The sequence below is a fragment of the Poecile atricapillus genome, chromosome 1 (assembly GCF_030490865.1).
Source record: "Poecile atricapillus isolate bPoeAtr1 chromosome 1, bPoeAtr1.hap1, whole genome shotgun sequence".
In the NCBI taxonomy this organism is placed as follows: Eukaryota; Metazoa; Chordata; class Aves; order Passeriformes; family Paridae; genus Poecile; species Poecile atricapillus.
The window spans coordinates 87,913,315-88,046,911 of NC_081249.1; the positions used below are offsets into that span (position 1 = coordinate 87,913,315).

General features: G+C 39.4%; 4 protein-coding genes across 16 annotated transcripts; 2 read left to right on the forward strand and 2 right to left on the reverse strand.

The window, feature by feature from the left end:
• Positions 1-38,827: 38,827 nt before the first annotated feature.
• On the reverse strand, positions 38,828-64,001 carry LOC131592953 (transient receptor potential cation channel subfamily V member 6-like). Of its 2 annotated transcripts, none has more exons than XM_058864936.1 (15): positions 63,399-64,001; positions 53,932-54,029; positions 53,416-53,538; positions 52,394-52,534; positions 51,766-51,864; positions 51,383-51,558; positions 50,369-50,515; positions 47,854-48,066; positions 47,433-47,519; positions 46,311-46,387; positions 45,957-46,122; positions 45,615-45,681; positions 44,778-45,046; positions 43,920-44,026; positions 38,828-42,441 (listed from the first exon to the last, which is right to left on the reverse strand). In XM_058864936.1, exons 1-15 carry the CDS (start codon positions 63,527-63,529, stop codon positions 42,168-42,170), a joined length of 2,175 nt encoding a protein of 724 aa, XP_058720919.1. In that variant the 5' UTR covers positions 63,530-64,001; the 3' UTR covers positions 38,828-42,167. The 2 variants fall into 2 exon arrangements, with proteins under 2 accessions (XP_058720919.1, XP_058720928.1); XM_058864945.1 differs by having other exon boundaries at positions 42,271-42,441; positions 44,764-45,046.
• Positions 64,002-86,160: 22,159 nt separating this feature from the next.
• Positions 86,161-111,569, reverse strand: KEL (Kell metallo-endopeptidase (Kell blood group)). Of its 12 annotated transcripts, none has more exons than XM_058864850.1 (19): positions 111,491-111,569; positions 108,580-108,732; positions 103,554-103,695; positions 102,015-102,218; positions 101,276-101,400; positions 100,188-100,334; positions 99,898-99,960; positions 98,728-98,916; positions 98,192-98,337; positions 96,804-96,927; positions 96,194-96,304; positions 95,068-95,166; positions 94,382-94,473; positions 93,834-93,962; positions 92,855-92,965; positions 90,725-90,792; positions 90,330-90,487; positions 89,406-89,498; positions 86,163-88,147 (listed from the first exon to the last, which is right to left on the reverse strand). In XM_058864850.1, exons 2-19 carry the CDS (start codon positions 108,595-108,597, stop codon positions 87,971-87,973), a joined length of 2,196 nt encoding a protein of 731 aa, XP_058720833.1. In that variant the 5' UTR covers positions 108,598-108,732; positions 111,491-111,569; the 3' UTR covers positions 86,163-87,970. The 12 variants fall into 12 exon arrangements, with proteins under 12 accessions (XP_058720884.1, XP_058720894.1, XP_058720858.1 ...); XM_058864840.1 differs by lacking the exon at positions 111,491-111,569 and adding an exon at positions 111,444-111,466; XM_058864833.1 differs by lacking the exon at positions 111,491-111,569 and adding an exon at positions 108,890-109,275.
• Positions 111,570-120,611: 9,042 nt separating this feature from the next.
• Positions 120,612-121,541, forward strand: LOC131579395 (taste receptor type 2 member 40-like). The gene has a single exon (XM_058839280.1). It carries the CDS (start codon positions 120,612-120,614, stop codon positions 121,539-121,541), a length of 930 nt encoding a protein of 309 aa, XP_058695263.1.
• A 5,987-nt stretch (positions 121,542-127,528) lies between these two features.
• Positions 127,529-129,170, forward strand: LOC131579441 (taste receptor type 2 member 40-like). The gene is made up of 2 exons (XM_058839418.1): positions 127,529-128,435; positions 129,130-129,170. Exons 1-2 carry the CDS (start codon positions 127,529-127,531, stop codon positions 129,168-129,170), a joined length of 948 nt encoding a protein of 315 aa, XP_058695401.1.
• Positions 129,171-133,597: the final 4,427 nt, after the last annotated feature.

Consider the following 133,597-nt stretch of genomic DNA (forward strand, 5'->3'; position numbering starts at 1 on the left):
GGGACTTTTTGTTGGACTCTGTGTGGCAGCTACATGTCTCTCTTTACTTGGAAGCCCAGATCTGGGTGCAGGACTCCAGGTGGTGGCTCACCAGAGCTGAGCAGAGGAGAAGGATCACTTCTCTTGATCTGCTGTCAGCAGTCTGACTAATGGAGCCCAGGATTGGCTTTCTTGGTGTCAAGGACACATTGCTGGCCCATGTTCAACTTGTGATCCATCCAGTATCCCAGACTCTTTCTGCAAAGCCATACAGCCAGAGGCATAATTTATAACAGGGGCTTTTTTTCAGCATTTAATTTTAGTGCAGGAGTTAGAAGAGAAATGTCTCCTTGATTTTGGGGGATGAAGAGAAAGAACTATTCATATAATGAAATACAAGTGCAAGCATAACAAAGTAATTATTTACAAACATTAGAAAGGGCAAACAAAAGGGGAAAGGAATTGTTTATATTAATCATAACTCCTGTTTATAATCTTAGCTCTTACTCATGGGCTCTATTAGCAGGGCAATACAGATCCTGAGTGGATGCACCTACTTAGCATTCATCATGTAAGTGAAGTTCATCATGCACAGTGCAAGGCTTACGTCCCACTTCAATCTTATTTTATAGTGTGAGTAGGATGTAAAGGAGTTCATCAGCCTCATAATGGCTCTATTTACACAGATTTTTTTTTTCTCATAGAAGTAGTTCACTTAAAATGCCTTTACTTCAATGAAATGTCACTATATTTACAGTGAAGTAATCAAGAGTAAGATTAGACCACCATCTGTAGCAGATTTGATTTGAAAAATGTCTAACTCTCTGAAAAGTTGCTTTTATTGACTATCTACATGGAGAAATAAGTGACCCTCTTTTGGAAATTTTCATGCGTTCTCAATTGGAATTTAGACAATGGACCAGTAGCAGTTTTAAAGGAGATGATTGAAAACTCAGTGGGATGGAAAGATCTACCATGTTAGTTTCAGTAAAAGATTTTCATGTTCCCAGAAAAGAAATGGAAGCAAAAATGTAATATGCACATAGTACAGTCATATATAAACACAAAGTGCACATTGCTATACACACCAAAGGTATATACATAAATACACCACACAGATGTTTGGCCATAAAATGAAGTGTCAGTATAAAAGTAATAGTAAATTTCTCTTCTTATTTCCTTACACTCACAGTTTGTGGCATTGACAACTACTAAATACAGTGGCCAGATGATTGACTAACATAAATAAAATACTGGCATTTATTGCATTATTCCATTTTTTACCAAATGATAATTCAGCCCAGTAGTATCTTAAGGGAAGCTTCCAGCATTACAGGAAGAAGCAATACAACAAGCAAACTACAGAATTTAGAGAAATGAAAACAGAAATGAAATATGGAAATCAAAAAATTGTTTTGGATTTGCATTCTTTTCCACCTGTCCTGCAGAGATTTTCTGCACTTCAGGGGTAATTCAGATTAACAGAATAATGAAAATATTATTCTCTCCTGCAACAAGGCACTATGCTGATCTTCCATCTCTTCCTTGCCAAATCCTGGCAGCAGAGGGATTCCAGCATTTCAAAGAGAGTTTTTTTATCACAGAGAGATGTTTTGTGGCAAGAGAGAGATTTACTGAGTGTTAGCATATTAATAATAATTCTTTATCTAGTCTAATTTAAAGTGAGCAGGGATTTGTCTGCTAAGTGCCTAACGCTTTATATCCCCAGTTCCATACTATCAAAAATATTTCCTGATACTTGGCCCACACTTTTGCTTATCAAATTTCAACCCTTTTTTTGTTGTTGTATTTTTGAGGCCTTTTTGAATATCTGCTGTCTGTGACTGTTATATGCTTTTTTGAAGCATATGATTAGGTGAGATGAGATGATGTGGCGTCCTGCAATGTGACTTGACATGAAGACTGTAGGAGAGAATGAAAGAAGGAAATGCATCCCCATGAGAAAGAAATTGGAAAGACAGCTTTGGAAAGAAAATCACAAGTCTGTGCTCTCTGAAGCAATGCTTTTCAATTTCAGAAGGGTAGATAAGAGATTATATGAATATTTCATATATACATATGTTCAGACATCTAAATTTTAAATTAATAATATCACTGTCACAAAGCCATCTGTATTAATTGAAGGGGCAAACCATGAAGCCATGTCTGATGCCAAATGTTACCTTATAATACAATTGGACCCACAGAACAGCAATTCCATTCAAAAAGAAAACATTAATAACAGTGTGGATGCATTTGCACAATCTGCCCTTTTGGGTTCTTTAGATAATTTTTTATTCTGACTTGAGTTTAGAATCACTTTCCACAGACATCAGAACTTCATGTTGTGTATTTCTGTTCACAGTTGAAGTTGCAGAATATTTTCATAGTTGCATATGAAGAGCTGATGTTTTTGGGCATGGTATGAGGGAGAAAGCATGGCATGAAATTTCAGATTAGTTGTATTAGTGTTGTAATGGGTGACAGTGAAGTCATTAACAGCTCTTGTCAGTACCATTAACTTACAGGTTTAAAGTTTGCTGCTTCTTTTCACTGTATCAGGCTGCCTGCAGGATCAGACAGGCATTTCCCCACGGGTCATAGTTCTATAGGGGTACAGGGATGAAAAACTGCTTCCTTTTATATGACCAAGTCTCTGCAGAAAAGTTCTCTGACAAGATTTGTCTTCCTTGGCAATTCTGAAGTTAGGATCTATGGAAGAGACACATATGTGGTACAGATTAGACAGGTTGATAGACAGAGGGGGAAAAGGTGGACAGTTGCAGAGACACCCATGAGAGAAATAAAGAAAACACAGCAGGTTTAACCCACAGATGAATACCAAAGTAGATGAGATTGTAACAGTTGTGACTGAAAATTTATTTATTGGCCCAAGGATTCTTGACATCATCTCCCTTTTCCATTATCACCTTCACCAAACTGATGGTTTCTTTCACCACAGCACTCTGAAGAGCAGTCTCTTCTGCAGCGCATGATTTCCTTATTGTCTCTCACACCACATCAAATGTGCCAGAAACACTTCAACAGCTAGAAATCCACAGCACAGCCACAGATATTATATTAGTGAAAAACTGAGAGATAATAGGAAACTACAGGGTTTTCAAAGATTTCCATGACAATGAGTGATGAATATCCATGGAACAAGGGAGATGAAGAATAAGATTTCTTTCAAGTCTCAGGAAATTGCCAGTTCAAGACTCATCTCATTTTCATGTTAGGAATGACTTTGTAGAAGACAGTCTGGATTTTGTCCTGTGAGAAAGACCATAAGATCTGATCTAGTTTCTCATCCATGCAGGATTCAATTGGTTTGGACCCAAAGGCAGATATTAGATCTGTGAAATGAATTGCCACTCAGAGTGAAATTCACTGTCAGCGTTTCTCATTAAAGTGTTTTAGCACTTTGTTTATTCCACTTCTCTTCCCAGTCATATTTTTATACTCTAATCATTTCTGTGTGTCTCAAGCACTTGGAAATGTTACTTCACCAGATTTTGCTGAAGTAGACTTTGTTTATGGCTCTGAAATAATTAATGATCTTTTACAGATGGAGAAGCTGAGGCACAGAGAAATGAAGATCCTTGTTCATAGATAGAAAATTGACCATAACTAGGTTTCACACATAAATCACTATTCCCTACCTTTTTTTACACTTTTTCTGAAATAAGTGGATTCAATTCTCGCACAATGCGGAGTTGCTATGAAAGCATTTTTAAAAGTGACATACTCTTCCAAAACATTTACATGGTAAAATGTAATGTTCACCCTGAAATTTAGGCAAAACCACAAATAAATACTTCTGCTCCTGAGGGCGACAAGAACTTCAGATGCATTCTCCTCTCATGAATTGTGTTTGTTCAGGGAGGAGGCTCCTCCCCACAACTGTTTACATTGCTTTCTCTGGCAGGTCTGTGTAGCAACATCTGTGAGAATTAGGTTCAGATAGAAAAAGCATCATCTGAATCTGCACTGCTTCTGTCAGCACTGGAGCATGTCTGCAGAGGTGATCACAATGTGATCTTTCTCAATTATTAATTCAGAGAAGTCAAACAGGAAAAAGAAATGGAGAAAAAAAAAAGCTGAGAATGGGATATATTCCAAGGACAAAATTGACTTATGGACTTTTATGAGTCATCATAAATACACAATTTAGCGACAGGGGTGTTTTAGACCTTGTAGGTACACAGTTCACCTCTTGGAGTGAAAGCAAAATATTCAGAGGTATCAAGAAATTGAGTCATGTGTAAATAAAATAGAACATCCTTAAGTAGGTAATTTTCACTAGCTCTTTGGAGTCTTCAGTGAAACTCTAACATGGTTCTCGACCTTTACTGGACCATTTTTGATCATTTGGATGCCCTGATACTGTCCTTTCATATATTTATACCTGCTTACAGCTCAGATATCATCGTTTCATTGACAATCTCTGGGGCTGTGTCCATCACAGCTGAGCAACTCCCACACTGTCCCACAAGGCAGGCACGTGAAGGGCTGCCTCCCCCACTGCACCTAGAGACATTTTAATAAATTAACCATCCCAGTGCTGAGTCCCCACCGTTCAGCCATTTCCCCTTCCTCCTGGCAAGTTTATTTTCTGCTACAGCTACAGTCTGGTACCCATTGTCCAAACACCGTAGTTTTCTTCTGAAAAAGTATTGCACCTTGGACTAGTACAAGAAGGGGCATTATCCCTCTCATGAGTAGAAGAGATTTTACAAGCAAGAAGTTTCTGAATAGCTCGTTATCCTCCAAGGCCTGGAGCATGGGAGATTCCCAAAGCCTGGAACAATAAAATTTGCCCATTCATAGTCTTAAAATAAATGCATTTGTTATGGGAAATGAATTTTGCTGCATCAGCGAACCACACTTGGTTAGAGGCTTTTGTTCTCAAGGTAGCAGACACTTTGAGAGCTCTCAAGACACGCATATAAATGATCCATCTTTTATAGATCAGACATTTTGCATAACCAGAAGATCTATAATTCAGCTTTTACCTGACTAGGGAGCTGATGAAGATGTCACAAAAGAAATATAATTCTTACTCAGGTGGTAATTCAGCATTCCAGGGTTATAGCACATTTACTGTACTTGACTAGACTTTGTTCAAGGTGTCAAATTACCTTCCAATCTTACAGGGCCAGGCCTCAGCATTTTCCAGCATGCAACATCTGAGATCCATGGAGAAATTGTGCATATTCCTGACATTATTTCCAGATTTCTGTTCCCATTTCAAGTTCATCAACCAGTCTCAGGTAGACTGGATCATTGATTTTTGCCATAGTACAAAATTCGGTAACCAAATCCTTTCTTTCTGACAGATGGAAATACACAGCCAGAACACAAAGCTGTCTCTTTGATTCTCATCCTTCTGCTCTAACCAGGAAATTCAGATAAAAAGGAATCCTAATTAAAGATTCAAACCTTTCATCTTGCTCCATCCCAGCATGGGAGCTTTAGCTCAATACAATACATAATGACCCCTCTGGAAAGTTTGAAAATAAAGATGTCATTGTTAAGAGAAATAAATAATTTTAAGTAATATAAAGGTTGGCTGCATGCCCATTGTAATTATCTCTGATACTGAGAGCCACAGGGGTTCTGCCTGTAAAGACCCAGCCAGCTTAATCTGCCAAAATGAAAAAAAAAAAAGAAAAATCAAAATAAAAAAAGAAGCTTCTTCTTCATCTCTTTATTAACTTAAATAAAATAAGGTGATACCCTAAGAAAATGTGCTAACAACATGCAGTATCATGCTTTTCATAAGGAGGGGATGAAAACCCTTCTCCCTGCTTTTAATGAGATGGGCTGTGCTTAAGAAATTGAGAAGTCAAGCCTGCAGTTACCGACAAACATGCTGAAAGGGCAAGATTGGGGTAACAGCAGATCTTGCCAACAGGTATCACACCACAGATATACAAGGCTGGAGAACAAAACTAGGAAAAGAGCTGTGTCTGTCTGACCTGCATCTCCAAAATGTGATACAGAAACCAAAGAAGAAAGAGCTGAAAAGGATAGACAGGAATATACTTGAATATCAAGTCAGCACTTGTTCAACATTCACCAGATCTGCTCAACACTAGGTAGTGCTGTCATCTGCTCATATTTACCAGCACTGCAATACCTGATTTATTAAAGAGATAGGTAAGAAAAATGGTTGTCATAGTTTCTTATGGTTCAGTGGGTAATATAAACACCTGCAGTCACAACCCAGGACCTCTGTTTTGCTGCCTTTCTGCTCAAGGAAACAGAGGTATCATGCACTTGTATTTGGATGTTAGTCTCAAATAAACATTGAAAGAAGATATGGGCCCTAAACCCATTGTGGAAAGTAGCTCCTGATCCTCCATTAGTTTCCCACAAAAAGATGGAAGAAACCCTTCTACTGAGTTTTGTAAGTTCCCTTCATGTGCTTCTGCGTGGTTCCTGAGCACTTCATAGACACAGGGGGGCTGTTCTGAGGTCTTTACAGCTTCTCTCTATCCATGCAAACTATGGTGTCCTCAGGGTTAGGAACAGGCCAAAATGTAGATGGCAGCAATGTAGATGTCGCTCAGTTTAGCAGATTCCTCGGGAAAATGGATCAGGTCTTCCTGTCAATTGTTACTCCTAGAGAGAGTCAAGAATTAAATCAGATTAAGTCTGAATTATTTATAAGAGAAGTTTAAAAAAAAAAACCCTGGCAGCTGATTACAGAAAAATTGAAATTTTGAACATGAAGTTGCAGGAAATTTAAAATAGTCAAAAAAAAAAGTCAAGCCTAAGGTAATGTTTTTTCTCAGAAGAAAATATACATGAAAGTCTGGAATGTTATTTCATTGTGATCTACCCAAATCCCATTTTTTTTGCCACTTCTGAAGTCTAAATCTTTTAGATTACAAATGTTTGGGCTTCTCTGCTTAAGGGGACTGTTTTGCAGGTTTACAGAACTGTATTTGTGCTGAAGGATCTCTTATAATTCTACCTGAATCTTCTGGGTTTGCCTAATTATTTTCTTTAGTTCCCTGTATTCTTTTGAGCCACTCTAACCAACTTTATTCCTTTATCTTTAAGGATAAGATCACTGTCTGTAAAATTCTACCTTTGCCTTAAAATTGTTCGCATCTGTGCCTAACATGTTCTCTGTCTTTTTTCTCAGCAGGATGTTCATGCTAAAATGCCTAAAGTGAATTTTTAAATTCTACTATTAATTTTTTGTGAACACGCAGTAAATGCAATACCCCTTAATTAAAAATGTAAACAAACTTCTGTAAAATATATATTATTTGGAATGATGTTTAATGTAGGTGCTCATCACCTGAGAGGATATGTGTATCCACATAAGACTGGATAGCTGTACAGATCTCATGAACTTTTGTAACAGGGCTGTGGAAAAGTGTGTGTGTTGATGTACTACTTGTGAAGTGTTCAGAAATCAAGAAACTACATGCTTTTGTTACGGAGGTTTTTTTTCCCCCAGGTCACTAAAGTTGAATTTTGAGAATGGTTAAAGCCTGATGATTTTAGTAAGGAAACATTAAATATATTTTGATTAAAATTATATTGAAGAGTATCAAAATACCACTTGACTGGTAGTTCCATGCTCTGAAATGTTATTGCTAGTCTGTAACAAAGTCTCACTCAACAAAGGAAGAGAAAAAGGAGAAGGTCCCTGCCTTTTTGTCCCTCTTACCTTTCAATAGAGGAATTAATCTCTGCTCATGCCTCACTAGACTTATGCTTCCCAGACAAGTTTGATTGTGTTACTCACTGATTATTCATATTAAGATGACTCAAGCAGTGAGATTCTGTCACTTTTCTTGGAAGTTCATACAACTATGAAATCTTTTTATTGTTTAATTATTAATCCTTGAAGCAGTCCTTAAAGCCTGATGGTGGGTCACTAATTATGATCTTACACTGAGTGTCAGATAGCCTTTCCAGATTTTGAGGCTGTCATTCCATTTATGTTTGTTTAAATACTGTAACAGTGTCACAGTATTTAACCAAGAACAGAACTTCATTTGCTTTTATTTGAACAACCAGAGCATCTGCTCCCTTTGGTAGCTGCCTTGTGATAACCAGCTAGGATTGGCTTGGCTGATAATTCAGGTAACAACTGTTCTGACAGGTCTGCAAAAGATATATAATTTTGTCCAGGACACAGAGCTGAGCATCATGGATTTTTCAAGGAGAACAGCAGGATACATATATTGACCAGTTTATTTTTGCAGTGCTCTTGGAGAGCCTCTCCTCTCCCTCCTCTCCCTCTCCTCTCCTTAGTGATACTGTCCTTAAGAAAACAAGCCCAGCACTGAAATGGCAGCAGATCTTATGACATATGGTGGTGATTTCTGATTTTGAAAGTAAATGTAATGAATTTGGTCTGAGACAGGAACAACAGTTTATGTTATTTTTCTAACACGAAAAAGAAAAATTTCTGAACTAAGAGATGCCTTGCCCAACTCAGCACAAAAAGGTCTACCTCAAATGACTACCTCCAATTTTTATTTAAACTTGAAACTCATTCTTGCTGGTCACTCCAGGAGCACAGGCAGGCCGTGGTGAGAATGTAGCCGTTCTGTTGCAGTGAGAATAAATGAACACAAGGCAGCAGCAGAGATTTGAGTGGAAAACAGGGACGGCTTGAGGAAATTAATCTCTGCCTGAACTTGACATATAAAGACTTGCCCGGCTTATCTCTGTTTGGAGAAGGCATGTATTTGCCAACTCCAATTAAATACAAGACATTTGAATTAGGTTTTTGTTCAAGTGGCTACAAACATCAACTTAACCCCCCCCTAAACTCTATTCTTTGGCTAAACCATTGACACCTGAGGGTATATCAGACCCCACATGTAAAAAGTGAACAGGCTTTATGGGGCCAGATTTACAACCTTGGAATGCAGCTGCTACCTCTAAATGTCAGGGAGTTTGTCCATAAACCTATACACCTGGTTCTCATTGCCAGGCTTGACTGCACCCTGGCTCAGACAATGAGTCTCACTTGGTTCATTTGAAAATGCTACTTCAGCTAACAGAGCTCTTGTAATATAAATAATTGATTTTTTAAAAAAGGTAGCATTCTCTGTCTGCCTGATTTAATTACATTTTCTTGAGCTGTGCCACATTTCTGGTTCCTGAGCCCCTCAGTACAAATTCCTGTGTGAGTGAAGCCATTTGCATGGAAGGAGGGCTGGTAGTTATAGAATAAGATTTGCCCTAAAGATCTTTTAGAAGAAAAGGATGTCTTGCTGTACATCATGATTTGCATTCTGAGACACTGAAGACCCCTTAAAAAGAGTTTTCAGTGAGGTTCCTCTCCCCCCACAAAAATCCTGCTATCTTTGAATAAAACATACTACCTTCTTTTGTAACTAAAAGAATTCACCTACATAAATGAGCAGATGATTTGGGCTTGTTCTCAGGATTCGGAGGCCACAATAGAACTTTCCAGGCAGCAGCAGAAGGGATTGATAGAGGTGATTCAATCTGATCATGATAAGAATCAGCTGCTGCATAATTTCTCTCCATTGACTCATAAGGTGAGTGAGGTTAGCAGACGTGCACCCCTTGTAAATAGCAAAAAGTTTTCTATATGGGTGATATCTCTTGCTCTATGGCTAAGCACTCCATCAGAATTCATAGGAGCTTAGCTCTTCTGAAAACCAGATCAGCCGAATGTGAAGATAATAATTGCTGAAAATGTTCAGTCAAACAGAAGTTTATTTCATCTCTGCTTGGACATAGAAAAGTTCTGGTATCTGTGTCCTACGTACTGGCTGAAATTACATTTTCCCTTGAAGCAGTTCTGGTTCAGAAGCCATAACAGCAAAACATAAACTGTTTTTTATTTTCTTATCCCAAGGTGGCTCCATGTTAGCAAATACAAAGCTTTGCTGTTTTAGTAGACACTTTAATAATTGCGGGGCAATTTATTCTGAATAACAACAATTAGAAAAATTCCAGCAATTCTGAAATTAAAACTACTCTGCTCAAATCAGATGTCTGAGACCCCCTTAAGAGAGCTTACATTTACTTAATCAGAGTTGTGTTTCTCATACAGTTAAGTTGGATTCTACACAAAAGGAAACTCATCCAGGCCAGTCCCTCAGAGGTTAGTTACACTAATTCATGCCAGAATTCTGCTTCCCTTATTATAGATGCTGAATAAATACTTATTTGCAATCAGCTGTGATCCAGGTGATTGCAGGCTTTTATATTTCCTTAGTGAAGGAGAGTGTGGACCTGTCCAACGTGCCAAAGGCCAGGAATGAATGGGTTTAGCAATTTTTTTAAGGGAGTTAAGTGTTTAAACCAATGCCAGAAACTTGACACCCACTGCATTCTGCCCCCAATGGGAATACAAATGAAAATATTTTCAAAATGCATCATGGTTCTGAATCCACACTGCATAGTCCTAAAACTTCCACATCTCTGCTCTGTGTGTGCTGCACTTCCAAACAGCTGAACTATTAAATTGAGAGCAAATACAGCTGTTCTTCTCTCTGAGTAGCTGAAAATGTCCTACTTGTGCATTTCAAAGTGATGTCAGGACAGTGTCTTCCAGATTATTTACCTGAGCAAGCTTTAAATGCAACCATGGCAGCACAAGCATCACTACAGGTGAGAAAACCTGCTCAAAAAGCTGAGTAAATCCCAGACACCTAACCTATCACAAACATTCCTACATAAAATCTTTCCCACTGGGAGTTTTTTCACACTTTCTTATTTTATTGTCTTCCTAATTTTTTGATCTTCTACACTCAAGGCTGTAGCATTTAGTCCTTTGCTTTAAAAAGCCCCTGAATCAGATAACCACACAGAAAACCAGCACCTATACCTTGAAACACAGGAAGGAAAAGATGAGATCTTACCTTTGCAAATGTGAAAACACATTTCACATCTTTGAAGGATTTTAGAATACTGAGAAAAAAGAAGCTGATTCAGAAATTCTACAGCAACACAAAAGAATATTTATCTGTCTTTAGTCCATTTTTCACTTACACCAGTGCTGCTACTCATATATTTGCACAGATTTTCTACCAGAAGAAAGTGACTAGTCACCAGCTCAATGCAGGATCTATGGGCTCCTGCACAAAAGACACCAAAGGGCTCTGGCACTGGAGCCTTCTTTTGGTTTGTGCTTTACAGTTATGGAATCCCATCCCCAGCCACAGCACAGACTAAAATAGCAGTGCTAGTAAAAGGAAAATCATCAAATATTATATATCAGAAATTAGAAATCTTATCTAAAATTAGCTTTCACTTTATCCTAATAGTTATTGCATACATGGGTCTTGATGTAGTCAGTCCACACTCCCATAAAATATAGGATGGGCTCTGTCACACAGAGTTGTGCCTAGAATCCTAAATTGTAACTTTCAAGGCAAGTACCTGTAATGCGTGAGGTAAAGGAGCATGTAAGAGTTACGAGACAGCAGCCACTAATTGCCTTGCCCCCAATCACTAGAACTCAAGACTGGATAACAATACTAGCCAATATCCAGAAACAGGACAGAAGCCTGTGTTGATGTGTATTTCAGCTGGTTGTGCGCTGTGCAAGCACTTCTCTCACAACATACTATCTAAACAGAGACTGGAAATTCTTCACTAGATTTATTATCTTTTAAATATGTAGGTTATCACTATTTGACGCAATCTTATAAGATGTAACTTCATATGCAATGATTAACCCAGCAAGGTGTGCACAAGTATTTCAAAGAGTCAAAGTATAAGCAAAACCCTTCATGTGACAGACAACCTGGTCATTGCAGAGGTTATGTATTAGGAAGAAGCTTTTTACTGTGAGGGTGATGAGGCACTGGAGCAGGTTTTCCAGCGAAGTGTCGACCCTGGCTGTGTTGAAAGCCACACTGGATGGGGCTTTGAGTAACTTGGTCTGGTGGGAGATGGCCCTGCCAGCGGCAGGGGAGGCTGGGACCAGATGACCTTTAAGGTCTCTTCCAACCCCTTAACTCTGGATGATTCTATTCATTCTGCTCCATTTTATAAAACAGGGGAGAACACAGAATGCAATGGTAGCACAAAGAGCAAAACAATTTCATCTGCAACATATAAGGGACACTTTAATGAGGCACAGGCATTTTTCCTACTGACTAAATAGTTCTCCTGCGGACTAGCACAGCATTGACAGCCTCCTCAGCATACAGGGTGTTCTCCACCTCTGGCTTTAGCCAGCGTAGAAGGACAAGTATAAGGTCAAAGACAAAATGTGCTTTATCACCATTTTGGCAGAAGGTGATGCTTGTACATAATAAATTCTGAACTTGGTTATGTGTAGCTGTTGCTAGCTTTTTTCTCATTACCCTTCCTGTCCACCCCTTTCTCATGTTGACAGAGTTTATGCTCACTACCTCTTTGAAATAAAGAGGATTATTAGAATTTAAGGCCAGAAGCAACTCTAAAATCACATAAACTGATCTTCCATACATCTTAGATGCTTTTAACTCTCCACATACCATAGCTCTGGGTAAAGGTGTCTAGATGGACCTTGTTTTCAAGAAAGCATTGAGGATTAAAAATTTACCATTTGTTGGGGAATTTTGTTCCCCAGTTAATCAATGCTGCTCTTACAGATAATATCACTCCTTTTGTTTAAAATTAACATTGGCTTAAGCTCCAAGCCACTCTTTCTTGTTACATCATTCTCAGGTACTTTACAGAGCTGTTGCCAGGCTGGCATTTTCTCCTTGTGGAGATACTTAACACTTGTAACATGCCACTTCTCATTTATATTTATTTTAATACTTGTATGGACTGTACTTTTGAAACTTTTCAGTGTCAGGCATGTTTCCCCAATCATTGATTCATTATTAGGGTTCTCATCAACAAGTTTTTTAGCTTTTCAGATGCTTTAACAATTTACATCTTAATTAACGTTTTACATTCTTTTTCATGCATAATACTTTCAATAACGCCAAGAGTTTCACACTGACTGTCCTGTTGATTTCTTTGTCCTCTACTACTCCCAGCTGGTTTTCAGTTCTGTGCTCCCCCTAACGCCCTGTCCATTGTTGTAGATAACTTTCTTCTTTGATAACCTTGGTTTATTTAGTGGTATTATTAAAAACAGAAAAACAACCCACACAAGATCTCTAAGTATGGATGCAGACTGCCAAAAAACCCCCAATGTCTTGTAAAACTCCTCTGTTTTAATCTTTATTCTGTTTATTGTTGCAGTGCTAATGACAGAATGAACAGCAGTGATACTCTCCTTGTCTCTTTTCATTAATTGTTAGGTTATCCAGTCTTACACTAAGCTCACAGTGAAACCTGAAAGAGAACACAGGAGCAAAAGAACCTGGTCTCATTTTCCATTCTCCCATCTTCCTAACAGAATGACTGAACAGTAACAGGAGCAATGCCCTTGTCCTAAAAGGTTTATCCACACATATTATCTGCTTCATTCTTACCTTACATCCTGCTACAAGCAAGCATGGACCTAAATTTTTCTGTTTTTCCATGTCACCTGTTCACCACTCTGCACTGTCTGAAACCAGCATAGAAAGGGTTCTGTGTCCCTCTGGAATAAAATAATTAATTCTAAAAACCAGCTGTTCATGCTTGCTCTCGATTTGTAGCCCTGTAATCTGTGTGCATATGTGGCCAAACATTGTATTAATCTGAAGGATTAATTCCTTCCACTTTAGGTAAGTCTCTATAAACTAAGCTGTATTTTAAGGTTTTTTCCTTCCCACTTTATAGAGGTTTTGAAACAGAGTCTGGAAAAGTTTAAACACACACAAACCCAGTGGCATTTATTGAGCGTGAGTAATTTTGGTTATTTAATTACACCCAAGGCAAATGGCAACCAATGGAACTGATGTGTCTGAAGTTTTGTTTATTGATGCCCTTTCAGGTAGCCAATAAAAGAATATTTCCATAGGCCTGTGGCAAAACTTATTTAAACAAAGAAAGGGAGAAAGAAGGACAGAAGACAGGAAAGTGATCATTAGAATAAGCGCTGCTTTGGTGGTGTGTTTGTTATATAATTTTGACAAGGTAGAACATATATCCCTTCTATACAACACCACGGTATCTTCAGATGGGGAAAGTCATACAGAAAAGAATATACATGAAAAATTGTGTGAAAATAATGTGTTCTCTTTTCAAATGTCTTTCTGGCAGTAATCTGGTGTCACGAACAGAATGATGACACAATCAGCCACAGCCTCCAGTTTGTGTCGAGCCTTACACACAGAAAAGAGCTGAATTTCTGATGTGCTGCAGGCTCCTCATGGTCACCAGGCCAGTCACAGGGTTCAAGAGCAATTTCACTGCATCATGTGGCTCTTACCTCAGGAACTTACTGGATACTTAAACATACCAGCAGCGCCACACTATCAGATATTTCTGCTGGGGGGAATGTTCTGTGCTCCACTGAGATCACTGGTGACGCCACGACTTCTTGATAACCTGATTCCCAAAACAACAGAGGTTTTAGCAGAGAATCCTTGGATGCATCCCAGCTGCTACTCAAATGGAATTTCTGTGAATACTTTTAAGAATTCACAGAATAGGTTCCTCATAGATGTCAAGCTAGTTGCAACTCTCCTGGAAGTTAAAAGATTCCATATGGGCAATCACAACAACAACAAAAAAAAACAAAACAAAAGTAGAAAGACTGAAGTCTGTATTACAGAAAATTTTACATTTATACTTCCTTTCAGAGAACAGAATTTTATAAAACTTGCCAAGTTCACAATATGAACAATAATACACAGGTAAAACATATCTGTTAAATAGTTTAAATACATACCTGAAGTTTCCTATAAGTGAAATAAAGACCTCCATCAAAAATTGTTCTGTTGGTCTAGATGAATAAATAAACTTCTTTACATTTTTGTAAATGTTTTTTGCATTTACAATGACATTTACCATTATCATAACAAAAAGGACTAGAAGTGGCTTTCTAACTGCTGTTGTTTGCAGTAGTATGTGTTCTCTGGAAAGTGATCCTGCAAAGTCCATTCAGTTTCTAATCAGGACCAATTCCAACATATACTGACTGATGTTGGTGTATCTTACACAAGATGTTGATGCTAGCAACCCTTTCAAGTCTCATTTCAGCACATTTGTTTCTGATCAAAACACATAATCTCTTTATGTATTAACGTCTCCTGTTAGCCTCTCTGTTCATCACTCCAAATATGCTGTGGGGACACAGCTGGCATGAAATTAAGCAAACCTGTCTACACTCTTTCTCCTTTTGCTGCTTTCCTTGCCTTGCTTCTCCATACCTACATGTAATTTAAGAAGTACATTGATTAGAATTGCTGTCTTAGTAAACTCTTACATAGCAGCTATTCTATCCCAGGAAAGCATGAGTCTTTTTCACAGATATAAAAAAATATTGTGTTTTGGAGGTGTTCACAGTTTTGTAGGAAAAGGTAGCATTACATCACCAGGAGTCTTTCAGGAATAAGTGCCAAGCAGAGCATCCTATAGTGGCTAATTTAGCCAAATTTACTCCATGGACAACCTGTTACTTCACCCTTTCCTCTTCTGAGGAACAAGTAACAAGGTAGATCACATCTGCTTGCTTTTTAACAGAATCAGAATTGCCAACATGTTATATTCAGTGTATTATTGAAAATAATAAATCCGGGGCAATACTTTAGGGACAATCAAGTAAATCTTCAAAACAAAGCCCTTGTTTCAAAATAAAAGCTAAGAGGGAATAAATTATTTTCCAAGGTGTTAACAGTGAGTGCTCTTTTACCTTCTTCAGAACCATGTAGCACATGGTATCAGCAAATATGGTATATTGGGTTAGAGAAGCCTACAGTCAGTCTAAGTTTAAAATCACTAAAATTATTGAGCATAATTTTAGACTTTTTGATTAAACCAATTGTAAGGAACAATTCCAAATATCCCTCTACTATGGTCATGAAAATTTAAATCCTGCAGAATTCCAAATAACATTCACGATCTTTTCTTACTAGACCAGAGTTCTCTTCCAAAAAACAGATATTACTAACAGTAATTTACTAACAGTTCAGTTTATAGGTCTGTTCACCTGCTGAAATCATCTCTCACAGGCCTTGGGACATTGGGGAATTAATTCCTGATTGGAAGCTGAAAGCTAGCCTACATTATTCCAATTTACAAGAATGAGGATCCAGGAAACTGCAGAACTATTACTCTAACTTCAGTACCTGGAAAATTATGGAGAAGATCATATTGGATGCTATTGAAAGGCATTTAGAGATCAATGAAACAATGAAATCATAAGGCACAGTTAAAGGAAAAGTCCTGTCTAACTAATCTGATGTCTTTCTGCTGTAACATCAGCTGCCTAGTGGGTGAAGGAAAGAGAGTCAGTGAAGGTTTTCTGGATTTAAGTAAGGCTTTCAATGCTATTTCTAACAGCAGCCTTTTAGACAGGCTTCCAAGAGAGTGGGTGAATGCCACAAGTCTGTCAGTTTGAGAAGCATTTGGACAATGCCCTTAACTACCTGTGTTAACTTCTGGTTAGGTTTGGACTTGATGATTACCAAAGAGATCTTCCAACAAGAATTATTCTATTCTAATTTTAAAATAAAATTAAACAGTATTTCAAACATGAAAGAAACCTTAAACTGTGTAGCCTCATGAGACAACAGAAGAGGAGTTGAACACTGGCCAAAAGGTCATCTGTTCTTGGACCCACTTGAATGGGCTAACTGAGGTCAATGAGTTTGGACAGTGCCACTGAGAGTAGGATTTACCTCATAAAAATGCAACAGCTGTGGGCTGTTTGTGTTACATAATAACTCTTTAGATAAACCTGTTAGAAAAAGTCACTCTTAAAAATACAGTCATTTATGGTAATGACTACTTTCTTAATACCCTATTAGCAGTGCTGCATTCCTTGGCATGTTATCTATGTAATCATCTAGAAGAATGTCCCAGACAGTTCTACATGAAATTCCAGTTCCTGCTGGGCAGTGGGGTGCTTTTTAGATATCTGAATAAACAACTTTGGTGCAACACAAAACATGAACTGATAGCACTTGGCCTTTCCTACATCAGGAATGCAGGTATGGTTGAAAAAGAGTATTATACATGTTCTAATGATATATGCATAATCTAATGGTACTTAATAATTCGTAAATTAATAATCAAAATATGTATGATATTTTAAATTAATAAAATCCTGGGGAAAATCAACCTAGTCATATTTTTAATGCATACAAGAATTACAATATATCACCCCTTAAGATATAGTCAAAGTTTTCAATCAACATAGACCTGCTGGGGTACATGAGATAACCAAAAGGGGAGAGCTACCCTACAGCTTATGAGGTTGAAAATAAAGAGAGGTAGTACAAGTTATCCAAGCCCATTCACTACAATTAAATTTCAAGGTTACATGATGCTTTGCTGATTTCCTTTTTTATTTTGTGAAACTAGGGTAGCATAGCCTGGCCATACTATGACACAGTGGCAGCTCACTCAGTGCCCTGTCAGAGGATGACCAGTGATATGTACAATGCAGAAAGATGACAGAGACTTCCTAAATGGCAACATCAGCGTCAGATCCAGTCGTGGATACAACTCACGTATACACTCAAGTATATAAGGTAGTGAAATATGCTTGTTCAGAGTGGTGTCCTGTGAACCAGCACACAACAGCACTGATGATGGGAGAATCTGCAGGACATTTAACTGTCCCTTTCCTGGCAGAGCTTCACCTAGAGAATGCTGTTCAACAGGTCTCTTGCATCTCCCACTGCACAGAGGAGATTCATGCTGCTGGACATTGGTATGAACGTGATCTACCTTACAAAAGAAACAAAACACCCTGAACAAACAAAGAAAAAAACCAAGGTCTAGACTTTCTGCACTTTAACCTTTTCATTGTGGAAAACTTACTGTTCTAGAAGCAAATTGCATTTCTTACGTAAAGCAAATTTTGTTTTTGTTTACAACTTCTCTGATTTCTTCCACTATGTAAAGGACAGGATCAACCTCTTCTTTCTCATTCATTGTTTTACAAAATCTCCCCTGTATGTACACACCCTCCCAGTTTCTAATCTTCCTAAACCAATCAATTTAAACACTGTCTCATGTCATATTTTCTTTATGCTTTAAATAAGATTTTGTATGCATTCTTACATTCACCTCATTTATTGAGATATGATAACCAAGGCTGAATAACCTCCTTTATAGACTGGGGCAGGAGAAAATTTTCTAGAGGATGTTGGCTCTGTAACTGTTCACTTCTCTCATTCAGCTTGTGGCTGCTTCCAGCCCTGAGCATTACAATATTCCCATTGTTATTTTCTTCCTACTCCTAAAAAGACTAAAATCTAAAAAATTATGTTGCTAACAATGGAAGTATTCTAACATCCGGCCCCTTTCCTCTTTTCAGACACATTCCATTAATTTCATTATTTGCTTTGAACAGCTCATTAATTCAGTGGCATTAATTGATAATAGAGTAGGAGGGCTTACAGGAAAAGTTTCCAGTTGCTAACCTTCTAGTTACTCTACAATTACTGGTCCTCTGGACTTCAGTTCCTGAGCCAAGACATTACTGCCTCCCTGTTCATGAGCTCCCCAGGCACAAGCCTTAATCATGATTAAGCCAGATACAATTACAGTATGCACACCCTAAGACTTAATAGAATAAATAGCTGATCGAGCCAGTCCTGTGATTCACCTGTTTGGCCACCCACAGAAATAATCACCCACACTGCAGTACTCAGTTTTCCCAAATACCTTGCAAGAACAGGGTTCACAGCAGGTTTTATGTTAGTACTGTGAAATTTTTTTATCCTGACAATACTTGGAGTTTTTTTCCTCTGATTGTATTCTGAGCACTCAGCTATGGACCAGCAGCCCACCTTGACCATTCCCTCTCTCTCCTAACCTTGTTTCAGTAATACAGATGCTGAGGCCCCTATGCTATAGATCCTGAAAATTAGTCACAGTGATGATTGTTACATGTAGCTCCCTGCAATTAAGGATGAGATACTTCTCAGATAGCTAAAGCTCAGAGCAACACGTTTGGTGCCCATTCAGAGAGCAGACTGCAGTGGTAGTCCCTTTGCCAGCCTACTTTCAAGCTGTTTGGCTACCCCCCACCTCACAGGATGCCACTGCCAGAAAAGAAGGATGCCAAAAGCCTGGCAGCAGCAGTTGGTATGTTGTGTCTTGGAATGCAACAGCACACCACTGGGGTGTGGTGGGCAGACCAGGAGGGCTCAACCTCACCCTTGTCTGCACCCCAGGCATGCAGTCATCTGTACATCCTTGTGCTGTGGTTAATTCATGTTCAGCTCACAACAACACATCAAGAGCCCATCCAGCTGAAAACAGGTATTTTTCTCAGGTTTCTGCAACAAGCTCACATCTCTTCTTCAGCTTGCAGTAACGTGAGCATTAGGTGATAGAGTAAATGCAGGTGGGTTTTGACACAGGGAGAAGACTTCTGCTCTCAGTGGCATTCAAAGCACATAGCCTCATCTAACTGTGGCCACATAAATGCATCCTCAATGAAAGGCCAATACAGCTTTTCATTGGCTGACTTTCTTCCCCTTGGACCTTACATGGGCATGATGGAACATTCCTGTAATCTCTATTTTACTCTTCTTCACAGTCACACAATTTTAAAAGGCTTTAAAAATTTTCCCCTCTCCATAAACATTGCAGCAGAGAAGAGACAGAGATGATATGTGATAATCATGGGTGTGACACACAAAATTTCTGGTTGCAATTGGGCCAAAGTTCAGAGCATGGCTCCCTCAAGACCACAAACAATTAATGATGGCAAGAGATTTCTATGATCTCTGTTGTGCTTTCCCTCACAATTTGGAGCTGCTGAATTCTCAATTGTCAAATTACCTATCCCACTGAGATGTTGTCTCCTTTAGTTTGCTTTTAGCATCTTTGGAATACCTATTTCTTAACACCCAATGATATATGAAAGGAAAAACTGTTTCCAAGTTGTCTGAACACAGCAAGTTTAGGGCAGAAACCAGGTAAACATCAGGTGGTGACAGCATACTTAAAAAAACCCACAAAAAATTGAAGCAAAATGCAGAAAGGTACAGCAAGCCTTGTACATACATTTTTTGCTGCAGTAGGTTGATTTCATCCAGACACCCGAACTAAGTCCTGTAAAGTGTCTAAAAAGAGCTCCAGAGCAATCCATGATGTGTAGGCAGAGCCATCTCCATGGTCCTGTGCCATCCTCAGCTGAACCCAAACCATCACCGCCATCTGTTTTTCCCTCTCGTGTGTAAATGGCACTTCCCCTCTTCCACCTGGCTTAAGACTACCTCACCTGAGGTAAGACTACCCAAGTGGGAATCATGCTTCTGCAAGAAATGTTAGTGCAAAAGAGTGGCAGGGAATTGCAACACTAGGCTAAGGATGCAACTTGGCTGAGTTTCAGGGACAGAAAGCCTGATGGAGAGTTGCTGAATGAAAGACAGAAAGCACACACCTCTCTCCCAAACTACTTCCTCTTTTAAAGAGAGGCGGCTTTCTTCAGAGGTTGTAAGAAATCTACCGTGATTCCCACAGTCTTATTTATGCTCCACACAGGACTTCCAGAACATATTTGCAAGAGTATTTCAAAGATATACAGCAAATCTATAAGAAAAGTACTGAATATTGTCAGGGGCTCCAATTTACGTCCGCTTTTCACTTTATTTCTCTTTCAGGTCTATTTTGTCCCTGTCTGCAGAAGCAGGAGCAATATTAGTGACAGGAGAATGTGAAGGTTTCTTGAAGTTCTTCTGCTTTAAGTTCCAGGCACTCTCTTGTGTCTCTTTCTAACAATCCCATCTGCATATACTTAAAACTCAGCCCTGGGTTACAGCTGCCCATGGCCTTCAGCTGTCTTAAGATGTTCTCTTCCCCTCTTTGAGCCATCAAAACAAAAGTGTATCAGCAGAGAGACTGAAAAGGAGCCATCTTCATAAGATCTCTTTAACACTGATTTCTGTTATGCCTTCTTAGTAATCCCTGCAGGTACTTGCTATCCCTGAATGAAAATTTGATCATCCTTTATCAGCAATAAAAATACATGTGGGGGCCCAGGAATCAGGCTGTCATTTCATGGCTTTCATGCTACTCAACTGAATGAGCATGCAAAGCACACCAACCCAAAACTGATGTGTGAAGCTCAGTCAGGTTACAAGTCTCTTGCTAAAAAGACATAAAGCCACGGCATCATCTAGCTGTTACCATAAACCAAGGATGGCAGCTTCATTCTCTAATCATGACCAGCATGAGTTGGAACGATTGTAATCTGCTGCAGGTTTGGCAGGCTGGCTTGAGCGAGGTCTCTGGGTACAGTCTGTCTGCTGAAGTGCACGAGGATAAACCCTATGAACTCAGAGAGTCTCACTACCCCTGTGAACTCAAGACTGAGTCTTCTCTCTCAAGTTCAGGTTCAGATTATGTAGGAATGTGTGTACACACAAGCAAATATAATTTTTGTGTCAGTGTTCTGTTAATGGTTGTGACCAGCCTTTCCTTTAGGGAAGCAAAGATGCTTATGGTCTCAGGACCACTTAAGAGAAATATCAGACAAACGCAATTTGGTTTAGTCCTCTTAGCTGAAGAATAGTCCCTTAAAGCGATTAAATATCAAGGGTCTGACTTTTGGCCAGGAAAAGGTCCAGAAGTGGTAAAATCACCATTGAAAAGACCCTGGTTCTGTCCTCTTTGCATCCTTTCCTTGGATATTTATGCAGATTGATGGATCCTCTCCAGAGCCTTCTCTCCTCCAGCCTGAAAAGTCCCAGCTATCTCAGTCTCTCTTCATACAAAGGGATGCTCCTGTCTCTTAATAATTTTCATGTGCCTTTGCAGAACTCTCTCCAATATTTCCATCTGTACTGGTGAGTCCAAAACTGGACACAGAATTCCAAGTGTGGCCTCACCAGAGCTGAGTAGAGGGGAAAGATCATCTCCCTAGACCTGCTGGTAATACTTTGTCTAATGCAACCTTTTTTGTGGCAAGGGAACATTGCTGGCTCAAGGTCAACCTGGTGTCCAACAGAACCTCAAGGTCCTTTTCTGCAAAGCTGCTGGTGGCTCCCAGGACATATTGATACATGGGATTGCTCCTCCCCAGCAGCAGGACTTGGTACTTGCCCTTGTTGGACTTTATGAAGATCCTGTCAGCCTATTTCTCCAGCCTGCTGAGATCCCTCTGGATGTCTGCATGCCCTGAAGTTGATCTGAGCCCATCCAGAGCATACTGTATACATCCAGTAGGATGGGTTGAGGAAAAGAGATTTCTTTTTCTTACCACACCATTAGACTTCTCTCAGGTGTATACTAAAGTGACATTAATGTGGCAGCAGCTGTGCTGCCAAGTACAGCTATTTCCTTGGGCAGCTCAGCTCTATATCTCAATTCCATCTTATACAAAATGGGAGCAATAACACTAAATTTTATTTTTCTTAGTGTGAGCAATTAGCTCCCAATCTTCAATGATAATCACAAAACCTACTATGGTAAATCACCTTTATGTTCCTAGTATTTTCAACTCTCTGTTGGCAAGAGATGTAGGAAATGCTAAAGTGTTATTGTGCATGGCGAAGAAGGAGAATTATTTACATATGGAATATGCTGTGATGAAGTATTGCAGGGGGTAGGAAGATTACACTTTACCCTGGCCTTAGCAATGCATGTTTAAGCCTAAGCGGGCTATGGTCCTATCTCTTAACACTTACACTAAGAAGAGCTTTCTCTCAAATAGTATTTGATCATGAGTTAGCTAACTTTATATGAAGATTCATTCCTGCATTTCCATTTGCTCCCTTCCCTTCATAATGCAACCCAGAGCAAAAAAAAATTGGTATTTCATAGAATCATAAAGTGATAGAGTGGTTTGGGTTGGAAAAGACATTAAAGATCATCCAGCTCCAAACCCCCTGCCATGGGCAGGGACACCTTACACTAGACCAGGTGCTCAAAACTCCATTCAACTTGTCCTTGAAGTCTTCCAGGGATGGGGAATCCACAATCTCTCTAGGAAACCTGTTCCCATGCCTCAACACCCCACAGTAAAGAATTTCTTCCTCCTGTTTAAACTAAGTCTCTCTTTTTTAATTTAAAACCATTCCCCTGTTCTGTCATTATCTGCCTATGTAGGAGGTGACTCATGCTTTTTTTTTTGTAGGCTTTAAGTACTAAAAGGCTGTAATGAGGTCTCCTTGGAGCTTTCTTTTCTCCAGGCTGAACAACTCCAGCTCTCTCACCCTGTCTTCTTAGAAGAGGTGCTCCATCCCTCTGGTCATCTTTGTGGCCCTCCTCCCAGACCTTTTTAACAAGATTTGAGAACACTGATTTTATTATTTTCCTGTTCAGACATTTTCAAGTGCAATTCAGCTTTGGGAAGTGAACCCTAAATATGGAGCATACACAGAACTTCTTGCCTGTAATCTACTCTTTGGTAGAACAAACTCTGACTCAACCTTTTTATTTGAAAATTAAAAATTTCTAGCTCCACATTAAGTGTTATTTTGCAAATCTTACCTGAGGTCTAAGAGGCAAGAAATCTTGCTTCATGTTCGTTATCCTATAAAATAAAGACTTTTAAAGTATGATAGATATGAAAACAATTAAATATACTCAATTGTGGTGGTTTTCAAAATTATATAATAATGGATGTCCTCCCTGACAGGCTTGCTGTCTTATTTAAAGCATGGAAATAACAAATACCTCAAGTAAATAAACTCTTGATGAAAAAAGTATTCCAGGAATAACAATGGGGTGAGGAAGGCGATATTCACAAATCCTTCTCTGGAGAATTCAAGCACTATCTCTCAAGACCATATCCAACAGTTCAATAAAATCATTGAAGGTCCATGTGGCCAGGCTCCCAAAAGGTGTGAAGTCCTGGCCATATTGATAACTCTGGCTGCCTTTGTAACTCTTGCTGTTTTCTGAAGTAGAAGATGGGGAGAACAACCTAAATTAGCATTTGCAAAGTCAGTTGAGGATAAAGAAAGAAAGCTGAGATAATGAAAAATACAGGGGTAATGAAGGGATTTTGATAGAAGAAAGAAAGCTGAATTTCCCCTTTCAGAAAGGGGAAAATACTTAGTGAGTAAACAGAACTGAAGATACAGACCACAAAAAAAATCAGAAATAAAAGTACTCTAAAATTCTGAAGAAAGGGAAAAGAAAGGGGAAAAAATAAAAGAAAAAAAAGAGGAAAAGAAAAGAAAAGAAAAGAAAAGAAAAGAAAAGAAAAGAAAAGAAAAGAAAAGAAAAGAAAAGAAAAGAAAAGAAAAGAAAAGAAAAGAAAAGAAAAGAAAAGAAAAGAAAAGAAAAGAAAAGAAAAGAAAAGAAAAGAAAAGAAAAGAAAAGAAAAGAAAAGAAAAGAAAAGAAAAGAAAAGAAAAGGAAAAAAAGACCCAACAAACAAACCAAGAACATTAAGAGGAAATAATCCTGAAAATAAATCCTGAAAATAAATTTTACTACTCTCATTTAGTCTTTAGGGAGCTGGCTTTAAAGTATTAGAAATTTTGATCTCATTTGGAACGGGGTTACTTACAGTAAATAATAATCTCCTACTTGTGGAAAAATGTTCTGAGTTAGAACTGAGCTACCACAGTTCCAGCAGTTTCCAGAAAGTGTTCTTGACATGTTAAAAATCCCTTCTGGATTTCTGATTGAAAAGCAGCCCTAACACTGAGATCTGGAAGCATTCAGTTCATACTGCAAATGAGGCTACTGAGGTCAAAGCAGGTGGCAGATCTCCAAAGTGATACCGAGGCAAGCAATAGAGTTTAATTCCTTGTTTTTTTCCACGACTACAGTTTATCTGAAGTGCAAATATTAAATAAATGGATACTTTCACTGGAATCTCAAAGATGTCACCTGTTCAGATGTGTTGTTCTTCCTTTTAAAAAGGGGAAATACAATAAACCTCCCTTAAAGGGAAATTGAAAGGAAACCATGAAATGTTAAGTTTTATGTAGTATCTCAATGCTGTTGTAGTTCTGATTCAAATGCAGCTGTCTAAAAATTTGCCTTAATATAGAAAAGGCTCCCAAGTGGGTGAAATTACTGTTAAAAAGTAGACTACTTAACAGAGAAATCAAAGTCAAAATGTGCACCTCTAACTATTTCTGCTTTCAGAGGTCATAAAAATCACTAACCTGCAGTCATGATTAATTTAGACTAGTCACACAGGCATATTTAAAAAGTAAGAAGTATCTTATCACAGGGACATCCTGCTAAGCAAGCACTGCACTAAGGAAAGGAATTTTCTTGAAGCATAAGACTGCAGGGGCAGGCATTCAATATAAGTGTCAGACATCTGTATGTCACTAGTCAGAGAGCCAACAAGGTCAGTCTCTAGCTGAGAGAGGTACCCAAAGCAGGCTGAATTCCCATCTGGAGAAGTCTATGGGATCTATGGAGGGGTCTATGGACCACTGAGAAAACCTGACAGTGAGCAGTTGCCTAATACTTACATGATGAAAGTTGATTTGATGTTACTATTAGATGAATTTACATGATGTCAGAAATTAACTGAGCAGTTTTAGTTGGAATCAAGCAGATGGCCTCATGTACAGAAATATGCCTGGTTTCTGTTGCTATTTGTTTGTATGCTTTTCATGATCCTGCATTTGTTTGTGAGAGAGATTTCTTTATTTTTTACTGTTTGTGTGATTAATTCAAAGTTTGATAAGTTTGTGAACAGGACCACGTGGTAATATTGTCTAGTTACAGCAAGGAATCAACCTCCATGACCCTTCCTGGCACACAGTATATATAATTTAGCACCACTGACTCTTTCACCTCTCTGCACTAACAAAAGAAAAGGCTAACATACCTCCCAGCTTGAAAACAAGCTCTAAATACAATGATATAACAAACACTGATACAATGATTACAAACACTGACATACCCTGTATATAAGGAATGAAGGAAAAGCATTTCAATGTGTTCCTCGGTTGCATCACTTTCCTGAACAAAGAGCTTTTAGACAAGGCAAATACAAAGGGTCTGTTGGAGGAAACAGGACCCCTTGAGCACATTGTTAGGACATCACTTCTCTAAATAGAGAAATTTATTCACTTTAGCTGTGCATCATTAGCATCATTTGCCTCATACATCTGGAAGCTGATAGCCATCAGTGGTGTGTCTGTAATTCTGCTATTATTAAAACTTAAGATCTGGCTATAGAAAACAATAGAAGACATATTGCTTGAAGACATCCATGCAGATAGAGTTGTCTGAATGAGAAACAACACCACTACTGATTGCCTGTATGTCCATTGGGGAAAACAATATTGAGAAAGAGGCAGTTGTAAACTATTTGGATATTTATGGACCGAAGAGAGCATTGTCAACATGGAAAATTGCCACTAAACAACTTAACCCTACCTGCTCCTGGAAAGTGCCAAATTTCTACATTCAGTCAGATGCTGTGGTACAGGAAATGCTCACTTCTAATGAGAGTGCCAGTCAGTCTTATCCTAGATCAGCTAACTCTCCACAAAGAGCCAAATTAAAAATCTCAGTAAAACTGGACCACACAACATTGATATAGAAGGTCATGATGGGAACACAGTTCTGTGGCTGGAACATGTAAGAACAAAGGGAAGTGCAATTTTCCATATGGAGATCCAGTAGTATTTTCTTGCGCAATTTTAGACAGTATTTACTTTGAACACTTAAGGGTTTTCAAATCTTGTGTGCCTGACTTGAAAGTAAGCTCCCTCTAAACTGTGGGAATTTTAAATGAGTCTTCATTTCAACTCCTTGAATTTGACTATTGCTGGGATGAATAATATTGTCCCACACCATAGGATATGTCAAATATTTTGACACCTTTGCATGGTTAAGGATATAGAAATGTAAAATGTTAATGGCAACTCAGCAGTCAAGATAAATTGACAGGGAACTAGATGAAAGCCTGTTATATATTGCACACTTCTGAAACCAAACATGAGGAAGGTTTTCAGCTGAAATGACCACATGATTTGATCTTACAGACCAAGATGCAATCACAAATCGGGAGCATATGTCCAGCATTGTATATCTGCATATGCTTCCACTTATTAAGGAAAGCTTTTAGCAGAACAGACAGCGAATAGGAGCTCTATAAAGAGTACAGGACTTTTGATGAGCTTCATCTGTTGCCTAAAAGTACCAATTCTGACATTGTGCTTTAAGAGACAGATGCTGCAAAAGAGTTGTGTGTTAACAGAAAAAGCTCAGTGTTTTCAAGATGTTTTACATTTACAAAGCAACTTCTATCAAAGATATGAAAGACAGAAACATGGAGAAATGTAAACCCATTGTCTTCTCTATTCCATTCTTCTATTATCCCTCTAAATAGCTGAGCAGAGTTAGCTGCCACCTCTATATATACATACACAAACACAAATTCTATTCTCTCTTTCTTCCCACACTTAACTTCAAAGTTAACTTTGCAGTTCTGGGTCCTAATTTATTGAATTTACTAAATGCATTTAATTTCTCCTTTTTTTTTTTTTTTTTTTAGTTCAACTTATTCATTACTATTCTGCAGCATTCCTATTTTCCTCAGAGTAGAAGCTTGATTCATATGTTGTTTCTCTTTGAAGCAGGGAGATCTGAATACTAACATGGCCCAACATGAACAGGTACTGGAAATGTCAACTATAATTTGACACTTTATGAAGTAAATTAAGCAGCTATTATGAGAAAAAGCTTTTAATCTGACACCACTCAGCTAAAAGCATCATCAGGATATATAGGTATCCCTAAAAGACTGCCACCAGACTGATATTCACCTTTCATAAGTACTGAAAGGAAAATATTATTACAGAAGCTGAAAGTGAATTCATACACACAAGTGTGCACACATGAATATTCACAAAGAGACAGTCACACAGATACGAATGAGGCCAAAGCTCAGAGTCCTTTATATGCTTATCTAGAGGACAACATTTATTTTCCTAATCTCCTGTAAGGAAATTGCTGTCCCTAATAAGCACTGTGGGATAGCTAGCAGTCATTCCCCCCCCCTCAATGATCAATAGTTTTTCTAGCTTGCTTTTTTCTGGTTCATTCCACATCCTCATGGCCACTTCTCTGTCTGTAATGAGAAATCAGAGGTATTTTTTCCTTCTACCTTCCTCAGCTTGTGCAGCACTTTTTCATCTCTGCATTCTTTGGAGTCACTGAATTCATAGGGAGAAACATAAATAGTGTATCTGCCTTTAACCCCTCTGATCCTCTGCTATCTTCTTCTTTTATCTTTAAGATTTTTTAAGGTTAAGGCAAAGCAATACTTCACACTGTGTCTGGCAGACCAGTTACTGAGGACTGTTGTTTTCTTCTATTTATGCCTTAAGCAGAAAACAAAAAGAAAAAGGCCTGGCAAAATCTGATGTGTTCAATGTATTGGATCCATCCCTGTGTCACAATGTTTTAGGGTTTCCTGTCACATTTGCTACATGTCTCTGGGAAACATCTCTTTCTCACATATGTACTGGCAGTCTCTGAGCTGGGAGACAATCAGGAGATTCAGCTTTAATTGCTCATTTTAGCCAATGACTGGCCAAGGATGCTGATCAGGAAAAACTCAGGCACAAATGGAAAACTAAGAATGTCTCTTAATCCCATTCACTTGGATCTCTGCTGTCCCAGGATTTCAGTATATATTAATGAAAATAATTTGCATTCCTATTCTATTAAATATGGGAAATGTTGGACCTAACAAATCATTGATTCTTTCCTTTCATTCCCACCTATTTATATTGGGTTGTAGCTTGAAAGAGTAATGAGTGCCTTTATTTTCTAAGTTCTGGGTACTTTTGATAATGCCTGGAAGCCCTCCAACGTTGTTCTATAAAACAATAGACAATGTGAAACAATGCCTATTGTCTTGTGTATTGTCTGACAAACAGAAGAAGAAACAGTTTCTGGAAAGGAAAATTGGCAAAGACAAAGCCACATAGCAGTAGAAGAACAGGAATAATTGAAACCACATCTTCAGATAGAATGATTCTCATGTTTTCTCAAATGAAAAGTAAATCACGCACACATCTCTGGAGCAAGCTTAAGGGACTCTAAACAGATTCCTCCAAGCTGTCCTTTCAGCTAATAAAGAAAATATTTCAGATGTTCTTCATGTCTTTGATGGGAAAGAATGAATGCTGGGAGCTAGCAGTGATCTGTTGTCTGTAGCAGGAGCTCATCCTCACTCTGCTGGAATGTCTACAGAAGTTGTTTCCCTTTTTGTGATAGTCAAGCCATGGCTGAATGAACTCAAGTCCTTCATCCCCATTCCAATGATAGTTCAGCCACTGATGTGGAACAGACCTTCCCTTGCTCATGCATAAATATCCTATGAAACTCATCACTCCTCCAAGGCTAATACAACTCCCTATCAATGACACAGTCCACTTGTTCAAGGCAAGATTAAGGCAAAATGAACTGTGGACCGTGGAGGCCTTTCCTTTCTTCTGTGTCAGACTGTGATGTTTTGCTCATTTTAGCTAGGTGTTATCAGGCTCATACATCCCGTGTGTACGAAATGAAAGACGGAAATCTGAGGCAATGCTTTCACATTCAGTGTAAAGACTTACCACTCCCAGCAGGTCTGTGATCACCTGTACTGTGCAAACAGTGTTCAAGCTGTTCTGGAGGGAGCATTCACCACCACCTGTGATGATGGTACAGGAACTTCTCCTTCTTTTCATGTTGGCATAAAATACAGACATGATCTAAACTTTTTGGGAGTCACTTTCTCTTTTTTTTATCTCTTTTATTTCTGTCTTCTATGTCTCTGTTTCTAGTCTGATCATTATTTCTTTCCCTTCCCTTCATCGTCTCCCACATGAAGCAGAACATTTATTAGAAATGTGGAATGCAAGAAAATAGAAAGACGGAATGGAGAAATTCTGGTTGTTCTAGTCAGACAGTTTTCTGAATCTACTGTTGTCTTACAGTCAAAAATTGCATTTCTGCTGTCTTGCACCTAACCATCCAATTTGGAGCCAAATTTCTTTGCTCAAGGCTTGGAGATGAATTGCCCAGTGTCGCAGACTTCCTGAATGATATCAAAATTTCTGGCCAAAGGGACTTATCTTAAGGTTTTCAGGAGTCTAGTTTTTTGACATTTCTTTATAGATTTTAAAAAAAGATAACATAAAAAAGTTTGCTTAGGTTTAACTATAACTTCATAAAACAATCTTGATGAAACACACTGAAATGAACTAGATCAGAAAATAATGTCTTGATTGTCTCAAATTTGTCTTCTCAAGTGTAGATTTGAGCTCAGCAGAAAATTTTCCTTTACAATTAAAATTATTACATTTCCAGTTTCACATTCACAAAGCCTTCAGAAAATACCCAGGTAGTATCACAACTGCAGAGAACAAGGTAGTTTTTAAATATTGTGGTGCCTGAATGAAGCAACTACACTGTGGGGCCCAATTTTAAACTGCATTTTTACTAAGTGAACAAAAGTGGAATGAAGAGTGTCTGACAACTTTGTGGTGTTTTGATTATAAAAATGCTCCTTATTTATTTGCTTTAAGTTATTTCTAACTGGTTTTTTTTCTTGTAGTTTTGGGTTGGGTTGTTTTTTTTTTTCAAACACTTTTCCAATTGGCTGAAATGCAAAAATGTAACAAAATTATGAGACCTGGCAAACAAAATTTTGCATAAGTTTCCAGTTTCTAGAGGCAAATGTTTTAACTTACTGAGCTGACATGATGAAGAGTTAGGATAATGTTCGAAGCCCAGCATCTGACTTCTTTATCATAGTGTTTTGAGAGAGAGCTACAAAGGGCTTTTTTTTTACGTAGAAAAGCTTTTATTAATTGAGACCTGCACAGTTATGTGCCAGTACAGAAAATATAACTTCAAATTCAAACAGGATATAGGAAATAAGAGCTGTAGCACTGCACCCCCCCGCCCCCCCCCCACCCCCATAAGTGAAGACTATTAACACAACCCAAGAATACACCTAGATAATAATGTTTTGCACATGAGATTTCAGGGGAATTTAAGGTTCCCTCCAGGTTTAAAATACTTTTAAAATAATCCTGCCAGATTTTGGATAATTGCATGCATGTCTTGTTGAAGAATGATGGAGATCAGAGTGTCTCATGGGCAGAAATATAGGGTCAAAAGTTTTTAGGAGTTTGCAGTATTAGACAACACCTGCACAAGTGATTCAGCCAGAAGAATGGACAAATTCTTTAGTATTATTTTCAGATCCAAATAAAACATTATCTTTGTATTATTTTCCTCATAATTTTTTAATTCCTTTGGGATTTTGGGGGGGGTTGTTTTGTTTTCTTTTGGGTTTTTTAATTTATTTTTTTTTTCTTTTTGAGTGATACTTCAGAATTGATCTGACAAGCTTTCATGTCAATTAAATATAAGTGTAATGTAACTTTGAGGTTATATTGGAGATCTTCCTGGCATCTGCACGAATAAAGCGGAAAGGATTTGGTTCCAAACACGACAGATCGCCAAAATTTCCATTGCTCCCTTTGTAAACTGCCATACAACACTTCTTTTTATATTCTCCAGCAGAGCTATATGTCATAATATCAGTTTCATGTTCTTTTTCATCTTCAAGTGTAACAGGACTTGTGCATTTTCCTGTTCATTGTTAAGAAATATTTATTACAGCAGTGTGTGGTGTTTCCCCCTGTGAAACCATCTCCATTAACAGGATCTGAAGTCATCATGGGCTCTGTTCCAGGGACTGTGTAAAATCAAGTTAGTAGGAAGCCACGACAACTCACTGCATTGCCTCTGCTTATGTTTTCTGCACTGAGTAATATGTGGAAAAGCCCTGAACTTTCTTCAAACCATTTGGAAAAATACTTATTTTTAGTGAGGTTCTCATTGTCTTAATTTGCCTGTGGATGTACAGCACAGTGTTATATCTGCAGATAATCTATTCAGCAGTGCATGGTGGGAAGTCAAGCAACTAAGTCAGAACAAGAGGGCTTCCAACTGGACATAAGGAAAAGGTTTTTTATTATGAGGACTGTTCAGAATTAGAAGAGATTTTGGAGGGTGTGTGCAGTTTTTTTCAGACTTTCAGAAGCTTCCAAGATCAGATTGGAGAAATCCCAGAGCAACTTTGTCAGACCTCACAGGAGACCTCGCTTTGAACAGGAGCATGTGCCAAACAACCTCCTGAAGTCCCTTCCAACCTGAAGTATTTCATGCCCTTAAGGACCAAGTTCTCTCTTCATGGAGACTGAGTCAAACAAAACGGATTGTAACGTGTTCCACCGATGCTCTGTATCTCCTCCTAAACACAGGAAAAAGATGGCTAGAGAAAAGATTCTCAGTTCTGTCCATGGGCTTCTCTCACTGTTTTTGGGCTCATATGGCAACAAGGAAACAAAAGTTGAACTAAACTTGTCTTCCTTGAAAACTAAGTAATTTATTCTCTTATAGCTTTATGTTCTGTATAATGAAATACTAATCAAATTTAGTATTCCATGCTAAAAAGTTAATTTTTTCTTTTCTTCCAAATTTTCAGTGACAAAACCATGGATGAAACATCACTTGCAGAGAAGTTAAACAGTGATTAGTCACTTCTGGATTTTTTTTTTTTTTCATGCATTTGCTTTCCTTTTAATTACTTTTTAAAAAACTCTCCTTTCTAGATTTTTATTTATTGGCATGTTGAACTAGTCAAACAGGACTCACATCATTGCTATTTTTTTATGTGTCACAGGGTTTTTCCCAGGTCTCAAAGGTAAAATATGCATGTAGGTGGCAAATACAAACAGAGAAAGGTTACTTGTGTGCATACTGAAGTTGGCAAGTGAAGAAAATGCTCAGTGGTTACAAACAAGCAATTCTTACTTCTGTCTATGTTGGGTGTGTGTTTGATGTGACCAAAATGAATAGAAATGCACTAACCACATGTAGCAGGTTGTTTTTGGAAAGACACGTCTTCCCCTCACCCTCCTTCTTCCCCTAGCTTTTATTGCTGAGCACAACATCATATTGTATGAAATATCTTTTCCATCAGCTGGGATCAGCTGTCCTAGCTCTTTCTGCCCAGCTTCTGGTGCACCCCCAGCCTCCTTACTGGTGGGGCATTGTGAGAAGAAGAAAAGACCTTGACACTGTACAAGAACTGCTCACCATCAGCCACAACGTCCCTGTGTTAAGAATCCTTTAATCACAATTTTAAAACACACCACCATACAAGCTATTGTGAAGGAAACTAACTCTATCCCAACCAAAACCAGCATATTAAATTAATTTTCTGCATAAATTATTGTGGAAGAAGCCTAGATGGCGAAATGACAACAGAAGATAGTGTGGAAGAAATCCCCAAATTAGTTGGCACAATAATAATATGAAACAAGACTTCAGCTCCCAAATTTCCAAACTCAGCACAAATGTCTAATGAAATAATGTGAAACCCTGGAAAAATTATTTAAAGCAACTGCATTAAGTACCCAGTTATGTTACATGCTTCTGTATCTTGTTTGCATACTCTTCATGCATGTCTACAAAATACTCTGGAAATTGTCTGACCTTTTCTGTAAGTCTGAACTCTGCGGTTCTCAAAATGCTTTTGAGTCTACTATGCAATTACCACTAAAAACAAATATTCTAGTAATAACGTAGCATTTTGTTCCACCATGAACATAAGTTCAGGAGTAAAACCCTGCAGTTCCTAAGTTTAAAGAAAGCAAATATGCTTTGCATAAACAAAAGAGACCTTGGGTATAGATGTCTTGAAAAAGTGATATAAACACAGACCTTTAGACGGATTTCAGTGGTTATAAGCCCGCAAAGATGATAATGAGAACTGTACTGTAAATTGGTGATTTACCTCATTTCTGACCTTCAGCATTGTCACTCTGAATAACAAGTCCATTGAAGTAGGGACGTGTAGCTTTTTTCCCATTGCTGTGGGAAAAAAGCGAAGCCTTTGTTCTCACAGGCATCGCCATTTTAGTATATTATTATATACAGTCCATACTGCAGCAGGTGCAGTTAGGTCTGTCTTAATTTCAGGGGTTTTCAATTGGATTCCTTTACTTTTTGTTATGGGCCCATACTGTTACCGCTGAAGATGAATAGATCACACGGACACAGGTCGAGGTGTGGTGAAGAGAAGAGAGAGTTTATTTTTCCCTCCAGGATTTATAGGCTTCTGACCACAGCCAGGGGTTGGATGGTCAGGATAACACTTTCTCACAGCACTGGCCATGAGAGATGTCCATCACAAGATGTGTAACAGAAAGAATGTACACATATCTATGTTTACAGTTACTGTCCTGGGAAAGTCTTTAGAAAACTATGTTAGCAAGCTCAGAAGCTGAGTTTTCAGGGCGACACCATACTGACTGTACTAGTTTTCATACCTTTTGCACAAAGCTCAGGGCATGAGGGGAGGTGACACACAGACAAGTAAATTCTAGGCTTCTTTGAATCATAAGCTATGAGGAATATCTCACAAGTTTAAGATTTTTTTCTGTATTTTAGCCCCAGGAAAATATCTTTCTCTAAAGTCTCCTTTTCTAACAGGCTAATAACATTAGTTTCAGTGTTAGGTTGCATTGTGATGCTGAGAAAAGAACTTATTTGTTGCAGAGCTGCAAAACCCCTGAAAGCAGTGTGCAAGTCTATCACATCATAAAACTAGGAAAAGTTTTGATTGTCTCTTCTCCTGTCAGGGAGTGGCCCCAAACAAAAGAGTTTTAAAAGACAAATTGGCAGATTATCCCATACTCAAAGAACTGTATGAAAGTATTTAGGGAAGAAACTGCTGAAGTAGTGAAGGAAGAGAATGACAGAAACAGAAAACTTCTTTCTTCCTTCCCACTAAAGAAAATCCAGATACAGAGGCATTTAAAATAGGAAGACAAATACACATCCAGAGGAAGTATTGCTTAGCATAGATCATCAAAATGGCTGTCAGAACCACTTATGACCAGCAGCACAGACACAACTCTTGTTAACTAAAGGATCTATTTAATTAAATATTAACAATAACTTCTGACTAGTCAATAGGAGAGATGGTGGCTCATAAGCAGGCACAATTAAATATAACGATTTTATTAATTTAGCATTCAATTATATGCCTGAATCTTTGGGCTCAAATATTTGGAAAGTACTGGAGAGGTAAGATTTTAGAATAGATCTTCCCAAGAAGATACCGAGTTCCTGACTATATCACTTTAACCTTTTTCTTTTATTAGTGATCAGTTGTGCTATGGTTAAAAAATGCCCTCACTTTTAAGAATTCATATATATTTGCCTTTAAATAGGTCACTTCTTGTGTATTATGAGGAGGTAATAGACATTAGATCTGACACTAGGTAATTTGTATTGATGTATCAAGAAGAGAAGCACCATGGTGGTTACTTTTGTAGTTTGCCAAGGCAATGCTCCTTCAGATTCTCCCAGCACTTTGCTCACCAACTACTGATACTGGAAAGTCATCTTAAAAATGCTCAAAAATCACTTTCAATGATTCTTTCTTTCTTTACCTGAATGATGTTCAACACTACACATCAAATAATCTTGAAGGAAAAATGTTGAACAAAGACATGAATGGTAACTGCTGCTTGAAGTGGAGAAGAGGTGGAAACTCTTTAGTACCTTATATAAAAAGCATTTCAAAATATCCTATCCTTGCCCTTCACAGAGAACAGGAGGAGAGCATTGAGGCTGGTTGTGAAAAGCTAGTGGCTAAAGATCTTAGCACAACCAGGACCTGGACTGACTACATTGTCTTCTTTCAGCATAGGTTCTGCCAGACCATGAGTCTGTTGAAACTATTGTTCTTTAAGCCCAGGAGAAGCAGCTAGGATCACCATCTGCTATTTGGTGAGCCACTCCTTCCACCAGCCCTGCCCCAGTGAGATCAGTATTTGTTAAAGGTCAGTTGCTTTAGAATGAAGATCGATACCCTGATATGTGTGTGCAGACTGTCCACGGCCACTGCCAGCTGTTGACACAATGCTATGAAGCTGACCTTTTGCACACTGACATTTATGATCCATTCCTGATTATTTCATATGTGGAATATCGTAGAGTCTTACCAGTGGGAGTGAGTGAGGCCCATCCCAATCCCTTAGACACAGGAGGAAAAAGCATGCCAGCATTCCCAAACATCTCAGCAGTATTTCCAGAGTATCATGTTAGAATGAGCCAGTCTCTATTGCTTTAACAGTCCAGGGCACTTTCCCCAGGAGACCAAGCGAATTAACAGGACTATAAGCTTGAAAAAAGACCTCTCATCTGAATCCATTGGATTCTGTTTCATGTCTGTCATAAAAGATAATATGAGGAAGCACTATGGACATCCATGTGCAGAAGGAGCATAGATGCAGCTGCATCTGCCTTATATCTCCTTAAAACCTATCTATTATTGTCATTCTATCATCTTTTCGTTGAAGTGCAAAGAAATTAATTATTTGCCCTGCTATGTCCTTGTGAATTCTAGGAAGCAAGCACTTTCTCCTCAGTTTTCCATCCGTGACCCAGACAGAACAATGCATAGTACGGTGTTGACAAGTGGCTGTCAGAGCAGCTTGACTACACCAATAAAACAACTGATTAGTATCTGTTGCAGATATTGTTTCCCTGGAAGCTTGAATTTATTGATGTTTTATATTAAAATTCTTAGACTAACTTAGAACTTTTCAGAGATTATAAAGAATCAATTATTCTGATACTATAGGCTGGTTGAATTTACACAGCAGTGTTTTCTTTCCTAGTCCTGATTCTTCCCAACATGCAGTCTCAGTTAATTCTTATAATAAAAGGAGAACTTCAGCCAACCAATGCATTTGATTAATGAGTAGGAAGGTGTTCTAAGGACAAGGTTTTCATGTATGCAGAGGGTTGATGGTAGACCGTGCTGCTTTTGGAGCAGCAGAGAGGAAATAATTTGCAATTATCAACTGAGCATAAAACAGTAGCAAGACCAGAGGGTTCTCATATGGCCCATCTCAGAGATGCTTGCTTACTTCTTCACTAGTTTCTTGTCTTGGGTTGTAGGTTTCTCAGGGCAGGACACAACTCTTGCCAGAGGGTTCTCAATGCACAGTTGAGAGTTTGATTTAAATGCTGTAATGTCAGTGATAAAGACTACCTTATTCTTAAAATCAATAGTTAATGGCTCTAAGTATTACCCCAATCCTCTATGAACCAAGCATTTGTTGAATTGGTTCGTTCCCATTTACGAAGCTTTCAAACAATCAGTTTGAATCATAGCACTAATTTAAGAAGTGGTGTAAACATCAAATTCGGTGAACCATGATGTCATGGGTTAGCTTCACCTTTAAGACAGAGTAAAAAGAGGGGAAGTTGAAGCTACTGGTGGCTGATGGGAGTTTTTCCTCCTGACCAATTATCAGTCATTTCCAAGAATTGACAGCAGATCTGACCATTAAAAAGTGAATTCAACTTGTAAACACCTCCTTAAGAAGTACACTCAGAGCTCTCTCATTCTCTTTGGTTTCCAGCTTTTGAGAGGTAACAAGCTCTGTCTTGGGCTTCCCCCCCCTCCGGGCCGGACAAGGCCGCAGGGGGGGGGGGGGGGAGGAGAGAAAAGCAGAGCCTGGCAGCTTAGTTCAGTTTTCAAGGTCTGCTGCTAGACTGAAACCTGACACTATGAATTTTTGCAGCTTTCTTAAAACTTTTAATTCTTTTACTACCTAGATAAACAAACAGATTACTCCTTTTTCTTAGAAAAAACAGAGAAAGAGAGACAATTAACGTGTAAAACATCATAAAACCACCAAAAACAGTGAAGAAAAAAGTTAAGTTTAAATAAGAAAGAGAGAAAAAAGAAGATGCTTGCTGCTGAAAGGTCTTTCTGTTACAGCTATGGAGATGGACAATAATAGTTTAGAAGACTCCTTTAATTCATGACTAGAGTATGGGAGGAATAGAGTATTCAAAGTGTGGACTTTAGAGAAAAGAAAGAGTGGTTATGATACTGTGAGTTGCTGGAACTTACGAGTGAAGTGAGGATTTTGAAGCCTTAAACGAGCCAAAGAGATGGCTGTTTTCCAGGAAAGCTCACAGAAGCAAATAAAGAAGATTTCTACCTTTGAATAACTTATCCTTAAAAATAACATCCCTGGATTCATTTGACCCATGCACACCTCAGAGTAATGTGAGATGGGAGGAGTGGACTTTAGAAACTCCATAGATTGGCAGAAAGAGACTTCTGTTTCTCTACAGGGACTGATGAAAAGACTCTAGAAATTGAGACTCTTTTTGACCACCAAGATTCTAAAATTTTTTGTCTCTATGTTGTTATGTGTACAAAGAAATAATCGAGTAGTAAGAAGTAAAAGGGTTTTCTGAAAGTTTATTTTGGTATTCTTATTCTAATAGTTTGTTAATAAACTGTCTTTATTCCTTTTAAGTTTTAAGCCTGTTTTGCTCTTATTTTAATCCATATCTCACAACAAAAAATAAGTAATTTTTGTCACTAGTTTAAAACCACGACACATGATTATACACTGACATTATAAAAATGAGCTATCTGTATCTGTTTTGCATGTGCATTACTGGAAAAACTCTGTATATATGTGCATTTTATTGCAAGCAGCTATAGCAAGGACAGCTGCCTCATTGTCCCACATCTATCATTCCACGAACGTGAAAACTCAACTTCTTCTCTGAAGAAGAGAGAACTGTCCTGCAGTTTTCACTAAGCTCTCAATGACTTTAAAAAACAGGGCCTTGACAGTTCATAGTTTGAAACAGAAATCAGCATTTGGAACTTTATACAAACTTTGTATAAAGAAATACCTGAAGTGGATTGCTGTGGAACAACGGATTTAAGAAAAAAATTTAGTGTAGACCCATAGATGACAATACAAACAATTTGTCAGCTAATGTCTATTATTGCTGATAGAGAAGCAAACACAAAAATTGGCTCCTGAGAGTTATTTCAGACACAAAAAAGCACTCAAGATACTCCATATTTTTATTGTCAGCAAAATAGATCTCATTTAACTACAAGCAAGTAGATCAAAACATTCATTCTTATCACATTATCATAAACTTCAGTAACGTAGAAGACAGGTTGAGGTTAGCACTTTCAGGGAGGGAAGGAATGTCTGCTTTGAAATCATAGCAATGTTGTTAGAAGGGAGAGGAAAGACACCTTGCAATAGCAAGGAGCAGCAATACTGTTTCAGAATTTTAGAATATAATTACATCGAAAAGCACAAAACTTGAAGCAAATCTTGAAGCAGCACATTCATGCATAACACTACAGTGAAAGTGCTTTGCCTCTGTGTGACTGCAGTCACTGCTATTGCTGAGTCAGAGCTAGACTGCATTGAACAGCTCAAAGGTTATTCCTGTGCCTCCTATTACTTCATCACCTGAGATTCACACAGGTGCACTTCATGTATATGTGTCCAGACGAAAGAGAGTAAGCCACATTCATGTACAAATTTAGTATTTCCAACAACTGGTGTGCCCATTACATCTGCTAAATTTCCATGCCTCTGGCTTTCTTCTGGAGCCATTTATCCTACAGATAAATAAAATTATTCTAAAAATAGTCTGCATCACTGATCATCAACTAAAGACTGGGGAATCAATTTACTATTGGTAAAATATTCTGCCTCCTTTTTCACAGAGTAATTTTCCAGGGTTTTCTCTTTTTTAAATATGCAAGTCATTTTAGGAAACTGGAAGTCAAATTCCAATAGAAGCCAGTAAGAAATTTTTTCACAATGAAGGTGATGAAATACTGGAACAGATTTTCCAGAGATATGATGGATGCACCATCTCTGGAAATATTCAAGGTCTGGTTGGACAGGGCTGTGAGCAACTGATCCAGCTGAAGATGTGCATGCTCAGTTTCTGGGCTACATGACCTTTAAAGGTCCCTTCTTTCTATGATTCTCTATCCTATTTACATTAGGCAACCCCTAAGTCAGGAAATCAAACACTCAGTTCTGATGCTGTTGTTTGCAGGGGTATTGTGCAGGAAATTTGAAAGCTAAGTATCACAGGATGCAATTTTATGAAAGAAGGCACTTGGAGAGCAGATACCAAAATCAAAAAAAGGTCTTGCACTGGTTACTGAGTTATGTTCTGCCTCCTGCCATGTCAAAGTGTTGTTTTCATTTCTAAGATCAAATTTCTCAATGTTTTTAGCAATGAAGAAAAATGCAAAATCAGAACCAGGGCTTACACAGCTTGTACTTCAAACTACCATTATTATTATTATTACTATCATTAATATTATTATTTTGTCATAAGGGGGAGTTCTTTTGTAGAAATGACAGTATGTGGTTCCATCATAATTGTATTTCAGTGGTTTCCAAGCTAGTAAAAATTCTACTATATTTGGGTGCAGGGATAGGACCTGGAAATCATTAGTTCTTCCCTTCTTGCTACTGCCTACTCACTATGAAATAAAATTAAGCTACAATCAGAGAAACAATTCACAGTTCTGGTTAATGTACCACACTGCTCCCATTTCCACAGATCACCAGTGTAAAGGCCAAGGGTTTTGGGAAGGACTGACAGCACTTCAGTGACTGAAACCAGACAACACCTTCAATTCAGTATTAGTCAACTCAAAAGCATACAGTTGAATTCCAGAGTGACAGCCTTCTGTCCGTCTTACACTGGAACACACACACACACACAAAAAAAAAGCATTCAAGTAAGGGAAAGTGGACATTTAAATAAATACACACAATTGCAAAGATCATGATACTCATTACAGCACCTGCAAGTGAGAAGGCATGGGAGAGGTTTCCAGTGATATTTCAATACAATCAGAAATCCACTGGATGCAGCTTTTTCATTGTCTGCTTTGATTATCACAGGGTGATTTGGCTCAAAGTCTAGTGCTAGATAATAGTCTTTAATTTCTTAAAGAGCAAAGTTGCTGTTACTAGTACTGTTGGAAGGAAATGTTAAGACCGTGGATTGCTTTCTGCTTAACTTCTACTACTGGAATGAAACTACACATGCCTGAGAATACAAAAAAAAAAAACAACCTGAAATGACTGTCCATTTCTCTGAACACTTCTTCATTTTTATTAAAGTGGTCTGAAGCAGATGATAAACTGACAGACTGGCATAGTGTTATGCCTGGAAGGGAACTGTGTAGATGCCTTAGTTGTTCATTGGATAGTTTTAGACTTTCAGAGAGAGACAGAGAGAGAGAGAGAGAGAGCACCAGCTTCTGAACTGTCTCTGCAATAGCTCTTATTCATCTATTCAACATCTCCTCACCATTTCTTTCCATGCTAAATAGGAGCTCACTACTCTACCTTGCTGGCTCAGTTATAAGTCAGGGAACTATGGTTCAGAAACCTATTCTTCCACAAAAAGCAGAAGACCAGCTTTAGCTTACTTGGCAGATAAATATCTCTGCTGAAATTTCACACTACTGGAAGTCACCTAACCAGGTCATACACTCTCTCAACTGGAAAAGAAGTTCCCACTTTAGAATCCTCCCAGGAACAGCAATCACTTCTTTTCAAAAGCTTAAAGTGCATTCATGTGACAAAAAAAATAAAACAAACAGAAACATCCATCACCAATAAAAAATCCAAACAACCAAACCAAACCAAAACTGAAACAGTCCTGCTAAGCCAGAAATGTTGAAACTGCAGTTAATGGAGAATGCCTTTCTTCAGAAGGCAAAATATGTCAGGCCCTCAATGTCAGCTGAGTAGTTACAGTCCTTTTCAATCATCACAGTGTCAACAACTACCTTCATTCCTGAGATCAGTTACAGGGTTTGTGGGGTCTGGGGAGTTTGGGGGTTTTTTTCTGTTCTGTATCAAATCATAAATCAGAACTTCAGTCATTCTTTGCTATGAGAGCCTCACAAATTTGTGAAACTGGTGGGGGGAAGGTTATACTCTATGTAACAGTCCGGAAGAGGGCTGACTGATCACTTCATCGTAAATGGATGAAATCCCTTTGCAGGCTTCTTTTGATCATTTGCATTACACAGCTCAACAAGCCCACCAGCTTGGTGCAAATATCAGTGCAATTGCAGAGAAGCTTATAAGTAGGAGAGAAAAAATTGCATTTTTTATCGTAGCACAGATGCCATGAACTGCTCACAAAATCTTCGCCAGCAGAGTTCTCCAAGGCTGACAAATGTGTGTGGCATGATGGGGAGTGTTTGCGCAGATGCGGAAGACAACTGTCATGGCAAAAGAGCCACTTCATACACTGTGGAGTGAAAATAGAGGCTTCTTAGACATCATACACCTCCTCATCCACGGCAGGACCGACCTCTCCACAAAGCTGGCGGAAGGTGTTGCGCCTCAGGATCTCCCAGCCCCGGTGAGAACTAGTTCTGGATGTGCTCCGTGACAGTGACAGAGCAGACAGTTCCTTCTTGCACAGGGTGTCCCCGCTGGTCTCCAGCTTTTCCGAACCTTTGTCATAGTTATCCCTATCCTGAGCCTTAAATGCCTCCGTGTACCGCATCATCTTGTGTTTGTTGGGATCAATCCTGTCTTCAATTCTGGAAGAGGATTAGAAGATATAAACTGAATTAAGTAGAAAAGTGCCAGCTTATCAACAAAACCCCTCCGAAAAACAGGACTACTGACAGAGACATTCCAGAAAAATCTGCACAGGAAACTGATCACAGGCAGGATGCCAGGAGTTGCTAGCACAATTATCTCCTAGACCTTCATCCCCACCACTGATTTCAGCACCTTTGTCTACCTGTGGTTTCTTGTTCTTTAGCTCATTTCCCAGTCATGATTTGCTCTTTCCATTTTGCCAACTGTAAGCAATTGGCAGACTTTGTATATATGCATATATTCATTTATTTTCTCTGTTCTTGACTTTCCTCCTCTGATACTCCATGGCTGCCAGACTCAGGATGTCATCTCTTGCTGAACCTTTATTTAACTGCTCCACTTCCACCGATTACATTACTTATAGACGTCTTCTGAATCACTGTCCCACATACATATAATGAACACCCATGTGATTTGACAGAACTAAATCACAGAAACACTCTTTTCTCACAGCATCCAATAAATAATTGGCATTCCCAATTATTCCCAGTGAATTTCTGGGACATTGCTCTTGCAATACATTGTTATATCCCATGCCTTGGGCTGAAAGTGTTGCATATTGGCACCACTTTAGGTTGGCTTATTCTGCCCAATAAATCTGAAAAGCCACAAGGCTGTTTGCCTGCAGAAAGTCCTGTGCAGAGCCAGGAGTTGGACTTTGATGTTCCTCGTGGGTCCCTTCCAACTCAGGATATTCTATGAGTCTATGATTCTATGATTCATACAGCCACCACTCCCCCTTCTGGCTTTATCAGCAAAAGATGGCACAGTTAGAAAAGGCAAATGCCCAAAAGTTAATTCACTCCTCACCTGGCGTAAATATTGGTTAAAATCAGAAATAATGAGGAATTTAGTGTTACCCAGACTACAGACAGTTTTTCAGTTCAGTGCCTAAACTGAAATCCTGGACCTGTGCCTTCGTCATAGCAAAGTATAACATATTTACTAGGTTCACTTCAGAAAGAAATTTTGACTTCTATTATTCCTGTTCTAATTTTGAGTCATTCACAGGGCAGCTCGTTGTTGAATGCCTGATAGATCGATTCTGCCTCTGCCATTTCATGTGTCCAAGGGACAGGGACAGCTGACCAAGCATGTCAGTGAAGTTCAGTGAACCTCATTTTAAGAAGTTTGAAAGAAAAATTCAGGTCTTATAAGCCATGCAGTTTCTGGGGTCTGTCCAATGTGACTGTTGCATGAGAAAGCATCAGATGATTTCACAAGGAAATGCACAGCAGAGCTTTCTGCAGGGGACACTGCTTGTCTATCAGTCACAGACAGAAAACAGACTGGGGTCTGTATTCTGCAACAACTTCAAACACTCCCAAGACCACTGGAGAGGCTCTTTATAAACACCCACACATTCAGTTCTTCTTGTTGGACCCTTACCGGCGCACACTCCAAGAGAACTCACCTGAGATACCATCGGTCCCCCAGCCCAAACTCCCGCCCACAGATTCCGGAGCGAGGCCAGAGGCACCGTGGCAGTTTCCTCTCCAACATGACAGTAGTGGCAACAACCTGTGGAATGAGAAAAAAGGAAAAACTCAGATGAATTAGAAAAAAAATCAGACTCTCTTTCAAAAATATTAGTTCCATGAGCGCGGATCCATACTATACTTCATTACAGCTCCTTAAGGAAAAAAAAAAAAAAAAAAAAATATATATATATATATATATGTCTATATTTCAAATAAGGCAGTCACTAATTTAGGTCTAACTGTGACATGTTTTGAAGAAGTAACAGTGGTCTTAAAACATTGTTACATTTCTTTCTTTTTATTCCTCATGCAAATGATTAGGGTAATGAATTGCAATCCAGAGAAGAGGACAGTATCTATACCCACTTTAATTGTCATCAGAACTTGCCACTGTGGCCACATGACTGCATTTAACCCTTTGTCTGACTGCTTTCACACAGAAAACATAGGAAATTAATTTCCTGTTGATTTGCTATAAAACTGGTTGAATGTCTTTGCCTTTTGACCAAGACAGGCCAACTTCTTTTAATGGTTCAAAAGACATTTCTGTCCTTCCTTTAATCATTACTTTGTCTTCTATCCCCCTCATACAATCACTGTAATTATAATTAAACTCTCAGTTACACAGCAATGTGATTTGCAAGAAAAAGTTGCAACTTCAATTCTATTTAACAAGAGATTCCATGTGTTGGGAATGAACATCTAGGGAGACACAGGATGGACAAGAAAGGCTGATGGGCTTCTAGCTGCTATTTGAAATAAGGTAGTAATGCCCACCTTAACAAGATTACCTGGGCTCTCCAGAGCTCATCCTGCTCGTGGGCCACTCTCCAGTGGGTGTCACCCATCATGGCAATTAACAAGTTGAGCATAAGGAGGGTGGCAATGATGGCAAAAGCAAAGTACACCACACTGTACATAAAGGGTAGGTCCACATCGTAGTTTGCAGGGCCATCAATGATGGTGAGGAACAGCTCAAAAGTGGTGAACAAGGACATGGGATAGTTGTAGAACTGCCCAAGGTTTTCAGGGTTCTCTGTCTGGAAGATGATGTAAAAAGCTAGGAGAAATCAGGAAAAAAAGAGAGTTTAACAACAGGAATCACATTCCAGAAGGAATAACAAAATCCCATAAGAGATTCTGACCAAAATAATTGGTCTGGGAAGGCTCTGCACATGTTTCTATGCAAGGACAAATCCCTGATGAAAATCACTGGTCTCCTTGATAAAATGACCCAAATTTACTTTGATTATTATTTCACAAAGTAGTGATCTTTTTATCCTCTAGGACAGAACAAAGCTTTGTGTGTTAATCCAATTTTCCACAGACAAATATCATAAATGCAGTATGTTCTTAAACCTTAACTTAAAAATATATGGAGTTATCCGCATTATCCTAGTTTCTATTATCCTGGAAAGAGCAAGAATTGAAAAGCAAACTGATGGTTTGAGAACAGAAGTCAGTACTGGGAAAGTGACCATGCTCAGAGAAATAGAAGCTAAACATCATCACCAGTTTTTCCAGCTATTCAGGAGTCAATCAGAGATTAAATCAAAACCCACACTCTTAATTCATACCAAAACAGTTGGCAAAGGTAACATATGATTATTTTCTCTTTGTAGACTCACCTGATGCAAAGCCCAATATCACCACAGCCATGAGCCAGCAAAAGCGCATGAGATCTCCAAATATCATCTGTAGAGCAAAGACAGAGCCACCATGAGGCCCAGCTGTTCCACCAAGCCACCCTATGTAAACCTTCTTCCAGATTCTAAGACCATGAGTGGACCAAAGCAAACCTTTGCACTAAAGAGAGAAAGTTCTAAAACTCCCTGTGCAAACAAGAATTTGTCTGTTTGACATTAATGCAAAATTAAGCAAATAGTCCCGAGGGAGAAAAAAGTATTCTTACAGTTCTCCCTATCTGCAAAGAGGTGCCAGGATAGCCTGTATTTGTTTGTGTCTCACACCTTCTGGATCATGATGGTGAAAGGTCCGAGCATCTGGAAGCCCCGTGCGAAGTACATGACGTTGCACCATCCCAGCACCAGGGCGAAGGACATGGGCACCACCTCCCCAGTTGTGCTGGTGAGACGCATCACCATGGTCACCAGGATCATGCAAGCATATGTGATGCTGCACGGAAGAGGAGACAGTGAAAAAAAGGTTCAGTGAAGGAAATATTGGTCAAGCCATTAAAACAAATAAATTCAGAGAAAAAATACTCTAAAAAAAATTGAGGAAGTGACTCATCTTGCAAAAGAGTGCAGTGGGGAAAATGATAAGACAATATATTTATTAGACTAAATATGTTCTGTACTTACACAATTATGTGGAAAGGCCCTCCTAGGATTGTTTGTCCAAAGTATTTCGCTGCTCCAACTCTAAGGATATCTGGAATCTAAAAGAGACATCCTATTAGGATTAATAGGACTCAGTTCCCATAATACTACTAAATGTCATGGCAACCACCAATTTCCATGGGTTCTTAGGGTCAGACACATCTCCTTTGATAGATCAATTTCTATGCTACTTTAAAATCAGAAGGGTTGAGCCAGGTGGGCCCTTCTTGGGATGAGACAGAAATTGCTGAAAAATATAAGAATGCTTGGGCAGATTCAGAGACTTGTCACAGGGAAGTGCCTCAGTAACAAAGACAAAAAAGACCTCCTTGGGGAATCAAAGGAGCTTGTTAAAACTCACACTGTGTTAGTTGTAGCCTTAGCCCCAGAGTCCTGACTAAGCACAGGAAGAAGGACTTGTCCTTCAGGAACACACCATAGAATCGAAACTGCATACTCCACTCAAGCTGAGGTCACACCAGTGCAGAGCAGAGAGGGGACAATCACCTCCTTTGGCCAGATGGTTACACTGTGCTGATGTACCCCATATAGGTAGAAAGCTGTTTACAAGACCTGTTTTATTTTCAGTTCTTCCTGTCATCATCTTTTGCGTTTTCTCACAAAAGTTTCAATCTTCTCTTTCCTATTATAATAAAATCAAGTGGGGGGTGGTTGAGAAAGGCTCCTGTTACAAGTCCACGGAGTAACTGATCTCCAACTAAATGCAAACTTCTCTGTTTATGCACAGAAATCACTTTACCCAGCACTCCTAAAAACAGGAATATTTATGGGTATTGGCTGAAGCAACATCTGGGAGTCAGCTGAACCATGGATGGTGCTAACAGGAACTGTGGATTACTCTGCAAACAGTATTTGAGAGTGCAATCAATCCTTCTAATTGCTTCTTCCGCACCTGGAGTCTCAGGACACTGTCACAGTCTCTGTCTCATCTAATAGACACTGCTGGCACTATGTTGCTGAACTATGTTGAAGCACTCTGACTAAGCAAATAAGCCCTACCAAGTAGTGAGCACAAATCCACGTTTGTCTAGTAAGTAAAATCTGCCTTGATGAAACTTGAAACTGTATAGCTGTTTCTCTTACCTCAAGGACCAAAATTACTACAGCTCCAATGACTGTGATCAGCTCCCCCACCAGCCTCAGCTCATCCTCATATGCCACATATGATTCCTGAAAAAAAAAAGTTAATAAAAACTAAAATTAAATTTTAAATAAAGTGAAAGTAAATTTTAAAAGAGGATGGGGGTGAAGACAGCCTATTGTTACTTATAATAAACATGAGTAGACCTGGCAATGCCAGAGGAACCAGCCCACCCCCAGCAATGGAGAACAGAGCACACCTCCTATTCCTCCCTGACAAAGGTCAGCTGGCCCAAAGAGGGGAGGAGGAGAGCTGCAATAGCTGAGGACTGGGGGAGGCTTGGACTTTCCAGTTAAGTAGGTTAGATGGGAGTTGCCCAATGGGGGCTCTACAGTCTCCTACAGACTCCTACAGTCACAGTACCTGAAGCATTTTCTGGACGTAGATTGTGTTGTCCCTGCTGCTGGTTCTGTTGCCTGTTCGGGGTTTCAGGGGGCGGTAGACGCAGCACATGGTGAAGCAGACCATGTAGAGGATGTAGAATAAGGCCAGGAAACAGAAATAGGGACGACCATACATGTTCCACTTCAGGCTCACCAGCTCCTTCACAGGTGTTAAGTCCAAGATCTGGCGTGCCTGAGGAAGAGAGAAAGAAGGAATTAATTGCCAAAAGTGCATTGTTTCATAAACAGCATTCACAAATTTTCTTGAGAGAGTGTTAACAAGCTATTCTCATCTGCCCTATTCAGCATTACAAAACTGAATTTCCTTTGCAAAAGTGGAATGCTCTGGCGGGCATTGGATTTGCTCAGTTTGACAATAAAGAGCTTTGGAAAAAAGAAATATATCATGCAGAGAACTACTGTTGACTACCAGTGGGAAGTACAAGAAAAGGATGTTAGACACTGGAATAAATTTGTCCTCTATGTAGGAACATAGAACTGTGGACGACAGAATATTCCTGTTAGTACAATAACAGAAGTCTCTGTATCAGATGTTTTAAAGTAAACTTACACATTTTTCTAAAAGATATTTTTACTTTTCTGGTGGTCTATGGCTTATGTAAAAATACTGCCTTTTCAGTTTATGCCTTATTATCTGGGTGATACTTAATTGAATTGCTTATATCAAGCCTTCAGCTTATACTAGAAGACTGGACAGAGCATGAGCAGGAGAGACGGGTGTACTTTGCAACTTACGAATCTGAGCCATGCACTTTATCAAATATTTCTACACTTACTTTCGATTGTTTAGGGGACCACTGCAATAAGTGAGAAGAAAATGTGAGTCAAACTGATGTGACTGGGTTACTTTAAAGAAAAACTTCTTTATGCACTCTGGATGTTTTTCTTCTCTTGCTACAGTGCCCTGTTTCCTCTAAGTGAGCCAAAAATTGCTCAGTGCACAAAGTGCAGGGAATGTTTCCATAAATGGAGATGACTCTAACAAAACTCTTGAATGGCCTATGAAATATCATAAAGGAACAAAACTTCATGAGAGAGAATCCACCTATGGGTGTTCCGGTTTCTGTAGAAATCAGTATTCTAGAATTCTTTGCATAGGAGAGTAAATTTCATTTTCAAAGGGATAATACAAGTTTCAGTCTTACTATAATCTTCCCATAACTGAGTTCCCTTCTATTTTTTTACTTTCCAACCACTTCAGGATCAGAAAATATATCTTAGTACCTATGTATGTATGCATTCCCCCTAACACAAGAGGAACCTGCTTCTGACTGGGGGCTAAACGTGCTTCTCTAGTCCAATATTGAACTGGGACAGGATGATGGGATGGGGTCGCACGTGGCATTCTTCTAGAGAGACAGCAAGCATTTTGGGCCAAATATATCAAATGCAAAAAAATAATTACTAGCTATGTGTCAAAAAATTGTAACTGCATATATGTAAGAACATTCTGGAAAATAAATAATTTTATCTCTTGATATTTGGGGATCCCTTCTGAAATGAGAATTCTTGGACCTGCGTGCACTATATGAATGTTTTGGGATAAGAGAGAGACCCAATATTCTGCTTTCTTTTTGTGATTATGGTTAGTCTCCTAAAGTGGACAACTTCCAAGCCTGTTATATTTTTTGACATGGACTGCTTTTTCCTGGATTTCCATATGCATCCCCACTTACAGAAATTTAAAGGTTTTCACATAAAAGCAAATGAGAACTCCATAAACAGAGAAGCTCCACAGCAAAGCTCTCCAGATGCTCAAACTTTTGTTAGAAAGGTTTGACGAAAATTTTGATAGGTGGAAATAATACAGGATGGGCAGAACTGTGCTAATTGAAGTGTGTTCTGATTCACTTCCTGTCCTGTTAGGATTAGTTAAGGTCATTACAATTGACAGGGCTGTGTACCTTAAAAGTCCTAGGGAGATCTATCAAAGCTCGCCATTCCACTCTGATATTTTGATCTTATTAATCCTTTTACAAGCTTTTGAGCCGACAGCAGAGATAATTTGCCCACTTTGTTTTGAGTCATAACCTGTCATTAAATGAAGGGAATAATAACAATGAGTGGTTTTAAAATGCACTCCAGTTTAGGATTTCTGAATGTACTCCTGTCTCACAGGGATACTGTGAGAGTTAATCAGTATCACAGTTACAGGAAGATACTTGCCAGAGCTACTCTACAGGTTCTTAGTGTATCTTTGAGCCTGGTGAGAGAAATCCCTTTTCTGTAGTTTGTTCATACCTAGTTCTTTCAATAACCTTCAATTTTCATGCCCCAGAAGAAACTCTATATAAAGCATCAGGTGTAGCCAGACCATTAATAAACCCCTATACTTCACATACCCTCTGCAACTCATGGTATGAATTCCTTGCTCTATGGATTGTATCAGTGAGCCTGAACCTTCAAACTCATCATTCCTCTCCTTCTATAATCACCCTGGTCTGCACTCAGAATGCATGCGCTGCCCACAGTACCTCTCTCTTCTTGGTGGACACTATGAGCTCAAGGAAGGACTGATCTTCAGCCCAGGAGTCAATCTCTGTGATATCATACAGCACAGTGCTCAAGGGGCCAAAGGACCAGAGACTCTGCTTCCGCTTCTGCATAAGGTATTGAAACATCTGAGGAAAAAAGAAGGGGGACAAGGATATCAGAAGCTTTCCAGTATATAGTGTATTTGCAATGAGAACAAATAAAGTTGCTCAAAACCCTTAATTATGACATATTTTCCTTGAACTCAGTAGCTGTTTTGGTTCCCATATCTCTCGGGAACAATTACAGCAGGTTTAGAATGGAAGAAATTTTTCTGATTCCTATTTGATCATTAGCTCATGCTTGACATAAAGGATGAGTTATTTTTACTCTAAATTCTAATCAAACTGCTAAAGTTACTTGACACAGTTATAGTTCCTGACAATAGACTTCAGATTGAATTACACGTTGATTAGAAAAAAAATGTTTTAATACTCTTCTACAAGACATCAGAAAAGAGGTGTGACAAGGGAAATGATACTGTCCCTTGTGAATCTACAGAAGAAACAGTAACCACCTTCGTCTTTTCAGTGAGTGGAAGGATGAGGGTTTACATTAAATGCTACGATTTTGTCTATGAATAAATGCCTGTGGATACCTGAAGAGGCTTCCCATCTGTCACATTTAGAGTAATGAAATCTAGACAAGCAAGACAACAATTTCTGTGAGCCTTTAAAAAATTGCTTGGGGTAAATGTGTCTGTTAACACCTGTTTAACTCAAATGCTTCAAAAATAGGGGGAAAATATCTATTTTTTAAGCACTCATTTCTTTCATTAGGATAAAGAAATTTCTTATAAAGGGTTTTTGGGACCTACATAAGACTTCTGGGAAAAAAATCTTGTTACGTATCTCCTACCCACTAAGAATATGCATAAATTCCCTTGCTCTGACTGATGTTATTTCAAGGTCTCCATTTCTCTTTTGTACAGAGGTACCAGTGTCACACAAACTCACCACAGTGTTGCCCTCAACTCCAGCCAGTTTGAATGGACTAAGCCCCTCATTGTTGGGAATCAGTTCAAGTGACCCTGGTCCCTCTTTGTTCCTGTCATAGGAAAGTATCAGGCTGTACATGTGGCAGGCAAACGTCTTATTAGGTTGGAGAACCAGGATGTGAAGAACAGTGTTACCTATGAAGGAAGCAGACTGGATGAAGTATCTGGAATAGCTCAGCCCCGTGCAAAGATTGAGAATGGACTGATGGCTTTTATTTTCCTCATCTCCCTCATCCCGCAGCTGTTTCTAGTGAGAGAAGAATATTTGCATGCACGGATGACAGTCAGAATTAAAATGCCCAGATCCATTCTGTGCAATTCACTGAGCCCCACAGCACATACCCAGAGAATCTTGAGCTCTAATGTCAGCTCCGTTTTCAATGAGCAGCTGCACAATTTCCTCATTCCCCACACAGGCAGCAAATGATAAAACATGCTCTCCTGAAATGAAAAGGATGGGGAGAAACAACATTAAGGATCCAGAGGTAGGAGAGCCTGAAGCATGCTGAGGGGAAGCTATCCATGCTATGAAGCCATAGGATATGAAAGGAAGAGTTACTGTAGGTAACTTGTAAATTTTCCTGCCCCCCTTCTCATCCCAACCAGAAAAGTTAAAGACTTGTCCCACACAACACTAAAAGGAAGAAATGTTCTTTTCAGTGGTTTACCTCCATAAGAAGGTTGATAGATAATTTGCTCCTAGGAAGACACTAAATTACAATTTTAATACAATATATATATTTATTTCCATACATGCAAATCTATAAAACGTGTATTGTTTATATTCACATATCATTCACATACTCGGAGGAAGTCTTACTCTGCTAAAAGGTGTATGTCTGATGACACTTGAAGATAGGAGCCTCTGTTTACCCACTTTAGATGGGGATTATAGTGAGGCTCCCCCATATCCCCCCACCACTCTACTGGTTCCCTCCTTTAGCAGCGAGGGGAGAAGTTAAGGCTGTACCAAAATAGAAAAGGTTCTGGGAGCTGCGCTTGAAGAAGTGCCCAGTGGCCCTTGCTGTGCTGGCATTGGCTCCTCTCTTAAGCAAAGCCTTCACCAACATGGTGTTCTGGTTAGCTGCTGCAATGTGGAGAGCTGTCTGCCCTGCAAGACACAGAAACAAAACCTTGTCTTCCAAGAAAGCAACTTCAGGCTCATCAGCAGTTTGTGTGTCAGTCATGGTAAATGGACAGCAGCTAAAAGAATTAGCTTTGAAGTTATCCCTGTTGTGTGCAAAGGGTTGTGCTAGAGATTTTACAGAGGTTCTGTTCTACCTAAATCTTTTCATTAATTTATTAAAACTGACTTTACAAATTGACAAAAAATCCCAACAGGGTGCACATTCTAGATTTTTTTCCTAGGGAAAATCAAGACATGCCACACTCATCTGGGAAGCAAGCAGGAAGTTGCGAGACTGACTATGCTTTCCTTCCTAAGAAATGAAGATAAGGTCAAGACAAAACTCCCAAAGACTTACTCTAAGTTTTTAGTCCAAAAGAATTTTTAAAAACCCTATTATTATTATTTTAGTGGGTTTGAGATTCAGACTGGAATTTCTGTGTACTCAACCAGAAGCAGTCTTTAAAAATCTGGATAAGAGTCTAGCCTCAAGAGCAGTGGCCACATTTCTCATTTTCTCAACCAAATAACTACTTTTTCTCCTTTCAGGGAAGGTCAGGCAGATATCCCTTTTTTTATAAATGAGTATGTCAGAAACCAAACTATATATCCTTGCAATCCCTTTCCAATCCCTTGCTATTCCCTGGTCAAGGTCTTTGCATGTTTGCATATGTGTGTACTCATGCTTAATATAATTCCTCCTTTTAGGAAAGGTCAGAAGCCATTTGCATATTGGTTTTGCTGTGTTACAGTTTAGCAACATATTGAACCAGGAACAGTATAATCCAATTTCCCAAATGTACAAGTAGCACTTCCTCTCCCCTCCTGCAGGGAATCCCATCCATCCTCATTCCCAGTGATATTACCTTCATAAAGTTCTGATGTCATCCTCTCATTGATAAGCTCAGGAGCTGCTTCCATCAGAGCCACTGCAGCCTCCAAGTTGTCGTACATGGCAGCTACATGAAGGGCAGTCTCTCCCACTGCGCCTAGAAACAGCAGGACAAGTGTGAGAATTGTCACGACATTCAACTGTATAGGACAAAAGCAGAAATAGATTCCTTGAGGTGGGGAATTACAGGAGGGCTATGTCCTCCCTTGAGTAGTGGCCTGGTACAGCCATATAACTGCACAGTCTCTGTCCTTCGCTTCAACAAAATCTGAAAACTGAGCAGAAACTTCAGGTGTCTGTAAGTGACAGCTGACTTCAGGCATGAAGTGAATGAGCACAACCAAGTCAGAAAACTCACTTTGTTGCAAAGCTGCTGACAGAGTTAAATCATTAGAGTCTGCTGATGCAAATATTTAAATAAACTAACAAACTGCTGTAGGAAACTCTTGCCTTCCACAGAAAACCATTTTTCTCAAGTAATCCCAGTTACCTCTCTGATAGATATCGCATGTTCCATCAGTGAGAAGTTTCCTAATGGCAGCAAGGTTGTTCTCTTTGGCAGCCTGGAGGAGTGGGGATTCCCAGATCCTGCAGTCAAGAAAAAATGTCTGATAAGGAATAAAATCAAACACATGGTACCTATTTCCATAGTTAACACGGCCTTTGCTCAAGACAGTTTGTATCTTGAACATTTTAGTTGAAAAATCAGCAATGCACATCTAACATCTGAGGTATTCCTTGAATGCACAAAAAAAAACCCCAAACAAAATCAGAACAGGAAAAAGCAGAGCAGTGCGATTCTAAAAATACACTGAAGTTCATAATCTCTTAGCTTAGTGATACTGAACCGTATGGTGGCAGCAGAGGAGAAAGACAGGGGAAACAACCAAACTGTTTCTTGTTTTTATATCCCACTTTTTGAGGCACAGAAATAGTGAATGATGGGTCATTGAAGCCTCCTGCAAGTAGACAGTTATCTCAGGAGCCAGAAAAAGCCACTTGTTTCTTCACACAGCACAATAAATTAAGAAAAGGTTGCTGTCTGAATTGCTCCCACAGTGGATAGAAAAGGGCAAATGAGAATTCCATCTGTGTTCTTGCAACACTTCCTATAATTAACAGACTGAGCTCTGAAATGTAGTTCTTCCATATACAAAGTTATGGAGAAAAAATTGCCCTTTGGTATACTAGTATTTTCTCTAGTACTGAGAGAATTGAGGAAATTGTTGAGAACTGAAATATGTTCATGTCCTGGGAAAGAGCATGTGCTCAAACAAGTTCCAGACAGAGTGGTTCACTTATAGCTGAAGCATGTCCTTGAGTCTTCCATGAGGATCTGGGTTATTTGAGTATATCTTTTGCACTTGATGAAGAATTTATAAGTACAGCCACCAAACTCTGCTACAGCAAGGTCTTTGGAAGCAAACAACAGGTCAAGGGAGGTGATCCTCCCCCTCTACTCAGCTCTGGTGAGGCCATACCTAGAGCCCTGTATCCAGGTCTTAGGATCTTCAGAACAAAACACATATGGAGTTACTGCAGAGAGTTCAGCAAAAGGCAAAAGATGATCATGAGAATAGAACACCTCTCTGATGGGGAAAGGCTGAGAGAACTGTGACTGTTTAGCCTGGAAAAGACTAGGCTCAGGTGGTGCTCCTATCAATTTTTATAAGTACCTGAAGAGAGTTACCTGCAGTGTTTGTTCAGCATCCAAACATGTTTTGGCAATGTTCAGGGTGAGTTGGCCATACAAAAGTAAAAAAAAGAACAAAATCTACAAAACTGAGGTGAATATTTCTGCTATCTTTGAATATATTCAGGTTTGTCTTTTAATTAAACTTAAAATAAATTAAAAAGTCATTTGGAGTGGGCCTTTTGATTTCTTGATTTTATACAAATAAAAAATTATAGGTATCTCATATTCAGGAGATAAAGATTAAAGGTGAGGAAAGACTCTCAAACCAAAAGAAAAAAAATATGTCTCATGAGTTTTCAGTATGAAATAGTAAGACATTTTTCTCTCCTAACACAGTAACTTCTGTTTTAGACCTTTGTTCAAATTAAAATTTTGTGCTTTTATCTCACCCCTGTTGTTTTCTAGTACAGATGTTTAATTTGATCTTAATTATCTAGCATGGCCCAGGTCAGGCTGCAATGTGTGATGTGGAATAAGTCTAAGGATTACAGTAGAAAATGACAAATTCAAGCTGATATGAACAAAGATAACACCAGCCCTTGTTTTTCTACCAGCCTCTATCTGTCCCTTTACTACAATCTAACAACTGGCAATAATTGTCTTAAGCACACCTCCCCAAAAAAGCATGTGGGACAAATATATTAATCAAACCATATATCTGCAGATACAGTAAATGCTTCCTCCTGGTGGCATTCCATGTATTCTGGCATTATTTAGTTACAAGATTTTGGGGATAAATTCTACATTAAGCAATAGGTGCTTTGTATTAAGTGGTAACACTGATGTGAGGATACATCACCTGTGAATATAACTGTTATAAGCCACATTAAAACCCACACGAGAGAGACAGAGAATATAAATGGCCCATTGCAATAAATGTTTTCTTGCAACTCATGCATCTTAAGTACAGGACAACTTAATGACAAAAAACAGGAAAGCAGGCAACATGAATTCTGTGGCTCAAAGGAATGTCTATTTCTTTAAATTTTTATTTTATGAACAACAAGATCTGAAATAAAAAAGAAATTTATATGCCATTATCTCTGTGGATTTAATCCACTTGAAATGTTAAGAGTTCTGCTCTCTTTTTTAGTGGACACTGGAGACACGAGAAAACTTGGGGGATAAAACAAAACAAAAAATATCAGAATTATACAGATAAATAGAAATCATTTGAGTAAGTGTAAATTAATGGACATGGGCTACAAGTAATAGAAGCATAACTGAACATCATTGTATCATTCCACAAAATGAGCCCTTCCTGTCACCAAAAACACCCCATTATTTAAGTCACTAGAAACTAAACTAGAAAACCCCCGAGGAGCAGAGAAGAAATAAAAACATTCAGGATAAAAAGAACCATCCTCAATAAATCAGGGAGCCATTCTGAGATATTTTTATATGTCCTTCACAGTCCTAGTTAGGGAAGTATTCCTTCTATAGCTTACTCATGCGTCAGTTTCATTAGTAACTAATGACAAGATGATTTGATGAGGAGATTGCATCTAGGATCAAACAAACAGGAACTAAATAAAGAGGCACTCTAAGCAAAAGCCATAAGATTCAGTGTTAGTGAAGTCAGTCTGCCACCTCTGCCACTATTTTGGCTAAGAAAGACTCTGTGTTTCTGGAAAATACATGTTTCAGAGGCAGGAAGTGGGGAGAGGTGGGGTTTCAGTAGCATAAACAATGCAACAATTAATATGTTGATGCTTTATTGGGTAGGCCTTTATCCCTCAAATGACCTCAGAGAGGAGGAAGGATTGGGCAAGAGACGACATGGGAGGACACAAACACAATACCTTTCTCTCAAAAATTACCAAAGTTCTTGTAAACAACTAATTAAATCACGATACAGCTATGAGAAAGGCACCTAAAAAATACTATGCTCAGTGTTTGGAAACTGAGGGCAAAATGGTCAAAAATTTCTTCTTAATGTAGCAACCTCCAACTGGGCTTAAAATGCCAGAGATCTCAGGCCAAAGAGCAAACCAGAAGAGGAACTCAGAAATGTCGGCAAATGTCATGGCACATTGCCTGTGATGTCTCAAAGGTTTGTGAGTTACATGTTCCAAGCATATGCTTTTACTCTCATTTAATTTTCTGTCTCATAATTGGGGAAACATTTTAACCTCATTTAAAACATACCGTTCTAATTATCAACTAATTTTTAATATATTACAGCAATGTACTGAGCACATAAATGTCAAAAACTAGAGGAAGCAAATTTGCTAATATAAAAAATTAAATGAAGTTGCCTGAATTTAGAACCTCCAAAACATTTTCAATTATTTAACTTCTGCATATTTAACTAACTTTCTTCCTGATGGATCAAACGCAGCGTGAGTTTAGCATTTTACTTCTTGGCCCCCTTTGTGTCAAAGCAGCAGCTGGCAAAATCTGTAACCTAAGTCTCTTAAAAGAGCTGCCTACAGTAGGTGCTTAGTTTCCATAAAGTACCATTATGTCACTGAACAGTGAGGCTGTATTTCAGAAAATGATTCAGCAGACATATCTAGACACTTTGAGACGATAATTCAGCACATCTAAGTTAAGCTCCTCTTCTAATCCTGTTCATCCCCTTCAACAGCTATGGAATCAAGGAATATTAAGCACCTGATTTACCCAGCTAAGTTAAGTTTGTAACTCGAGGCAGACTGGATGTTGCCTTACAGGATCAATTTAGGATAAGCACAGCTCCATAGCAAACCAGTAATTCTGAGAGGCAATGAGAACCACTAGTTTCCACCTGGATGTGCTCTTGGGTTCTTCTTACTGAGATAAGGAATGTGTCAGTATGGACGCAGCTCGTGAGCCTTGATCATGCCTTACTATCAGCCAGTTTTCTTCACAGATGATTCAGTGATGTGCTTGGGAAGCCATGAGCTGTTTTTCCAATATAGGTGAGGGCAAAACCAGGAACACCAGAAAGTCCATTGTGAAACAAAGAGGAGATAAAATTTAGGTCAGATTCTGACTGAGGGAGTCATGTAAAACAGTTCTAAACAAGGTTAAAGACTTCACAAGCACTTTCTGCTGGTAATATGTGCCCTTTGAGGTTTACAGCTTCTTGAGAACTTCTTTTGGAGTGCAGCCTGCTCATTTCACTTATGGACAGATAGAGAATGCAAAGGCTAGTAAATAAGTCTTAATTTCATTATAAAAAGAAGAATTTGGATTGCTATGGTTATTCTCTCAGGACATCATTCAGAAGCATCTCTTTCTATTCTTCCCTTATCAGATTCTACAACTTCAATCATTCACTATATGGAATTCCCCTATTCTTTGCCCTAATTTAAGTTTGCTTCCAGCTTCAAGCTTTATACCCATGGAGAGTCAGTTCCTGAAGTTCTAAAGCAGTTATTTTAACCTAAGCTATAAATTCATCATCAGAATATTGTTTCAGCTTTCTCTTCTTTCCCTGTTGTGCTCAGAATATCCATGCTCCAGAATGAATCATGAAATTGTCAGAGGAGATTCATCTTCTCCCTTCCTTCTCCTAGCCTGTGCATGTAAATGTGTGAAAGCCGTCAGGAGAGCAGAGAGCTGATCAGAGGAAGCCAACCAGCTGAAGGAGGATCAAAGCAATCACCTAGCAAGATGCCAAAGGAGTTGGTAAATGACTGCACAAAGTGAAAAGGATCCAGATAACAGGGGCTTGGACAATCAACAGGGTCAGCAAATTTCCTCAGCACCAGCAACAAGACTCAGCAAGTTAACTGGGACCTCTTGCTTGTGTATGTCAAAGCCCCTTCAGCTGAGAGTAAACAGAGCTTCTCTGGAAATTAATTAAACAGGTTAATAATTGCCAATGTTACTAGACAAGAAACTGATAGGGAATTCTTATCCCTTCAGATATTTGACTATCTGCTACACAAAGCAATAGAAATCTTGATCAGTTATTTCCAGCAGGGCATTCTGCTTGCATTAACATCTTTTTTTTCCTAATTCTGCATCTGAGATCATCATAAGAATAATCTCATGCTAGAATTGTTTTAATGGTTCATAAGTTGTTAGTTCTTATTTATTATCACTGAAGCAGTTATAAAACAAATTTGTTCTTTGATGTATGACCTTATTCTGCATCAAAAATTCCAGCCCTCCTCAATAGGGATTTTCTTGCAGTTTTATTCCAGGTTGTGTTCTTTACCCTGTGTCTAATAACTTTTTTCTAACAGTTTTTTAATTTGGGGTGGGTTTTTTTTCAAGGCACAAATTTAATGTTTTCTTCTTTGTAAGGAAACCTATGGCCAAGTTTAGGAAATCAAATAATTTCCTAAATCTACAAATAACTTCCTAAATCTATGAGCCTGAGATGCATCTTAGGCTGAGATTGTGCATTGCTGGGAAAACACAACTTCTGGAGGACCTTTACACTTGCTAAATTAGGGAGACTGTTTTCCATTATTAGTCTCAGAACTTTCATTAGGATGAAGGTGTATCAGTAGAAGAAAAGACCAGAAATGCTGCCACTGATGCTTTTGATTCTATTTTATGTGCAGCAGCCAATCGTTCTTTGCATCATGACTGCTCAGAAGCACTGTTGTTGAAACAAACTATAAATAAAGTGCTGGAACTGGGAGCTGGCATCTTTATTTCACTGTCACATTTGGGAGAAAAAGAACCAATTAATACAGACAGGTATTGTGGATTTTAGGACAGGACAATGCTATGTTAAATAGTGGGATGAAAACTCAGTAATGTTTAGACATGAAGAGCCAAACTATGGGGACAGCTCATTCACTACCAGCTTGAGAAAGATTTATGTAGAAGCTGAAGGCTCTCTGTGTCCTTGTACAACTCTCAAACAATTCCATTTACCTGCATTAGGCTGAGCTGCCCTTTTATTTGTGCCACATTTGTTTCCAGGGTAAGCAAAGCACCTCACTAATATGTCTGGAAGACTAGAGAGCCACCAAAGAATTTGGAAACGGAAAGTTTTATTGTGACACCTTTGGAATGACCATAGGTCTCTGCAAGTTATGCAATTTGTCCCAAGCATCTCTAATGCATTACTTAAATAAATACTTATCGTTTATCTATCAGAGTTATGGATACAGGCAATAGTAGGAGGAAAAATACTACATAATTGTTATATTTTTACAGGTACTGGAACCATGTACTCACTTGTTCTCATTTACATATTGCTTATTTTTTATGAACAGTGCAATTCTCATACGGTGGATTTTCTAAAAGCCTATTCCAGGAGGAATTTGTTCACATTTCCTTAGAAACTCTTGCACTGAAAATAATTTCTAGATCTATTACACTGTGACACACATGTGATTCTTCTTCACCTCTATCAGGCCCAAATTTTCATAAGTATTCATCTTTCTGTTCTCTGTCTCTGTGAATTATGTTGAGGGTTTATGTTCATGTGCTTCAGGCCATGTAGATCTCAGAGTTTGCTTCCAGAGATGATTCTAGAGAGAACATATGAGATGTGACCACTGTCCCTGGGACTCCACATTGAGCTACAGGCTGTTTAAAAGGAGAGTCTTCAACAGAGAAATACCAGAATATTTAGGCCAAATAAAGTCCTTTTCAGTTCTAGGAGATTGTATCACGTTTTTTGAACCTGGATTCCCCAGGGGAAATATTATAGAATGCAATCTTAATCCCTTTCTGTGAATAGGATGAGTAAGAGTGATGAGAATGAATAATGCTAAGATCTACTGCTAGTAAGATTCAAAACTGTTTCATATGAAGAAAGAGAATGAACATCAGTGCCAGGGAAGGTGACAACTACCAAAACAATTAGTTTTCAGGTATTATCACCAGCCCTCAGACAGAAAAAAAAAGACTTGTTCTTCTCTTGCTGACTTTGTGTGTGATCAGAGAATGACAGTTAAATAGTAACATATTTCCCACTGGCTTTCAATAAGACAATAGTAGAATTTAACCACTGCTAATTACTGTATGTATTCCAACACCATTTTCACTACGAAGAACTCAAGCTGAAGCCACAACACTGCAGTTCTATACCACAAAATGACAGGATGCAGCAAAAGCCCTTTTGGCTTACAACAGATTTTCCACAAAAGGAGGTTTCATAAGAGTGGCTCCCACACACCAATCACCAAAGAAGGTCTTCCTGGTGTGTTTTTCTATCTGTACATAACTAAAAATGCAAAAGCAATAAAACTGATTCCAGTCCTCTGCAAAATGTTCTTTTTTTTTTTCTCCTCAAACTCTGAGCACCCCTGGGGACAAGTAACAAAAAAGTAGCCTAACAGGAGGAAGAACTGGTCCTGTCCCTCTTTAGGAGAAGAGTTTCCACATATTGGCACCACGTAATTTGTGACCAAATAGGAGGAGGCTAACTTGTGTTAGTTGAAAGCTGGGGGAAACACATAGACCTAAAATGGAAGGGAACAATCACGTCCCCATGCAACCCTGGTATCACAGTCAATATTGCATGTGTTTGACAGAGAACTTTATAAAGAAACACAGAAAAGTTAACTTTGGGACCAGTGGGATTGCACTACAGTGACCTAAGAGAAATTTATGCAGAAGGGTTTGTATGACTAATATTTTTTCATGTTAGTTCATGTTTTCCTCCATCAGTAGCAACACACAAGATGTTCATGTCCCTGTAGCACACGACTAATGAGGATTAATGAGCAAAGAGAAGTGGCAACCTAAGAGCAGCCTATGTGAAAGGGAGCAACAAAAAGGAAGAGACCAAACCCCGCTTGACAACAGCAGATGGTAAACAAAGAACCGGAATATCATCAAAAGTTACGATTTTGGAGGTTCAGGTTGAATATCTGGGGGAAAAAAACCCTCTTTCACTAGGAGGTTACTACAGCACTGTAAAAGCTACCTAAAGATATGGCAGAGTCTGGGGACCTGGGAAGCTTTCAAGACTGAGCTAGACAGAGCTTAAGCAATGGGATCTCTTGCTGGCAATAGTTCAGCTTCAAGTGGGAGGTTAGATAGAGATCAGCAGCGCTTTCTTCCACATCTCTTTGACTTAAAAATATGAAGATAATGTTACAATAATTAAAAAATAATGTATTACAATTTATTGCTTATTGGTATTAATAACTAGTATATAAACAATATAATTAATTTAATATATTAATATATTTAGACTTCTATTTTATACTCATTTGGATCTTACAGAATCTGCTGAGAACTTATTTTTCAGTTACCTGTGATGCTTTTCATGAACGCATCAAAATGTAAACACTTCAGCATTCCACAGAAACACAATTGTTCCCATTGTCCCTCCCATTTTAAGTGTATTTAAGTCCCACCGCTCTGAAGTAAACTGGAACAGGCTTTGTTACTTGGCCAGAAGTTATAATTCTTTCCCTAAAGGCGTACTTGTGACCGTCTTAACTGCTTCTTTGCATATTTCTATTCATATATGTGTATATACATATGTATAGATAGATTTTGTCGCACACAGTCACCTTTTTGTCCCCACAGATGTTCAGAGTTACGTGTGGAAAGAAAAAACAGATTTTACAAGCAACTGGAAGCAATTTGTTATTTGAGTACTGCAGCATTTGTGCATGCAGGAATGACAATGAAAACCAGATCCAGCTGTATTTCCGTGAATAGTGCTACATTTCTGTGTGTGGAGGGAGCAGCCCTGCACAGCAGCAACAAACAACCTTCAGTGTTCACATGGCAAGACACAGCCAATCTTCTGGATAACCTAAGGTCTAAGAGGAGTCACTGTACATGTTGACACTCAGGTCGCAGGGCTGAGAAACCACAGTCTGACCCAGGAGGTGACTGACCCCCAAAACGTTCAGCAACATTACGGCTACTCTATCCCACAGTAAAAGCAACTTTAGAGAGACAGAAAGCAAAATCCTGACAAAAAACCACCACTATTTCAGCTGGCTGCAGCCTATACATCACACACAATCCTAATAGTCATTGTAATAATGATGACAATAATAATGATAATAGTAATAATAATAATTTAAAGCAAACCTTCATGCATTTTCCTGTGAGCTTTACCAATGAAGCAGGAAAGACAAGAGAATACATTATTAATTTGTGACTGAAGTCCTGCACTCAGGGTAATTCAATTGCAACCTGGTAAATCTACCTGTGAAAGCAGATAAGATTGGAACTCCAGAAACATTCCACCTTGAAGGAAGAAATCTGATAGAGAAAAGTGCTCCAGGGTTGTTTAAAGTTTATCTACTGGCAGAAAAGCCTAAGGGGAAAGAGTGAGAATCAGCTACAGGGAGTGCAGGAGAAGAAAGAGAAGACAGGAAGGCTGAAGTGCACTGTACCTTTTCTGCTGGAGTAAATTGATTTCATCCAGATGTTTATCCCAGGATTTTTTGCCTTGCAGCTTCTGACTTAGTCCATTCCATATCCGGGAATAAAAGGGATTGCTCTCCCCAAATAAAGGCACCCCCATATCACGTCCCTTTTCCTCTCTTGCCCAGCTGCCTGAAATCCAGCAATCCCCACTTGGGGAAAAAGTCAGGAAAGGCTGAGTGCAGGTCACCACTCCTCCACCCTCAGTTACTTACAGAGGAGACTGTCAGTCAACTGCATCAGCTGATCAAAGTACGTGTAAAAACACACAATAAAATCACTTGTTCCTAGCAGACCATACCTTGAGCCTCATCAATTACTTAGTTTCCAAAATAGCCCAACCCAAAGGTGTGTCTGATTTAGAAGTAGCTCACCAGCAGCCTACCCCTCAAAAAGACCCTGAACAGCAACTGAAGAATTCATGCAGCATCAAGGTCCTAGGCTTCTACTATTTTGATTTTGAAATCTAGACTTTAGAAGCAGTCATCCTCCTTTTGTATCTCTGAATTCTTCTGAAAAGCAACATGTAAGCAATTTTGAAATAGACAGCTGAGCGAGTGTGGCAAAACACCTTTAAGGTGAGTGAACATGTGGGAACGTGCCCTAAAAGACGCAGGGCTCTGGGAAGGTGGCAGAGAGGAGGACACACCTCCCACCTCAGCTGTCTGCAAATCCCATTAAAGAAATTATCGTTACAGACTCCACCTTCTCCACGTAAAACAAAATCACCTTACTCCACAAGCTAGAAGAAGAGTTTATGTAGATTAATGTGTAAACTTTACATATTTCATTTTCATTTAATGTTCTACAAGCTCTCATTATTTCATCTCCTAGAAAAATCTTTTTTAGGCAAGAGATGAAAATTTCTATTTAACAAAACCTTTTTTTTATTATTTAACAAAAACTTGATTTTGGCACAGAAGAACATATTCAGAGTCAGGGGCTATTTGCCTGCAAAGCAGTCGACCAAATATCAAAATGAAGACATGAGGCATCCTTCTTTGTGTGAAGAAGATGGAAACTATGAGGGAGAAAAGAAAAAAAGACAAAGTAAAAAAAAAAAAAAAAATACAAAAGAGAAAGGGAAAAGAGAAAGCTCCTAGTTTCTAATCTTCGTTCCCTAAAGACTTGTCCCAATATTTTTATACCTTGAATCAACAGAAATATCCCTTCATTCCTACTCCTGCTGTAGTGGAAATTAATTCTGTTCAAGATGCCTGGACCCAGGCAGAATCAGTAGGTAAGAGAGAAAAGCATATAAAGCAATAGGACTGAGTAATTTCTTTGAAATTCCTGGTTTATTTAGAGGTTTCTCAGAACTACAAAACCAGGATTAACATCCAAACTTCTGTAAACTCATGATGTATCCTATCCTAGAAAATCATAAATTGCTACACAAAAAACAATGCTTTAAGACAAACTTGAGGGATCAAACTCCAAAATGGTTTCACTGAACTGACCCGGTCTAGGAGGAAGTATCAAGTTAAGCTGTCATAATGGGAAGAATACATAATTTCCTGCTTTAAGAAGTTGGAGTTTATACCAGCCAGGTGTTTTGAGCATATGTTGTGTTTTTAATAGTTTTTTTAAAGAATATCAATAATGAGGCCACCCTAACACTGTGAGGGTTGGGGGGAAGCAACTCCTCTTGAAATTGAGAAAGGTATTTAGACACTGAGGCGTTAAATGCCTCTGACAGACAAACACAATCTGTTTCTCCCAAGCAGAGAATACTTTCCACTGTCTCCCCAAGGAAGCCCGAGAAGATTGGTATCAGCAGTTCAGGAAAGCAGTGATTTATTCCTGCCTCCTCTGGGCAACACTGCCACCCTGACAGCAGCTCTCAGGTACAAGAAGCGAAGAACAGTCAGACAGAAGATTGAGGGAGAAGTTCTTAGCTAAGCGTGGAGGCAACATCTGCAGCACCAGGGCAGTCCCAGCAGCTGCAAACCAGTGTCTCAGGTGGACTCACCACATGGTCGTGGGCGGCTCATTAGAGCTCCTAATACGACTTCAGACTGCAGTAAAGCTGGCTCAACAGTTTTCCTTTACCCACTTGTACGAGCATAAAGTCTAACACTGCAGTAGAATGTTTTCTTGTAATTCGTGGTAGAGGGCATTTTCAGCGGAAACAGAATGCGGAGGCGAAAGGTGGATGAAATATGTAAGTATATGGAAGGGTCTGAAACCTCTTTAGCAGCACATCATGACCAAATCACTTAAGCACTGCTGGGCTTTCAGTCTAGCAGGCTGTAAATAGTTTTATTCAAAAACTAAAGACCTGATAATGCCTTGCAGTTCAGATGTGGATTGTAGGTCTATACAGTTTGTGTGCATGTGGTTTTCCACATACCTCAGTGGTGCTTTTAGGTCTTTGAATCCCTGTCCTCAGCTCCTGAGTCATGTTGTGGCCGCTTCTAGCCCTTTAGCTCCTGACACTATTCTAGCTCTACTTGTTCCTTGTTCCAAGCTCCTACTGCAAATAGTGTCTTTATCTTGGCTGCCAGTGGTGCCCTTTACTGATTGTTTGTCTTGACTTCTCTTGTTTCTGAAATGGGGTAATTCTGACTGACCTGATTCCTGGACTCTCTTGATTCCAGCTTGACCCATTCTAACAAATATGACATCTAATGTCAACATCTTCCACACAAATTCCCTTCTATATCCATAGGCCATCCATAGCAATGTAAGCATGAAGAAATACAAAGTACAACCTGTCCAAATGTGTTTCTCACACCACAGTGTCTAAGAACACAAAATTAAAACAGACCAGCAATGATGGAACGATCATTGCAGTTCAATCACCCCATGGCTCTGGGGTATCTACCAATATCATACATGGCACAGTTAGGATGTGCTGCCCTTTGCAGGACTATAGAAACTGTTCAAATAAACCAGTATGTGGAGATACTCCAGTAACAACCAATTCCTAATTTCCCATACCTGCCATAAATACAAGGGAGCAAAAAAACCACTTTTGTCACTGGGGATTGTTATCTTGCTAGAGACAATACTCTGCACTTTTTTATGGTACAATGCATTCCTTTTAGGTCAGCCTTAAATTTTGAATTTTTTTTTTTTTTTTTTTTTTTTTTTTTAAATCTGAATAGTTGAGTGTAAATGAGGTGACCTTTGGTGAACCTGAAATTCAAGTTAGCATTTGCTAACAACATACTTGAAAAGGAAAAATTATAACAGGGGAATTAGAGAAAAACACTACAGGGGAATTTTTCAAAATAACTCCAGTTTTGGTTTCATCCCAGATGCCTTTTCAGTCCCTTCTTTCTTTTCAAAATTAAATCAACACAGCTATTACCTGGCCTACTATAAAAGTAATTTCAGTGCTAATGTAGAGACAGACGTAATTTGCACAGTACATGGATTCCTTTCCTTCTGAATGTTCCTGACCCCTACATTCCATGTTCTTACAAAACTCCTGTCAACCTTCCTGGAAATTTTGAGTGCCGGAGGTATGTAAGATTAAATCCAATGTGCTTATCTGGTGACAAATCAGGATGGGAATGCTTTTTTTTTTAATCATTCTGTTTTTATCTTACAGGTATTTTAGGGAAGGGGGACTTGCAAGAGCTGTGTGATATTTTAAAGTTACTACAAAGATGTAAGTGTAATCCCTGTCTTTCACAAAATCCACAGGAATGCAAACTCTGAGCAGCAGGAAATGGAAAAGATAAAAGGTATTGTAAAAGTAAAGAAACCTATTGAACCTAAAGGAGAAACCTAATTAGCTAGACATGGTAGATATCCCCGATTTTGATATTCTGAAAAGTTTTTTAAGGAAACACACAAGATTATGTAATGAGTGGTACTGGGAGAACTTACAAAAAATGGCTTTTGAAGAGAAAGGAAAGAAAGGAAAGTCAACTCCTTTATTCATAATTATGATGAATTTAAATTCTCCTCTTCATTTACCTTCCGAATTTGCCCCCCAACATCCAAGTTAAGCATCTGGTAGACAAATAAAATAGCACAATTATATGCTTAACACACTCAGAGCCAATGAGTAGCCAAGTTATCTTGGCTAGAGTACAGACAAGTTTTATCTGTCAGAGATAAGTATCGCTCCCAACCATCTGCCTGGACAAATTTCCACACAAAGATTTGCCTGTTTTTCCAGAGCTGTAGACTGCCAAGTCAATTCAGAAACTCCTATTCTTCCATGTCTTTTTTGCATATAATCTCTCTGAATCACATATATGCTCAAACCTTAAAAATCAAAACACATTTTATATTTTTTCTCAAATTCACGAAACAATTTCACTATAAAAAATTAGCTCTTAAAAATTCCCAATTTGGATATCGTAAGAGAAATTCTGTCATTTCAGCAACAGCAAAAACAAAGTACATGGATTGCATTCCCAAGTTTACACTACCATCTTAAGAGCAAGACTGGAAGTGCAACCTACAACCAGACCAGTCTTTCAACACTTCTCCTGTGCATTTCTGGTTGTACTGCAATCCTTTGTCTGAAATCTCAACATTTAATAAAAGCTCTAAAGATTTAAGTTGTGAGAGAAAAGAATGAGAGCAGCAGAAGTACAGGAAAAAGCAATGACAAATAAGAGTTTCTCAGTACAGAGAGAACACAAAACAGAAAGTCAGCAGTAAACAGTGATGTAGCTTCTCCATGTCTGTAATGGATAATCTTCCATCTGAGAAGATTGTAATAATAACTAGGCAGCAACTGATTGATGCGTTGCAAATATGTTAGGGAATCCTGTTGGACTGTGGTATTTCCAGTTGTTCAAGTTATATATCTTACTTGTGTAGCATAGGAAAACAAAGCTGTGGATGATTGTATGGAAATGCACAGCATTATGTACACTTCGATATCACACAGATGAGTGGTGATACCTATCAAAACCAAAACAAAGTAACAGAGGAAAATAACTAGATATTCCAGAAGCAGAATACTAGTGGTGTTATCTCCACCAGTCTTGAGAAACTCTTATCTTCACAAGATCTCATCTGCTGTGTAAATATGAATTACTTCACCATCAGTAAATCACAGGTAACTGAGCAACAGATGTAACTTAACAATGCATTATAAACAATATAGCAGGGCATAAGTGTCCTTGAAGCATCTACTTAATATTATGCAACTAATCCTGATGTGTAATTCCATGAATCCATCTCCTGGCCTGGAGGAGCGCAAAATGCTAGAGGGAAGCTGGTTGTAAATAAAATATTACACTGGATTCCCTTAATTAATAGTGTGGCCTTGTTGTGTGTGTGTGTGCAGTAAGCCTGGTTGACAGAAATAAAGGGAAGAGGTCTCTACTTCTTGACTCAGATTAGCAGAAGCAAGGACAACTACTCGTGGTGAGAAATGGCAGCAGAGGCACAGACTTCCTTGAAAGATGAATTCCTGAGGTCCTGGTCAGTTGGATGAGGGATCAGCAATAGTGCCATTGACTGTTACAGAAAAGCAGCACAGAGATCACTAGACTTTGTAAAACTTACCTTCCCCACCCCCCCTGCCCCAACATTTGCAGCAGACTTTGTAACATTTCCAGGAAAAGTCAAAAGAGAATTGAAGACCTCTGAAAACTGCAGTCATATTGGCAGTGTGAAGGAGATCTCTTACTGAAATAGAGTATTACTAATTCATAAAAAACCTTGCTTGAGGGATTCAGTGGTATTCTACCTCACGGGGGAAGCCCAGACAAGGATCCTGGATGTTTTTCTACTGCTATGATTTGGGGTACTAGCTCAAGTCAGAAAGCTTCCTGTTAGTGAGTTGGGAAGCTTATTTACTGGTGGTTTACATAGACACCAATTCCCCAGCCCCCTGTTAAAGGAGTATGACCCAGGGACTCGTGTACTCAGTAGAAGCAGAAGCATATTCCTTTATGAAAGGTGGACTGAGTAAATGTCAAACCAATAATCTGCTCCTGCAGATAGAGAACTAGTAGTAAGTCTTAACACAAAAATAGGTAATAAAGAACAAGTAGAAAAAGGGCTTGGATCTTCATGTAGACTGACATTAAAATTGTGACAGTGGTGCCTTGAGAGGCTACCTAGAACAGAGGCCAGACAGAGGAATAAAGCAGGTATTTATTAAAAAGGCCTTCAAAGGATACACCTTGGGCAGGACAAGAGCCTGGCTGGGGCTACACCCAAGATGGACGATGGGTTACACATTTTCACACTTTTATAAGTTTTGGTCCATTTACATATTGGGGTTAATTGTCCTGTTACAGCTTCAGGTTATGAAGTCACATCCTCCCAGACTGCTCTCCTCAATTCGCTGTTGTTTATACATTTTGGGCCTGAAGCTGCAACCGTGTCCTTGGTTCTTGGACCGAAAAATGATTGTTTTATCTGACTACACTGTGAGGAGAACTTGCTAACCCTTTATGTGAAGTTCAGAGCTATATACTGATGCAGTACAGAATCTGGAAAATATGAAAGCTAAAACTTAAGGCATCAACAGTAAGGTTATAAGAACCTGAAATAAAGTCATGAAAGCCTTCTCATTCAGATTTCCTTAAAGGAGGTCTGAGATTTAAAGGTAGCCCAAGGGTGTTACCAGGAATCTCCAAATCAGCCTGTAAAACAGTGGGGAAAACCATTAGCAAAAAAGAGCGCCTCACTAATTAGTTTTATTTTGTGGCCTGGAATGCCACAAGAGTAGCTAAGTCTTTCATTCAGCATTGTAAAGTTCTGTGTATGAGTGGGTAGACCCTACCATTTTACTAGACACTCTCCTTGCTCCTAAAGATACACAAAAACACGGAAGTATAGCTCTGGGATACATCTATGGTAATGCTAACCCCCAAAGCTGTGGCCAGCAACGTTTTTGGAGTTTGGAGAAAGGAAGAAGTTGGTGTAACAGCTGCTTGATTTGTGACTGGATGTGAGTAAATAGACTCCCAATATCATAGCTGGCATCAGGCTTAAAAGATTCTCTGAAACCTCTGAAGTATGAATACATCCTGATTTTATTATGAGTTGGTTTGGGTCTTAGTCCAAAGCAACTGTACTACTAAGTCAGGATAGCAGACAGGAAATCAAACTTGGATTGTGACTGGGTTTTTTTGTGACAACAGGTGACACCACTTAGTACTTGGAATGCACAACTCTGAGTTGCCCGAAGCACCATTAGGGGAACTCCTGAATATATGCTTTGGTGTAAGAGGAAGAATTTTGAAGGTAAGTGCTGATGACAGAGGTTAAACTTTGGTACTGACAAACAGGGGAAATCTGGGCCCTGTTAAATGTTTGTCTGTAAGAATATTGCATCCTGAGAGCAATTCCTGGTAGAGCCATTCAGCTGTACATCTCAGATTACAGGGTTTGCTCCAAATATCTGCCACCTGTGAAATCTCAGAGCAGACTGAAAATCCTTGGTTTTATTTCTCTGCCCCATCGTGGTCAGGTCCCTGAGTGTACTAAAAGGCTTTAATGGTGCTGACCAGCCTCATCTGATATCTCCAGCCTCATACTCATCACCTCAAAGTCTGTATGATGTCCCATAAATAGCCTACTTTTCCAGGTTTCCTCCCATGTTTCCTAGGGTTTCCTTCCCCCTGCCTCCACTTCCTTGCCCCATCCCCAAATCTTGTCAAGGGTAGAGTGAATTTCTGCCCCACTCATCCCCTGTTGTCTCTCAAGCCCACCTAGCCTTTAGGAACCTCATAGGCACTCTGAGGTCTGCTTCCCAGCCCAAATTTTCCCATGCTTTCTTCTCTTTCTCAATAGTCTGTCCTTGGCTTTGTGTCCCCTGAAATAGCCCCATGGAAACCCACAACTAATCCACTTTACCACAGTCCTTTCTGGCTCCAGAACCCTGAGGGGTGTGAGGGCACTTTTGCTGGGAGGGGACTAGTACTGTCGTGATCCTGAGTGTACTAATGGGTTTTCATGGCCCTGACCAGTCTAACCAGGAGCCTTCAAAAAAGCTACACACACACACACACGCACACACACTCATATGATGAGCCCTGTTTAAGGGCCCTTGTTTCTATTTTAACACAGAAGCCCTGTTTAAGGTCTGCTTTGTGTCTTCAGCTCCTGCCTGCAGCTGTGCTTGTGTTTGGCCATAGGCTCCAGTGATCTGAACCCTGACTTGCTGACTGACTTCTACCTTGACTTCGCACTTGCCTTGTCAACATGGATATATACTTTGTGATAATCAGGCCTTGTCACCATCGCTGGACATCATTCTGATCAATGGATTAATTTCCTGCCTTGGCCTTAAACCTGCCTCACCACCAAGAAATTGCTTGAAAATCTACGTTCTTGCTTGAGTGACCATCTCCAGGTCTGCCTACTCACCTTGCTCAAATAGTGTGGGACTGCACCCCAGATGTGAGGCCCCTGTCCTGTCTGGTGTAAAGTCAGGCTCTGTCCTGTCTGTTAGGGTGCAGCCAGCCCTTGCTGCTTCCTAACCCTTCCCTCACAATTTAAGAGGTCCTGTAAATACCTCTGCACTTATTACTCTTCAAATTGTAGTCTTGAAGATTGTCCCAGTAAAGTCTTGACCTGTTCTCAAAGTTTTGGCAGTAGCAGAAGGTCATGGGCAGATGTCAGATCTGACTGGCAGCTCTGCAAAATTAACTTAGAGAATCCATTGGTCCTGAAGTAGAAATAAATATCTCTGCCTATGTGAACTTGTTGCTTTCAACATTAGTAAAGAATAATCACTGTAAATGGTAGATTGCATTTATGCTATCTGAAGAGCTGCTTACAGCATTTTTTTGGTAGGGAAGTGACAAAGAAGACAGTGGTTTATTAGGGATATCCTGAAGGATATTCTTCAACATACTTGATGCTGGGAAGGAACACTTACTGTTAGGTAATGGTCCGTTCAGAAGTATTTGTCCATTAATCAGCTTTGGTTAGCTAAAGCCAGGCAAGGTTCAGGTTACTGTGTTACTGTGTGAGTAATTCTGCTCTTTGTGTGCATATTATGGTATTGCAATAGTTAAGAAAGATACTCAAGGGCTGCAGAACTCATTGCCCTGAGCTTCTGGGAAAAGGACTGTTACACACCTCATGGAAAATTTTATGGCAGAAACTGGAGTGTTGTACGCAAAGGGAAATTGATCCAGGGAGATGGCAATGAACTAAACTTAAAATAAAATTTTATAAGCACTGAGAAAGGAAATAGCCAATCTCCTGTAAGATGGAATTAGCCGGGGTTTATTTAATACATTTATTAAAGTAACTAGTAGAATTAAAATAATTTTTTTGTTTATTTACCTATTAGTAATTTGTTATATTCCCCTTCTGCTGGAAAACTTGATGGTTGGGATCTTTTTTTGTTTGTTTTTTTGTTTTTCCTCAGTTTCTGTTGTATTCACCCTGTTGAATAATACAGGATTCTTCTTCAGATTCGTGTTATCTGATTAGACTTTATCATCTAATGAATTTTGAGCCTGATATAACATGACATCCAAAGAGCTACAAGAGCTGTATTTGCATTAGTGAATTTTTACCCTCATCCCTGCCAAGAAATTGGGAGAAATTTTATTTCACTGCAGAGAGAGGTATGTTCTAACCACAGAATTAAAGACAGATGAATGATCAAAATTAATCATCACACTCTTTCCCCTGAGAATGTTGAATATACCAGAAAGCTGCCCTCTGAAACAGATGTGCACTGATTAAAACTGAGTAAAGGACAAAATTATCCTGACAGGTCAGGTCTTTGGCCACTTGTACGTACTCCAGGCACAGCTGAATTTTTCTGTTATGAAGAGTGTCCTGGAGATTTTGAAATGCACCTTTGCAGTGACAACTAACTACTTTCATAAGTGGTAATAAGTTGCACTGACTTACACTTACTTACAGTCCTGAATAGGACTGGCATTTAGAAAACAAACTATTAGAGCAAGTATTCGATCTTCATGAGAAAATCTGAGAATAGAATTTGAAATAAAAAGTTACTGTTCCCTTTGCATGCATGATTTGTGACTTTTCCCAGGCAGAGGCTCATTTATAGCCTCCCTAAAATCTCTTACTCTCATTGGCCATGGACCAAGAAATTAAATATGTTTAAATACTCCTTAAACTACATCTAAACCAAGGATTTCTCTTTTTTTATTGTTTTGATGATCCAAAATTACACCTTTCCCTTCAATGACTGACATAAATATCATTTGTGCTGGTGAAGGGAGAATAGGTGATGTGACACAGAGATCACAACAAGGCACCACAAATTTGGTATCATAGAGCAGCATCAGGAGGTGACTCAATAGCAACACCACTTCTCCTTGATTCAGCCCTTATGTCCCAGGGTGGAAGTGTGGTCAGTGTGCATCCACTATCACTACACACAAGCTCAAGTCTCAGCCTAACACCCAAGAACTGAATAGCAAATATAAATGCATATTTTATCTTAGTTGTTCCCAACAGTCTCCATAGTGAGTTCCCTAGTTTTTAACCTATTTACCTGTGAAACACGAGAAGAGCTGGTGGTGTAGTAGCTTTGACATGTCTCTGTACCCTGTGTGTTAATTAGGAGAGACTGACTGACCTCTACTGGGTTGATCAGAGCTCGTTCACACTGTTGATGGCATCACAAACACATTCAAAGTACAGAGGGCACCTTCAGTAAATTGATGACCCCAAAGTGTGGGGAATGCTTGCTACACTGGAAGGCAGGGCAGCCATTCAGAGGCTACTTGATAAAATTAAGTAAGAGTCCAGGAGGGCTCTCATGAGGCTCAACAAAGACAAAAACTCAGTCCTGGATCTAGGGTAGGAAAACTACAGGCCAGGGAAAGATTGGCTGGGGACCATCTCTGCAGAAAGGAGTCTGTAAATTTAACATAAGCCAGCAGGGTGTCCTTGCAGCAATGAAGGTCAACCACATGCTAGATTACATTAGCAATGCTGTAAGCAGTACGTCAAGAGAAATTATTTTTCCCTTCAATTTCAGAGGGGTTAAGCTGTATTTAATAAGAGACTGAATCCAGGGCTGGAGTTCCCACACTGGGAAATAGGAGCACGTCAAAGAAAGGGTCACTAAGATGGACAACATTGTGGGAGGGGAGGGGAGGGGAGGGGAGAGGAGGGGAGGGGAAGGTACAGGACTAATTGCTGTGTCCAACAGGGTCACGGAGGTGATGGAATGAGACTCTTCTAAGGGATACCAAAGAAAAAAAGCAACAACTTTCAAACACTGCAGTGAGGGTGATTCAGCAATACAATAGGTTGTCAAGAGAGGCTGTGACATCCCCGTTCTTTGAGCTTTTCAAAACTCAGTTGAACAAGACTCTGAGCCAGCTGATCCAGTTTTTATGTCAGCATTGCTTTGAGCAAGGAGAGACTACAGCCTTTTTAAAGGCTATGAATGTATAGAAGTGTTTCTAAAAACTAAAAATTAGACAACTCTTTAAAATGTATTTTATTAAGATATGAATGTTCTGTATCTAATCATCACTTAACTGATCACATAACTGATGTTAGCGCATGCTAGAGCTGTACGGCCAACGAAATTACAGTGTTGTCATCTCCTATAAACATTAGCCAAAGCACTTACTGGAGGTGACCAACTATCCAAAAAATGTGACTCTGTTGTCCTGCAGGGTTTTTTGTGTGAACCAACTCTGCACACCAGAGTCCTCTGTGAACCAGTTTGCTTCTTAACCTGACTTCCCATGGAAACTCTACAATCTTTGTGTTTATAGTTGGGAAGAATCTACATCTCATCTGCCCCTCATGATTTCAGAGTCAAGTTCCTGGATGTTCAAGGCAGTCAATCTCCAAATCAGTGAAATAAATGGCAGCATCACTTGGAGTGGGACTTTCACAGACAGAGTCAGATCAGCTGTAGCCCTAAAGAGGGCCATTTCCTATTCCTACAGCAGAGTAACAAGCATTAAAGTTTATGTCCTTGCCCATCTTCTGATCTGAAGGCTGCAAGATCAGAGATCACGTCTTTAGAACTGCTGTAAGAACACTGTATCCAGGTGACCTTCATCCAAACCCTGGGGAAAAGACCACAAAGTATTTTTCCGCCTGAACATCTCCTGTGCACCCACGGCATTTTTCCATAATTTACCTTTGGAGTCAACAAGTTTATTGAAAAAGAAAAGGTAACTGAATATGCTTATTCCATTTGGCTTCTCCTGTTTTGAATTACCAAGGAAAATAGTTATGCCTTAAAGCCTTCATTGCATCTTAAGTTTTTTTTCTGACGTCAACTACAAATATTCACTCCCAATCTATTTTCATGTGATGCCATATACAAACTTCAGCTAAAAACTGATTATCCCTATCACGGACCAGATCATAAGTTCAAGTTTTAAAAGAGTGACGTGTCACCTCTTGTTCTTTTCTTATTTAGGCTATGTGGTGTTTTAAATCATTCCTCGTTTGGAAATTTCCTAACTCTTTTGAGACATTTTCATTTCCAACATTCAGTATCAAAACTCTGATATCTATTTCTTTTTCAGAAGTTCAGAATGTGCTCAGAACTTTGAGTATGGGAAGCACCCACATCAATACCATAATGCTTACAAAACCTGTTGGACTTACTTTGCCGACCCATATCCAGAGTTCACAAAACTCTGCCAACTTGCAGATCCATGAGTGCTCTGCAGCTGTGCAGTTATGTCATGGACACTTTTAACTCCAAAACATTTCGGGTTAAAAGTGCCTTTGAAAAGGTTACATTTTTGTCAAGGAGAGTTTCAAAATGATAAATTGAAAGAAAATAAACTATTGACAATATAAATTTAAACTGTATTATCAAATTTCTTCTCAGAACTGGTAATTTCTCCAGGTATGGCAGCCATGTCTGACCTATCCTGATTTCTTCGCCATGGTGTGATGAACACAAACTCTTGGCTGCATTTTTAGTTTGCATGGTGCCATGCAATGAGTGTTAAAGATATCTCGGTGATGACTTTAAACTGGGGCGATCATTCAGTTTCTCTTATTTTGTTGCACTACCTATGAGAGATAAACTTTGTAATAATAAACAGAGCAATTATAAGCTGATAATAAGTCATAAGGTAATTTAACACTGAATAATTTAAATGGTCAGTTTTTCCATAGCTGTCTACCCTATGTGAGCAGTATGCATTGCAACCATACCCTAGTGAACAGATCACTTTAAAAGACAGAGGAACTTATCACAGGGCTAATGAAATCATTTTTCAATTTTAAGAATAATTCTCACTACTAGAAAGCAAATGTAATTCCTATCATTTTATCTTTTGTGACAGTTCTCTAATATTGCCTATGCACAGTATAGTATTATCCTTTCCTATGAAAGTAGGAAGTATTTCTTGTATTAATAGCATATTGTTTATGTTACATAGAAACAGCAAACATTCCAAGCCATGACTAGGAAGTCATAGGGAGAAAACCCTAAGAGTATACTTTTAGGGTTAACTGTGTCATTTCACATGAAAAGAATCTCAAAGGCAGTCACATAAGCTACTAAATATAGGGCAGTTGAACTTCTCCACCTTTGGGGTTCTTCTTCACATAAACCCTTGTGAATCTGCTATATTTGGAAAGAAGGAGGAACACCAACATAAAAATCTTCAAAACAACTTCTGCTATTTGTTTCCTAGGGCCAGACTGCCAGACATGCACAAAGAAACCCAGGAAGAACCTGAGGTGCTGCAGTAGTGGGCACGGTTCACATTCCAAAAATTACAGATCAGATTGCAGATTGGGCATCACATTATCAAGAGTATGATGGGAAGAATGCAGAGTCTGGCAACTTCTGCCCTCTGTTGAAATTCTGAGAAACCATGACAGTAGTATCATACTAGGCAATATTCAGAACATGTTCACCTGCATTAGAAACAGGAAAAGTAATTTGTTGGCAGTATTAATGTATTTCCATTTTGAAGGAATATCTGTAAATGGGAGAGTCACAGGTTTAAAAGAGCTATATCAAATAGATAAAGAGAAGGTCAAGCACATTACAGAAGGTATAGATAAGGCAGTGCACCTAAGATATCTTTGCATCTGCAGCTATTACCTGTCCAATCTATCCTGTGACACAGTTCTCAGTCCAAATGCTTCACAGTGGGACACAAACACTTCTCTCTCCCTCTCCAGACAACTCTGTTTACACATTTCAGATAATTTACCAGGAAATAACATTGAAACATTCAATTTTGGGTTGACTGGCTTTGTTTCAGCAAACTGAAAGCAAAAAAAACCCCAGACACTTTAAAATTTTAGAGTGTTTATTGTGTAACTGCCTATGTCAGACACCTTGAAGACTATTTGTATTACTCCCACTTAGCTAGCAGTCAGGTACACTTCAGTGAAATCCTGCCTCCAATGAAGACATTGCAGTTTTGCAACTGACTTCTTTTCAAAATCCAGCTACAACTTTTAAAGGGACAATGCAATCTCTTACATTGTTCTATTCCATTACAGCAAGTCAGTATTACAGACGCTGGCTTAGAGATACTGAAGGAAGAAACAATGAGACTGGAACAGTAAAACTTCTCTGAGCTGGAGAAAGAGAGAAACTGGAATGGTATCTATCCCATGTGAAATTTAGAAGTGAAAGTCACAAAGGTTAACAAGCAGTGTTCAATGGCTATTTAGAAAACACCATTAGAACACCAATAAGAATGAAAGAAGACAAATTTTCTTCATAATCATATTTAATTGTTTAAACATGGAATTATTTATTTAGTTCTTTTAATACTATATATTTTTCCTTGTAGTAAGAGTGACTGGGATATACTGCATGACCCAGACTGTGCAGCTTCAGGTGCAATTCAGAGCAACACCTCTGACAGCAGTGAACTATCACAGACTTTCTTACCAACTACCTAATTATCTTGGATCTCCACCTTATCATTGTACTGCCCTCATTTACCCCAAACCAAATTACAGCCTGGAAGGAGACTGCAGTGGTGATTTGGGTACTTTATCTGATGAACAGTTACATCATGTGGTCAGCTCTGGAAAGAGTTCAAGAGAAATTAAGACAGAACCTTGTATAATTGCCCATTCATAAAGAAAGCATGTCAGAACAATGTCACTGATGTTTTGCCTGGGGAGAAAGGGATCCAAGGCCCTGACAATGCACCTAATGACTTTTGCATTCCCACGGTCCTTATACCATTCCTCTTCTTTGTATTTTCAATAAGCAAATGCAGAGTTGCCTCACATTTTCATTTTCAAGAACCCTGGGTATATGTAGACTCCACCTACTTGGAGGCCTCATTCGATTGCTATAATTATATATACATTAATTTATTAAATTATAACTACTAATTATAGTTATTAATTTAATTAGATAGTCATTAAATTGTATCTTTTTCTGAATAGGCCTTGGATAATTTCACAAATTAAAAAATAATTAGCATCTACATCATAAAAGCTGAATAAAAAAGAGAGGTATGGATATATACAGATTCCATGGGAATCAAATGTAAATTTCATTGTACAAGCATTGCAATGCCTTCTGCAGAAACCTGCAGAGTATGTTGGACTGAGTCCCTGGATTTTTTTAGCTTTTTAAAAGTCAGTTCCTAGATTTCATTGCTAAAAAGGAACCCAGAAAATATTAAGCAACTATATTCAGAACAGAAGGCACAAAATATTGCCATATTTGGTTTCTTATAATCTTAGTTTATTAATTTTCTTAAGAACTTGCTTTAATAATGGTGATTTTCTGAAATAATAATAAGCTCAAATTCTTTTCAAGTAATTTATGTCTTATATTGTGTCTAAATTTGGTCAGAGTAGCCTGAAGTAAATTACAGAAAAAAAGCATAAAAGTGTTTTAAAACAAGCATAGTTAGGCTGTTGTAAAATATATTTTAATATTTATTCAATGCATATGAAGCTGGTTGATGACAGACATAAAGGTATTTGGATAAATGATGTGAGGCTTAACAGGCCCCACAGAGCAATGTCTCAACAATTAAAGCTTCTTCTGACCCCTCTGTTAATAATGAAGCAATCAGGTTCTCTATGTATTTGAAAGAAGCAGCTCAGTAATTAGTTGAGTTGTTCTGATTTAGAAGTTTCCAACTGTGAACCTTCATCATGTGTCATGATGTCACAATGTGCCCCTTTTTCTGAATCCACTTTCCTCAAAATTACAGGCAGGGCTGTTTATTTCACCTAAATCTAGATATTTTTTTAAAATTAGGTAACCCTGAGTAAGTGTAAAAAGTAACAGCTCTTTGAGCTGGTTGGAAAGAACTGTCCCTTGGACTGTCTTGCTCTTAAAGAATATTAGATTTAATACAGGTTTAATTCATACTGTGTATCTTGCATATAATTCTACTGTTAATATTTTAAATAATTAATAGCAGTCCAAATAAGAGCAAATGAAAACAGAAATGACACGAGAATGAGAAGAGAAAGTGTTTGTGCAATGCATATCTCAGTGGAAATCCAGTTTGCACTACTTTTTGAAGTAATCATCCATCACTCCCAGCTCAGGAGCTTTTCATTTGTTGTTTCTGTGTCCTGGTGAGATAGGCAAAACCTTTGGGAGAAGGTTATCCCCATCTCCTGCATGGGATGACACAACCTGGCTTCTGCGATCTGTTCTTAGAAGAAGCAAGATATTTCCATTTCTAGAATCCTGTATTAGTGGTGAAAAATGGGCACATTTCAAAATCCTTCTGCTCTTTTTGACCCCTCCTTCTAAGTTTTCTTTTTAGTGATGACCTCACAAGCTGTGAATTCTGCATGAGAAAGCAGAGGGAGAGTACCTGCATTGGGATAGTCATGAGGATTCAGAGATTGCCAGAAAGGAATTAGTTTCTTGGAATTTGAAGTGCACTTTATGGCCCCCTGCAACACCAGTTCGGTAGCCAGAACTGCCTGCAGTCCCTTCACCACAGAGCTCTACTCACAGCTGTCTGTGGCCTGAGCTGCAGCTGTTGATTCACCTAAGACACAATACCCATCATTCCTGTCTTGCAGTCATTCCCAGCCTATAGTCACAAAACCCTCTGCCAGTTCCCTCTGTTCTGTCCTGTGTCTCTCCACTTATTTTTGTTCTGGAATCTTCACAAAGTTCTTGTGCCATTCCCCACTACACTGTTGCCTGGCCTTTGTAGGCCTGAGCACTCCCAAGGGAATCTGCTTTCAGTCATGTTCTGGAGCTCCCCATTACAGACTGCAATATCCCCAAATTCTCCATCAGTTTCTGATCCAGGCATCAAAATCAGCCAGTAGGTGTGTCTTTAGTTTCCTGGCACTATCCCGTTCTCTGAGGAATACAGCCTTGGGGTAGGATGCAGAAATTCACTGATTATGATCTTTCGGTCCATTTCCTTTCTTCCCTTCATTGGCTCCTTCTTGCCTCAAGGCCCTCACTGCTCCATCTTGGGAATGGCTTTACAGCCTCATCCACCTCCTCATTACAAATCCAATGGGGTTTTGACCTCTCATAGGAGAGTCATCTGATGCAGACAGTGATAACCTTCCTGGTGCTGCCAATTGTCCTGTGCTTCACTGGACCGGAGAGCTGCTTTTAGTGGATTTCATGCACCAGGTCTTTCAACCTGATGAGGGAGAAAGCATACATTAACTAGTCTGCTTTATCCCCCTCCCCCAGCCCAGCCTGAGAGCAGTGGCCCATGTGCTGTTCTGCCTTGGGTATTTTCATCATCTTTACACCATACTGAGTCATGTTGCAGAATTTCCTAAGGAAGGAAAACGTGAAATACTGAGTCACAATCCCTAGAAAGAGAAATTATTGCTCTAACTGGTTTATCCAACTGTTTCAGTGTACTCATCTTTTTCATAACCTGCTCATTCTCTGCTATTGTATGGACAAGAGGAAACCATTTCCACTGTTCTTTTCTACCTTGGAGCCTCAGTTTCAGAGGAGTCCAAGGGCAGTCCTTGGGACTTCACTAAGAATCCACTCCGTTGCCTACAGAAATGAAGCTGTATCTCTTGGTCTGGCTACAAAAGCACAGCCTTAGGCAGGAATCTGTTTTCCACTGCAGTCAGTGTGACAACAAAGAGAAAGGACCATGAGGATTCCAGGGAAGGACCAGGCCATGTGAAGTGAGGTTTTTGAATGGGGGTCATTCCTTCTTCAGAAGTAAGAAGTGAGATTAGCCTACTAATGTGCAGGCCAGGAGAGCCAAAGCAAAAAAGAGTTTAAAATATGTCCAACTTAGACCCAATATCCAACAACTTTTAAAACAAAACAATTCATTGAGGATACATTTTAAGAATGTAATACAATCAATGGTGTGGCAGTGCTGGCAAAGGGTGATTTAATTCTGGGAGCAGAGATGAAGTGGGGAGAAAAGGTAATTATTAATTTAATTCTTTCAACCTTTTCTTCTCTCTTGTGAGAGATGCATACAAATTGAAATTTTCACACATAGTTGCATTCACACATGCAAAATAGAGAGCAGCCAGAGAAATATGTATACAAGGTCTGAGATGGTCAGATAAATATTCTATTACTGTCACCACACTGAGGAAAAAACATTAGTCAGACAGTCTGGTCCCCCATATTTATTTTTCTTTCTAAAAAAATTTTGCAGTTTGATTTTAAGACCTCTTCAGTGATGGAGCAGTGCTTAAAGACTAGTGCTTAAATCTTTCTTTTTAGAGCTTAAATCTTCTAATTTCACATTTCATCCTTTTCCTATTTTAATTATATGTACTTTGCTAGGGAACATACATAACCACAAAAAAAGCAAAACAGGAGTCAGAACTCTCTGTACTCGAGCAAGGATTGCATAGTCACTGTTTCTTTTCAAGATCATGGCTTCTTTTGAATTTGGAGTGTCTGTCACTCACTAAAGGGCAGTCCAGCCATCCTCTGTCCCGCCCCAATCATTTGTTTTTGCTGGCTCACTGCAGAGCTGCCTTTGTGTGACTGCACAGTTAACTGCATTGAAAACTCACCCAGTAGAAAAGTGACTTAATAAAACCCGTGTTTAAAATGGTTTTGTCACCTAATACACCCCATTAACTGAGCCACACCAACACCAGTGTCAGCAAAGGAAAAGATGTAGGAACAAGCATCCAGTGGCAGGAACCCTTGCTGAGGCAGGAGTGTGAGCTTATGCCAGAATGAATATGTCATCATGACCTCAGAGTTTGCACATCTAGCATCTATTTACTTACCTACTTCAGTGAAATAAAGAATTTCAGAGGTGCAGGTGAGGGCTTGAAAGTATCCCACACTCCCTGTGAGGAATGTAGAACACCTTTGAAATACAATCTTATGCTGATTTGGGTACAGATTACCTTAAATGCAGAGATCTCTGTAGGGAACATGCCCCTTGAAGTTGCTTTACTAATTGCTCTGCAGGACTGAAAATTCCACGTTCCAGTCGCACTCCCTCTTACCTTTTCTGATGCAGATCTCTTGAAGCTTCTGTCTTACTCCTGCCTTATAGTATATACATACTGATACACAGTGTATTGAACTCGTTACATCATTCAGTAGAAGACAATAGAGAAGAAATTTATTTTACAGCCAAGCACATTATTTATTTGTTGAATGTAACATTCAACAATTCCTCTCAATGAGTATTTCTAAAAAACTGATCTTTGAACCTCCTGAAGTATATTTCTAATGAGCATTTTCTGGGCTGAATGTAAAATCTTTTCAAGACAAGCAGGCAAAAAGAGCACTGAATGTCTTGGACAGCAAGCTAAAGCCGACCTAAGACCTGGTGCAGAATATATATATATATATATATATATATATATCCTTGCATGTGCATAAGTCTACAGTAACCATGATAGGCCCAGGATAATTACTATCTTGATGAGCTAATTCCTCAACCTGGCTTTTGGGCATCTAGAAAAGAAAGGTGAAGAGCTTGAATGAAAGGACCTTTGCTAATAGCAGAAAAGGGGAAAAAAACCCCACAAACAAGAAATAAAAAACACCCCCCAAGACCACCAAAAAAAGCCTCCAAACAAAACCAACACAAATTAAAATCAACACAAAACCAAAACCAAACAAAATTAAAGTAAAATCTAAGGGATCTTACCATAAATCTGTAAATTTCAGGAGTGTGAAAGAAATTTGGTACAGCAAATGATAGTTGGGTTTAAACATGAGTTTGAAAATAACTAGAAAATTGCCTCCTATGCTATATTGTGAAAAGTTATTATTGGAGGTCTAAAATGCAGTCTGGACAAATATTTAATTAGAGTGGGTAATTTGGTTTGGCAAAGTCAATGGCAAAGGTTAGTAAGACAGGATACGGGTTTTTTCTCTGTAGAATAGGTGCTTTGCAAGATGAGTTGTTTCTACATTGATGTTGTTAGATCACCATCTAGAGGTCATTTAAAACACATGCTTGTCAGTAGACTGGATTTAAAAAAAATAAATTATATTTACTGAGGCTGTTTGAGACAAATAGCACAAATTACTAATAATTGCTTAAGCACTGAAGTGTGAAATTCATTACATTTTCCTCTGCACTTGTACCAGTCTTATAAAACACTTCTTGTTCAGTTTCAGTCAGTTGTCAGATACAGAAATATTCAGGATTAAGTGTGATTTTTCCACATAAGATAGTGTCCTATTGTTATGATCCAATCACATTCATCCTCCTTTTTACCTTTTAGCAGAGATATACTCTTTTTCAATTATTCCCAAAAGCTTTCACACTCTTTCCTTGCTTTGGGGTCTTCTTAGCTACATAGGGTGAAAGTTCACAGTGTTTCTGCCTAGCAGCATCCAACACCTTTGTGTCAAATGGTGTCATGATGTCACAATGTGCCCCAAACAAGACTGTGGTGGTAGTTATGTCCAGACTCCATTACCTGAAAAGCAGTGAGGAGCAAAAGTGTCTTGTGCTAGACAGCAAAATAGGATGGGGGGTAATGCAACCCTGATAATTTTCCTGGGATTTGCCATCTATCTGATGAGTTTGTTCCCAGCCACTTACTGCTCAGTACCAGTGAAAATCCAGGGCATGATTCGCACTACTGAGGATGAACAGGAAGAGGGAAACAGTCCAACAGCAGGTTAGAGGATGGGCTGAAGTGAGAGGATGAGAAATAAAGGGCTTGGAGGGCAGGAAATGAGATTATGTGTGGACACAGAAGCTTGGTTTTGTACCAAGTAAATCAGGAAGAATGACAAGATATATGTCAGGGGGAAGTGGAGGTCCGATGATCCCTAAGGAACAGGGAGCCTGCAAAGGAGTGGGATAGCAAGGCTATCCCACAGGCCCAAGCAAGACAGGCCTGGGGATGGCAGTCAGGGTCAGACAAGAGGTCACCAGGGATGTCCATGACATTGAGACAAGTCCAAGTTCAAGGAGGAATATCAGTCAGTGTCAGGACTAGTGATGGGGAGCAGGGTCAGACACAGTCCAAACCTACACTTACACGGGGCAGAGGACAGTGGGACGCACAAGCTCAGGCCAGTCATCAATGTTAAGGCCTCTCAGATCACCCGCAGCCCTGACTGCAGCCTCCTGTCTCAGCTGTCTCCCTCCTCACACCTTACAGAGACCTGAAAGGAAAGGTCCAGGACACCCCTGGGGACCAGGGTGAAATAATTAAAGAAAACAGGCAGACACAATCCCATGACTGCCAAGCAAGTCCATAGTGATAAGGCATATTCAAGATTAAACTAGGAGGTAAATTTGCAGGTCAGGATCCAGAATAACAGGGTCCAGGCACAGCTGGGACAGAGACAGAGCTGGAGATAAGTGTATTTGCAGCAGACCACAAATAGAGATCTGAGACCCAGACCCCAGCTTAAATGCAGCTCTTGGACCCATAGAATTCATGTAAAGGCTCCAGACAGGGCTTTTAAAGGCTATTACAGCATACTGCTATAGTCATGGCCCTGAAAAGATAAAAGAATGTATCTGGGGTGACTTCTGTAATGGAAAAGTACAGGAAAGGAGAAAAACATGAAGATGCAAAGTGGAGTGAGGAAAAAGTGATTACTAAAAGAAAAGATTTAAAAATCAGAATCACAGAACCGAGAAAAGGACAAGAGAAGTAGAGAGGGGAAAGAGGTATGAATGAAAAGCTTCTTGGGATGAAGGAGGAAATAGAGTGAAGGTGAAAAGGTTTTGAAAGTTTAGAAAGCAGGGAGAATAAAACAGGAGGGACGCAGAGGTAAAAAGGCTTCAAGTATGAAAGGAGTGAACAAGAAGAAAGCTTATGTTGTTTCCTTTTTCCCTCATTTACAGGCTGGGAGGAAATGGAGGAGTCATTTGTGGCCTCATCAACAGGGGAAGGAATGGAGGTGATTGATATGGTGGAGCCTGAGGGCTCGGAGACACTAAGCAATTCAGCAGTGAAGGATTTGCTCTTGGATCTGGCTCTTCTCCTCAAGATTGGTTGTTTTTTTCTTTTTCTTTAATGCATGGCATAGAGCTTGAAATAATTTCTGTGTTCATGAATGATAAAAACTGGAACATCTACCTATATTTCATGATCACCTACTGGACAATACAGCTTGTCTTCATCAACCATATCCCAGGGAACTGAATTAGAACATTGAAGACAAGGCAAAGGACCCTGCACACATATTGAAAGTGTTTTCCTTTCCTCCTGAGAAACACAATAAATTCTCATTTTTTCTAAGCCAGACTTCCCTTCTTGCACTTCCCATATGTTCTTTGTGTAAAAAAATCATAGCTGATAATAAGAATTAATTCAACTCACTAATATCACCAGTGACCCTGTCTTCTAAACAGAATATTACTAAATTCAACATATATTGAAAGAACAAGGGGAAAAAAAAGCATATTCCAGGGACCTGTATCTCCTCACACACTTTACAAGATATATGCAAGAAAAGTTAGACTCCTCAAAGTGTATATTGTCAGTACCTTTCACTTTTTCTAAACAAAAGAAACACAGAAGCCAAGTAGTCTCAGAACACTGAAATAATGTCTAGATTATACACTAAGTGTTGTGCAGTAGTATTTGCTATTTTGCTATTATGCATCTTAAAAAAGAACTGGACATGCTGCTAGGAGAAAATCAATTGGATGAGTGAAGGGAAGGAAGAGTATACACTGTTTAAATGGTAATGATAAGCACAAGCCAAATTTTGTTATTTTTTATGATGGTAAATAAATGAAACTATTTTGAGGTATTCTTATTTATTACCTGTGAAGTTCAGCTAAGAGTGCCAGACAAGTTGTGAACTGTACAAATACAGAAAAAAGATACAGGCCTGATGATAAAGCATTTGCAAAGTATTTTTTTCCCAAAAGCAAACACTTTATTAATATTTTTGGTAATTAATGAAAACAACATCACTGAACAGTCCATTCTTGGAGAACATTTTACTGAATTTGTCAGTACTTGAAAAGGATTAACACGGTTATTTTAAAATGCTTACATTGGTAAGAGATGTTTCCACTTGCCATCATCCACTTGCCATCATTGCACAAACAATCTCTAGGCAGACAATATAATAGGTAAAATAAAAATGTTCCCCTAAACAAGAACAGTTTGAAGAGTATGCAAAAGGTATAAGTATTTTGTATACTTATTAATGTCAGTAAATTGTAGAACATTAGTATAAATTTTCTAATTATGAGAACTTGAAATAGCTGTAATTATTACATTGCCCATAAGAATGTACTTCAGGCACTTCTGCTACCCCAAATCATGTTGCTTCTTACTCTGCTTTTGCTCTAAAGCAAATTAATACCTAAAATTCAATTTCAAGTAGCAAGTGAAATCCTATAACAGCTCTACTCCTCTGCTTGGATGGTAAATATTTACAAATGTAGGGACAGAACCAGGTTCAGAATCCAGAGAAGCTCTTGGAATTCCAGTAGTTCAACCCTGAGAAACTTCTAGAAACCTTTGTGACCGTCCCATACTGCATCTTTTACCATATCCTTAACCCTAGACACCAAAAAACAGAGGATATTGTTGGAAAACAAAGAGAATCTGTTCTCAGCTCCTCGGTTACCCTCCCATTAATGGGGATGCTTTCCTCTTTCCTCTTATGTCTGAGTTTTACTGATGAAAAAAAAAAGCAGAGCAGAGAAGGCCTTCAGTAAACTTCATTATTAAGTCACTTAACTTTCAGCCTACAAATTGTAGCCACTGAGTCTTTCCTGGCACCTGTCTCCATTTATTATCAAAAGAAGAGGATTCTTGCCTCTCTTATAAGTTATGTGTGGTTTGCACAGTACCCCACAGGATTTCTCCAAGAGCTATTGTAAGATATGAGCAAGTCTTACAGCTCCAGTTTATTGACTTGCCCTTTCAACAGGACTGTGAGGCTGCTGGAGCAGACAGGTAAATGCGCTCAACAGAGGGACTAATCATGTAACAGTCTTTCTGTTCCCAACTACTCACAAGCTGTTGCCTACTAGAAACTGGCCGGTCACCTTGCTGCCCTAGGACTTGTCACACATCTGGGACAGAGCACTGAGAGCCTTGGAGGAGATCCTCTCCTTATGAGAGCAGTTTGAGCATTTCCCTGCCATCAAACGCTGAGGAAAGGAGAGCAAGAAAAGGAAGGCAAAGGAGTGAATAAGAGCACTATGTCACCCTAGAGGCCTTAAGGAGAAGGTCATTATTTTCATGTGTCAGGCCTTCCTCTCCCTGGGATCACATCTCTCTTCCTCCTCTTCCATGCACATTACCAGATGCGACACTTTTTGTCTGGGTTCATTGGGGATCCACTGGGACATTGGAAGCTCTTGGAAAAGTCCTGGCTATTGCTGACAGGCCCAGAGACACGAAGTGGCAAGGGACTATGTGGATCTGTGTTCAGGGAGGACTGGAGCATCTCTGGATCTTGGTGTCCACACATTGCCTGAAGGGAAGCAAAATAGAACAGTCAGTTTGGCTGAAAGTCCTCATGTGAACAAGACCTGCGGTTCATCATGCCTCTGAATGTGTCAGAGGGTGCTGGAGTAAACAAGGAAATGTGCATATGTGGCTAACAATAATGGTCAGATTTTCTTTGGATTGTTTTCCTTTTCCTTAAACTTCTCTGTCCCCATTTCACTCTCTGACAAGTCATCAGCACTTTTTCTATACTGCACAGTCCAGTATACAGAAAATTTAGGCCACCCTGTCTGGACCCTTGCAACCTTGGACTCTGTCTAAAAAAGTGGTAAAGATGTCTCAGTGCTTAGATTCAGCTTCTTAATTGAAATCAACGAGTGCTCATCAACAATGGAGAGCACTTACACAAAATCCCATCACTACTCTAAAGACTCAGGGGAGGATTATATGATTTTACTGGTGTTAAACTGGCAATCCAAGTCTTCATTCTCATGACTGCAGTGTTTTTTTATCAACAAATGATGCAGTAGCTGCTATTTAGCCTCTAAAATGCAAATCTTGCTGCCAAGACCCAATAAGCTGTTTTTTCATGCACTGCTCTGACTTTAATAAACACACAAAACTTCTCACTTTGCACAATTACAATGACTTATAAGTGATTTTTTGAGCACAGAAATCCAGCCATCTATCAGGAGTAACTTGGCAGCACAGCTATGCATAGCTGCACAATTTACTGCAGCTTCCTGCAGAATCAGCAAATTATGGGTGCATGTACTTCTAGTTCTTTATCCCTAAATAACATTTGAAACTCTTTTTTTCACTATCAGTCACTAAGAGTGACATGACATCCAGCTATTCATCGTGACAGAAATGGGAATGAGGGGAGGGAGGGACAGGTACATGACTTTTACACTTATATTTCACTTTCCATTGCTCACAAAAATTTTAAGATTGAGTACTTTTTTTGCTGCTGTGAGCAGAGGCTGGCAATGAAGCCTGCTTTCCCTGACACAGCTGGTCTGCTATGATTTAATTTTGGTGGATTTCAGTGTTTTGTAAAATACATATTTGCAGACAGGCCTTTTGTTTGCTTTGAGATCCATAACAGGTTAGGAGATGTAAATACGAATTTTATCTACTAAATAAGATTCTGTATCTCACAAAATCATTTATCATTTTCAGCTCTCTGAAGAGGGGGGAAGTGACTGAATATTGACAAAGACAAACTGTAAGAGTGTGGAAGAAATGGAGAGTGAAGACACATGATTAGGCTCATTCATTACATGAGCAAAACTGAGGTAGAAAAGTTGATCGTGTGAAAGTCCAGTCTTAGGTAAATCCTTCTCTTGGTGCTTTTTCAACCAATTCTTATATGCCTGTGGAGAGATAAAATGGACAATTATAAATCTTCCTTAGACAGTACCACTAGCTCATATCTTCTGTTAATGAGATCAATCAATCTAATACATATTTAATAGATTAGCAAGTTTGTATCTCTCTCCTCATTCTGAGGCTCTCTGCTGATGGCTATGCTCTTAATAAATCTAAAGTGGGAGAATACAACATAATTACTTTCCTTAACATTTCAGATGCTACTACACAGATACTACCACACACATTTTCATAGGATTTGGTAATTATACTATGAAAGAATGAAAATTGTTTTCAAAACAAATCACAAATACTTGACTATAAATGAAATATATATGAATATATTCCTGCCTCCCAATGTTCTTCATGAAAGAATGTAACAAATACCATTTTAGACCTAGGGATCTCATACCACCCTCAGCAGTTAAACTCTGAAGTACTGCATGAGAAAACAAAAAATTCTCTCTAAAGTACTGCTGAAAACATTGTTATGGAGCATTTCACCACCACACAAAATTCTGTTTCATGTCTCAGCTTACTTCCTCAATTATAACATAAGCATATATACAATAGCATGCTTTTGTATGCATGATATCAACAGGGAAGTAAGGGTGGTGAAAGGGAGGAGTCGTCTTACAGGGACATATTGAGGCTATGAGCAAAGCTTTGTGAGGAACCTCTCTCTGGACTAACAGAGGACATGCTGGGGTCATATTTCACCAGCACAGGTGAGCAGGAAATCTGGAACTGGAGCAGGATGTGGTACAGGGGAGCAGCAGGGCAATCTTGTGTGTTATGCAGTGAGACTATGAGATTGTAGAAGCAAATAATGATACCTGGTAAGCGATAGCGACCCCTCCAGTGTCAGCTGTATTCTCCAACAGTGTGAAGGTGCCATTGACATTAAAGCTGTAGCTTTCATACTGTTCAACCAAGCAGTCTATAGATCTTTGTAGTGCACTCCTGTTGCATGCAGGACAGCCCTCAGGCAACACTGTGGGGGGAAAAAAGCCCTAGAAGTAAAGCTATTTATGGCATTCACCTGTGTTCCTCATATTAATCACTGATTCTTCCTAGAAGCCAGCATGGACAGAAATATGTTTTCCTTAAGTTCATCTACCTTAATAATATATTGTATATATTGATGTAAAGACTAGGATTTCAGATCCTCTAAGGGGAAGTACCAGTGGGACCTAGAAGAGAAAATTAAAACACCACAGCCAGTACCCACCATAACCATAGAATGAGTGAAGAATTTCATGTGCCATGAAGACCCCGATGGCTCCAAAATTCACAGCGCTGAAAAATAAAGATAAAAAGAGTGTTTTTGGAAAGAAAACAAGGGCAGAGGAACATTCTTTATAGCCTCTGAGCACAACTCTGTGCTACACAGGAGCGTTCTGCTTTGGGACCACACCAAACCATTTTCTATGTATTGCCACTCAGGCGTGTACACGTGAAAATACAAGTGAAAATTATCCTTATGCTTAAAATTGTACTATAGGCTTATTTTAAAGTATTTCTCACTAATAAGCCATCGTAACAATGAAGAGTCTATGAATGAAATTCTGCCTTTATTAGCTGTAATGACAGGTGTTGTTGTTGATACATGTTCTTTATTGAACCTCTACTGTCTGAACTGCTGCAAAAACAGCAACTACAATGTGACCATACAAAAGCAGGATGTTTGGAGAAGCAATCTTGCAACTTTTGTCTAGTGAGAAAGGATACATAAAATTGGAAAGGCAAATTCAAATCATGGTGTTTTGACTGCAATTACTCTGGTCTAGCATTGGCAATCTTGCTACAAGCAAGATTGTCCTAGAAACCTCCAGTAGTTCTTTTCAAATGGAATTTCTATGGTTCTATGCAATGAATTTACAGATACTCTTACAAGGTAGAGAGCATCAAAATGCATTTCCATTATATGAAATTTTGGGCTTGTTCTTTCTTCCCATGCACTGATTAACACTACTGAAGCATGAAATTTTCATTATTCCATCACTGGGAATTTGGTAGGAGCTCTATAGCTGATAATTTATAAGTTTTACCCAGAGAAGCTGTGGATGCCCCACCCTTGGGAGTGTTCAGGGCCAGGTTGGATGGAGCTCTGAGCAACCTGGTCTAATGGATGGTGTCCCTGCCCATGGCAGGGGGGTTGTACTCTATAGATGATCTTTAAAGGTTTCTTCCAACCCAAAACTTTTCACAATTCTATGATTCCATAACAATTGTACTGATTTCCTGAGTTCTTATTTTAAAAATTATCCTCACAGTCACCTGAATTGACTTTTACCAGTAAAGTTTAAAATCTGGAGCATCATCTGAGAAAATGCTATTATACCAACTCACCAAAAGGTGATCAAGTTTTACTTAGCAATCTACTCAACTGAGGTGACAGTCAGAAAAATGTACTTTACTAACACTGAATACAAAAGGAATAAGAAGACGCAGACATTTTTTTCACAGTGAAAGAATATAGTCACAGCCCATGCCACTGGAAAAAAAAAGAAAATAATTTCTTTTCTACTACTCTTTTGAGATGTCCTTTTCTTCATACTGTAATAAATTAATTAAATACTGCAAGCAGTAGAAGATCATCATCAAGAAAATAATTACTTTTAACTGAAACATGTTTCTTTTGAACTTCAGCCTCTTGTCACAATGTGAGCTTACTTTTCAGTACGATGGTATTAAGACAAGTATCTATTCACTATATGCAAAAAGGACATAGAATTGTATGTTTACAGTCAACTGTTTGGAGCGCTTTTATTATCAGAAAAAATATTGCTTAAGAGATCTGTTCCATATAATGAAAGAACAGAACTAGAGGAGTATGGTCTAGGGAAGTATTGTTATTGCAAGGGAAAACCCAGAGTTAAAAATCTATTTGCTTAGTAGAAAGGGTTTCTTAAAAAAAAAATAAAAAAATGAGAGAAGAACTGTGATACATTTGAAAAAGACTTCTGTCAAGAAGTTGATGTGTGAGACTCCTATTTTCTCTGGGTTAGATTTCAGGAATCCTTGGAATTTAGAAAATGAGAGGCAAAGGTGAAATGTCTTCTTTACAGTTAACCTACACGTGACTTCTGCCTCTTTGCTCTGGAGTAATATCTTTGTATTAGTTCAGTTTCACCTAGATTCCGATTTTGCTTCAGCAGGTCAATGATTACTCTCTCTCAGAATGTGTCAAGCAGTATCCAACTGGCTTTAGAGAAAGCTGTGTTTCCCCCCCTTTCCTGTGACTTTCTAGGATGCAGTAAGAAAAAGAAATTAGAGACAGCCTGCTAAGACTCCTCCTGGAAGCATGGTGCAGCCCAGGGACTACATTCAGCTTGCACCTCTGAAGCCCCCTCCATACCTGGGAAACTCCATGTGGAAAAAAGGACTGCGGAACATTCCAGCCGGAAGGACCACCATGTGGTCTGTCATTGAATAGTAGGAATGCACGCTCCAGGGGTGCACATGCCAGCTAGAAGCAAAACAAGAGAAATTAGAGAATGTATTATCCTCATCTCCATATTTCACACTTTGATCCTTTCCTTCACTGAGCTTGCAAAAACAGTTCAACTGTTCATACAGCACCAGCAAATGATGAAATTCATATTATCTAGAATTACAGGTGTTTGAAATAAATCTTTGCTTGTTTACAGATGGTCAGAACTAATAGCTTAGTTTTCAAAGACATGAAGGGATTCTCCCTCACAGTTTCCCTGTCAAGTAAATAAGGATTAGTATCTTCTTGTGAAGTCCTGCATAGAATACTCTGCAGGAGGTGTAAGGTGGTGTCTGTATGTCAGTGCTGCCTTCCTTCTGAAGCATCCTATGTCCTGCTTTTGAGGTGACTCCACCAGCATTCCTGTTGTGACAGTGCTTTGCTCTTGGCTTTGTTAGGAAGTCCAGGAGAATCAGCTATCCCCCTTAATTAAGGGTGCATGGTCAAAAAAGTGGGTTTTTTTAAGGGGTCTGGTGCTCTCTTCACAATGATGGAGTACTTTGGTAGCATTGCTCAGGCTCAATGCAGGACAGATTGTCAGATTCAAGGTTTCTTTAAAGCGGATGCAGAGATGCAGACTTGCAGCAACATTCAGAACTGGCGAATCCACAGTCAGAGGTACTGAATCCAATTCTGCTCACTGGCCCTCACCTACCCTTCCTTCTTTTCCACAGTAAAAGAGAGATATAGACGTACAGTTATCACAGTTCTGAGTGACCTGCTCTAACTAATCCTGCTTTGAGCAGGAGGATTGGACTAGGTGATCTCCACAGATTCCTTCCAACCTCAGCTGGTTCACAAGTATGTGATTCTTTTATAATTTTCAGATCACTATCTGACTTACTTTTTCTGTGGGTAATGCTGAAGGAGCTTCAGGTAGGAATTTTCCCTCAGTACTTTCAAACAAGCCACCACATTGAGGAAAAAAGTATCTTCGTTTATCTCCAGCTGAGGGGAGAGACAGGGAATGTGACTGTCATAGGGCATAAGCAAGGAATTAACTGAACAATTGAGAAAATGAAAAAATGAGAAAAAGAAAAGTCACAAGGATCAAAAAACGGTTAATCAAAAGAGAAACCAATGGGATACTTGTTTGTTTTTTTTTTCTCTCTCAGTTCTAAAGACCTTCAATTTAAGATATGACAGGAATGTTATCTGAAGGCCAAACAGAATATACAAACTGGTAAAAAATTACTTCCATCAGGCCAGCCACTCTAAATAGGAGACAGTATAGGTAACAATACAGAAGAACAGATAAAGGTTCTCTGGTCCCATATGCTCCCAAAAAATGAGCAATAGGAAATGTGCTCCAGAGGTCGTAGCCTCTTTTGTAAGCAAACAGGATAGCAGTTGATACAGGTAAACTGCCAGTAATGAGGCAGGTATGTTTACATTATATAGCTCACATTCTGGTATTCCAGGTTCACTTTGTCAGTCTGGAGTATGTGAGCTGGATAACCAATCTCCACTTGTAGTTTGGATACCTAAAATAATAACAAACAAACATAAATTGATCCTATTGATCAATAGGAGGCTTTACATTCTGCAAATCCTTTAAAAGGCTATTTCTAACCAATGTAAGCATGATCTGAGAGTCAGCCCTTCAAAAGAACAACCACTCTGTTTCAAGAAGACATCTCGTCCTGCTTCTCTTGCTTTCTCAACTCTTCGATGGGAGGCCTAATTGTTCTATTGTTCTATTTGTTTCTAAGTGTTCTAATTGTTCTATTCTTTTTCTTTGTATTGTCTTCTGCCATTCAGCTTTTTGGCTTTTAACATTCTGAGATGTATAAAATTGAATTGTATCTCAAAAAAAAAAATTCAGAGTATTCATGGACAGACAAAAACTGAGACTCTCTATGCCTACATATCAGTGTATGTAGCCACGCATGCTGGCACTTACAAAACCTCCAGTAGGTTTTTTCACCTTCAATTTTTAGTATGAATATGATATCTATCTAAGGCTGTGTGGCTGTAGAAGCAGTTAGGAATACATAAAGGTGCAGGTCTCTTCCATTCCTTCTCCAAAGGCTTCCAGGGAAAGGAAAGCCTCAGCAATTTCTGCCTTCTGCACGCACCAAGGCTTTAGCATTTTGGCGAGTCTGTTCATCCATCCACTCCACCTGATCGAGGCGGTCACAGAGGGCATCTTGGATCACAGAGAACATCTGCTCAGCCTGCCATGGAGAAAAGAAGACATGGTCACAACTGCACAAAAACATTGCTCACTCTTAGCTAACATCTTCCCATGTTCTAGCAATTCAACCACAGAATAACTGGGGAAAAATTACTTTTTTTGTGTGTGTGTGATGAAAAAATTTCAGTTTCTAGAGTGATTTAGTCTTAAAGTTATTTGGCATCCAGTTTTTCCTCACATGGCTCACCATTCTCTCCCACATACCTTTTCATCTGTCCTCTCACAGTAAGTAGGAGGGAGACAATTCCTTCTCATTCAATAATGAAAAATTTCCCTCTTTTTGAACAAAATGAAAATTCAGTATCCACAAGTATTTCTTGCTGGTGTCTCCCTTTCCAAAATTATGCCAATCTGAGTCAACCCTTCTCAAAATTATGTTTTATTCATTAATATTTATGCCTCACTACATGTAGTCTTGGTTCTCTCATTAGCTTTTCTTGGTGTTATTTACTCTTGTCACCTTATAAACTTCCAACTCTTTACTAAAACTGGTGCTACACTAACTTTCCTCGAAAGAAAAAGGAACTCTGACCATCACAGGAGGAAAGAAAAAGAAATCTTTTCCACACTACAGTCAGGTCTTCTTTTTACTGTGGATTCACACAGAATGTTTTCATATGATTGCTTAGTGTCATTGCAATTGAAAATCTTATTGAGATATATCACATTGGTGATGGATACTGTTAACACTAACTGCTATTCCAGGGAGCACACAGAGATTGCATGCATTTGTAGGGCTGTCATAGCTATTGGTGCTGCACATATGACTTTTCTAACAGTTGAGACAAAGATAATAGATGGTATTTAGCAATGATTATTCTAGGATGACACCAATGTCTTGTTCTGACATATTCCCAAAAAAGTAGGGGAAGTACATTAGCAGAGGAACAAAAGGTAAGAAACCTACAGATGATTTTGCTGCCTTGATGTAGTCTTAAGGTCTCATGTCAGAAAAAGAAAGAGGTGAAACTGAACTCTGATTGAGGGTTAAGATGATGAATACCTACAAATTTCTTGGTCTGCTCAGGAAAAATTTCTTGCACAATCATCTTTCCTAGAACTGGGTCAAAGAAAGAGCTGGTATCACTCAAGCACTTCCTCCAGCGCTCAGCTGGGATCTGTAGGAACAAAGAAGTAGAGACACATGAGAGTGAGGACAAAGAACTAGGAAATCAGCAAAATTATATGTAGAAGTGTGGACAGTAGCATTGTCTAAAAATTACATCAGTGAATAAGTAATGTAGTTCTATTTAAGCTACTGCAGTAAACATTTCTAGTAAAACATTTATTTCCTTATGATTTACTCCACTTACTTTACTTCAGGATGCAGATTTGTATGTTAGCAGAGAAAAAGCTGTAGAAGGAAGGTGACCATCTATACATTTTTCCCTACTCCATGATACAGTATTCTCAGTTCTCTAAACTTTTGAGTGTCATGTCTACTCACACATTTCTTTAGAGAAAAAAGAAGCACTTAATGCCCACGGGAGAGTAGTTTTTTCTCCCCAAATCTAAGAAACTCCATCCATCTAAGGTATCAAGAGAACATTCAGAAGGCATGACCTGCAGTGTTCAGCTGCTGGGGAGGCTGAAGAAGCTGATAAAAGGCTAACTTACCATTCTAGATCCCATTTTTCCATAAAGGATCTTATACAGCTCCAGGCGTGCATCTTGGAATTGACTGTCAAGGGCTGGGGAGAGATTCCCAACCAGACAAACAATCATATAAACGTGAAGGACCCTGTAGACAGAAGATTGAAGGCTGGTCACCATAAACACAGAAGCGAGGCAAGTGTCAGAGGAGTAACTTGAGGTAGAGAAATCCTAGGAACCTGAACAATGACAACAAAGTACTTTGAATGTAATACAACTGGGGCTATCAAAGGAGGGTGATTGACAAGAGTCAACTAAAGAAACTCCCCAAAACACTACGGAGACTTACGGGTAACTCCCTGCTGAGGCACAGGATTCTTTATGGGAAGTTGGAGAAGGATACTTTTTAGGAGTGGATGAAACACAGAATATTATGGGAGGTCTTTGATATTACGTAAGATTTATGATGGCATGTTTATGGGAAGGACCAAAGGCAGGGAAAGGGAAAGATCATAGTGGATTGGGAGGATATATGTGGGAAAATGGAGAGGAAAGCCAGTAAGAGGGAATGGTTGAATGTCAACTTGTGCTTGCCAGGGTGTCTGCCTGACTGAGCCCTGCACATGGTAACCAGCATAACAGGAGGTAATATCCTCCTATCTTATTAAATGCTATTGTTAACTAACATTATACTCACTGTGTGTGAAGATGGAACTGAATGCTGGAGAGATGACAAGTCTGAGAGTTGACTACTGGAGGGACTTTGGATCCAGCTAGCTTCTGGAGAGAGCAGCAGTCTGAGAGCTGGCTATTGGAAATACTAGTGGTTGGGAGCAGCTACTGAAAAGACCTGATAGTATAGGTGTATTTGTAACAGGAAGACGCCAGAGTACCAGCAACCAAAGCAGAGCTGCAAGACTCAGGGACTCATCTATTCATGTGATATATCCAAGTGGACACCAAGAGATCTTGGCCAGCTTCTTGACAAACTGAATACCCAAAATCAGCTACTGGAGTGAGTCACATCATGTGTGTGCACACATATTTCACTAGTATAGACCAATCCTGATCAGCTGCAGCTGAGAAATAAGATCAGTCTGAGTTCATGTTGGTACGAGTGCTATGGGTGGATGGGTGCCAGTCAAGACACTGTGTTCCTTCTCTGTGTGACACACATAAACATATTATTTATACATGTGTCCGTACATGGTGTATGCATATGCAAACCTATTGGGAATATATGCTAAGCCATAGCACTGGCCAAACCTGTGGATATAAAGCCACAGCAGCCTTGCAATTGTTAAGACTACTGGATTCAGCAGCCTCTAACACAGCAACCTCTAAACTTCTGGTATTTGAAGAAAATATTTCTTGGGGTATGAACAACTGCAACCATAGATATTGACTCTTACCTTCCCTTGTGCCACTTCTCGATGAGCTGTGACATGTTGCTTAAGTAATCCATGTCATGCACTGCAATTGGCTGAGAGAGGTTCATTGGCACAGACTGAAAGACGGCCTTGAGACATGCCAGCCAGTCAATAGCGGGTGCCTTCTCCTGCAAGTAAAACAAAGCTTACATGCTGAACTATGAATCTAAACTGGCTCACAAGAAATAACAGGGAAACAAAGATAGTCTTCAGAATACTGTTAAGAGATATTTTCAGAAATTTAAATTGTTTTTATAAAGTACATCTTGAAGAGAAGAATTTATTTTTTTTTAAAGGGAATTAGGACTGGGGAGGGGAGAGAGTTGTGGGCCTGATAAGACTCTGTCAGTTAAAGACCATAAGTTACTGGGTTATGTAAAGCTCACAGGCTCCAAGTGTAATTTTCAAGACAATGGCATTTAAACACAGAGCTTCATATCTCTTTTGATCTGGATCTTCAGAATGAAGATAAGAATGTCACATGTAACTGTGTTACTCAAGCTTTAAGGCATGGATACCTGTAGCTCCCTAATGGTAGTGCGAAAGAACAGCATCCCCCTCTGCTGTCTTTTCTGCAGTGGAGTTACAAATTTCTGGAGGTTAGAGATGAAGGACAAGGTCAGGGAAAAGGAATCAGGGGGACCATCCTCTGTCCTTCCAAGTAGGACCCCCAGTTTCTTCAAATATGAAAGATACACACGGAGAACCTGCAATACAGAGCATATGACCAATGGAAGGTACACGACTGAAATTAGTCACTCCATCCATCCATCCATCCATCCATCCATCCATCTTGACTGTATAAACTTCAATCTTTCAAAACTACTGCAGACCCATTCCATCCCTAAAACTGTCTTCTTGCTGCAACATCCTTATGTAATTATTCTTGTAGAATACACTTGCCAAGTACAGCTCCTCTCTCAATGAGGAACACTGAACTCCCAAAAGATTATTTTTCTCACAGCTCACAATTACTTCAAATACTAGAATAACTTTAGAGATGTTGGCCTGCCATCTCTGGTGTCAGAGAAGAGAAATTCAGTGATATAATAAGCCAGAACTGTAATGGAGAGAAAATGTCAACTTCTTGTTTCTATTTTCATGAGTTTTCAGAGGAATGCTTGTGATGGCTCAGGGTTTTTTTTTTTGAGGACTTTTCTGAAAGACTCAGATTGAGAAACTGACATAACTCAGGTTTTATGAAGTTCAAAAATGACGAAGTTCATTTTGTTACAATGGCCAAAAGTCAAAGAAATTGTTCTCCCAACATATGTTCATATGAACATATGTTCAAGCACTTTAAAATAAGCTTAAAAATGATAGCTTTTCCTCTCTACAATACACAGATTTTGTTATAAAGCCTTATTTATGACAAAAACATTTTTTTAAAAATCATTCATTCAAGGCAAAAACTAAAAGGAAGCCCAGGTTCAGACTACTTTGCAAACAGAAATTTAAATTATAACACTAGGTTTCTACACTCTAAGTTTTAAACCTGATATCTAAAATGCGTTACATGTTACAATCTATCCTTTGGAAAATGTGAGTTTAGTAAAGAATTCTTTCTGTAGGCATTTTCAGAGGTCACTGACCGTAACCCATGGAAACACTCTGAACCAGGAGGCAATTCAAGGAGATCCCTGCATCAAATAGCTATTTTTACCTTTCTTCAGCCTCTGATATGTTACCTCAAGATAATTTTTCTCTTTGAATTCACTCTCAAGTGGAATATCAAACTCAGGATGGTCAATCTGCAAAAAGGAGTAAAGAAAAAAATTATTTTTCAGAAACAATGCAAATGTGAGGATCTTTTGGTAATTTTTGTATCATGGAATTTAAAATGCTATAAACTTGCTTTTACTTTTTGAAAATGTTTGCTAAGTTCTTCAGAGGAGGACACAGGCTTAACTTGAGCAAGCCTTGCTGACTCTTTACTTACAGTGCTTCCTTGATAATGCACTTTCTTTAGCACACTCACCTGAATAATATTGGTCTTGGGGTCAAAAGGACTAGGTCCCACATGGACTCTAAAAAATGGAAAGGTGCTGTATCTGCTCATGAGAATCTGAAGAGTTTCATTAAAATCTTTTGTTTCCCCCACACCTGTCTTTTGCCATCCACCAACCTAGAGAAAGACAGAAATGCTGCAACTGAGAAAAAACTGGTTGGATCTGTATTTACAATTTTTTTTTTTTTTTTTTTTTTTTTTTTACACCTATAAGCTCCATCATTCTGATAGCTGAAAAGCAATAGAGCAAAAAGCACCAGGGGAAACTCATGAAGTGGTCTACATACCCTGCTGGCTTTAAAATGACCTGACACTTTCCTTTAAGCAAAGCAATGAACTGCAAAATGACACAAGGAAAATGAATTGTAATTAGCAACAGAGTAAGGTGTGCAGGAAAAAATGCTGGATAAGCAGGAGACAAGAAAATATGTCTCATTTTTCTAAAGCCATCCCAAAGGACAAACACTGTAATCAGTGATTATAGGTCCCACCTCCCTGACAAGCAGATTCACAGGTGGGCCTGTAGTCACTGTTCCTTTTTCTGGAAGGTTCTACATCCTCTTCTGACACAGGGCATGAATGCTCTTTGCTGGAAGAAAGATGTCCAGCCCTCCCTGGCACCAAGAGGAGTTTCCCAGAATGGAAAGAGAGGGATTTTCTCCTTTAAACAAGCTGTCCTGGAAGCCTTGACTACTGAATGATCATCTGGTTTTAGACACAACAATTTCACACATTTGCAAGATGCTCCCCAATCTGTAAGTCAGATCCTACTGAAGCAAACTTCTGAGATTAAGCATGAACTCTCTTTGTAGACCTGCTGTTTTTTTCCCATCCTTAATATATAAGGTTATAAGGAGAGATTCAGGTAGCTGATGTCAGAAAATCAGTTCTTGAAACACCATTTAAAGCTAGAAGATTTATCACTTAGCAGTTGTGTTGTGAACCATGACTATGGTCAGGTTCTAGAAAAGTTACATCACGTAGGACTATATGACCCCATCTGCCCACTTCTCCCTGAAGTAATTCTCTTCCTGAGGGAGAGGAAATAGCACATTCACCTGATTTAGGAGGTCCTTCAATGGTTGAGCTCCTTGGGATTCTATTCGTTCAGTATCCATGCAGGAACGATAAAACTGCATTGCTTTCTCCTTGGCTGAGCCTCTTACCCCAGATTGTGGACTTTCTGAGGAAAAAGGTAGATGTAAAATTTTCAATAAAAGCAATAAAAAACATAAGTTGGGACAGTATTAGAGCAGAGAACAGTTTTAAGAAAATACTGTGCTTTGATTCAGAACATTCTAACAAATACATCCACATTTCTCACAGTGATCCAAGGCAAGGGACCGACTAGTGCCATGACTCTTCCTGAGGCCAAATATGTGAATTTCTTTGCATGGAAAAAGGAGCACAACAGGAAGTAGGTGCATATCTAGGCTTCAGTCCCCCATGGAGACAGGACACATCACCAGAGTGCACATTCAGACTAGTGCAGCAACAATGTCCTACTTTGACAAGGTAACAGGAAAATGGTTTGGGTAACAGGAAAATGGGTTGGGTTGCTGTCAGAATTTTAAAGCATGACTTTCATCTGTTACACTTGGCAAGAGGAACTAAAATATTTAAAATGCATCTACTGTAACATGACATGCTCAAAAAATAAATCTGTACCTGTAATGATAGGAGAATGAAGAGAGAGGACTCAGTCCCTGTTAGGAATGACTGTGCTCTCAGTCACTACTATTGCCAGCTCTGACTGAGGCAGATGCAAAAGGTAACACAGCAATCATCTGTCCCTACCTAAAAGCCTTTTCAGGATCAACTGGTTTTCTTCCAACAACACATCAAATACATTTAGTGATACTTCTCTGGTTCTGCTTGACTGTTTGCCTTCCCATCTGCCACAGGCATATTTGTAGAAGTTCTCACAGGGGTTTACAGTGTCATTCCTAGAATTCAGAAGTCTTTCCAACAGTGCAAGATCTGACTCAGCATCACAGGATCCTGAAGAGGAAGTAAATAAGAGAGAACTGAGAAGTGAGAGTGGAGAGTGAGAATAACTCCAAACAAAAATCTTTTAGGGGATATTTACCCCAAAAGACTATTTTTGGTACAAGCTCCTTTGCATGCAGTGTTGAATTCCTTGTAAGGTATTGCTGAATATGGAGGAAGTGTGTTCTCTCTTTCACATCCCAAGAAGATGTCCTCTGTTTGTACTATCTAGGCAGCCACAGGTTGGATTACTCTGCCTTCTCAGCATCTTTCCTCTGAATCAGCCAAATTTGGCCACATGATAAACAAGAAGCAACTGATGGTGTCAATACATGATGGAAGAGAAGGACATAGCAAAGAGAAAGTAATGGGCTAAGATTAAAACATGTTTTTTTCAAACATGAGAAATATTTCTCAGCAATGACATTTGTCAAAAGAGAATAAGGACGTTCTAGAATATCCTGTTTTAATCTATAATTTTCTTTTTTTAAACTGTTTCAAATCACTATGTATACATTGTCATTTTAGTTCAGTATCTCATATCAACATCAGATTAGATCAATTATTTACTGAAATAATCCACCTGTAAATCAAGGTAAGATTTCCTGTAGTATGGTTTCAAAGCTGACATGGGAGAAGCTAGGCAGAGTGGAAATGGACTAAATCTAAACAGTTTTTCCTTGGTCTCTGCAGTGAACCATCTCCAACATATAACAAGAGCTGAAGAAAAAAGCTACATAAAGATTCAACAGTGCTTATTTTGGGGTAGGGAATGTCTGTGTCCACCAATATAAATGCACCTTCTGTATTGAGCTTTCTATATGCAGAGACATTCACATGGACCATTCTTCAGATAGTTCTTTAGCAAATTTGGAAGGCAAATTAATGTTTCTGGTCTATAATCACAGCTTCTCCGTTAGCAAGAAATTCTGACTTTTGCTTTTACTCTATGACTGCACGGATCTGTGGTAGAAAACCAAGACTAGATTTAAGTCAAAGATAGAAAGGCAAAGGAAGAGCTCCAGTTTCATATTCAGTTCAGTTTCTTGACTACAGAGAGAGCAGAACACATTGATGAGCTACAAGACTATATAATGCTGTTCTACCCCAAAATTGGGCTGAGGCATATTAAATCGTAAGCAGAGGAGGACAGATGTGGAGGACCTCAAGGAAGAGGTAGAAAAATGTACCTTTTTTATAAAAGGTGTTATGATTCCTGGAGATTCTGAAAGTCTGGTTCTTAATACTGATGTTAAGCTTAAATCACAGTGGAGACGGGTAAGAGAGAAAAGAATCTTAAAAATGGGGTGGATGAGGAAGAATGGAAAAGGATATCTCATATTATACCTAGAGCACAAGTCATCATGAGGTAGGTGATAAGCAATGTAAAGCCAAGGAGAGTACTGAGAAGAAGTGCACATAGAAGTAGGCTTTTCTCCTGAAGGCATCGTTCTTTCTCTGCACCTGTTCTCAGCTCCTGGTCACAGGTCTGAAGAGACAGAAAAAATGAAGAAAGAAAAATTCTTATTAAGGTTAGCACTAATAACATACTCCATTTCCCACCTAATCTACTAGAAAACTACAAGACTAGTGCCAAAACATCAATAGTCATTCAAATAATCTGTACTCCCATAGGCTTTCTCACTTTCTTCATTTCCCTGTTTTTTGATACTTCCTGAAGATATCAAAGCCTTTTTGAGCCTATAAAGCTAATAATAGGATGGCTTCAGGACTGATAGAGATCTTTATTCTGCCAGTCTGGCAATCTGAGCACTAATTTCAGATCTCTCCTCAAGAAATAAAGTACTGCATCCTAAGCCCTCTAGTCCAATTCAGGTGAAAGAAAAGATTTTTTCTATTCTGCAAACTGGAGTAAGCTGTAAATCGCTGAGAAGATCTTATATAGAGACAGGTTTTATCTCCCTTAAATTTACTTTTGTTCATAATCTAGGTGTGTCTTTTTAGTCCGTGGAACAGGCTAGGGACCTAATGAGTACACCTTCTGTTTTAGTTATCTGTTTTAGGATGAGCTGAAGCATTCTCTGGAGTTATTTGTCCTTTTCTCTGTTGGCTGCAAAGGAAGCTAGATGATATCATAGGATACACCCCTAATATCTACCTGGATATAGTTAGGTAAGATGGCATTTTCTCTTCTTCTGCATACTTTGATGTACATAAGACTGGAAAACAGCAGTTTATGAAAGAACAGACACAGGAATGCATGCTGGTAATATATGAGGAAAGGGAAAGAACTGAAAAAAAAAAAGAAAAGTGGAATGACAGAATAAGAGTATAGAGTAAGAAAAGGGAGGCAGACAGGAGAAAAAACCAAGAAAATGGAAAACCTCAGCTGTAGCAAACAAGGAAAAAAGTGACAGCTGATGGAAGTGCTACTGGGAGAATCCTACATGTCGCTGTCAGGGCCTGGCCTGTACTGTCCCCACAGGCTCAAGTTTTATCTCCCTGTTCTATCCTGGTGCTTTGATAAAAGAAATCTCTTCTTGAGAAACCTTATCAGGCCTTGAAATTCTTTGAGGAAAGGCAAGAAGGCACCTTAGTGCACGCGCCCACTTCTTCGCTTGGCCATTTGCAGCTCTCCTGTGTGGTCTCCATCTGAGCTCTGCTGCAATGGCAGCCATGCCTTTGTCTGGAATGGCATCCCATCCATCTGGATCCTGACCATCACCTACATTCTGATTCTGCAGGTTTGCTCTTGGACCTGCCTCCTCACAAGGGACTCACTTGGCAATCTACACTCTTGTTTGACCCTGGGCACTGTCACCAGGCCTACCTTACAGCCCTCATGCCCATACTGGGGGCCTTGCTCCTTAAGTCATTGCTTCTTGCCTGCCTTCTCATGACTCTCAGGTCCCAGATTGTCATCTCTCTTCTGCCTTTGCTGCTCCCTTACATGCAGCACACTTGGTATCTGTGTTCTTTGACACAAAACTAGGAAACAGAGATCTTGACAAAAATCACAAGAAATGGAGCAAAATCTTACAGGAATGAGTTATGTCACAGTATATGTCCCTTCACCTAAGGAAACATTAAGGAAATCAATGAGTCTGCTGTTAATCATCTGGACTAATACACTATGTACAACTTCTGCACAAAAACATTAACAGAAAACAAAAATAAGTGATAAAAAAACAGACCTCATAATTTTATAATCTTTCAAACGTGCATTTTATTCAATCTTGAATAAAAGCCTCTGAAAGGCTTACTCAACTCCTGGAGATTACTAACAAGAGCTGAGTGCCTAATGCTTTTCTCCTTTAAAATCCTATTCTTCTAACTTCTTCAGGCAGGATACAGAATAACCGAATGAAGAGCAAGTGACATACAAGTGACATTAGAAGATACAGAACATGATCATACTGGCAAAGTACAGTGTACAAACTATAGAGGAGGAAATCCAAATTCCTTTCATAACTGTAGCAAAACACTTGTTTTACTCCTAGAGTAAGACAGTAAGTGTCACAACAGTATGGCAGGGAAGTGAGTGAAAGAAAATTAGTTTAGCTGATAAAGGAAATAGAAAAACTATTCTTTGGCATGCAAGCCTTCATCTCTCACCATTTAGGAAAGAGTAAATGATTTATATTCACAGTTCTTCTGACTTCTCTGTTGCAATGTTTTCACATGGAAAATCTGGCCTATTCCTACCATGAAATAATAAGAATTTTCCAATTATTTGGTTTAATGTTACCAGAACACATCAGTGTCTCTCTTTTGAGTAGCAAATGGCATGATTGTGGAGATACTAACAAGAAACTGGTATTTCAAGCTGTCGGTGCAATTTCTTATGAATTTTTGGTTTACAGTCAGCCTATTTTTTTATTTTGAAATGCAAAATGCATCAAATAATGGATTTTTAAAAATCTCTAAGAGAAACAGCACTGCCCACCTCAAATCTCCATTGTGAAACAACTAGAGAAGTACCTGGCTGAGAGCAGCATGCCCAAAATAATAACATAGCACAAAAGAAATGACAGGGGAGTGGAAATTGGTTGTGGATCTCTATGTAGAAACTGGATTATGGTCTGTGTTATATGAACCATAAGCATAAAAATTGTTCTTCAAACATTTCAATTTCCATAATAAACGCCTTTCTAATTTTGCCTCTGCAACAGGGGTAGGATTTGAGAGAAATTGTGGACCTACATAAAGAGAGAAAAAAGAAGAGGGCAGGCATATTTAGTTCTTTACGTCTTTTTCAGGACAACAGCTTAAACAATTCTAGACAGACTAATACCTGTTTTTTCAGTACTCTTACACAAACACTGACCAAGGCAAAATCCCTGTCAGACTCTTGATCTAGAATGAACTTCACTTTTATGCCACAATGGATTAAGTGGTTCATAGGCACTAAAATACAGACCCCTCCCTAAGCCAGTAATTCTTGGCCAAGGCAGAAGTGTAGATTTAACTAGATGGACCCAGAGGTGGCATACCAACACTTTCAGGGCACAGAGTGCAGGAACCTTACATAGCTTATAGGAAGCAGCACTTTCTTGTGGTATGTTTTGAGACATTGCTTCATCCAGCATGCTCCATGTAAAGATACAAGTGAATGGTTTGAACAAGCCAGTGGAAAAGGATGAAAAGACTTAAACCTCTGATAGGGTTTTTCCTTACAGGTCTCACTTATGGGTGAGAAGAATAATCAGTATTAGCATAAAGGTGAGTGCAATTTCCAGTATAGTTTCAGTTCTTTCATGTCAGATGCTCAAATTTAAATGGCTTCACTAGAGCTAAGTGAGAACAAATGATCGTAAAATCCTTGAAAGATTAATTCTAATTGTTGTAAATTATAAAAATTTGTAACTTTAAATTAATATATTATATTTATGATCTTATTCAAATGCAAGCATGACTTAGGATAGCAGAATCATGACAAATACTGTTATCACTAAAGCAAGAACTGTTTGATATAACTAAGTCAGCCAAAGAATTTGATTTTCCTTCAGCATCTCCCTCATTCTGTTTGTGAGCTGTTCCTGAGTTCTGAAGGGAGGTTGAAGTTAATCTGCCTGCTTCTTCCTCACCTTGAATTTTCACAGTGCTTCATGCTATTACAGAAAAAGAAGCAACTAACTTTCATGAAAATAAATTAAAATAAAGGGATCAAAGGAGGAGAGAACTGAAGTTTTATTAATAACTATTTATGAGATAATTTAGAAGTATTATTTTTCAGCTAGTTGATTATTCATGAATTACTGACTTTGGCTGTTACCCAAATAATGTTTATCACATTACTCACATGGATGGCATATTTTCAGACTAATGCCCCAATATCACAAAAACCTTCATTTTCTTAAATTTATCTTTTGTCAGCAAATTATTTAAGCACATAAATTGAGCTCATTAAATGCCATTTGAGAAACATTTTAGCCTGTGTTTGAAATAGAGTACCTGCTCACATGAAATATGAAACAGAAAGGTTGCTGAATTATATGCTGGAGTACTAAAATTGTAAAACAAAACCATAGACAACAACTAAAATTATGATTATGGTTTTATCTTCATCACACAGAAATTTGGGAACGGATATACAAAACAAACATTTCTGCAAATTCAACTATAAAAATGCAGACAAGATAAAGATAAGTGACCATTTGTATTACAGCCACAGTCACACTGAACAGATCTCAATGTAAGAACACATACACATTTCAGTGTTTGTATTATTTAGTAACATAGAACACTACACTTATCTCTGTTGCCCTTGAATGTTTTGTACTTTTTAGCAACCTTGAGCTAACAGTTCAGTTCAGTGCAATTTTTCTGTAAACATGCAATTAAGACTTTGCTAGCTATTTATATAAGACATCAAAGCAGAAAAAGGACACCATGCTACAGGGGAAGCAATTAGGCTCACCATGTCATTCTCACATTCCAAAAACTATGCCTTGCTTATCCACAACTATTTGTGGGGGGAAACTGCACGTTTCTGTGTAAGTACTTTTTTATAATACCTTGCTGAAAAAATGGAGATAGAATAAAGGATGTCATTATTTGTTATTATTATTGTTATTGTTATTATTGTTGCTGTTGTTTTGGTGTTGGTGGTGTTGGTATCATTATTACTACTACTAATAGTTTTATTATTAATATTATTACTTGTTGGTCGGTGCTTCAAACAGTTCTCAGAACGTCCATAAGGGTGACCAACAGGAAGGGCAAGAACCCTTGAATCATCTCACCATATCCCAAATCATTAATCCTGAGACCTTTCTGGATACAAACTGTCAAAACCTCAACTGCCCCAGTCCCCCAAGGCAATAAGCAGTGTAGCTATGAAAGGGGAAGGAGAAGAGAGGTGTGCAGTGAAGGTCCCTCAGCAGACTGCAAGACAGACCCATTTCCTTACCTGTGGAAGAGTGCTCATGCTTGTCACCGAGCGGGCTTTGCTCCTGCAGCTACCACAGCTGTGGACTCTGTTTACTTGGCTGCTATCAGTCTTCTGTGCCCACACACTCTGCTAAGTTCAGAGACAATCTCATCTTCCCAGCTTGACTGTTTGCTGTGGGGAGGAGAAGTGAGAGGAAAAGCTCAGAGACAAACACTCTTAAAGAAAATGGGAGGGAGGGAAATGGTGTTTCTGCAACTCTCCACCCACCTTCTTAACACCTCTGCTTCTCATAAAAGGATCTTTTTTCCCTTCTGTGTCTGTGACCCACCTGCCTTTCTGTCTCTTGGAGCTCCACCGAAATCTTTTTGAACAGAAGTATGTGATTCTCTATCTCCCTGAGCCTCTTCTCAGCTATTTGCTGTTTCTTTTCTCTCCAGCAGCCTCACTATCCTGCCCACCCAACAAGCCTGTTTTGGTCTGATATTCTCCCTGCCACTGGCCTGTTTCAACCTGCTGCTGCCTTGGGGCCCGGAGGCTTCTGCCTATTACTAGATAGCGTGGGCTACGCATCCTAGCGCTCCTCCTCCCACGAGGAAAGGCCAGGGTGCTGACTTGCTTCTTGCTCTCTCTCTCTCTCTCTCTCTCATCTGCATCCTAGTGTCCATTCAAGGGGTGAACACATCTGATTCTCTCTTTCCCACTAAGAGGAATAGAAAAAAAATAAAATAATTAATTACTGATTCTATTTGCATTTGTTCATTGCTTCTCAGGAGATGGCCAGCCTGTGTGTCTTTGCTTATTTAAGGAGGCATAATGGGAAAATTTGGGAGGGAGGTTTCTCTGCTTTGAGGACTGGAAACCTGGATTACTTCTCTGAGACATTAAAAACTGAGTAGGAGAGGGAGGTATTGGGATTTGAGACCTTCTCAAGTGGCAGCTGTGAGCTGAGAGAGGTAGAAGGGACCGGCTTGGAGTCGGCTTCCAAAGTGCTTGAAACAAGCAGAATACCAGGTTGGAACTGTTTGCCTCCACAGGTTGCAAGTCTCTGAGGGGAATATGATATCTTGGTTCGCTAGTCTGAAGATAATTTGGGATCTTCTCAGTTGTTCAGAGCTCCTATCAACCTGATTTTTCCCTATTTCTGTAGTGCTTGCATAATTTAACACTCTACTATCACAACAGATTTCTTATATGGCTGAAACCAGTTACTTATTCCCAGTTGTTTTTAGCATTCAGGTAACTGGTAGCTATATATTTCTATATTTACCAAACAGCTCTAAATACAGTTTAAAATGTCCTTGCATACTGACAAAAAGGTCCCTACTGACCTTTCTTTCCTTTCAGCGTGTCACTTCCCTTCACCTTAACATCAGAATCCATTTTGCAAATACTTCTCGCATAAATTGACTGAGATTGGACTTAATGAAAGTAAAAAACCAGTCTTTTGTTACCCACAATTGAGATGTTACAGTGAAGATATCTTTGTAAACTATTTGGACAAATTTGTTCATGACAATATCCAGTTTATTTATCTGGCTTAACTGCGTCTGAACTCTTCCACCTTCATTATTAGAGCACCTAACAGCTCCCAAGCTCAATGTAACGAAGTTAATTTTACTTCTCTTTTCTCTGTGAACACTATCAAAGTTTTAAAGTTTACCTGGACAAGGTATTTATTGCCTTTTTTGATTATAAAATGGTTATGATAATTTTGAACACAATGTAATTAAAATTAAAGCAAGTAATAAAACCTTGGCTGAAGTATTCACTTTTAAAATTACACTTGAGGGGACAAAAAAAACCCTTAGGTCAGTATACTGGGAGAATATAATTTGCATTAATGTGGTTTCATATACCAATATCTTTTAAACAGGCTCTCTCATCTCCTCTTGATTAAATGAAATGTTACCACATAATTTGGCAAAACATTACATTGATATTGCCACAACACATGGATTGTCCCACACGTGCTAGCTAGAAATTATTTGAAGGTGTATGTAGAGATGATTTTTATCAGACCTTGTAAACTAATCAGGACACATCCTGAAAAGTAGATTGATCACAACTTCATTTCAAGAGTGCATGGGATGTTTCAGGAAAGGAAACCTGAGAAACACCTCTCATTTTCAATGAAGAGCACAGCTCTTTGAATTAGGAATTGTTTCAATGTGCTGTGATGCTGAGAAAGCTGCCTTGCAAGATCTAGTGTGGTGGTGATTATTTCTTCCCCAAAGGCATTACATACCATAGTAACATTATATGTTGGATCTAATAAACATTATTGTTGGATTCTGGATACTGTTGGAAAAGAATGCTCATAGGGAGCATTCTCCTGTAGTGGACATTGGGTTTTGAGTTTGTTAAGTAATTCAGTAGGAAAGTTGAGCTGTTATGGAGAGAATTAAGTTGTTAAAACTTTTATTTACTCCAAAATTTGTGTATCTCTTTGGAAACAATGTGGATTTATTTCACATAGATGCTGCCTCTGTGACTGTGGTCTGAGATATCCAGGCATAAGACATATTTTATCTGAAATTATATGATCCACACTTCAGAAAAATCTGTTCAGCTGTGGTTATTCGCTGTTGCAAAGTAATTCAGACACTGTAGTTATGTGTGTTTTCAAGCAGAGTTTCTTGCATCTGGCAGTGTAAGGACAGAGCATATTTGCATCTGGTAGCAATAAGGCAGTGAAGCATCTTACATTTTCCACATCACCAATTGGATATAGAAGTTTCTTTCAGATTATATGCCACAGGACAATGGCACTTTCTGTGTAAAAGTGACAGTCTGTATATATATTTAAGACTTAAAAAGCTCTGCCTTGGAGGGGATTGCATGATGGCATTGCAAACACTCTTATGGGGTTTTGAATACACAACCTGTAGAGCTTTGGGCATCTTGAGAGCTGAATCTGTGAAGTACTCACGTACACATGAAAATGGTGCTGTTGTTTTTCCTGCTGTCATGTAGGTTTCTTTGAAGACACTTTTATCACCAATAGAAAGCAAAGACAAGAAGTTTCCCTGTAATTTTTTTCTAATTACAGAAGCAGGAAGAGGGGCTTGCGGGAGGGAGGGAGGGAGGGAGGGAGGGCAGGGAGGGAGAAGACGTCACAAGTAATCCTTATCAACTCATTCCCTTCTTATCTTTAAGGCACATATGACAGCTATGCTCCCTTGAGTCCACAAATTAGTAAGAGAACCTCTGGCTTTTTTCTCTGTGACAGATACTTTCACTTCTCTATATGGTGCATTAGATTCTTCCAAATCAAACACTGATCAGCACATTGAAAAAAATATAATGTTTGACATGCCTTCCAGCTGTTACACATAAAAATGTTTAACAGCAATTATCTTTTAGATACATCTTAGAATTAAATAGACATATGATTCAAAGAAATATGAATGTCTTAAATGTGTTGACATGCATTTGACAGATGTTGTTGTAAGTATTTCTTATGGTAATTTTTGAAGGTTAGTATTTCAAATGGCTTGGAATCAAAAGCAGATTTCAGCAAATTATTTTCCTAATATCTGTCCTGAAGTGAAACTTAATTTGGACTTTGATCTTCTACATGGTGTGAATAGTAAATTCCACTGCAACAATTTGGTAGAGTGAAGTTTTGTTTCACAGATTGATATTCCATCTTCAAACTTCCAAAATATATATGTATCACAGACTGCACGAAAGATTGCTCCTTTAAAAAGAGCACTAGGAAAGCATGGTGAGGCAATGTTAATGTCACTGGCATCTTGAAAACTTCTGTGAAAAGGTTATCACTTACAGAGAGACTGCACTTAGGTTTAAAAAAAAGCTTGTTTAACTCAAGCTGTTCTATCTCAAATGGTCCCTGACGGTACTACCACAGAGCAGTGTGACTTGTGGATTAAATCAACATGAAAGAAAATCTCCTTTATATGAAAGACTATCTGCTAAAGATTAGTAATAATTTTGGTAACCATCAAAAGCACAAATGTGGTCTGAAAACATCACAACACTGTAGCACTTTTTCCTTCACTAAAGGAGTTCAGAAAACTGAAGGCAGTTCAGCCTGAGAGCCATAATATTCCATTGTAGATTGGAGAACTGATTACAGGATAAATTCAATTTAAACAGCCTGTAACAGGAGCTGTCAGTCTGGGATCTAGCAGAGTGTTCTAACTGCCCCACAGGTGAAGAGAGGGATCCTTCTGGGGCAAAAGTGCTCTCAGACACTCTCAGTCACATACGCAGATGGCAACTTTTCACCCTTTTATCCACCAAAAACTTGCTCTCTCATCTAGCATCAGTCCATCAGTACACAAACTCAAAGACTCACAGAATGCCTTGGTTGGAATGGACCTTTTGAAAATCATCCAGTTCAACCATCCCACCATGGTGAGGTTGTTTAATCTGTGTCCAGGCCTTGAACACTTCTAGTGAGGAGGCATCCACCACTTCCCTGGGCAACCTGTTCTTCCAGCTTTCTGGGACATCTTTATTCATGAAACAAAGGACAGAAAAGTCATTGATACTTCTAACCACAACCACCACTTTAGGTTCAGAGGAGACAGGAAGAAGAGGAGAGATCAAAGCTTATAAACACAGATTAGCTCAATGTGTGGCAATTCAGTTACCTGGATGTATTTGTTAAAGACAATGGGGAAAAATTGAGGAATATCCTGACCTCTGTGAGTCCTTCAAATTGAAGATTTATCAGTCCATCCATAAGGAAGACTATAATCAAACCTGGGATCCAAGTGGATAGAATGGATACAAGATATTTGGACTGGGAGGTAGACAGGAAGGGTATCCTTGATGACAGGAAAGAGGGGCTGGTTTCAGGTGCAGAAAAGGAAAGTCTGAGAATGAGGGCTAGGAGGGTAGAGAAGATTAGGCAAGAAAGACAGAAGAAGTAGTGAAAATAAAAATGGCAGAAAGCACAGATGTAAAAATTAAAAAACAATTTATTTTTCTCTGTCCTACATGAATGTACATGAGTTTCCCTGGTCATAACCTTAACCTACATGAATGCCTTCTGTTATTGTCTGTGTTACTTTAATATCTCGTTTGTTGCTTCATTGGGCACAACCTCTAAGAATAAATAGCAGAATATCACTTCAGGCTATTAAAGAATTTGTAGGGGTTTTTGTAGTTACTGTACTAGTGAGAACTTGATGTCTTTTCTCAGCAACAGGGTAAAAACTGATATTAAAAAAAAGATTTTTGTGGTTGTATATCTTTTTAAGCATTCAGACATTCACTGTGAAACTGTTCCAAAACACTTATGAGGCATAGTTTTCCATTCAGAAAAGCAAGTCCTAGCCTCTAAAGCACATATTAAACATCAAGGAGAGCAAAAAAGAATAAAAGAATAATCCCTGAATAACACACAGCCTTCTACTGAGGAGGCATGCTAAGGCAAATGGAATATCTGAGTCCAGCAGACTGCCAGAGGGCTTCTCTTAAAATTGAGTGTGTATCAACTCTGTTCTTGCTTCTTCACAGTACACCACCTTCCAAAATGCATTGTAGAAAACCATTTTCCATAGTTCTTTAAAGTGCTTGCTGTCTGCTTTGTTTTTTAGAATTGCTTACAGGCTGATTTAAAGGGATATTTCCTGTAAAATTCTGTTCTGATTCTGAAAAATGACTGTAACAAAAATACCCTTTCATATGCAGCATAATCAAAAGTGGTGAATTTCATAATATAAAATCTGTGTCCTGTGCTTTATTATATTAGCCCTCCAGATACAATTCAGATGAAAGACAACCTTGTGTGAGATAGGGAGTTGTACCTACTTATGGAAAACTCAGACTAATTGCTATGCTTGGTGACAGCTAAATAGAAAAAAGCCTTATAACCTAAATGATGTGTGCCATTGTGTGAGGTGAAAATAGCTTTGAATTTCAGAGATTATGGGTCTATCAATCAGAACTGTTTATATTTCACAAGTAGATAATGTTCTTCTGGTGCAGAACTACTTGAATCATGAATGTTTCAATGCAATAGCCACTTGACCACAACTCAGATTTATGTCTCAAAACATGTATTTTAACTGTAATGCTGCAACAAAAAAATATATGGAAGCATAGCATGTGCAGCTAAATTTGAAACTATATGAACTTCATGGCCATTCAGAATAGTTTAGAAGGTATCAGCAAGACATTGTTTTTAAGTCTTTTTTTTAGATGTACATCCATAACATCTACCATTAGTTACATCTGTGGACCAGTGAAACATCATCAGTAACAAAAATTCACTTCAGCCCCTAAATATCCTGTTCCCATTTGTGGTTTAGATCCAACTTAGATACTAAACCTCTTCATATACTTTGCAATATCACAAAGTGATGGTTGTGAAGTCAAAGGCTGACATATTAAAAATAATTAAAATTACCTCATCTCTCCTGAGCAGAACTCTTAAGTTCTTTCTTCTGTATTTCCACCACAATTTCATTTTACGTCTCCCTATCCTTTTTACCCTCCTTAGTATCTGCAGTTATTGCACTGTGTTTCAGAAGTTAAGGCTTAAACTCAGAATTCTGCAGATTTCAAGTTCCATTTGTATCTTTGATTCTGTTGTAATGTGTGGTTTTGAGTCATCAGGTAACTTGCCAGTGCATCTGTAAAGTGGAGTTGTTTGTATTTGCCCAGCCACGTGGCATATTTTGAATTGAACTAAATAATTTCCTGTGTGACTATGAGGTATTTTTAAGTACCAAACACTTTGCTTCACCAAACAGCCAAATTAGCTGGGAAAGATTTTCTCCCAGACTGATGAAATGGAAACAAATGTATTTTTAGTAGATTTCTTTATAGTTAGATGAATAAGCTTTGCTTTCATTCACTTCTCCAAGGCAGGATCAGCTTTCCCTATGACACTCCTGCAGCTTCTTGTTCAAACCCTTTTAAAAAATTTGCAATGAAAATATACATGACATTTTTTCTCTAAGTTTTAACAGTAATTGTAAAAAGGATCTTACTTATAAAACCAGCCACTCCTTTCCCTCTCCATAATGCACTTTAAGAAAAGTTTATTCCTGTATCTTCACAGTTGTTTTTGCATGTTTGTTAGCCCTTTTGCAGGTTTCTTCTTTCTAAACTAAAAAAGGCTATTGCTTCCAATTTTTATAGTTCTGCAACACAACTTTGTTAGAGCTACATACAAGAGTACAATGCCTTAATTTATACAAAAACCAAAAATTTTTGGTTGTAACTCTCAGCATGGCATTTATTTTTATTGCAGATTTCTTCACAAATTTATTTATGCATGTGTGTATTCATATTTGTAGGCATCTGTCCGTATTTTATCAGACTGCATCTCCAGTTTGCCAAAATTATTTTGAATTCTGAATCTGTCTTCAAATACTTTGTGGTCTGCCTAAGCCTGGTATTATGTGTAAATTTAGTATTGTCCAGTCACCAGAAAAATAAAATTCTCCCCCAAATACTAGATGCAATATTCCAGATACCACCTTAAAAAGTGTGGAGGAAGAGAATCACTTTTCTTAATCTACTGTCTTTGCTCCTGGTAAACCAGATTAGAGTGCTGTACACTGTATAGTTATTCTCTAGACGTTTACTGAACTACTTTATGTACTTAACTACTCACCTAGTGGGTGGCAGTTAATTCTGATTTCTTTGTCAAGCTCTTGAATTTACTTGTGCTGAATACTGCTGATATAATTCATTTTACCACCAGACAATAAAAAGGTGGTACTGGGGCAGACTCTGTTAAAGTTCCCAGGTACTGCTATGGTGAATGTGATTAGAGGCTCTGCTCTGCTTTTGGGGTTTCGACTGCTGATTTTCAGAGCCAACTTCCACAGCACAGCTGACTGACCTCAGAACAAATTACTGGGAGAACCATCAGTAAGGCTCAGCTCCCTCTTTTTTCAGGAGCTCCTTCTAAGTTGAGTGCTCACCCTTGCTCTCTCCCTGAGCTGTGCTGCAGTTTTGCCTGGGTCTTTCCACTTTCCTAGCTAACCTGGATACTGATCCTGGCTTAGAGATTGGAATTACTGGCTTGATCTTGGACATGTCTTATCATTATGGACACATCTGGTATGACTGGACTGCTGGCTGACCCATCACAAAGCTTCACTGCTATCCTTGCCCATAGGAGGTGGGACTGCATTCTTGACAGTCCTGTCCTTGCCTGCCTTGTAGTGATGCTGACTTTTTGGATCTCCTTTCCTTATGGAACAGCTCCTCCTGCTGCTCATTGACATGGCCATTGTAATCTATGCTTGAACCATAATTCTCCCTGTGGGTTTACAGGATGTTGTGCGGCTTTTGAAATAGTTGACTACAAGGCGCCTACAGTAGCCTTTCTATAAACTGTGTATGGGGATATATATGTGTTTTGTTAGTTGACTCCATGAGGATGGGGTGTTCAGGTTCAGCTAGCACCCATCTGATCTCTGATGTTGATTTTGACTCATGGGTAGACATTCTGGAAGATAGCCTGAGAGACCTTTTTCTCCATCTGCACTGCAGACTCAGACTGGGTGTCTGACAATCAGCATCAAGGGAGTAAGGCTGCAAAATGCAGTGGAGCACCCTCTTCTCAGATGTTGGTGACCAGAATGTGATATGATGACAGTGACAGGTATGAAATCACTACATAGAACCTTAAAATTACCATTTTCAGGTCAAAATGTGTCACTTCCCACTGTTCCACCGAAGTGGAGAGTACAATATGATACCAGGAGCTGGATGGTCATTTTCCACAGGGTGAAGGAGCAATCTACCCATCAGCAGCTTCCTTTGACTCTTCCTGGAGAAAAAGATTTATCCAGTACTTCCTAGATAATTCCTGAGCATGTGCATAATTGTGAATACAGCAGCAGAATCAAATCCTGCAGCTGGAATAGCCGCAGCGTCACTCAGATTGTCAGCCCATTGCCAGAGAGGCTAGGCTTGGCCTGGATTTTGAGGTCTGCAGTGAGTAGAGGCATATGAGTCACCCTGGGTCTCTTAGCTATGGAAAAAAGGGTCATTCCCTAGTGTGGGTTACCAGGATAATATAAAGTTGCATAAAACCACCGCAAGTTTTGTAGTTTGTTGCATATGGGATGAATTGCAATTCACAAATAGCCAATTGAATCTAAATTTAGAATTATTTCTATAAGCAGTTTGCTGTATGCAAACTGTGTCTGATTCTGTAACTGTACAATATTAGAAGGGTACTGTAGCATGTTAATAACTATTAACAGACATTGTTCCATTATTATATAATTTCATTAAATGTCTAATCTATCCTGTCGAAACATCTCCAGCAGAGTTGGTTTTTATATTTGTTCAGAGCAGTCTCTATACTTGCTATTCTACTTAATTAGATTCTGTCATGTATGGGCTGTATTGCTACAAGTGGATGAATCCGTTATCCTGATGATGCATGGATGCTATGGCTCTGTTTTCTTGAAGTCAAGCTAGGGAGTGAGGCTGAGCACATACTCCTTGGGCAGGTGTCCCTGCCTGCAGTGGGGAGGTTGGAACCTCGATGATCTGTAAGGTTCCTTCCAATCCAAACCATTCTGTGATTGTATCATCCTGCAAGCTATAGAAATACACACAGGCACATACATTCAGACTACTGAAGCACACAGTTGGCCATGCAGATCACATGGACAAGAAGTACTTGAAAATTTTTCTTTGAGAATGCTTTGAAAATTTACCTAATGTCACTATGAAGCCATCAGAATTAGCAAGACATTTAAAAATCTAAGCATCCAGAGGATGAAGACAACCCTCTACAATTTTTTAAGTGATGTTTCACGCCATGTGACATTCAATTCAGTACTTTGCAAATTTTCACCAAACCTAATGACAAATGTTTAGAGAAGCCTCCTTCGAGGCTTCTTGCTTCAAAGCAAAAGACAAAATGTCACATAGCACCAGGGAAACACTTATTTTTCCTGCCATAAAAGGTAAAAATGGCTGTGATAATACACAGAAAGCAATACAGCAGCAAAGTAAAATGCATTCGTCAGCAAATATTTAGAAAATATAGAAAATACTGCTGAAAGTTTGAAGAGACAAGTATCAGCAAAATTACATAGTGGAAGAGGATTTCTGAGTGGATGGGTGAAAATACAAATTTTTCAAAAATGGCTCAGATTAAGGTATTTGACAAGTTCTGTTTCAATAGTGAAATAAATGAAGAGCTAACTTCTGTAAGCTGCTGAAGGGAGGATTTACCATAGAAAGCTGTATTCTCAACAGTAAATTATTTCTTTAATAAAAATGTTTTCTGGAAGAGCTGTGCAAGTGTAAAGACCAGTGGAACAGCTGCTTTGACTGGCATAAGAGAAGGATTGGGTGGTTAGTTTATGTAGTCACCACTACAACTGGAATTCGTTCACTGCAATGTTCATAGACAAGTTATTACAGAAAGAAACTGCAAAAGGTGCTACAGGATGTCATCAATTTGATTCATTTCATAAAAACAAGACCTTGAAACACTAGAACCTTTACAATATGTGCAATGACAGGGGAAAGACCATGAAAATCCTTGATACATGTGGTGGGTTAACTTTGATTGGCTATCACATGCCCACCAAGCCTATTAGCAGATATTTGAATACATCTGATAAAGACAAGGGCCTGCCCCAGTATTAGAAGAGGCTGCAGAAATTAATCTCATGAACTAAGAAAACACGACAGTGAGAGATTAAGGCATTAGATATTAAAAAAAAAATCTAGGTATGTAAAGCAGGATATCAGACACTGAAGAGGAAACCCACAGTTCTAAAAACCCCTGTTGAGCTGCCGCACAACCCTTCCAAAGCAAATCCCTTCACCAAAAATGAAAACTATGTAATTGAATCTTGACCCAATTTGCATGCTTAGACAAATCAGCTGAGACATCAAGCCCAAAAACAAGATGTAAAATATCAGAAATATTAAATTACATTAGGATACTTCTGCCCTTGAGATAAACAGGTGATCATTACCCATAATAGCACATAGGGATTGGCATTGCTGAACATATACAAGGCTTTCAGGCGCCCAGGAGAACTGGAATAATTGCAAGCACTTGGGTTGCATTGATCACATCTTCTGCTCTCCTCTACCAATTGCTATAATTGAATCCATGGCAGGAATTCTAGGAAGTGGAATTATCTTGGCGATTCATTGAGCTGCATTAGGAGCAAAACATGGCCCCCACGTGATCTGATCATGATCTCGATGAGTTCATCTAGATTCATTTTGCTCTCCTGGATCATAACTCTGTAGTTGCCAACATACTTTATGTGTTTCTGAACTATTCCAGTATCTGGTTAAGTGCCTGGCTTAGTGTCTTCTACTGCATCAAGGTTGCCACTTTTACACAGTCTTTGTGCTATTTGAGCTGAAGCAAAGAATTGCCAGGCTGATGCCCTGGATGCTGCTCACATCGTGGCTCTGCTCCTTCATAGCCACAATTCTTTTTGTCTGCGATGACTATAATGTGCAGAGGAACTTCACTGCTCCTCTACCTGTGACAAACACTTCAGCAATGAGAACCACATGGAAAGATAGTTTGGGTTTAGTAATTCTTCTCTGTAATGTAATGACAATGCTCTTTGCAGTAGAAATTAAAAAATATCTGATAAAGAAAAGAGCTACCCCATTATTAGAAGAGGCCATGGCAAGTATATCTCTTCAACTCTGGATAGATAACAGTGCAAGAAAGGGAGACATTATAGCACCAGATTGAAAAAACAAATCTACACATGTAAAGCAGGACAGCAGACACCGAAGAGGAAATCCACATTGGTAAACACCACAGTTCACCTGCTCCATAACCCTTCCAAAGCAAATCCCTTCACCAAAAATGAAAACTATGTAGTTGAATCTTCACCCAATTTGCATGCTTAGACAAATCAGCTGAGACATCAAGCCCAAAATCAACATGCAAAATAGCAGAAATATTAAATTACATTAAGATATTTCTGTCCCTGAAATAAGTAGGTGAGCATTGCCCACAACAGGTCCTTGGGATTGGCAGTGCCTGACAAATCTGAGGCTTTCAGGGGCCCAGGTGAAGCTGAGTAATAACTCTGAGATCTTGGGTTTCAATGATGACACCTTTTGCTCTCTTTTTTCTATCAATTACTATAATTGAATCCATGGCAGGAATTCTAGGAACTGGAATTATCTTGGCTGCCAGTCCATGGAGCTGCATTAGGGGCAAAACATGGTCCCCATATGATATGGTCATGATCTCAATTTGTTCATCTAGAATCACATTGCAATGCTGGATTATACTGGATTTGTTCATTAATATATGGCATGAACAATACTATAGTGAAGAAAGTAGAGGTGTCGTTTTCAGTGCACTGTATGTGTTTCTGAACTACTGCAGCCTCTGGTTTGGAGCCTGGCTTAGTGTCTTCTATTGCATCAAGGTTGCTACTTTTACACAGTCTTTCTTCATCTGGCTGAAGCAAAGAATTGCCAGGCTGGTGCCCTGGATGCTACTCACATCATGGCTCTGCTCCTTCACAGCTGCAATTCCCTTCATCTGGGATGACTACAGTGTGCACAGGAACTTCACTGCTCCTCAACTTATGACAAACTCCTCAGCAATGAGAATCACATGGAGAGATAGTTTGGGTTTAGTAATTATTATCTGTAATGCAAGTACAGCTTTTATACTGTCTGTTGTTTCTAGTGTCCTGCTGATTCGGTCTCTGTGGATACACAGGAGACGGATGCAAAATAATGCAAGTGGCTTCAGGGATCCCAGCTCAGAGGCACACATCAGTGCCATCAAGTCAATCTGTTCCTTCCTTATTATTTACATTATATATTTTATTTGTTTGCTTCTCCTCTTATGCATTGATTTCTTACCTTTTAGTGATGAGGAATTTATCTGTGCAGCTGTATTAGCTGCCTGTCCTACTGGACACACATTGGTCTTAATTTGGAGCAATCCAAAATTTCGAGAGCAGCCAGCTAGGATTTGGCACCACATTATCTGTCATGGCAGAACTGCATCTGCTTAAAAGACAGCGGCTCTGCCTGGTCTTTCTAGTTTAGATCCAAGTGAATCAATTGAAATCATCAGAGGTATAAATAATAGATGTTGCAATGAGTAGATGAGGGCCTTGATCTGCAATCATGAAGAAGGTGGGAATTTGCTTCACTTGGATGTGAATCTTGTTACAAATAATTGTGTAAGTTGTCTGCTATCTGCTCTGCTTTCCTGGGAAATCACCCCAGTCTCTCTCTGACACAGCACAAAACCAGGGCCAAGACTCAGACTAGAATGTAATCACCTGCAATGCTGTGAGTAACAAGTCACGATACCAATGGAACAGACCAGGTGAAGCACAGGCATGGTCACATCCTTGGAATATAGGGCTTGAATGCTGCTTCTCGTTATTAAAAGTTCCTATGGAGGATGTTAAGGAATTCCCAATATTTTCAGAATATCTTATTGATCATTTTCAAGTCTGGTTGAGCTCCTTCAAAATAGTTGTTGATTCTAAAGGTGTCTGTAAGACTGCAGTAGGGCTCAGGAAAGAATGACATGGCTGTTTGAGTTTCCCACTCTTGCTAAAATAGTGATCTGTGTCACTGCATTATTGTTCCATCAGAACTGGAGCTGCATGACCCTTTTCAGCTGCAGTGGGATTTTACATACTCTTAAAGCATCTCTCACATAAACATTCATGCCTTAAGCCTTGTGTTCACTAAGCCCATCCTGATTCAATGTATCTGGTTTGGATGTTGTCAATCTGTTTGAAGCAATGTACCTGTAATTCATCTGAGTCTGTGCCTGAATTGTTTCATCTCAAACTTCAAAAAATACCAAGTCAAAGGATAACTTGTCTTGAGTCTTCCTTCCTCTCATGACAGAAACTGTTTTCACAGGTGCCAGCAGTGGCTTGCAGGAACATTTTCCACACCATTTCAAAGACATGCAGAAAGTTCAGCACATGGCAATGACACGCTGGAGTGGCATTGTCAGCACCAGTGAAAGGTGCTGGTTCCCAGCTCAGCACCATGAGACACCCGTGTGGGGAGGCTTGGGCCATCCTCTGCCCTTCCCTGCTGTCCCCACACCGGCCCTCAGGAACAAACCTCAGAGCTCTCTGACCACACCAACAAGCAAAACACGCGGGCTGTGCTCACCCCACAAGCCCTGTGTGCTGTCCTGCTCCTGGCTGAGCCCTGAGGCTCACGGCTGCTCAGCAGGGACACCCTGCACAGCTGCTCTCACACTCTTTGGGTCAGGTTCCATTATTGCACATTCCTCACACACAGGAGATGCAAAAGTGGTTCCTGTGCTATTTTCCTGCCTCTTTGAGTACGTCTTCCCTCCAAAACTCTCTTTCCGTGGAATGAAATCAAATTTTCATTAACATAATTTGGAAATCTAAGAGAGATAGCCAACAAGAATATTGGAAGGCACCTTACAGTGTAAGTCTTCTGATAGACCCTCCTTTCTGCAACTGACCAGCTAACTAATTATTATCACATAAATAAAATTATCTTCAACATGCATTATATACACCATCTTCTGTGTTCTACTGGATAAATTGTTAAAGAAATTTGATAAAAATTATTCTGGGGAAGCAAAGTAACAGCCTCTGTACTAGCAGGAAAACGAGAGTTACAGGAGTTGTGATCCTGTGATATCACATATCTTGTTTGAAAGTAGGCATTTTTCTCTTCTTGTCTGTTTAATCCATAACCTGGTAATTGGTTTGATTCCCACATCTTAGCTTACTATATGGCAACCTGAAGAAAATTTGAAACACATGGACTCCGACCCTTCCAAAACATATGAACTATTTCCACACATAGCAATGCTATTCAGCCCCTCTTGCAGCTTGATTCATGTCTGGTACAGTGAATCAGATCAGGAAACAAACAAAATTCAAATCTCATCCTGCCCTAACACTGCCAGAAGGAGATCATGCAAATCCTATTGTCTTGTACCTCTTGCCACTGAGAATTCAGGAAAAAAAAATACAGGATATTTTTTAGGAAACTGCTCACATGTAACATAAAACAATGAGGCCAGCATTTGAAACAAAGTCCTTTCCCAATCCACATTTCTGGGTTTCTGTAATTTAGTGATGAAAATAATCATCAGTAAGAAATTCAAAGAAAGACAGAAATACCCATTTAATTTTTAAAGAACAGCATTTTCCAAGAAAAAAAACACCAGTAATTTGATTAGAGTCATTAACTCAAAGCAAGAAATGCAAACATCTACACGAGAGGTGACTAGAGGATCCTTCTCTGCTTTGCATTCCTATACACACAGCAGGAATTTTCATAACTGAAATTCTGGATGACATGTGATGGACTCATTTTTAAGTGTCCATCATGGCAGGATAAAAAAAAAAAAAAAAAAAAAAAAAGCAAAACCTGTGTGCCATTCAGGCTGTACTGCTTTTCTGGGTATTTGGGGACAGGGGAAGACATAAAGACATGAAGGGACTTTCTGGTGAAATTAAGGCCTTGCTTTTGGGAGTTTGCAGCTGAGTTTCAGAAACAACTTCCACAGTCCATATGAATGCCCTTAAAGCAAACTGCAGAGAGAAGCCTCAGTGGGATTTAGAGCCCTCTAAATTCAGGAGCTGCTTCTAAGCTTGATGGTCAATTTTGATCTCTCCCTGAGCTGTGCTGCAGCTTTGCCTGGGCCTTTCCACCTTCCTAGCTCACCTGGATACTGATTCTGGCCTGCAGACTGGAATTACAGTCTTGATCTTGGATATGTCTTATCACTCTGGATATGACTGGCAACCCCTACACTGGTGACTGTCCCTAATTGTTCTCACAGAGCTTATCTGTTATCCTTGCACATATGTGGGGGAACTGCTTGGCCTTGCCTTGTGGGGATTCCTGCAACATGGGCAAAATAACTGAATTTATTTCCAATCAATAATAGAATAGGGGAGTGAGAAACAAAGAACAAAACCAAAAGTCTTTTTCCCTCATCCCCCTCTTCTTCACTCTTCCATCTCCTCCCTCCATGAGCAGGGCAGGGGAACAGGGAATTGGGGACTGCAGAGGGGATCCTCTCCACTGGGTGCAATCTTCCAGGAACAAACTGCTGCAGCATGGGATCCCAACAGGCTGCAGCTCCTGACAGGAATTTTCTCCATGGTGGGATCTCCACAGGATGCAGATTCCTTCAGGGCACAACCACCTGCTGCCAGGCGGGGCTCTGCTCACACTGCAGTGTGGATATCTGCTGCACTGAGGTCTGCCAGGGCCTACAGGGTCACAGTCTACATCAGTGGGGTCCCCTCCAGGGAAAGCACAGCAATGTCACTCTGGTGCCTGGAGCATCTTGTCCCCCTCCCTCTTCACTAACCTGGCTGTCTGCAAGACTCTCCCTCATCTTGTCTCTCTGTCCTCTCTCTCACAATTGCCATGCACTGGTCTTTAGCCTTCCTTAAACGAGTTGTCACAAAGATGTCACCAGCATCACTGTGCCAAGAGCCTTGGCCAGTGGTGGGTCCCCTTTGGGAACTGGGACTGGTTCTGTGTGACACAGGGGCAACTCCTGGTCCCTTCTCACACAAACCACTCTGCAGCCTTCCCACTACCAAAACCTTGCCCATAAATCCCACACATATCACACAGACATTTGCTGCTTATCTTGTGGTAAGAGGCTCAATGCTGAATGGGGCTTTGGACCACCTGGTCTCCTGCAAGGTGTGCCAGCCTATGGCAGGGGCTTAGAACAGGATGGTCTTTAAGGTCCCTTTCAACCCAAACCATCCTGTGATTCTACAAATGAGCTTAAAAGAGCTGTTGAATTCAAAGAGCAGCTCAACAGTTTTCTTTGAGTCAAAGGCACGTGCTCTGTATTCACTGACATTTTTCCTATTGGAAGTGTCTGTCAATAGCAAGTTACAAAGCTGTTCTCGTCAAAAAAACGAACACACTTTTTTTTTTATTTCTTCAAGGTAAAAGTGAAATTCTAATTGTGGCTGAGAATGAAAATGCTTTTCTGTTGATGTCTGTGTCTGGGGGTCTGTCTGACCCCCGGCTCTGCCACTGACTACCGTGGATAAGGGTCCCAAGGGGAACGGCCGGCCCGGGAGTATTGGGTAGCTTCCAGCCAAGGGTAACCCTTCAGAGAGCAGCCTGAGGCTTCACATGATCAGCTCTTTTAGAAGTGATTTCTGCTCAGGGATCAGCTCAGATCAGCCCAGCTCTGCTCACGGGCTACTGCAGCCAACACATAGACAAGAGAGTTGGGAGGCTGTGTAGCGTTCTGTGGAGTGCTTTAATGCAGCCTTCAGCAAAGGGAGCCAGTGATGGTCACATCCACTGAACTGGGCAAGAGCTGGGGTTTTATAGGGAAGGGGAGAACTGGGACAGAGAACAATGGGCTAAGACCAGGGTAAAAGACCAATAGTTAAAAGGGAGATAACATGCGGTCCTGAAGCAGGAAGGGGTCCACAGCTTAGACACCATGACTAAGTAGTTTTGTCTTATCTAAGGGGACAGATCTCCAAGGAGGAAGCCTGTTGGAGGAGTGGGCTTCCTCCACACTTTCCCAAAGATTTTCAATCCAAAAAGTTATATGAGTTTGACACATCCAATAATTCTCATGCACGTACACTTGCAAAACTTGGAAGCAGAATGTTCTAAACTCTTTAAAAAAACTTCCAAAGGAAGAGTTTGTAGCAATACTAAAATAATAAAAAATTATAGTATTTTTAATTTGGTCTTGAATTATTTAAATCTTTTTCTTGGTGTATGCTTTCAAATCATAAGTATGTGGACCTTATATGTACAAAATACCCACAGTAGTACATGTATCAAATATATAAACAAATGTACATAAATCTGAGGTGAACACTCACAAAGTTTTACTCCTATGAGTAAAATAGGATGATCAAATAGGTTTGAACACTCTCCTAGGCAATCACAGATTACATCAAGCACTAAGAAATTTCAAACTACTCAAAGAAACAACTTTGAAAACATCTCAGAGTTTTTCCCCAGCTCACTGTCCACACCTTCTTACTGTGCTAATGACAGCCACTTGTGTCACTGCATTTCTGAAGAAACTTTGTGTGTTTCCTTCTGTGTTCTGGGCTACGGATAAAACATGAGTCGCAAAGCTTTTCAATGAACCCAAGCCTCTCCACTTACTTAGAAGACCTGTATCTTCTAGGATGTGGAAAGTGCTTGAATTCACTTCTTTTAGCGCATATAACTGAATTTCAAAAGCATGCATATTCCATATGGCAGTAAAACTGCTTCAATTAACACTTGTGCCATTGCTCCTGTATGTAACACTGTATATTGCCAGATCTAAAACTCATTAGATAAAATTCTGCATCTATTCAGGAGGCTTGTGAAAAATGGACCAGTGAGGTACTCTGTAAAATTATTTTCCTTTGCTCTATTCTTCTCTTCCTACAGAAATTAATTGTTCTTCTTTGGGAAACTCAGAGCAGGAATACAGGGATAATTATAGTGCTTAAAACTCTCTATACACTAAAGAAAAACATGATAATCTTCTTTTCAGGAGAAATAGGACAATATATGATAAGGAAAAGAGCTACCCAGCATTAGAAGAGGTCATGACAAGTATGTCTCTTCAACTCTGACGAGATGACAGTGCAAGAAAGAGAGACATTAAAGCATGAGAGAGAAAATGCAAATCTACACATGTAAAGGAGGACATCAGACTCTGAAGAGGAAACCCACATTGGTAAACCCCACAGTTCACCTGCTCCACAACCCTTCCAAAGCAAATCCCTTCGCCAAAAATGAAAACTATGTAATTGAATCTTGACCCAATTTGCATGCTTAGACAAATCAGCTGAGACATCAAGCTCAAAACCGACATGTAAAATATCAGAAATATTAAATTACATTAGGATACTTCTGAGATAAATAGGTGAGCTTGTGACCACAACAGCTCCATGGGATTGGCAGCACCTGACAAATCTGAGGCTTTCAGGAGCCCAGGTGAAGCTGAGTAATAATTGCAAGGTCTTGAATAGCAATGGTCACACCATTTGCTCTCCTTTGTCTATCAATTGCTATAATTGAATCCATGGCAGGAATTCTAGGAGCTGGAATTATCTTGTCTGCCAGTCCATGGAGCTGCATTAGGGGCAAAACACGGTCCCCATATGATACGATCGTGATCTCTCTGAGTTCATCTGTAACAATTTTGCAGACATGGATTACACTGGATTTCTTAATGAATATATTTTATGAACCCTTCTTTTATAGAAAAGACTTGCTTAAGATGACCAGGATAATTTTTACCTTTCTGAACTACTCCAGCCTCTGGTTTGGAGCCTGGCTTAGTGTCTTCTATTGCATCAAGGTTGCTACTTTTACACAGTCTTTCTTCATCTGGCTGAAGCAAAGAATTGCCAGGCTGGTGCCCTGGATGCTGCTCACATCATGGCTTTGCTCCTTCATAACTGCAATTCCCTTCATCTGGGATGACTATGCTCTGCAGAGGAACTTCACTACTCCTCAACCTATGACAAACACTTCAGCAATGAGAACCACAAAGAAAGACAGTTTAGCTTTATTAATTCTTCTCTGTAATGTCGGTATAGGTATGCCTTTTATACTGTCTGTTGTTTCTAGTGTCCTGCTGATTCGGTCTCTGTGGATACACAGGAGACGGATGCAAAATAATGCAAGTGGCTTCAGGGATCCCAGCTCAAAGGCACACATCAGTGCCATCAAGTCAGTCTGTTCCTTACTTATTATTTACATTATATATTTTATTTGTGTGCTTATTATCCTTTTCAAAATTTTTCCAGCTTTAAGTATTGGAGACTCTATCTGTATAGTGGTAATGGCTGCCTGTCCTACTGGACACACATTGGTCTTAATTTGGAGCAATCCAAAATTTCGAGAGCAGCCAGCTAGGATTTGGCACCACATTATCTGTCATGGCAGAACTGCATCTGCTTAAAAGACAGTGGCTCTGCCTGGTCTTTCTAGTTTAGATCCAAGTGAATCAATTGAAATCATCAGAGGTATAAATAATAGATGTTGCAATGAGTAGATGAGGGCCTTGATCTGCAATCATGAAGAAGGTGGGAATTTGCTTCACTTGGATGTGAATCTTGTTACAAATAATTGTGTAAGTTGTCTGCTATCTGCTCTGCTTTCCTGGGAAATCACCCCAGTCTCTCTCTGACACAGCACAAAACCAGGGCCAAGACTCAGACTAGAATGTAATCACCTGCAATGCTGTGAGTAACAAGTCACGATACCAATGGAACAGACCAGGTGAAGCACAGGCATGGTCACATCCTTGGAATATAAGGCTTGAATGCTGCTTCTTGTTACTAAAAGTTCCTATGGAGGATGTTAAGGAATTCCCAATATTTTCAGAATATCTTATTGATCATTTTCAAGTCTGGTTGAGCTCCTTCAAAATAGTTGTTGATTCTAAAGGTGTCTGTAAGACTGCAGTAGGGCTCAGGAAAGAATGACATGGCTGTTTGAGTTTCCCACTCTTGCTAAAATAGTGATCTGTGTCACTGCATTATTGTTCCATCAGAACTGGAGCTGCATGACCCTTTTCAGCTGCAGTGGGATTTTACATACTCTTAAAGCATCTCTCACATAAACATTCATGCCTTAAAGCCTTGTGTTCACTAAGCCCATCCTGATTCAATGTATCTGGTTTGGATGTTGTCAATCTGTTTGAAGCAATGTACCTGTAATTCATCTGAGTCTGTGCCTGAATTGTTTCATTTCAAACTTTAAAAAATACCAAGTCAAAGGATAACTTGTCTTGAGTCTTCCTTCCTCTCATGACAGAAACTGTTTTCACAGTTGCCAGCAGTGGCTTGCAGGAACATTTTCCACACCATTTCAAAGACATGCAGAAAGTTCAGCACATGGCAATGACATGCTGGAGTGGCATTGTCAGCACCAGTGAAAGGTGCTGGTTCCCAGCTCAGCACCATGAGACACCCATGTGGGGAGGCTTGGGCCATCCTCTGCCCTTCCCTGCTGTCCCCTCACCGGCCCTCAGGAACAAACCTCAGAGCTCTCTGACCACACCAACAAGCAAAACACGCGGGCTGTGCTCACCCCACAAGCCCTGTGTGCTGTCCTGCTCCTGGCTGAGCCCTGAGGCTCACGGCTGCTCAGCAGGGACACCCTGCACAGCTGCTCTCACACTCTTTGGGTCAGGTTCCATTATTGCACATTCCTCACACTCAGGAGATGCAAAAGTGGTTCCTGTGCTATTTTCCTGCCTCTTTGAGTACATCTTCCCTCCAAAGCTCCCTTTCTGTGGAATTAAATCAAATAATTACCTGCTCATTAACATGAATTTGAAAATCTAAGAGGAAAAGTCAACAAAAATATTGGAAGACACTTTGTAAGATCAGTCTTCTGGAAGTCCTTTCTGTCTGTGACTCTCGGGCTAACTAACTATTGTTGTATGAACACAAATTATCTTCACCATGCATTATATACACCTTGTACTAAATCCCTGTGTTCTACTAGATACATGATAAGATGAGTTTGATAAGGATTTGTTCTGGGAACGAAAATAACAACTCCTGCATCAGTAAGAGGATGACAGTTTCTGGGATTAGGATCCTCTCAAGACATGCATCTTTTCTGAGAGGAGAGTCTTCTGAGTTTAGTATCTTTTCTTTTGCTCTTCTGTTTGTAATCCAAAGGTGGATTGCTTCCCCCCACCTTAAACCTACCAGTTTGCAACCTGAAGAAGGTTTGAAAGTCATGGAATCAGACCCTTCCAAAACATCTGAACTATTTCCACATGCACACTAATGCTTCAATGGCAGCTGGATTCAAATCTGGTACAGTGAATCAGATCAGGAAACAAATACAATTCAAAGCTCACCCTGCTCTAATACTGCAGAAGGATGTGATGTAAATCCTCTTGTCCTGTAGCTCTTTCCATTGGGCATTCAGGAAAAACTCACAGGATTTTCTAAGATGCTCACATGTAGCATAAAACAATGAGGCCAACAAAACTATTTCTCACTAAAAACACCTTCCCAGATTTCTGGAATTTAATGATGAAAAAAATCATCAGTGCATTCAGGGGAAGAAAGACAGTCATCCCCATGATTTTTTTCTAAAGCACAATCTTTTCCAAGTAACAAATCAGTAATTTGATTAGAGTCCTTAGCTCAAGGCAAGAAATGCAAACTCCTACATGAGAGATCTTCACAGGATTCTTCTCTGTTTTGTGTAGGAAATAAATCCTAAATTAAGAATTTAAACAAGTTACATAATCCAGTTGGAATAGTTGTTGTAAGCATCAATAATGTTAACTACTTACCTGTTGCCAATGTATTCAAAGCCCCATTTAGTGTTGTTAGGCAAAGATTTTGTCATGTCCTTGTTTAGTGTGTTCATTCACCTTCATTATGTCACTTAACTTTTTTTCCATCGGATAGCACTCACCACTTCCACTGCTCCACAAAGCCTTTGCGCCCAGGCGCATACACAAATTAAGAGACACCCAGCAACATTGGAAAAAAAAGACCTAAAGACAACAAGACAATGTAAAACTAAAGACTGAAAATAATATTTCTGGGCTAGCAAAGCAAATAACAACAGATATTGACCAGAGCTAGTCTCTGTCTTGTAACCATACCCTCAACAGCACTCAATTGAAATAACTGCCCTAGACTTCAAGCCATCAGGGACTTCCTAAGGACGGTCGTGAGAAAGAAAGCCCCAGCTCTGCCTAAAGTGACAAAGCTGCACCGATCCTCCTCCTTTAAGTGGGAGTAGCAGTGGTGTGTGCAACCCCTCAGGCCCCACCACAGAACTGTTCTTCAAAAAAAGGCCATTGAAAAAGGAGCTGGTCTCCTGTCCACGTTCATAGCACTTTGCATTCCCATAAGCACGCCTGGAATTTTCACCCTTGAAATTCTGGACAACATGCAATGGACTCAACTTACAGTGCCAATCAAATATGATTTTAAGAATGAGAAAGCCTGTGTGCCAGGCTGTACTGCTTTTCTCTGTGTTGGGACAGGGGAAGACAAAAAGATATGAACAGACTTTCTGGTGAAATTAAGGCCTTGCTTTTGGGAGTTTGCAGCTGCCTGGATTCAGATCCAACTTCCACAGCACAATTCACTGAGATTTTAGAAAATTATTGGGGCAAACCTCAGTGGGGTTATAGACCCCACTACATTCATGAGCTGCTTCTAAGCTGGGTGTTTACTCTTGAGCTCTCCCTGAGCTGTGCTGCAGCTTTGCCTGGGCCTTTCCACCTGCCTAGCTCACCTGGATACTGATTCTGGCCTGCAGACTGGAATTACAGTCTTGATCTTGGATATGTCTTATCACTCTGGATATGACTGGCAACCCCTACACTGGTGACTGTCCCTAATTGTTCTCACAGAGCTTATCTGTTGTCCTTGCACATATGTGGGGGAACTGCTTGGCCTTGCCTTGTGGGGATTCCTGCAACATGGGCAAAATAACTGAATTTATTTCCAATCAATAATAGAGTAGGGGAGTGAGAAACAAAGAACAAAACCAAAAGTCTTTTTCCCTCATCCCCCTCTTCTTCACTCTTCCATCTCCTCCCTCCATGAGCAGGGCAGGGGAACAGGGAATGGAGACTGCAGAGGGGATCCTCTCCACTGGGTGCAATCTTCCAGGAACAAACTGCTGCAGCATGGGATCCCAACAGGCTGCAGCTCCTGACAGGAATTTTCTCCATGGTGGGATCTCCACAGGATGCAGATTCCTTCAGGGCACAACCACCTGCTGCCAGGCGGGGCTCTGCTCACACTGCAGTGTGGATATCTGCTGCACTGAGGTCTGCCAGGGCCTACAGGGTCACAGTCTACATCAGTGGGGTCCCCTCCAGGGAAAGCACAGCAATGTCACTCTGGTGCCTGGAGCATCTTGTCCCCCTCCCTCTTCACTGACCTGGCTGTCTGCAAGACTCTCCCTCATCTTGTCTCTCTGTCCTCTCTCTCACAATTGCCATGCACTGGTCTTTAGCCTTCCTTAAACGAGTTGTCACAAAGATGTCACCAGCATCACTGTGCCAAGAGCCTTGGCCAGTGGTGGGTCCCCTTTGGGAACTGGGACTGGTTCTGTGTGACACAGGGGCAACTCCTGGTCCCTTCTCACACAAACCACTCTGCAGCCTTCCCACTACCAAAACCTTGCCCATAAATCCCACACATATCACACAGACATTTGCTGCTTATCTTGTGGTAAGAGGCTCAATGCTGAATGGGGCTTTGGACCACCTGGTCTCCTGCAAGGTGTGCCAGCCTATGGCAGGGGCTTAGAACAGGATGGTCTTTAAGGTCCCTTTCAACCCAAACCATCCTGTGATTCTACAAATGAGCTTAAAAGAGCTGTTGAATTCAAAGAGCAGCTCAACAGTTTTCTTTGAGTCAAAGGCACGTGCTCTGTATTCACTGACATTTTTCCTATTGGAAGTGTCTGTCAATAGCAAGTTACAAAGCTGTTCTCGTCAAAAAAACGAACACACTTTTTTTTTTATTTCTTCAAGGTGAAAGTGAAATTCTAATTGTGGCTGAGAATGAAAATGCTTTTCTGTTGATGTCTGTGTCTGGGGGTCTGTCTGACCCCCGGCTCTGCCACTGACTACCGTGGATAAGGGTCCCAAGGGGAACGGCCGGCCCGGGAGTATTGGGTAGCTTCCAGCCAAGGGTAACCCTTCGGAGAGCAGCCTGAGGCTTCACATGATCAGCTCTTTTAGAAGTGATTTCTGCTCAGGGATCAGCTCAGATCAGCCCAGCTCTGCTCACGGGCTACTGCAGCCAACACATAGACAAGAGAGTTGGGAGGCTGTGTAGCGTTCTGTGGAGTGCTTTAATGCAGCCTTCAGCAAAGGGAGCCAGTGATGGTCACATCCACTGAACTGGGCAAGAGCTGGGGTTTTATAGGGAAGGGGAGAACTGGGACAGAGAACAATGGGCTAAGACCAGGGTAAAAGACCAATAGTTAAAAGGGAGATAACATGCGGTCCTGAAGCAGGAAGGGGTCCACAGCTTAGACACCATGACTAAGTAGTTTTGTCTTATCTAAGGGGACAGATCTCCAAGGAGGA

Bases quoted from the DNA above. Each gene is read 5' to 3' on its own strand.
- LOC131592953 (XM_058864936.1), bottom strand. From the start codon at position 63,529: ATGGGGGTGCCTTTATTTGGGGAGAGCAATCCCTTTTATTCCCGGATA. The intron at 48,067-50,368 runs GTACTGTGGGCA...TCTCTTCCTCAG, and splicing joins TGTCCACCAAGAAGAGAGAG to GCACGCCAGATCTTGGACTT. The intron at 45,047-45,614 runs GTGAGTCTACAA...GATTTCTCCTAG, and splicing joins GATATTGGGCTTTGCATCAG to CTTTTTACATCATCTTCCAG.
- KEL (XM_058864850.1), bottom strand. The intron at 101,401-102,014 runs GTAGGGACAGAT...CTTTTTCCTCAG, and splicing joins GATCCTGAAAAGGCTTTTAG to AAAGTCCACAATCTGGGGTA. The intron at 90,488-90,724 runs GTGGGTACTGGC...TTCCCCCCACAG, and splicing joins TCACTCATTCTATGGTTATG to TGTTGCCTGAGGGCTGTCCT.
- LOC131579395 (XM_058839280.1), top strand. From the start codon at position 120,612: ATGATGACACCTTTTGCTCTCTTTTTTCTATCAATTACTATAATTGAA.
- LOC131579441 (XM_058839418.1), top strand. From the start codon at position 127,529: ATGGTCACACCATTTGCTCTCCTTTGTCTATCAATTGCTATAATTGAA. The intron at 128,436-129,129 runs TCTGTCATGGCA...TCTCACATAAAC, and splicing joins TAGGATTTGGCACCACATTA to ATTCATGCCTTAAAGCCTTG.